This window comes from Bubalus kerabau, chromosome 13, assembly GCF_029407905.1.
Source record: "Bubalus kerabau isolate K-KA32 ecotype Philippines breed swamp buffalo chromosome 13, PCC_UOA_SB_1v2, whole genome shotgun sequence".
Lineage (NCBI taxonomy): Eukaryota > Metazoa > Chordata > Mammalia > Artiodactyla > Bovidae > Bubalus > Bubalus kerabau.
In genome coordinates, this window is record NC_073636.1 from 77,827,131 (window position 1) to 77,943,717 (window position 116,587).

The 116,587-nt window shown below is 45.3% G+C and overlaps 1 protein-coding gene and 1 pseudogene across 2 annotated transcripts; both read left to right on the forward strand.

Moving 5' to 3' along the window:
- Window positions 1-23,504: 23,504 nt before the first annotated feature.
- ARFGEF2 (ADP ribosylation factor guanine nucleotide exchange factor 2) lies at window positions 23,505-106,514 on the forward strand. 2 transcript variants are annotated; one of them, XM_055545237.1, is made up of 39 exons: window positions 23,505-23,818; window positions 36,869-36,899; window positions 38,010-38,133; window positions 45,624-45,770; window positions 46,735-46,914; window positions 47,271-47,502; window positions 53,140-53,208; window positions 55,006-55,157; window positions 57,408-57,538; window positions 58,720-58,954; window positions 60,033-60,132; window positions 60,849-60,988; window positions 62,313-62,421; window positions 63,373-63,541; window positions 65,361-65,472; window positions 66,000-66,205; window positions 67,553-67,637; window positions 67,740-67,911; window positions 68,536-68,687; window positions 69,962-70,090; window positions 71,114-71,272; window positions 74,981-75,128; window positions 76,251-76,350; window positions 78,592-78,632; window positions 78,734-78,903; window positions 81,831-81,982; window positions 83,804-83,976; window positions 86,679-86,839; window positions 88,438-88,568; window positions 88,690-88,819; window positions 90,063-90,198; window positions 90,644-90,782; window positions 90,888-90,942; window positions 92,406-92,520; window positions 95,085-95,215; window positions 98,213-98,381; window positions 99,547-99,685; window positions 102,159-102,276; window positions 102,813-106,514. In XM_055545237.1, the coding sequence occupies exons 1-39, from the start codon at window positions 23,698-23,700 to the stop codon at window positions 102,987-102,989; spliced, it is 5,340 nt and encodes a 1,779-aa protein (XP_055401212.1). In that variant the 5' UTR covers window positions 23,505-23,697; the 3' UTR covers window positions 102,990-106,514. The 2 variants fall into 2 exon arrangements, with proteins under 2 accessions (XP_055401212.1, XP_055401211.1); XM_055545236.1 differs by lacking the exon at window positions 23,505-23,818 and adding an exon at window positions 35,715-36,098.
- Window positions 106,515-110,832: 4,318 nt separating this feature from the next.
- LOC129625132 (ferritin light chain-like) lies at window positions 110,833-111,662 on the forward strand (annotated as a pseudogene).
- The last annotated feature ends 4,925 nt before the right edge of the window (window positions 111,663-116,587 follow it).

Sequence of the window (116,587 nt, forward strand, 5' to 3'; positions counted from 1 at the left end):
AGAGGTGGCAGAGTGCTGATCTTAGCGAGCCAACTCCACCTTGGAATCAAACAAAAGGAATAGAGCTGTCTTTGTTTTCTCTCCTTTTACCTCCTGGTTAATTGCTGGCCAGGGGGTCTGGGGGATGGAAGTTGTGGGTGATCCCCAGACTGTACTCTGGCCTGGGAGGCAGGCAGGTTTCTCAGCCACCCTGGATTTTTAACATTTTCTTGTTGCAAGTCACGTCCTCAAGTAAACTGTTGAACACCATTTAGGGAGAGGGACAGAAAAGTAAAAGACTGTCTTGGCGTAAAAGGGGTCTATAGTGGCAACATCGACTCAACGGACACGTTTGAGCTTGGAATTCTACAATTCATGGAGTCAAAAAGAGATGGACACAACTGAGCAACTGAACAACAACAAATCTAGATAAATGAGCGACAAGAAGCACAGGTTCTTCATCTCATTCGGAGCAAAGACCTAGTCAAAACCACACCGGCATCTGTTTCTGGTACCAAGCACAAACTGGGGCTCCATAGACATGTCATCTCATTCAGAATTCTCTCAGCAGTGAGTGTTAGAAACCCAGCTCAGGATGGCTCACATGCAACTGGGAAATCCAAGGCCAGAATGATTTCAGGCATGGCTGGACCTACGGGTCAACGGAAGTCATCAAGGTCAGACTTTCTTCTGCCACCTCTCCCCCATCACCTATTCCTGTGCTCTTCGTGTTGGCCTCATTTTCAAGTAGATTCTAAGTGGCAACTTTTGGTGGCAAGAATTATATCTTTTGCATCTGCAGTGGAAATGGTTTCTTTTCTCCTAGCAGTTATAGCAGAACTGCCTGGTTGAATCTTACTGGACTCGTGTGGGTCACAAGCTGTTTCCTGAGACAGTCACTGGCCAGGGGAATGGAATGTGCTGATTGGCCAAACTCGGGCCCGTGGCTGTTTCATATTTGTTACATGAATAAATATGAAAGGCTAAAGACAGCAATATAATATTTTCCATTCAAGCAACGGAGCAGCTAGAGTGATTCTTTTTAAACATATCCGGTCATTTCACTCCTCTGCTCTGGACCTTCCATCTCACAAAAGCCCAGGTCCTTACAACAGCCTACCAGGCACTGCATGATCTGCCCCTTGCCCAACTCCGATTCCTCAGACTTACTCTCCCGCTCATCTCCACTTGCTCACCATGTTCCAGCCAGGCTGTCCTTGCTGATCCATGAACTGTTAGGCACGCAGTAGCCTCAGTTTCTATATGAATAAGACAGGGATACTTATAGGAGACATCTTACATTTTGTCCACCCAGCATTCCTCTTTTTCTGGTACCTCTGTGACATCCTCTCACCCGCTGAGTGTTTCAGGAAGGGTTAACCCCATATCAGATCCAAAGATAGTCTTGTGACTGACCAAGCATTCCAGCAGCATTCCAGAACTATTCAAAGAGCTTCTTTGAGGGATGGTATGTAACCCAAGTCAGTCTAATAGATTCAATCCTGACACTTCCATTGGAATTATTAGAAATAAAAATCTCTCTTTATGCTAATGTTGTTAGAAAGATAATACAAGTATTAAGTCACCAGAGTGACCATGTGGAGGGAGAGAGTCTGCTTGACAGACACCAGGGAAAACAGTTCAGTGAAGGAGGAAGAAAAAAAGTAGTTTTGGTGGTATCTTTGAGCCCCTGGATCCAGCCATGCCTGAATTCCTCTAGACTTAACGTTATAGGCCTTAGAAGCTCAAGTCGATTTGAGTTCAGTTTCGGTCACTTGCAACCAAACAAACATACTGAAGGGCTGCTGTTATAAGGGTTAAATGAGATTGTGAATAGTAAAGTGCTTAGCACAGGAAGTGCTCCAAAAAATAGGAATCATTATTATTAGCATTTTATGATTCTGTCTTCTGTACACATATTGAAGTCTGTTTTCACTTTTAAAACATTTACTTAAAAAAAAAACAAAACATTTACTTGAGAAAAAAGTATTTAAAATTCCATGTCATCAGGGCTGGTATTCACTTGGTACCAGCATGGCCATGTGGGTTGCTAGAACACTAAAATATTTTCATGGTGGTTGTTAAATAGCACCACTCTGAATCTCCCAAGTGCTCCCTGGATTTCCAGGATGCCCCCAAGCCCTCTCTTGGGACTCTCCAGCCTGACCTAAAATCTAGCACCTAAAGAGTTAACCCCAGGGCCAGCTGGAGCCTCTTGGACACGCTCTCTGACTAAGGTTACATGTTTTTTTTAATATCACCTCTGGATAATCTGTCGACTCTTCAATATACATGCATCAGATGGAAACACTAAATTATCAACAGTTCGACAAAATAAAAGCCTCACCCTTGATCCCTCGAATCACCAGTTATTGTTAATTAAGTCACCTCTTCTGATCCTAATGATGCCAGAGACATAGTTTTGCACAGAGGTGACCAAGCAGGCACGGACACCAGACCAAGCCCTCTTTTCCTCCCTGCCCATTATCTTGTAGCGCTCCTTCCTTTATTTCTACATCATGGGCACATTTGTGACTCCTGGCGGCAATCTGATATTCCTTTGTTTTAACTCACGATGACTGGCCTCACCCTTCCTCCACGGCGGGACATATGGTCCATTTTTGTTCAGCTTTTCAAATTTTAAAAACTCACTCTGTTGGAAATTGAATTTCCATGTGGTGCCCATCTTTCTGGTAATAAGCAACGGATTTCCTTCCTGCTTTCAAACTCCAGTTTTGCGAATCACAAGACGCAGTTTAACTTTTCGTCTGCAAATGATTTTTGTGGGTGCTCTTTGAAATAAGAATCTTGAGTTCGATTGCGTAATGCTGCCATTTAATAAATTATTTATTTTGACTCTAAGTCCATAAAGGATTTAAAGTGGTTTTTAAAAATATGTACAAGATGAAATCAATACATGAGGGAATCGGGGAGAAGGAAAAATAAAGAGCAGTACATCTGATAGGTATTGTGCTCAGCTGCTGGCGAGAGAAACCAGAAATAACACCATAGACATTTATTTTTCTCTTACATAACTTAAGTCTGGAGAGAGGAGGTCCAGAACTGCTGTGACAGATCCACAATAACTGAGGATACAGGCTCCTTCTAGCATCTTCCTTCATTATCCTTAGAATGTGGTTTCCATCCTCAAGGTCATTTCTCATGGTTCGAGGTGGCTATGGGACCTCCAGCCATTGCAGCCACCTTTTAGGCAACAGGAAGCTAGAAGGGAGAAAACCCTGCCTAAGGGTTCTCTAAGGAGCTTTCTCTAAGGAACTTCTTGGAAGTTCCAGCCCCAAACTTCTATTTATCTATCACTGGCCAGCATTTAACCCTAGCTGCATAGGAAACTGAGAAGTGAAGTCTCTTAACTGTGCATTATTGCCACCGCAAATAAAATTAGGGCTTGGTTGCCAAGAAAGAGGGATAATGGATAAGAGATAGGCCCTTAGGAATCTCTGCCACAGGTCAGAAAAGGGAAGAAAGCTAGGAGTTGAGCTGGTTCACAAAGCTGCCTACCGCCAAGATATTTCAGGTATCTGGTGATCAGATTGTCTTCGAGCGTCCTAGTGACGATGGCAGAAAGGAATCTGTGGCTAAATACAAAACCTTTTATCTAAACAAAGAAAGCAAACCTATTGCTGGGCTTCCCTGGTAGCTCAGTGGTAAAGAATCTGCCTGCCAATCCAGGAGACATGGGTTCAATCCCTGGTCTGGGAAGATTCCACACACCTCAGAGGAACTAAGCCCGTGAGCCACAACTACTGAGCCTGTGCTCTAGAGCCCGGGAGCTGCAACCACTGAGCCGTGTAGCATGACTACTGAAGCCCGTGGGCCCTGGAGCCCATGCTCTGCACCAGGAGAAGCCACCACAATGAGAAGCCCCGTGCACCACAATGAGAGAGTAGCCCTCTCTTGCCATGACTAGAGAAAAGTCCACATGGCAAAAAAGACCTAGCACAGACAAAAATTAATAAATAAAATTATGGATATAGATACAGATATACACATATATGGGCTTTCCTGGTGGCTCAGACAGTAAAGAGCCCACCTGCAATCCAGGAGACCTGGTTTGATCCCTGGGTCGGGAAGATCCCCTGGAGGAGGGCATAGCAACCCACTCCAGTATTCTTTCCTGGAGAAGCCCTTGGACAGAAGAGCCTGGCGGGCCATAGTCCATGGGGTCACAAAGAGTTGGACACAACTGAGCGACTAACACATACACACACACACACACACACACACACACATATGAAAGCAAATCCATTGCTCAGAAGAAAAAAAAAACAAAACTGGGAATTTACTGGTGATCCAGTGGTTAGGACTCCATGCTCTCATGGCTGAGAACTGGGGTTCAGTTCCCTGGTCAGGGAACTAAAATCCCATAAGCTGCACGACCAAACTAACAAATGAACAAAAAAACTTACCTTTTCCAAATACAGAGGTTAAAAAGAAAGTCTCCCCACAGGTCTTCATGAGGAAGACAGGCAACATGGTGGTAATATCTTTAACAATATTCCTGCAATAAAGGAACACCACGATTCTGGGATTTGCTTCAAAAACTCAAGACAAGGGAGTGAGTGGGAGAAGAGCTCAAAGCAGATGGGCCATGAGTTGAAAATTGCTGGACTGGGTGATGGACACATGGGCCTGTGTTTTATGTTTCCCTTTTGTTTGGTTATATTTTAAGTTTTTCCATAATAAAAAAAGATTTAAACTCTGCAATGAATCCTTTCCAACAATTGCTTTTTAAATGTTCCTTTTAATAAACTTGCTTTAAGCTTAATTGACAGGCAGTTTCTCTCATCACTATTCTCTCATTTTTTTTTTTTTGGCCTTTCTATCTACTTTCTTTATCAACTTACTTTTTTAACAGCCTTATTGAGATGTAATTCACCTCTTGTACTATTCATGCTTTTAAAACATACAGTTCACTGGTTTCTCACAAAATTATGCAACCATCAGCACGACTAATTTTAGAATATTTTCATCACCCCACAAAAGAGATTCCATACTTATGAGAAGTCACACTCCATTCCCCTCCCCAGTCCCTCCTCTCATACCCAATCCTAGACAAAAACCAGTTGTCTACTTCCTCATTTCATGTATTTGCCTAGCCTGTATATTTCGCACAAATGGAATCACACAATGTCATTTTTCCCATGTGTGACTAGCTTCTTTCACTTAGCAAAACGTATTCAAGGTTCATCCGTGTCGGGACGTATATCAGTATTTCATACCTTTTTACAGTCAAAGAGTATTCCATGTTATTGATATACCACATTTTGTTTATCCAACCATCGGATAAAATGTCCATCGATGGACATTTTAGTTCCTTTCAATTTGTGGCTACTGTGAATAATGAAGATATTAGCTTTCATGTACAAGTTTTTGTGCAAATATGTATTTTCATGTCTCTTGCTTATATACCTAGGAGGGGAATGACTGGGTTAAATGATAACTCCATATTTAACATTTTAAGGAATTGCTGTTTTCCTAAGCGGCTACATCATTTTACATCCCCACCACTAATGTCTCCTAGTTCCAGCTCCTCCATAGCCTTACCAACACTTATTATGGTCTATTTTTTTATTTTAGTCACACTGGTAGGCATGACATAGTGTCTTATGGCTTTGATTTGCCTAATGATTAGTGATATTGACCATCTTTTAATGTGTTTATTTACCATTTGTATATCTTCTTTGAAGAAATGTCATTTCAAATGCTTTGCCCACTCTTCAGTTGGTTTATTGTTTTTTTTTTAATTGTTGGATTATAGGTGGTTTTTGAAAATATATTCTGGTTACAAACCCTTTATCACATACATGATTTACAAACACTTTCTTCCATTCTGTAGCTTGTCCTTTCGCTTTCTTGATGGTGATCTTTGAAGCAGAAGAGTTTTAAATTTTGATAAAGTCCAATTTATCTGTTTTCTTCCTAAGTCCCTTGTGCATTTTTTGATGTTAGATCTAAGAAGGCTGTACTTAACTCAAGGTCACAAAGATTTGCTCTGATGTTTTCTTCTAAAAATTTTATAGTTTTAGTTCTTACCTTTAAGTCTGTGATCCATTTGGGGTTATTCTTTGTGTATAATGCAAGGAAGGGATCCAAATTTATTTTTTGGATGTGGATATTGACTGGTCCCAGCACCTCTTATTGAAAGATTATCCCCATTGAATTATCTTGGCATCCTTGTCAAAAAGCAACTAAGGGATTTACTTCTACTCTTCTGGTCTGTTTCATTGATCTACATCTGGCTTTATGCTGAAACCACATTTTCTAGATTACTGTAGCTTTGTATTAACTTTAGAATGCAGGGATTGTGAGTCCTTCAACTTTGTTCTTTTTCAAGGTTATTTCAGCAATTCTGGATCTTTTGCATTTCCACATGAATTTTAGACTCTGCTTGCTGATGGAAAAGAAGCCACATGACCATGATCAAGTTAAAGCATTCCCTTGTGCCTCAATTTCCCCATCTTTCTTAGCATTCTTATGAGAATTAAGTAAATTAATGCATGTAAGAATCTAGAAGAGTGCTTGGAACCTAGGCTGGGAGCAGGTTGAGATGAGTAAGGAACTTGCTTTGGTGTAAAATTTAAGGGACACCAAAAACTTGATGATTAAGATAAATGATATTTGTAATGCCATATTTTTAAAAAATTAAATGAATGTAAAAAGCTCGTGATAGATAAAAATGTGTGTGTGTATATGTGTGCTCGGTCATGTCCGACTCATTGCAATCTCATGGGCCATAGCCTGCTAGGTTCCTCTGTCCATGGGATTCTCCAGGCAAGGATACTGGAGTGGGTTGCCATTTCCTTCTCCAGAGAATCTTCCTGACCCAGGGATCAAACTCGGGTCTTCCTGCATCTGTTGTACTGGCAGGTGGATTCTTTACCACTGGGCCACCTGGGAAGCCTTGGATAAAAATAGCCAACATTTTAAATATACAGGAGCAGTACTATAGGGGACTTCCCTGGAGGCTCAGTGGAAAAGAATCCGCCTGCCCATGTAGGAGATGTGGGTCTGATCCCTAGGTTTGGAAATATCCCCTGGAGAAGGAAATGGCAACCCACTCCAGAATTCTTGCCTAGGAAATCCCATGGAAATTCCATGAACAGAGGAGCCTGGCAGGCTACAGTCCATGGGGTTGCAAAAGAGACACGACTTAGCAAGTAAACAATAGAAACAACGAGGTTCTATAGACTGTGCCTCTTGTCCCAAGCTCCAACAGGGTGCAGCATGGCAGTGTTTCTGATCCTGTCCTTACAGAAAATGTTAGTATTTTGATCGTGGTAGATTTTTTGGTATTCATTTTTATTTTTGTAAATATTGCATTATAAATATCATTTCTCCCAATCACGGAGTTTTTTTGGCACCTCCTTAAATCGTGCCTGGCTTGCTTCAACCTGCCTGGCTGCAGCCTTGTTTTGCATAGAGGAAGCAGTCATCACACCTTTGCCATTGTTAGCGCTTCTTTCGGGGAATTGCTAACTCTTTTGGTGACTTGCTGTGAAAAGTTTTATTAATATCTATCAGCTCAACAAGAAGAGAAATAAACAAAATCGAAAAGCAAGGGACAGGATGGGAGAAAATATCTGTAGCTTATCCAAGCATAGGATCAGGGCCCAGAATATGTCAAGAACCCCTACAAATGCAAGACAGGGGAAGGTAAAATAAATAAGATATAAGGATGAGTGTACAGCACAGAGCATATACCAATATTTTATAATAACTTTAATTAGAGTATCATCTATAACAATACTGAATCATTATGTTGCACACCTGAAACTAATACAATGTTATAAATCAACTGTACTTCAATATAAAAAAATAAAATATCTTTTTAAAAAAGAACTTCTACACATTAATTTTTTAAAGGACGAATGATCCAAGGCAACAGCAAGCAAAGGAGAGAAATAGGCAATTCATGCGAGAGGTAAAACAGATGATCAACAAATACATGAAAAACTTCAATTTCGCTAGTTATGAAACACACATTTTGAAACTGATGTTATCAAATGTTGGCAAGAGTGTAAGAACATGGAATTACAAACTGATAGCAGCCTCTTTGGAGGGAAATTTGGCATATCTACTAAATTAAAATTGTACACACCCTCTGGCTGAGCTATTCCACTTTTTTCTACTCCAGAGAAAAACATGCCCACGTGCACAAGGGTGTTTATTGAGACTTCTTGAGACTTTGCTTGTAACAGCAATAAATTGGAAACACCCTAAGTGTTCTTTAAGGAGAAAGCTGATTTAAAAAAAAAAAAAAAAAAGTAAGGATTTTCTTAGTGGTCCAGTGGATAAGACTCCGAGCTTCCACTCTAGCGAACACAGGTTTAATCCCTGGTCTGGGAAGATCCCACATGCCTCAGGACAGCTGAGCCAGTCCACCACAAGAACTGAGCCCACACGCTCCACATGAGCAGGGAGCAGCCCCTGCTCGCCACAACTAGAGAAAGCCTGAGCGCAGCAGTGAAGACCCAGCACAGCCAAAAAATTTAAAAATAATAATTTAAAAAACTGTGATATGTCCAGCAATCCCACACCTACTGGGGAGCCTGGGTCTGTGGCAGTGTCTCTATTACCAGCCTTGATCTACGGGGTCCAGCTCCCCTGAGCTCTGCACCAGCAGATCCCTCTTGGGCTTGGTAATGGAGCAGTCCCTGGGCCCTTCTGCAGAACGGACTCGCAGGATGGGGTTTCCCCACTCTTACAAACCTGCCTTTCTGGGTCTTGGCTCCCTTCCTTCATGGTCTGCTGGGGCAGTTCTGGCATTTCTACCACACCCCCTTTTTTTTCAAGCTGCCTTCCAGGGAGCATATGAGCATCATCCTTCTCCTGGGGAAATGCCAAGGTGTTAAATCACAGGAAAATACTCACAAATGGTGAGGTCGTTCATAGGCAATCTCACATTATCTCCCTATACCCCGCCCTCTGGACCCACTCCATCCACACTCTTCTGGCTCTGGCTGGTACTTGTAAAACCGATTGTGCAGCCCCTCCAGCATCTAATCCCCTAGGCAGGCTGCACTGCAATTTGGCTCTTGGAGATGGGGTTGGGTCCTGTTGGTTGGATCTCCTTGTCTAGAAGTGTCCAAGAGAGATTGGAAGAGCCCTTAGCTAGATGGCGTCAATTTCAGCCTCTGCAATCGCGTGGCCCTGGGTTCAAACTCAGGAGCTCAGTGTTTCCTAGTTATGTGGAAATTCACTCATTCTCTGTGAGCCTCCATCTCTCCATCTGTGAAGGGCAGGGAAAAGCACTGGCCTCATGGGGTTTGTCCTACGGATTAAGTGAGAAAGCACCTGAAGAGCTCCCCACAGAGTGCCTACTTGGCTGAGCTGAACCACTTACATTGTGGTTGTTGCTCAGTCACTAAGTCGTGTCTGACTCTTTGCAACCCCATGGACTTCAGCACGCCATGCTTCCCTTTCCTTCACTATCTCCCAGAGTTTGCTCAGATTCATGTCCCTTGAGTCGGTGATGCTATCTAACCATCTCACCCTCTGCCACCCCCTCCTCCTCTTGGCTTCAATCTTTCCCAGCATCAAGGTCTTTCCAATGAGTTATCTCTTCGCATCCAGAGGCCAAAGTATTACAGCTTCATCAGTCCTTCCCATGACTATTCAGGACTGATTTCCTTTAGGATCAACTGGTTTGATCTCCTTGCAGTCCAAGGGACTCTCAAGAGTCTTCTCCAACGCCACAGTTCAAAAGTATCAATTCTTTGGCACTCAGCTTCCTTTATAGTCCTACTCTCACATCCATACATGACTACTGGAAAAATCATAGTTTTGACAATATGGACCTTTGTTGGCAAAGTGATGCCTCTGCTTTTTAATATGCTATCTGGGTTTGTCATAGCTTTCCTTCCAAGAAGCAGGTGTATTTTAGTTTCATGGCTGCAGTCACCGTCCGCAGTGATTTTGGAGCCCAAGCCACTTAAATGAGATTTTACAAACAGGAAGAAATGCTTCCCAGAAGCCAATGGGGAATTGAAAGCAGTGTCAGGCTTTAGGGGAGGGGAAGAAAGGGACTGCAGGGGGAAAAGGAAACACACACTGGGTTCCGCTGCAGCTGCGGGGAGTCCGTGGGGTTCTCTCCAGATCCTTCTCTGTTGTGGGAACTGTCCTGAGCAATGAGGGATTAGTAACATCCCTGGCCTCTTCCCCCAGATGCCAGTAGCACTCCCACCCCACTGTGCCAACCTAGTATGCCCAAGAGAGCAAAGCCATCCTCAGCTGTGAACCACTGCTCCAAAAAGATTTAAGCCTCCCAGTGAAATTGGGAGAACAACGTGTTCACATCTGCCTTGTGCGGCAGTGGGACAGATGGTCGTTATTATAATGTGTTTATTGTACACTTACTATATGCCAATGTCTGTGCTAATACTTGGTGTTAATCAGCTCATCTAAACCTCAAGCCCATCCTACATCTCACTCTCTCCTTATCCTCACTGTCCACACGAAGAAATTACAGACTTCTCTCTTTTCTTCAAATTCAACCAACACCTTCCAAAGGTCTGTCACGTGCCAGGACTCAGGTAGGTATTGTAGGTATATAAGCATACTGGTTTGTGGGTGAATTCTGCCAAATGGGAGGCACTAGTTGGAGACTGGAGGGTGAAAGGAAGGGAAGATCCGGGCATTTTTCCTCCTCTCTCTGCCTCCAGCAGCAACTCCAGCAGCTGCTGTGTCTCCTCTGTGGTTCCAGTTCCTGCCACATAGGCCCTCCCCACGGGTCCTGGCCCTGCTGCCTGTCAGAGCTTCCACCGGGTGGCCCAGGCTCTAACCGTGTGCGTGTGCACATGTGCTCCGTCATGTCCAACTCCTTGCAACCCCGTGGACTGTAGCCCACCACGCTCCCCAGTCCATGGGATTTCCCAGGCAAGAATACTGGAGTGTTTTGCCATTTCCTGCTCCAGGGGATCTTCCCGACCCAGGGATGGAATCATTACCACCAACTCCTGTCTTCCTTCCTCTACAAGGTGGCAGCCTCTTCCCACTATGGTTAATAACTGGGCTGCTTAATAAGCCCTGTTAGGCTTTCCAGTTCTTCCATCACCCACATAAGCAATTCCCTGTATTATCTTCCCTCAGTTTGAATACTTGAGGTGCTTCTGCTTCTCTGACTGGACTCTACCTACAGGATTTGGTTTCCTCCCAAGCTGTTAGATCAGAATGATGAACTCTTGGCAATACTTGGAATGTATCTCCTGAATACAAGAATAAAGGTGCTTGATAAATGTGTTGCTGATAAGTTGCTAAGTCACTTCAGTCGTGTCTGACTCTGTGCCACCCCATAGACAGCAACCCACCAGGCTCCCCGTCCCTGGGATTCTCCAGGCAAGAACGCTGGAGTGGGTTGCCATTTCCTTCTCCAATACGTGAAAGTGAAGTTGCTCAGTCGTGTCCGACTCTAAGCAACCCCATGGACTGCAGCCTACCAGGCTCCTCCATCCATAGGATTTTCCAGGCAAGAGTACTCGAGTGGGGTGCCATTGCCTTCTCTGGATAAATGTGTTAGGACTCTTAATTATAAGTGACCCAAAACCCAACCCCATATGGTTTAAGCAGCAAAAGGGAACTTATTAGCTTATATAACTGAAAAGTCCAGAGGATGTCCTGATGTCAGGCACAGTTTGATCCAGGGACTCCAATGCTATTGTTACATGAATGTGGATGTTTACAGAAGCGAGAAAGCCCGAATAAACTGTGGAAAAGGTTGTGAGTAGTACCCCAGAGGCTTTTTTCTCATTTTTCTTGAGTTAGGCACAGGGCTGTCTGGAATCAGATGGCATTTTCACAAATGTCATATTTCCACAAAACACGTGATTTGGTGATCTACACAAGATGGTCTCCTTTGTATACTGCTAAGTAAAGATGTCAAGATAAAAAGAAAATTAAAGAGCTATTTTCATCATTATTTCACAAAGAACATTTTAACCACCACTACCCCTTAAAAAGGGGAAAAGACTAAAATATTAGAATAAACAGCAGTTGTTTATAAAAATTTCACTACATTGTTGTTTTCCCCAAAGTACCATGAATTGGTTAAAATAAAAAACAAAACCAAAAACAAATCCAAAACCTTCCTCATTGTCTAGCCAGGTTGTGTGTGTGTGTATAGTTGGGGGGATGTTAGGTACCCAGCTCTAGAAAATTCTGAGATGCATAAAAAGTGGTTCTTGCCTTAAGGAGCTTCAGGTTCCAAGAAGAAAAAAAATATATAGGATAATTGCTTTAATCCTTGAGGCACAAGTAATAAGAGAACCGGGAGACAGAAATCAGTTCTGACTGTGGGGAAAACCAGGTGGGGAGCAGAGATCTGAGTGGGGTGAGAAGAATTCTACGTGCCCATAAATCTGGGAGGTAATTTTTCCCAGACCAGAGAGAATCTACAGTTCCTAGAGTCTTGGTACCTTTTAGGAGCAGAGATTCTATTGCCAAATAATCTCTTCCAGTTGGGGCATTCATGAAAGCAAGGGGAGGGTTCGGTCTGCTCTCCTCCTGGGCCCCAGACACTCTGAAAACCATCCCCTCTGATAGGATCCGGCTTAGAAAATAGCCTTTAACTGTCTGCCCACCCCCCATCCCGGGCAGGTTTGGGAGGGGAACAGCAGTCCCCGGGGGTGGGGGGTTGGGGGGGTCAGGAGACAGGTGGGGTCCTCACACCATCATGAGGGACTACAAGGTGCCTGGAACAGTATACTTCAGAGGGCTGGGCTCCATAAGACTGAGACCCTGCGACCCCAACTCCTAATGCCCCCTTGGAGAATTCAGGGGACATACAGGGCAGTTGTAGCTGAACTCATGGTGGGGAGGAATTCCCCTCTTACCTTTCTAGTCCCAGAGCTCCCTGTTGGAAACCCAGAAATGAGAACAGGCAACAAAAGAGAAGGTCGAAGATGGGGGAGGGGAGTCACAGGGAGTATGAAGCACAGGTGTCAGTGCACCAAAATCTTGATTGATTTTTGCACAAGACTGGCAATGAAAATAAAAAAGGAAAAGTCCCCAGACTTTGTAAGATGGGCTCATGGGAAACTGTGGTGAGGGAGATTTTTTTCTGATTAGCTCTGGGAAATAAAATAAGCTGGTATGCATTCACACATGGCATAACTATTAGAGGTCCTCCGGGCGCCAAGGTAGCTCAGGAGAATGATTTTAAGGCAAGAGGAGGAAGCCAAAACCTTTTTCCCTCCTTTTTTTCCCCCAGAAGAGAGTAAAATAGATCCAGGTGGCGTCTATCTGAACTGCCTGAACATTGGCGCCCTCTGATGGCCAAGATATAGATTGTGTGAAAGTTGAAGATGGAGGAGGAGTGGAGGGTCTTTGCCTTTTATGACAAAGGCAAAGGTTAGCGTCTCAGCCGGTAAAGAACCAGCCTGCGGATGCAGGAGACATAAGAGAGTTGGATCCCTGGGTCGGGAAAATCCCCTGGATATGGAAATGGCAACCCACTCCAGTGCTGTCTGGAAAATTCCATGGACAGGGAAACCTCGTGGGCTACAGTCCACAGGGTTGCAGAGTCGGACACGACGGAAGGTGCACGCACAGCCCTGCTCTCTCTCCAGGGTTAAGAGAACTGCCCATTGGAAAGGGTAATCTTGGAGCTGGAGTCTTTAACACCCTTCTCTTTCTGGAGCCACCCCTTCCAATGTTCCAGGGCCTCACCACCCATCTGGTTCCCCAATAAGAAACCTGGGGATGGTTCCAGATAGTCTACCTTCCCTCATCCTCACATTCAGATCGATCCTGAGGCCCGATCATTTAACTTTTTTCTACACTGGTCTTGAACCTTCCTGTTTTTCACCACCTGCTCTGGTACAGGCCACCTTCCTTCCCCTGTCAGCTAGAAAACAGCAGAAGCTTTCCTCTTTGAAGTATTCTCACTTAGACCCATTCTAGCAGGGCGATCTTTTCCTTTGTCGTCAAATTATTTTTTTTAACTAAATAACGCTTCAGGTTACTGCACTGCAGAACAAATCACCTCAAACCTTAGTGGCTTTAAAACTTATTTTAATTTTCCAACAATGATAACAAAAACTGTAGTGACTTAATCATCAGTACCTCTCACTGTTTCTGTGGGTCAAGAATTCAGCAAGAATGTGGTTTTGGCAGTTCTGGATGGAAACTTCTTCTGTGACTGAAGGATGACAGTGACTACAGGAACTGGGGCTGGGACAGTGGGAGCCAGAGCAGCTCAGGGGGCCGGGGTGGGGGCAGGGTCTCCCTCTCTCCACCTGGGCCCTCCAAATGGGCTGCCGGGCTTCCTCAGAGCATGGTGGGCAAGGGCGGCATGCCTAGTTACATGGCAACTCAGGGCTCACACACAAGTGTCCCCATGAGCCGAGTGGAAACCGAACCAATATTTATGATTTAGCCTCAAAAACACAAAAGCATCACGTCTGTCCTACTCTATTAATTGATCACCGCCTCAACAGCCCACCCAGTTTCAAGGGTTGGGACATAGATCTCACCTCTCAATGGGAAGAGTCTCAAAGAATTTGTGGCTATATTTTAAACCTGCCACCACGACTGCTGCTGCTGTAAGTCGCTTCAGTCGTGTCCGACTCTGTGCGACCCCAGAGACGGCAGCCCACCAGGCTCCCCCGTCCCTGGGATTCTCCAGCAAGAACACTGGAGTGGGTTGTCATTTCCTTCTCCAATGCCTGAAAGTGAAAAGTGAAAGTGAAGTCGCTCAGTCGTGTCCAACTCTTAGCGACCCCATGGACTTCAGCCTACCAGGCTCCTCCGTCCATGGGATTTTCCAGGCAAGGGTACTGGAGTGGGGTGCCATAAAACTTAAAGTGTGATACAGATAAGGCTTCCAACACCCACCACGTTAGTTTACGTGTTTCTTATCTGCTTCTCCACATTAGAAATTAAGCTCAATAAGGGATGTCACTGGTGATCCAGTGGCTAAGACTCCATGCTCCCAATGCAGGGGGCCCAGGTTCTATCCTCGGTCAGGGAACGAGATCCCACAGGCCACAACTAAGAGTTTGCATGTTGCACTAAAGATCCCACATGCTGCAACTAAGACCCAGCACAGCCAAATAAATATTAAAAAAAAAAAAAAAAGGAATTAAGCTCAGTAAGGGTAAAGACTTGGGCATTTTGTTCGCTGCAGTGTCCCCAGTGGCTGGAACCAAATGAGAACCACAGTGCGATGGGACAGAAGGAAATGTTGGCTGCCATCCTCTGCCAAGATTAGGCTAAAGCTTCCTCGCTCCCTCCTCTGTGGCTCTCTCAAACTCCTGCCGAGTCACTCTACTAAGCTGCCATGTCTTAAAACACAGTGCCCTGTAGAGATGGGCTCAGCTCTGGGCAACTGGCAGCCTGGATTCAAACCCCAGTGCTCATGTGAACCTGTGTGTGACTTTGGACAAAAAACCTCAGAAAGCCTCAGTTTTCTCTTCTATATAAAGGAGGTACTGTTACCACACATATCTCCTGGGGTGTGTGTGCTCAGTTGCTTAGTCATGTCCTGCAATTTTCGACCCCATCTTCTGGGGTAGTGTTGAGCTAATTTAAGCAAAGCATTTACAGCAGTGTTACCTGGGGGAAGTGTTGCTTCTGCTGCTGCTGCTGCGTCACTTCAGTCGTGTCCGACTCTGTGCGACCCCATAGAAGGCAGCCCACCAGGCTCCCCTGTCCCTGGGATTTTCCAGGCAAGAACACTGGAGTGGGTTGCCATTGCCTTCTCCAATGCATGAAAGTGAAAAGTGAAAGTGAAGTCGCTCAGTCGTGTCCAACTCTTCGCGATCCCATGGACTGCAGCCTACCAGGCTCCTCCGTCCATGGGAGTTTCCAGGCAAGAGTACTGGAGTGGGGTGCCATTGCCTTCTCCGAATATGTGTGTTACCCACTATTAACTCTCTTATTTCTACATTGTTAGTTATTTTTCCAGTGTATTTTCTTTACTTTTAGAACAGCTTTGTTGAACTTTAATTCATATATTGTACAATTTACCCACCTCAGGTAGACAAGGGTTTTTAGTGTGTTCACAGGCTTGCTCAACTATTACCACAATCTAATATCAGAACATTTCATTGCCCTCTGAAGAAACTCTGTATACATTCAGCAGTTACTTCTCACCTTGTCTCTCCCCAGTGCCTGAAAACCCTTAATCTATACTCTGTATCTATGGATCCGCCAATATCCATGATATTTTATTTCTTGTGTTGTTTCACCCTCGACCGGGCCTTGTTTTCCACTCCTAATTGTAGTAGAAGATAATATACGATCCAGGAGACCTTGCCTTCTCCTCTTTTATGTCTCATCCAAACCTCAAACTGTTCTTCACTCACTATCTAGTGAGAAAGTTAAAAACTGGCCCTTTGAGTAAGAACAAATACAGAGCCCCTACTATGTGCAAGTTAATGAGCTAATGCTTTATATACACTGACTCATCTTCACACAAACCCACAAGGCTAGCACTGCTACTATTCCCGTTTTGCTGATGAATAAATCTCCAGCCTCCCTTGTGTTGTGTGGCTTGGTTTTGCTAACCAGTCACACCTGTGCCAGCCTTCAGTTTGGAGGTGAGTGCCGTGATGAAGGTATACCTAAATCCATCCAAGAAGAGTAGGCCTGCAGTTTGCAGAAGTGGAGGTCGTGGAAATGGCACCCATGCCCAGCCTTGTCCATGGAGCGTGTATCCAGGATGATGGCAGGGGATCTTTCTGGGGTAGCCCAGAAATGAAATGTGGACATTGCATCCGGCTGCAGAGCCTCCAAACCTGATTTTCTGGCCCTCCCAGAGTTTGCATCATCTTCTTGATTTATCTTATTTTTAATGTTTTGGGCTTCCCTGGTGGCTCAGACAGTAAAGAGTCCCTGAGGTCACAAAGAGCTGGACACAGCTGAGCGACTCACACTTCCACTTTCATGTTTTAGGCTGCACAGTGCAGCATGCAGGATCTCAGCTCCCAGACCAGGGATCAAACCCATGCCCCGTGTGAGGGAAGCGTGGAGTCTTAGCCACCTGACTGCCAGGGAAGTCCCAGCTTTTTGATATATTTTAACAAAACCCTTTTCTGCTTAAATTATCTAGCATGAGTACTATTGTTCACAATTGAGAACCTTGTCTGATACACTCCCTGTCTAGATCTTATTTTCTTCTGACTACTGAAACAAATTGTCACAAACCTAGTGGCTTATAATACCAGAAATTGATTACCTTACAGTTCTGGAGTCCAGAAGTCTGAAATGGGTCTGACTGGGCCAAACTCAAGACGTCAACAGGGCTGTGATCCTTTCAGAAGTCTCTAGGGGAGAATCTGTCTTCTTGCCATAGACATTCTAGAGGCAGCCCACATCCCTTGGCTTGTGGTCCTCTTTTATCTTCAAAGCCAGCAAGGGCATAACTCTGACCTCTGCTTTAGTCATCACCTCTCCCTTCTCTGGCTTTGACTCTGACTCTTCAAACCCCCTCTTTCCTTTATAAGGACTCTTGTGATTATATTCAGCCCACATTTTTTTTTTTTTTTTTTTGCCATAGCTCACGGCATGTGGAATTCTAGTTCCCTGACCAGGGATTGAACCTCCGCCCCCTGCATTGGAAGTGCAGAGTCTTAACCACTGGGCAGCCACGGAAGTCGATCTAACACAATATTGTTAATCAACTACTTGTTGTTTAGTTGCTAAGTCGTGTCCAACTCTTTTGTGACCCCATGGACTGTAGTCTGCCAATCCATGGGGTCCATGGGATTTCCCAGGCAAGAATACTGGAGTGGGTTGCCATTTCCTTCTCCAGGGGATCTTCCCAACTCAGGAATCGAACCTGAATCTCCTATACTGGCAGGCGGGTTCTTTACCACTGAGCCACTAGAGAAGCCCATACTGGTAGAAGACAGAGTTACAACTCTACTGCAATATAAAATAAAAACTAAAAAAACTCAGTTTATTCCCATCTGCAAAGTCCCTCTGGCCACATAAGGTAACAGGCACAGGTTCTGGAGATTAGTGTGTGGGTGGGTATCTTTGGAGAGTTACTAGTCTGTCTACCACAGCTGGGTTCTCCAGCAGCTCACTCATTCTGAGATAAGGATTCGGACGCACATGGTTTATTTGGGAAGTATCAGTAGGAGAGAGGGGAAGCGAGACAAGGGAGGGAAGGAAGCCACGACTGCGTGTGCGGCCAGAGCCATCTGTTCACTGTTGGGTAACTCTCCCCAGCGTGTCAACCCACTGGCTCTGCTGGTCTGTCCCAGGCTCAGACAAGCACACATCTGTGTCCACAGAGAGCACTCAGGCCAAGAGGCTGGCATATTTAAAAACAAAACAAATACCAATGCAGCATGTAGCCAACACTGTCAGTGCCCCAGCCATTTGCCCCCGGTACTCACCTCTGCTGCAAAAGCCTGCTTCCCATAAGCCCTGGGGCTCGTGAGCAGGACACGGTGTCAGAGCTGATGCCCCTAGAAGCAGCCTTTAGGTAACGATGGGTGAGAAGTATGTGCATGGACACCCTGGCTCTCCCATCCCAAGGCTGGGATAACTCTGCAGCATGCCTACCCTGGCTCCCAGAATTGCCGGTGGGATGGAGCCCCAGATGCGCTCAGTGGTAATGGGCTTGATAGCACACCTGTCTGGGCTCCATCGTCACTCCTCTGCTGCTGTATCCTGGGATCACCTCCCAAACACACTGGAATCCTTGTCCTGGGGTCCTCTTCTCAGGGACCCAAAGCCAAAATCCAGGGACAAACAAATAAACAACAAAACCCCACAACTGCAGTGTCTTAAATATTTACATGGGGAAAGTTAACACTGTTTTAGTGCAGCTGGACACACGGACACAAACAAGGAGAGTAGGACTTCCCTGGTGGTCTGGTGGCTAAGACTCCGTGCTTCCAATACAGGGAGTGCAAGTCCGATCCCTGGTCAGGGAACAAGGATCCCACATGCCTCGGGGCATGGCCAAAAAATCCAAAAAAAAAAAAACCAGAATACAATTGCCGTATACATAACCTCCTTTGGAGAGAATACCAGAGAATCTTGAAAATCTACATTTGAGGCTTTTCCTAAATAAGAGGCCCCAACCAAATGGTGCCTTGAACCCCCTCCCCAGCCCTGCTGACAGGCATCGAGGAGGCTGCGCTGGAGTTTTGCCTTAAAGTAAACACGGAAAATAAATTTGTTTCCAGGGGAGCAGTGACACACAAGGGCACTGTGGGAGCGGGGGGCGGAACACCCAGGACGTCTGGGTTTATAAAGAGGCTGTGTATCGTGGGAAGAAACCAGACTGGCAGCTGGAAGGGCCGACGGCAGGCACAGCCCCAAGGGCCTTAAATGACTGGTACTTGTTACCAAGTCGAGACATTACTCAGAGGGGAGCGGGAGTCAAAGCAGACGGCATGGGCTGCCAACTTTATCCATCAGGACTAGACTCAGCTGCAACAGATAGGGAACCGAAAAGAAAAGGTGCTTATTTCTATCTCATGTAAAAGTTAGCACCCCAGAACTGGCATGGCACCCCAGAATTGGCATGACTCTCCAGAACATCAGGGACCCAGGCGCCTTCTCTCTTGTTGCTCTGCTGAGAAAAACTCCTATCCCAAGGAGTGCCTCATGGGTCCAACACAGCTACTGGACAAAGGGAACTGGGAGGAAGATGGTTAGACAAAATGCAACGTGCCTGGTTAAATTTAAAGTTCAGGTAGACAGCGAATACTTTTCAAAATACAACTATGTCCCAGTTATCGCATGGGACCTATTTATACTAAAAACAGGATTGCTTGTTTAGCTGAAATTCAAATGTAATGGCTGTAACAGATGACCACAGACTTAGTGGCTTGCTGCTGCTGCTGCTGCTGCTAAGTCGCTTCGGTTGTGTCCGACTCTGTGTGACCCCATAGACGGCAGCCCACTAGGCTCCCCCATCCCTGGGATTCTCCAGGCAAGCAACACAAATGTATGCTCTCAGGGTTTGGGAGGTCAGAAGGGTGAAATGGATCAGTAGGGTGGTGTTCCTTGAGCAGGTGCTCAGGGCACTTGTTTCTTGACTTTCCCAGCTTCTAGAGGTTTGTGTTCTTTGGCTTGTGGCCCCACAATCACCCCAACCTCTGCTTCCAACAACACATCTCCTCCTGACTCCGACACTTCTGTGTCCCCCTACTAAGGGCTCCTGATCACACTGAGTCAACAAGATCATCCAGGATAATTTCCTCATCTCAACACCTTTAACTTAAAGCAAAACAAAAAGCTCCTAACTTTGTCACATCTGCCAAGTCCCTTTGGCCTTCTAACAGTCTATTCACTAGGGATTAAGAGGCGGATGTCTTTGGGGATGATTATTGCACCATAGAAACACAGAAGTTACCCCACCTTTCCCATAACTTGCTGATTAAATGACTAAGTTCTGTGGCCCCCAGTCCAGCCCCCTTCATTCTGTCCTTCATTCATTTGCCCCACAGTTATCGATCACTTCCTGTGTGCTCTGTGCAGAGACGTGAACAAGACAGACCATGTCTCCAGCTGCATAGATGCCTACTCTACCTCTGTTAACTATTCTGACATGAAATTCATAGATAATGAAATCTTCCCACACACATAATTTCTTGGAAAAGATAATGACCTAGTAAAGACGAAACAAAAGTAAAGCAATGCATAATTTGCAGATTTTATTTCAATGTATAAATGTTCAGGCTCAATTACACTAAGAGATAAAGCAGTCAGCTGCTGGAACCTGAAAGTCGAACCCCCTGGATAATGACAGCTCCAAATGCCAGGGTGCCATTGGGAAACTCAAATACGATAGTTGACTTCAACGTTGGTGACGTGGTTTTGAAATGGTGAACAGCATTTGGTCATGTTCCAGATAAAGTACAGTGTTCCCTTGAATTACAATCACATTTGCATTCCTGGAAAATTCGATATATATTAAAACCATACTAAAAATGCTTTGTGTTTATAGGTAAAGCAGATACAGGTTCTAGTTTCACCTCATTATAGGTTTTTCACTTCCAAAAGTGTCTAGTCTAGCCACATGAGATAATGCGTTATTCTTTGCTATCTGGGCTTGTCCAGTTCTCTGCAGGATGCAGACGAACAATCCAGCTCCCCTATCACGACAATAAAAATACTTCCTCCACAAAGTTCCAAAAATTCCCCCGAGGGCGGTACTGCCTCATGGAGAAGCACTGATCGAGAGGAACAGAGGTGCCTAAGCCAAGCTCTGGATGGAACAAAAAGGGACACAGAATGGCTGGAGAGTTCTGATGAGGAGGAAAGGGGAAGAGAGATGAGGCCTGAGAAGTCAGCCACACTGAGATACTTAGACTCAATTCCAAGAGTGATAGGGAGTCACTGTAGGGCTTTCAGCCGGGGTGATGTGGCCTGACCTTGTCCACACGGGGAGGGCTCAAAACATCTGTCATTCAGTGGATTGCACTGCATTCTTCTGAGTTTCACGCGTTCATTCATTCACTAATTCATTCAACACATGAGGATTGAGGAGCGTCTCAGTGATATACGTACTGCTGTATAACAAGCTACTTCAACATGTAGTGGCTTACAATAACAGTCATTTGTTGTTTTCCTCAAATCTGTGGGTTAGCTGGGCAGTTCCTCTATTGGTGTCACCAGGGTTTCTCAAGCTGTTGAATTTTGGTGGTAGGTCAGCTGGGGCTGCACTCAGCCAGAAGCACTGGGACAATGAGCCTCTCTCTCCACGGGCTCTTTCTTCCAAATGCTTCTACACATCCATCTGAAGATCTCATGATGCCCAAGTTCTGGAAGAGCACAGCCTCATTTCCACCACATTCATTGGTCAAGGCAAGTCATGAGACTAGTCCAAGGGGATAGAGAAACAGACTTTTTTTTTTAAGGTAATATTTATTCATTTTAAACTTGTCTCTGTTCCAGAAAGTCTTTAAAAAAAAAAAAATATTGAAGGATAGTTGATTTACAACATTGTGTTAATTTCAACTATCCAGCAAAGTGATTCAGTTATATGTGTATATATTCTTTCCATTATGGTTCATCACAGGATACTGAATATAGTTCCCTGTGCTAAACAGTAGGACCCTGTTGTTTATCCATCCTGTACAGACTCTACTTCTTGATCTGAGGAGCTGCCAAGTCTTGAGATGGCAATGGAACTTAAGGCCATGAAACCTGCAACCTGGCTCCAGGCCAGGCCCTGGAGATGTAGCCTGCCCCGCTGTGGCCTGTACCCTGGTCAGACAAGGAAGTCAACTAGGGAAAAAGGTCAGAAAGTGCTGGAGGGAGACAGGGCCTCCCTGAGATGTTGGAGCTGACACCTGAGCATCTGAGCATGTCTGCGTCAGAAGTTTAGAAGATTCCATGGAAGACCCTGCTCTTGCATGAGCCCGGAAGCACCACGGCCCCCCTCAAGGGAGGGTCCAGTGGAGATCACCGATGGTGTGACATCACTGGCTGTGGGAGAGAGTGGGCTGGAATCGCTGTCTCCTACCCTCCCTGGCAGGCCTGTGACACTGGCCATGTCTGCCTTCTTCCCCTGTCTGATGCCCCCAAGTGCCCCCCGAACACCCCCCACCCTCGCCTGAGACACAGAACTGGGAAGAACCAGGGATTTACGGGAATAGATGGATACACTCCAGGGGGAGGTGCACAGGGGTGGTCCTTCCTGACACCACCGTGCAGGGACGTAGCACCTGGACGGAAAGCCAGGAGTCGGCTCTACTCCAGGAGCAGGAAGGCTGCGCGTGGAAGGCACGTGTCTTGCCACTGGGGTGGGGAAATCCCGTTTGGAGAGCGTGCATAAACACACCTCCTTCCAAACGCTCTTTCTGCTTCAGCCTTCCCTTCACCCGCCCTTTCGCCCCACGCCTCACCCCGCCTTCCCTTGCTCTCTCTCTGTCCCGGCCTGTTTTCTCGCGTCCTCCCCTCCACCTCCCTGCCACAGCACTTCTGTCCCACGCCCCTCCCTGGCTCCTCACGCCCCTCTCCCCTGTCTTTCCCCCCACGCCCCTGCTCTGCCCCTGAGCGCTCTTCTTGCTCCCTGCTCTCTCCCCATCTCCCCACGGCCCCCCACTTCTTCTCGCCCACTTCCTCCCTTCCCTCACCTGCTTCTCCAGCTTCCTCTCGTTTGTTCCTTCTGACCTGCCCTGACTCCCCTATCACCTCTCCCTCGCCAACTTTCTCCCCATTCTGTCCCTCGCCTCCTGTCTTTCCTCTCTCGCCATCTCTCGCCTTTTTCCCCAGTCTTCTCTTCTCTCTTCCTTCCTCTCCAGTTCCCTCTCTTTCCTTCATCTCCCACCCGGTCACTCCCCCATCCTCACGCTCCTCGTTGCCTCTTTCTCCTCACACCTCCGTCACCCCGCCTCCTCCCTGTCACCTCTTGTCTTCTGTCCTTCAAGTCCCTCCCGCCTCCGCCCATTTCTACTCTCTAGGCAACTTTTCCCCCCACTTTCCCCCGCCTGGCCCACTTGGCCCCGCCCCCTGATACAGACCCCGCCCCTGCTACAGGTCCCGCCCCCTGTCGCGGGCTCCCGCCCCAGAGGTCACGGGGTCGACGGACGCCGTCGCTGCTCCGCCGGTCACGTGGTCACGTGACGCGCTCCAACATGGCGGCGCCGTGTGGCCGCGGCGTCGCTTCCTGACTGGGTGGCGCGGACGGACGCGTCTGGTGCAGGCGGGGACGCCGGGCCCGCAGCCTCGCTCGCCCGCCTGCTCGCGCCGTCCGCCCGCGGGGCTGCTAGCCCCCGCTGGGCCGGGGCCATGCAGGAGAGCCAGACCAAGAGCATGTTCGTGTCCCGGGCCCTGGAGAAGATCCTAGCCGACAAGGAGGTGAAGCGGCCCCAGCACTCCCAGCTGCGCAGGGCCTGCCAGGTGGCGCTCGGTGGGTGAGCCGCCCCGGCCCGGCCCCGCGCCGGCCTCCCCATGTCGGCCGTTACCCCACCCGGCCTTAGCCCGGCCTCCTGGGCGCCACTTTACCCCCGCGACCCCAAGGCCCACCCGCCCGGTCTCTTTATTATACCCGGGGGGGACCTGGTACCTTGGCAGCTCGGGACTGGCCCAAGGTCACCCAGCAAGTTGGTGACAGTCAGGGCCGGCTGTCCAGCCTCCCAGCCCTGGGTTCTTGCCACGACTCCCTGCCGTCCCATTTCCTGGTTCGTCCCCCCGTCACCCTCAGAAGCAGCAGCTCTTGCTTTTAAGTTTTTCTTTACGTGGGTTCTGCTGGTTGGAGTTGTCCCTTGTGAGATGGGCAGGTGGGAAGAGCCGCCCAGCTGGTTTAGGGAAAACTGAGGCCTGCTTTGTAAGTGCCCAAGTGGTGACTGTTTTTCTTTCATTTGGGATCTCCCATAACTCCTTCCAGGAGGGACTATAGAGAGGGTTATCCTGCACCTCCCAGATACTGCAGTGTGCACGAGATCTACTCGTTCTCAAACAGAGGGTCTGTGAGGGCAGAGATACTTGTCTTATTCACCGCAGGGTCCCCAACAGTGACTGGCACACGGTAGATCATACTGATTTGAATGGACCCACAGATGACTGAGCGACAGGGAGAAGTCTTATTCATCCCTAGTTAAAACCTTAGTAGTTGATTCCATTATCAACATTCTGTCTTTTAGTTTTCGGTCATTCAGCAAATATTTATTTATCAAGTGCCCACCGTGTACCAGGCACTGAGGATACAGTGGGGAAGAAGTCAGACAAGGTATTTGCCCTTACAGAGCTTATAGTCTAAGAGAGGAGACAAAATAAGTAAATTTCAAGATTAATGAGACATTTTTGAATACTAATACATACTTCTGTACTAGTAAATTTTTTTGTAATTACTTTTGTAAAATTTTTTGTAAACGAGCAAAATGTAATAAAGAGGGCCTGAGACAGCGTGGTCAAGAAAGTAGTCCTTTCTGAGGAGGGGACATTTGAGCCAAGTACTGAAAGTCAGGAAGTATCCGCCATGTGGAATTTCAGGAGAAGAGGGAGTGAGGATCGGTACATTTGACCCGAGTTGGCTCTCGGGTTAATTCGCCGTCCCAATGCCTTTGCTTTGGAATCTGTAAAAAGACCTGTTTTCCTAACAAGTGACTGAGTAAATGGAAAGTTTGATTTTCTTCTGTCACCTTTTGAAGTTTGAGGTTACCATCATCTTTCTCCCTTCATTTGGTGCAAGGAACTCTGGGAGTCTTTTCTTGCAGCCTAGGAATGGGTTTGTGAGCTTTGCATTTATTTTTCTGGAAGGCCCTAGCTTTCATGGGTCTGAGACACCCTCAAGGATCAAGAACTATTGATAACAAAGGTGGTTGTTGCTGGGAACAGATGCTAGTCTTGTGAAATTCAGGATCAATTGAAGGAACTCACTGAGATTTAGATTTGTAAAGCTTTTTTATTCAGAAATCCAAGGCTAACTGTTGGATATTGTTTTATCAGGAATGCAGGGTAAACCCTACAAAGCAGTTAGGCGAAAGCGGATATTTACAGCTCCACTTTGAAATCTGCCTGCATTCTTTCCTCTCATTGTTACTTTAAGTGAATTGTTGCAGAAGTTTGAAAATCGTTATTTGGCAAAGTTTTCATTCACCCTTCAGAAAACTTAACATCAAAATTTCAACAAATCGTATATCACTTTGTTGGAACCTACTTATAAAATCATCACATGGGTTATAAAAGAGCCTTAACATTGGGAGGTTTCTTGATATTTTTAGATCATATCTTTGTTGAGAGCCCCAGGATTTTCCAACCTGAATTGTGGAACACACATTCAGTATTTTGGTAGTGAATTGTAAGAAATAGCCTATTCTGAACATATAAATTCTCCATTAAAAATATTTTTCTTGTCAAACAATATAGATGAGTTAAATAAAATATCCCATATAATGTTATTTAAGAAAAAAATAACCTATAAAGGAAGTAATTGACACAGGTTAACTGAATAGCTGATTGTCATGGTAGCTCATCATCAAATTGAGTAGTTATTATAAAGTAACCTGTGTAAAGTGTTGAGTTAAACTGATCATCTTTTTTTTTTTTTAAGACAGTACTTGTGTGTCATTGTTGTTAAGTAATAAAGGACTGCAGAAAAAAGATATAGCAAAGGATCTGATGATACTTTACTCTGCATCTCAAGGCCCAGTTTTGTGTCCAGCAAAAATAGCTGAAGGGGGCTTCCCAGGTGGCTCGGCAGTAAAGAATTCACCTACCAGTGCAGGAGATGCGTGTTCAATCCCTGTGTCGATAAGGTCATCTGGAGCAGGAAATGGCAGCCCACTCCAGTGTTCTTGCCTGGAGAATCCCATGGATGAGGAGCCTGGTGGGCTGCAGTCCAGGGCGTTGCTAGGAGTCGGACACAACTGAGCATGCGCACGAAAAGTGGCTGAAATATTGCTGTGCACAAGAAGCATTGCAGGGCAGCGAGTAATGTAGAGATTACCTATCATTTTGATAAGAGGAACTGTAAGTGACCACTCAAAGTTGAAATGTTGACCAATAGAAGCTGTTCCTGGAAACAGCTTCTCTGACCTTCCAGGAGTTGTGGTATATTGGGGGGAGGGAATGGGGGATGCAGGGGCTGTGTAGTGTAGGGGTTTGGAGTGTGTTCTCTGGACTGGCTTCAAATCCCTTGCCTTCCAATTGCTATCTTTGTGATCTTGGACAGATGTTACACCTTCCTGTTGGGGCTGTTATAAAGATGAAGTTAATTGACATGTGCACAACCCTCGTCATGCAGCAGGTACACTGTATAGGCTTGCTGTGCTGTTTACTTTTGTTATTTGAAGCTGTGACAAACCACAGACACTGTAAGCACGGGGCTTGGTGTTCTTAGCTTAGGTTGGTTCTTCATTCAGGAATGACTTATTGCTCTATTTGGTTTGTAGATGCAATAAACAAGAATGTAATTACATGACTGAAAGGCTGTGTTTATGAGAGTATTATCTTGCCTAGCTCAGTGAAGACAGGAGATGTTCCTTGTGAAAGCAGTGATGATCAGGATGAATAGGTTTGGAGTAATCTCAGGGATTCATGCAAAGGGCCAACTCATTGGAAAAGACTCTGATGCTGAGAAAGATTGAGGGCAGGAGGAGAAGGGATCTATAGAGGATGAGAAGGTTGGATGGCATCACCGACTCAATGGACATGAGTTTGAGCAAGCTCCAGGAGTTAGTAAAGGACAGGGGAGCCTGGTGTGCTGGAGTCCATGGGGTCACAAAGAGTTGGATAACGACTTAGCAACTGAACAGCATTCGTCCTCACTAAAGGCCAAATGCATAGGTAGGGTCTGCCCAGTTAGAAAATCGTGGCCCTCCAACCTTTATTGAGAAATCAGAAGAGCCTGTGAGAGTATTCATCACCCCAGGGGTGCTGTTGCTCTTTACTTTCATAATAATCGCAAACCTTTCACCCCTCCAGTTGGAGCGTATAATCACATTTTTAAACCTTCCTTTCACACCTGCCTTACTTGAGAGTTATTCTTTCCCATGATGTTTTTATATTTCTGGTTTTAAACCCTATGCTAGAATCCAGAAACATGGAACTGATGAACCTATTTGCAGGGCATGATTAGAGATGTAGAGGATGGATTTGTGGACACAGTGGGGGAAGGAGATGGTAGGACGAATTGTGAAAGAGGAGCATTGAAATACATACATTAGCACATGTAAACAGAAGCTAGTGGAAGGCTGCTGTGTAACAGGGAGCTCAGCCTGATGCTGTGACTACCTAAAGGGGCGGGATAGGAGATATACGTATCCTGAAGGGCGATTCACATTGTACGGCAGAAACCAACACATTATAAAGCAGTTATCCTCCAATTAAAAATAAAATTTTAAAAAAACTATAAAGTTTCGAGACTTGACAAGATAATCTGAGCGTTTTTAAATGGTGTGGGAAGATTCTGAAATCTCCAAACTTGAACTGAATTGTTCTAACATTACTCTTCATGTATAGGAGATAGAGTGTCTTATTTCATCATTTAATACCCACGAAGTGCCATGTGAGGGCTGAGTGCTCTGTAACTGCCCACTGTTATTAAACATACCTATGTTTTTTGTATGAAATTCAGTGACTTTAATCTTGGAGCCGTTTAGGTTCACAGCAAAATTGCACAGGAGGTACAAGGAATTCCCGTATTCCCCCCAACACACATGCGATTACCAACATCTCTCACCAGAGTTGGACGTTTTTATAGTGATGAACCTAACGTTGATGCATCATTATTACCCAGTCAAGTGAGTGACTTTTTAAAAATCACATATAATAACTATGTGACATCAGCCATGTACTAAGCATTTCTGTGTCTAGGCGCAGTGCCACGTGCTCTACCTGCAGTTTAGTTCTTATGATTATTGTCCTTATTGAGGCCTAAAGAACTCGGCCAACTGACTCAACCAGAAAGCCGTGGAGCCAGGCTGTGAACACTGGCAGCCTGGCTCCAGAGCCCACGGTAAGCATCACCACCATTGCTTCTCCGTAAGGAAGCGCTTGTGCTGTGTGAGCTACTCAGTGGAGCCTTAAACAGTCATTATATTGAGGCGAAGTTTCTATGCAGTGATGGTTTGGTAATGTTTCAGTAAGTAAAGAGACCATATTTTTTGAGTACGGTTGAATTGAATTTTGAGATGTAGTATTTGAAAGCCTGTAATCAAAAAGATCACAGCTTTTTCTCTGCAGCTTTTCACTGCATATGTATATTTGGTTTAATTTCGGGACTAAAAGGAAGAAAGAAATGAGAGTAAAGAGCTGGTTTCCCATAAGCTTCGTTTGAGGTATTAAATCTTTCTGATGTATGATCTCTGTCTCTTTATCAGCAGTAAACTCCCTCTTATTCCTTCTCGAGTTGTGACATGTAATTGATGTCCATCTTTGAATACAAGCAGGCAAAGGGAAACCAAGGCTCAAGGGCAACTTGCCCACATCTGCCCAGCCAGGTGGGCAACAAGTACAACATGCAGCTGACATATAAATCATAAAGTCCAGTTTTAGACTTGCAACTCTGTTTAATATACAGGGTTTAGAAACATGTGGATCATTGGTGATCTTAGCTGGAGCTGTTTTGGTGGCATGATATGGGTGAAAACCAGACCAGAGTGGGCTGAGGTGTGAGTGGGAGGTGAGCAACACACAACCCTTTCCCAAAGATTGGCTTTGCTGTGAAGAGGAGGAGGGAAGTGTAGATCATAGGAGTGCTCTGGTTTATTCTTTTTTTTAAAGATAGAAAAACTCAAACTTGTTTAAATACCTTTAGGAAGAAGCCAGTTAAGGGAGTACATTCATAAATTTTCATTCATTCATTCAGTTGCTAAATTATGTCTGACTCTTTCTGACCCCGCCAGGGGATCAAAGCCAGGCTCCTCTGTCCATGGGATTTCCCAGGCAAGAGTACTGGAGTGGGTTGCCATTTCCTTCTCCATGCATGCTAAGTCATTTCATTTGTGTCCAACTCTTTGCGACCCTGTGGACTGTAGCCCGCCAGGCTCCTCTGTCCGTGGGATTCCCCAGGCAAGAATACTGGAGTGGGTTGCCATTTCCTTCTCCAGGGGATCTTCCTGACCTAGGGATCAAACCTGCATCTCTTAACGTCTCCTGCATTGGCAGACAGATTCTTTGCCACTAGCACCACCTGGGAAAACACATTTCCTTCTACAGGGGGTCATAAATTTTAGTTGCGTATTAATATACAAAAACATTCAGCATTCACATGACCATATAACATGATAAGTTGCTTTTTTCCCTGTACGCTATTGTTCCTCTAACTTTGATGTGTTCAAAATAACTGTTCTCACCCTTAGAAGAAATATAAGTGCAAAATTTAAAAAATATAAAAAATATCCCTAAATTATCATAAAGTAAGGCTTTCAGTTGGAATACAGAATAAAACTTTAATGTTAGCAAAGTCTGGTGTTTTGATTAGACATTTTGTTTATGAGTTCTGTGGATTATAAAAATTTTGAGAAATAGTAGGACTTTTTTAATTGACATTACTTTTTGTTGAAAAGCTTTATGATTATTTTACAGGAGGAGGCCCTCTGTCTAGAAGCAGCACTAAAAATTGGATTTTGATTATTGAAAAGGATTTATTTATTGGATTGGCAGAAAATTCATTGGCAGCTGTGTTTGAAACTTTGCATATTGATTAGTCTTGTAGTCCTGAACTGATAATTTAGCTTCTGGGAGCCTTGGTTTCCTGGGATGAGAAAGGTGATAATACTTGTGTCACAGGATTGTTGTAAAAGGTACATGAACTAATACAGTAAGTAACTGACAACGTACCTGGCACCTAACAAATGACCCACTGAAGTTCAGAGGCATTGGCGTTGCTTGTATTTAAAGGAGAAGGAACTGAAGGCTTGTTCTTCTCTGCCTCCCTTATTAGTTGGTTTATGGACGTCTTTGCTGGTCTCTGACATTTCAACACCAGCGAGGCAAGTGGTTGGAAGAGTTTAGAGCTCTGCCCCGTACTTGTAAATCTCAGGGGAGACTCTGTAAGCGGTGCTGGGGAAAACAGTAAGATCATTCTTTATGGAAACGCGCAAACTTAGAAACCGTGTACTTAATCAGCAAGTACATAGAGTCTCTCATATAAATAGCTCAGAACTGTGTTTAATTCTTACCATTTTCACCAGGCCTAGGGGGCCTGCCAGGAAAATACTTGACTTTCTTTCCAGCAAGGTTACCTTAGAAAATACTTACATGTTTACTAGCTCATTCCTGGAGTCTTTCTATAAGAAGCTTCTTTGGGATTACTCTCTTGGTTGTAATGAGTCTTTGGGCTTTTTTATTCGGTATTTCATTAGGTTTTCTAGATTTGTAGAACAGCCTTCTTATGCCAGGACCTAGACGTCTTAAGATTGTCCTCGTTCCCCAGGAATGGTCGGTGTGTTCTCTATACAGTCCTTTTGTCTTTTGACTGAACCAGGGTGACGTTCATTTAGAAGGTATTTATTTATTTGGGTGTCATACCTGCTGTCAGGACACAAAGAAAACAAAGACCCCGTTCTCATGGAACTTGGAGTTAATGGGGAAGAAGGGGTCTGTTCAAATAATCACGTTTTCTGAGTCATACCAGTAATGTGACAAGTCCTGTGAAGGAGAAAACCTGATCCCATGGGCAAAGTGGACAAGGTATGAAGGAAAGATTCCCTGAGGAAGTTGAGAGTGGAATGATAAACAAACAAAAATTAAAGAGGTTAGAGTGAGAGGCACTTTGGCAGCAGGGGCAGAACAGCATAGGCAAAGGCCCTGTGGCAGAGAGGAATATGACAGTTTGGGAAAACTAAAAGATACAACTGCCTGTGAGTCTACAGTTACCTTAAGAGTTTCTTTTTTTTTTTTTTAAGTTTTAATAATAATAATTAAAAAAAAAAAGAAACTAAAGGAGGCCACTGTGTGACTGGGCATGGCAGATGAAGGGGGAGAGGGTTTGGAGGTGAGGCAGGAGAGGCAGTCCAGGGCCCCGGCACACAAGACCCTGGAGGTTGTGCTGAGGAGTCTGATTTTTAGACCAATAGCAGTGAAATAATACCCCAGAGTTCTAAACAGGGCAGAAGTTGATAAAGAGGTTAGTATTTTGGAAAGATCACTTGAGCCGTTATGTTCAGAACATCTTCAAGGAAACCTGGAGAGGTTGCCCAGGGACCACGAGGGAGGCAGTTATTATCATCTGAGGGGAAACGCTGGTGGCCCAGACTTAAAGTAGTGACAACAGAAGCAGAGTAGAATGAAGGTGTTCCCCACTGATTTAGAAGGTAAAGCTAAGAACACCTGATGTTGGGTTGGATAACAGCATCAGAATGTGGATCAGTAAGACTGACTTAAGTTTGTGACTCACCCAACTGGATGGATGGTGGTGCAGTTCCTTAAGATGGTTGTGGAAGACCATCTGGAGAGAGGTGGGTGGAGGAGCTTGATCTGAGTTGGGACTTGGATATTGGATGAATGTACGAGCTTCATGTTCCTGAGGCAGGCCTGCACCGGAAACGAGGACTGGGGAGTCATCCGAGCCCAGGCGGGAATTGAAGGGGCAGGCGAGGCTGCGGATGCCTCTGAGGAAGAGCTGAGTGTTGCAGAGAAGGAAAGGCAGGAGAGCCTGGGCCCCAGGAGCCCTGCCCGCCTGGCTGGGCAAAGGAGGCTGAGTGTGCCAAGGAAACGGAGGAGAGATGGGCCAGGAAGCAGAGGGCTGATGGGAACATGTGCTTACGAGGCCAGCTGTGCAGTGTGCTCAGGCTCACTCAGGCGTGTCTTCATGACCCCATGGACTGCAGCCCGCCAGGCTCCTCTGTCCGTGGGGTTTTCCCGGCAAGAATACTGGAGGGGGTTGCCATTTCCTTGTCCAGGGGATCTTCACAACCCAGGGATCAAACTTGCATCTCCATGTCTCCTGCATTGCAGGCGGATTCTTTACCACCAGCGCCGCCAGAGAAGCCCTTAAATCGAGTAGATTTCTTTTTTTTTTTTTTTTTTCCGAGTAGATTTCTGTGAGGGGAGGTCAGTAAGGTCAATTGCTGCTGAGAGGTCAAGTCACACAGCAACTGGAAAACTGCCCATCAGCTTTTGAGCCTGCGAGTCATGGGGACCTCACCTGGAGCTGCGCTGGTGGCACAGGGAAGGTGAAAACCAGACTGGAATGGGCGGGGCAGGTGCGGGAGGTGAGGAAACGGACGCGACTCTTTCCCAGGGTTTGCCTGGGCTGTGAAGAGGGAGATGTGGATCATGGAGGGTTTTTTGGCCTTATTTTTATCTTTGTTTGAAGGTAGAAGAGACTTGGAGAAGGCAATGGCACCCCACTCCAGTACTCTTGCCTGGAAAATCCCATGGACGGAGGATCCTGGAGGGCTGCAGTCCATGGGGTCACTAGGAGTCGGACACGACTGAGCGACTTCACTTTCACTTTTCACTTTCATGCATTGGAGAAGGAAATGGCAACCCACTCCAGTGTTTTTGCCTGGAGAATCCCAGGGATGGGGGAGCCTGGTGGGCTGCCATCTCTGGGGTCGCACAGAGTTGGACACAACTGAAGCGACTTAGCAGCAGAAGAGACTTGAGCTTGTTTCAACATCATTGGGGAGGGAGCCAGTTGAGGGAGAGGTTAACTAAGAAGAAAGACAGTTTATTCATTCAACCAATATTGAGCGCCTGCTCTATGCCTAGGAATTCCTAGATGCTGGGGATTCAGCAGTGACCAGAACGGACCAAAGTCTCTGTTGTCACAGAGTTTATGTTCTGCTGGGGAAGTCGGAGTATAAGTGAAACAAGAGTATGTCACAAGTGGTAAATAAGATGGTGAAAGACTAGAAAAATTGGTGTAAAATGAAAAAACAGGGCAGGTAAGGTAGTGAAGAATCACAAGGAGGGGTTGGATGGCAGTTTCAGGTAACGAGGGAAGAGGTGACATTTGAACAGTCGTCTGAAGGAATCGATGAGTGAGCCTGTGGCTATCTGGGGCAGAAGGGCATTCCAGGAGGCAGGAGGAGCTGGTGCGAAGGCCCTGGAACAGGAACTGGCCATGAGTGAGCCGGGGTCGGGTGGTGGGAGGTGAGGTCAGAGGGGATCACAAGGGCCCAGATCTTTCAGAGGCTTGGAGGCCAAGATCAAGACTATGAGTTTTACTCTGTGTGAGATGAGAAGCCATTGGAGTTCTGCGCAAAGGAGCAGATGTTATCAGATTTACTTTATAATGGTTATGGATAATCTATTTTGAGCAGATATAATCTGATTTATATTTTAAGGAAATCCCTCTGGCTGCTGTGTAGAGAACGCTGTGGGCCATGAGGAATAGTGAGAGTTGAAGGCATGAGACCAGTTAAGAAAGAGGCTCTCGGTCCAGGCAGGAGATGGTGACAGCTTGGCTTGGCGTAATGGGGGTGGTCCCCCGTGGTGAGAAGTGGTCAGATTTAAATAGTTCCTCAGAAGGCAGCAGGGACGGGACACTGCAAAGATGGAGGGACTTGACACGTACTGTTTTCCAGCAGGAGAGAGTGCGGGCTGGACAGTTTATGTATTGGCTAACAGGAAGTTGAAGGAGTCTCCTTGTGGCTTTTAATTTTTGCATGAAATCGGCTGTTTCACTGGTTGTGAGTAAAGAGGAATGGTGACATGAAGAGGGAGAGAGAGGGTATTTGAGGAGAGAATGCAATGTGCAGTAGTCTTCGTGGAGAGGTAGAGAAGGTGGGCTTAACCAGCAGTGTCTAGGTACTGCTGTGGTTGGTTGTCAGGGCCTTTAGAGACCTGCCGGCTTTCCCTGCTGTCAAGAGGCCTGTCATTGTGTGGAGACTGGTCAGAAGGGGATGGTCATACAAGCTTGGTATTTGGCCAGAAGTTAACACTAAAAGTCAGAGAACAAGTTAAGCCTATTGTTTGGCAAGGAGAGGAACCAATCAATCCTAAAGGAAATCATCCCTGAATATTCATCGGAAGGACTGATGCTAAAGCTCCAATACTGTGGTCACCTGACGCAAAGATCTGACTCATTGGAAAAGACCCTGATGCTGGAAAAGATGGCAGGCAGGAGGAGAAGGGGGCGACAGGATGTGATGGTTGGATGGCATCACCAACTCAACGGACATGAGTGTGAGCAAACTCCAGGAGATAGTGAAGGACAGGAAAGCCTGGCATGCTGCAGTCCATGGGGTCACAAAGCATAGGACACGACCTAGCAACTGAACAATAACAGCAACAGATTACAATCCTGCTAATGGGATCTGTCCTGGAAAAATGAAGAAAAGGAAAGCTGACAAGTTGGTCTAGTCAGGTCTGACAGACCAAAGAAGGGTCCTACTTGGGGCAGTTAGTAGGTCAACTGGAAGGACAGGAGCTGGGCAGGTACAGGGAGGAGCTGGAAGTTCCAGACAGGGACAAGATTCAGAGTGTGACCAGCACCTCCAGGCTGGCTTTGGGGGGAGGGGGAGGGCCTTGTGGATTTGCATAGTGGGGGGTAGGGGTGTAGCAGATTGGATGTATGAGGGGAGGTGAAGGTTCCAAGGGATGTTGTGGAACCTTGGCAGAGTTGACCAGCGATGGCGTCGTTGAGGTTGGTCATGGTCATTGTTGGACCTAGCCTGGGAGCAGAGCAGAAGAAGGTGAGCTGGTGCCAAGATCATCAGTGAACCAGGAGGTATGACCCGAGGGGTTTGTACAGGACAGTGATGCCCAGAAAGCATTTCCCAGGAAGACAGCCTGGCCTTGCAGCTGCAGCTGCCGCACCCTGCTCAGGTCTCCCTCCTTTCCAGGCTGCTTATTTATTGCTGCTAATTGCCCAGTTGGCAGTTAGAGAGCAGGGCCTATTAAAACGCGGGGCAGTAAACCAGAGCAGGTGTGCCCCGCCATCTGCTCCTCTCCTTCCCCCCTCCCTCCTTCTCTGGAGCAGACAGCCGGGCTGAGTGCGGCAGTGGCGTTTCCTGGCTGTGACCGTGGGCAGGTGACTTCACCTCTCTGGGCCCAGATTCCCACCTGCACATGGTTAGGAGATGAGCCTCTTGTCTTCCAGAGGCGTAAGGAGGACCAGATGGGCCCATGCCCCTGTGAATGTCAGCCGTTCCCGTGATTTGTGTTCCCCTAATTGTCTTCTTTCCCTTGGCTCTCTGTAGTTCACCAATGGCAGTAGAGACTTTGCACTATTACTGACTCCTGTCTTAAGAGAGCTGATATTTATTGACCACCGGTGTATGCTTGACACCGCCTTAGCCATGACCACTTCGGGTTTCTCAAAAGTTACCCACACCTACCTGCCTTGTTACAGTCTCTGGAGCATATGGAGCTGCTTTTTATCATGCACATGTTTTTTAGAGTAGGACATCAAGATTCAGGGAGGTTTAATAACCCACCTGGTGTCATTCAGCAGAGAGATATCCATGCCAGAACTGCCAACCCATTTCTTAACTTTCACCTCACCAGGCTGTGTCATGTTGATTTCTGCAAGCTGAAAGCTTGGCCACCTGCCTCCTGGGCTGGATTCGCTGGCCACTCCCACAGCCTGAGGCCTCAGCTAGAGGAGGCCACAGCTGCTCCTTCATGGATTCCTGTCCCAGACGGGCAGGAACCACACACGGAGCTCTGTTTAGCTGACCCAGTGTGTCACGGCCTCATGGTCCCGAGCAAGATGTTTGATATTAGTCATCCGGGTGTTTCTCTCCTGCTTTCTTATGTGTGTAGAAAGAGGACATTGAAAGATTGGCTCGAAGGTTAAAATTGCCACCTCTTGTAAAGTTCAGTTACTCGGTTTTCACTTCCTAAAAGTCAGTCTAGAATGTAGTTGTCCAGGGAGAGGAAATTTGCTACTCCCAGCACTGTGTTCTAGGGTTGCTAGGATAACTAATGCAGTGTCTAGACCACTGGCTCACAAGAGATTGTATAAAGAAGGCTGGCCTTTTGGAGGTTATCTGAATACATGGAATTCAGGTGGAACAGCTTCACTGGCCTGCTTTGATAATACCATGAGCCTGCCAAGCACACCACGTAGGAATGCATTCGACTAAGTGGATGTGGGGGAAACCAGCGTGTTTAGATAGGATGTTCTTGTTTCAGTGGCGCAAAATTGTGTCCTCCTAGAAATAAGACTCTCTCTTTGAGATCGTGATTGCTGATTGTTGACACTATATCCATAACTATAACCATGTAGTTGATGTACCCTCCATGGTAAAGGTTCATAAATTAATTTTAACTCATAAAAATTATGTATATATTATAAAATTATATATATATAAATTATAATTATACACAGTAGAAATGTCCTTAATGCTGCTGAACTGTACACTTAAAAATAGTTAACGTGGTAAATTTTGTGTGAGCATATTTACCACAATTTTTGTAAATGCTAAAGCAAAAGTATATACACTTACCATAGAAAGATCATCATCGCCCTACTCAGACAGCTTTCAGTATTTTGTTCTGTTTGTTTTCTTTTATATACACATTACCTGCTCCTAACATGCCTCTCTTTCTTCCCCACCAGATGAAATTAAAGCAGAAATAGAGAAGCAGAGGTGAGCCCGGGCACCTTCTCCTTGCTGACGTGCAGTGTGATGGGAACTGGCGGGGTCCGCGGGAACGCCTTCCTCTGCGTGTTTTCTCCTGTTTCTGGTCCCGGGTGGAGGATGGGGCACACACTCTCCCAGCACAGTGCTGGACACACGGCAGGACTCTGTATCTGTCTGTACTGATGCCAGGTTAACAGACTACTGGCTAACAGCTGCGCATTTGGAGGAGAGGGTGTGTGCATGTGGGTGCTAAGTTGCATCCGACTCTTTGCAACTCCAAGGACTGTAGCCCACCAGACTCCTCCATCCATGGGATTCTCCAGGCAAGAATACTGGAGTGGGTTGCCATTCCCTCCTCCAGGGGATCTTCCCAACCCAAGGATTGAGCCCCAGTCTCCTGCATTGCAGGCAGATTCTTTACCACTGAGCCCCCTGGGAAGCCCCCATGGAAGGCTCACCAGCATTAACTTGACCTTCCTTACCCTCTCCTCTGGGGCTTCTCCTGTGGCTCAGCGGTAAAGAATCCACCTGCCAATGCAGGAGATGCAGGTTTGATCCCTGGGTCAAGAAGATTGCCTGGAGGAGGGCATGGCAACCCACTCCAGTATTCCTGCCTGGAAAATCCCATGGACAGAGAAGCCTGGAAGGCTACAGTCCTTGGGATCACAAGAGTTGGACCCGACTTAGCAACTCAGCACCAGCAACCACCTTCCCTTGACAGAGGAGGCAGAGCCCTGGCTCTTGCAGGTCATGCTTCCTCAGGCAGGAGGACAGCGTGTGCTGTTGCGGGGTGGCCCCTCATCCTCAGAGTATTGAGGCCAGAGTCCCCCCTTCAGAAATGCAGCTCTGACGTGGCATCCGGGATCCGCGCCAGGCTGCTGACGAGACAGCTTGTCATCAGAGACCTTGTTCTCTGCGTGTGGCGCCTTGGTGTGTTTTTCCCCTAATGCGTGTCTTTAAACTCCTCCCTGTCTAGCCCCCCAGATGCGGTTTGCAGGCACTTTTAATTAAACGATTGCAAGTGGGAGTGGAACTTAAAGTGGTGGGGGAGAGAAGCAAAAGCAAGCTTTTTTTTTTTCGTTTCCCCTCTCCGGCCCTCTCCTGCTTTTCTCTTAGGCTCGGTGCTGCCGCGCCACCAAAGGCAAACTTCGTAGAAGCTGACAAGTACTTCCTTCCGTTCGAGCTAGCTTGCCAGTCCAGGTCCCCCCGGGTGGTCAGCACGTCCCTCGACTGCTTGCAGGTACTGCGTTTCTGCTTGGTGGCATGCAAGGTGTACTCACGGGCTGCGGGTGGTCCTTTACACCAGGAGCCCCCAGCCTCCAGGCCACGGGCCGGCCCTCCTGTCGGATCAGCAGCGACAGGAGACTAGAAGCAAAGTGCACAGTAGACTTAATGCGCGCGCAGCGTTCTGAAACCACCCTCCCCGCGCCCCAGTGCATGGAAGAACTGTCCTCTGTGAAACTGGTCCCTGCTGCCAAAAAGGGTGGGGACCACTGTCACAGGAGCTGTGCTCATGACCCTGGTACTCAGAATGCTCTGAGTTGGTGGACAGAGGAGCTTTTCACCACATTCTTTATATTACTGTCAGGGAGAGAAGACAGAATTAGCAAGTCCTGAAGCGTTGTTCCTGGATGAACTCCAGGACTAGGTTCCTGCAAGCCTCTCCAGTCACCTGTTCATCAGTTGATGAACATACAACCTTACTCTTTGTGGGTTTCTGTTTGCATGCTTGCATGTTCAGTTATGTTCCACTCTTTGTGACCTCATGGACTGTGGCCCTCCAGGCTCCTCTGTCCATGGAATTTCCCAGGCAGGAATACTGGAGTGGGTTGCCATTTCCTCCTCCAGGGGATCTTCCTGACCCAAGGATTGAACCTGCGTCTCTTGGGTCTCCTGCATTGGCAGGTGGATTCTTTACCATTCAGCCCTCAGGGAAGCTCATTTTCTGTTTAAAGATCCCTTATTTACAGCAGCCTGCATTGTTAATTCATTGACCTTGAGCTCATGATCAGCAGCACTGTGATACATGCCTGAACAAAGCTGATTACACGTCCTTTCTCTTTAGGGCACATCCCTGCCTTCTTGTTCTTAGCCACACTAAGATAGCACTCAGCTCTGTGTACACAGGCCATTTTAAATGGTGAAATAACCAACAAAAAGGACAAGAATGTGAACACCATGGCACTAAATAGATCACAGAAAAGTCACTGCTTACGGTATGAGAGCTGAAACAAGACGGCAGAGCAGCTCCTTGTTTGACCTCAGTTGGGAACTTGACCATCAAGTGATTGAAATTTTTCTCTTCACTGTGGGTGTCCACAAATGACCATATTAGTCTACCAAGTATTGATTGGGACTTACATTTTAGTAAATGGGAGCGTTCACAGGTGCAAATCTATGAAGAATGAGATTGACTGTATTTAGGGCCACAAGTAGCCTTGTTATAAATTCCTTTTCACTGGTGAAGAAGCAGCCATGCAGGAGCTAGGGTGACTTGTCTGGTAATGTTCAGGTAGTGAGGGACAGAAACAGCACTACAGCTCGGGCTTCTTAATTTTTGGTCCAGCATTCTTGAATTTTTCCTGAGGTCTACTCCTGAAGCTTTGGTTTCCCCACGAAACATTTGTTTTTTAACCCCAGTGGGAACCTACAGCAATTAAAAGAGCTAGGAAAATTTTTTCAAAATATAGTGGAGAGATACACAGTTTACCAGTACTTTCTAGAACAGGAATAGGGAATAGGTTCTGTATTGTGATTGCTTAGAAGCTGTGTTGAAAAATTATCTGGAGCCTCATCTGGATTCTTGAGAAAGTGCCACAGTTGATTGATTCTGTCTGCTGAGACCCAGGACTGCCAAGTGGCAGTGGGCATGCCACACTTTTGGCATCTCTAGTCTAATATTTACTCTATTAATCTCTCTTCTTTGCTATAGCTATTCTTAAAAATTGATGACAGTTTCTTCACAGAAACAGCTCTTCCAAATGAAAAGCCATTTCTCATTCAATATAATTCTGTACTGTGTGAAGCGTGTCATCAGCCAAGTATTTTCAAATGCCAGGCTCAAATCCTATTTCTAGCCTAAAATATTTGTTGCTGTGAACATTTTCTGAGGAAAGTTTGGCTTAAGTTTAATTTTCATTGTTTTGTCCTCATGTTAAGGTTTAGTTTGGAAGCTGGTGCCGATAGTCTCCATTATTGATGTGCTAAACAGCCGCTAACGTCTTCAGCACTCAGCCTGTGCTGGGCCCCGTGCTAAGAGCTTTATCCCCCAACATTGTGTTTAATCTTCCCAACAACTGTCTGAGCTTCTTACTCTCATCCTCATTTTTGAACTAATGAAACTGAGGCTTAGAGAATAAAGTGTCCAGCCCTGCCAAGTTCCCCCGGGCAGGCGGTGATGGGATTGGGTGGGTGTCTAGGACTTGTTTACTCCAAGCCTGTGTTTTTAATCAGGGGTCCTTAAACTATCAGTTTATCAGTTCAATTGCTCAGTCGTGTCCGACTCTTTGCAACCCCATGGACTGCAGCAGCCCGGCCTCCCTGTCCATCACCAACTCGCGGAGTTTACTCAAACTCATGTCCATTGAGGTGGTGATGCCATCCAACCATCTCATCCTCTGTCGTCCCCTTCTCCTGCCTTCAATCTTTCCCAGCATCAGGGTCTTTTCCAGTGAGTCAGCTCTTTGCATCAGGTGGCCAAAGTATTGGAGTTTCAGCTTCAGCATGAGTCTTTCCAATGAATACTCAGGACTGATCTCCTTTAGGATGGACTGGCTGGATCTCCTTGAAGTCCAAGGGACTCTCAAGAGTCTTCTCCAACACCACAGTTCAAAAGCATCAGTTCTTCGGGGCTCATCTTTCTTTATAGTCCAGTCTCACATCAGTACATGGCTACTGGAAAAACCATAGCCTTGACTAGACGGACCTTTGTTGGCAAAGTAATGTCTCTGCTTTTTAGTATGCTGTCTAGGTTGGCCATAGCTTTTCTTCCAAGGAGTAAGCGTCTTTTAATTTCATGGCTGCAGTCACCATCTGCAGTGAGTTTGGAGCCCCAAAAAATAAAGTCTGTCACGGTTTCCACTGTTTCCTCATCTATTTGCCATGAAGTGATGGGACCAGATGCCATGATCTCAGTTTTCTGAATATTGAGTTTTAAGCCTACTTTTTCACTCACCTCTTTCACTTTCATCAAGAGGCTCTTTAGTTCTTCTCTTTCTGCCATAAGCGTGGTATCATCTCCTCTCTGAGGTTATTGATACTTCTCCCGGCAATCTTGATTCCAGCTTGTGCTTCATCCAGCCCAGAGTTTCTCATGATGTACTCTGCATATAAGTTAAATAAGCAGGGTGACAATATACAGCCTTGACATACTCCTTTCCCGATTTAGAACCAGTCTGTGCAAATCTGGCCTGCAGCCTGCTTTGGTGAATAAAGTTTTATTGGAACATAGCTGCCTTAATCTGTTTAGACTGATGTAGCAGAATAATACAGACAAGAGATGTTTATTTCCCATAGTTTTCTGGAGGCTAGGGAGTCCATGATAAGGTGCCAGCTGGTTGAGTTCCTGGTGAGCCCTCTTCCTGGTTTGTAGATGGCCAGGTTGTCACTGTGTCCTCAGGTGGCAGACAGAGCAAGCCAGGAGTCTGGTCTCCTCTTCTTGTTAATGTTTATTGGGCTGCACTGGGTCTTAGTTCCAGCACGCAGGGTCTTGGTTGTGTCATGTAGGGTCTTTGGTTGCAGCGCACAGGCTCTCTGGTGGTGGCGCAAGGCTCCAGAGTGTGGGCTCAGTAGTTGTGACATGCAGGCTAAGTTGCTGCACAGCATGTGGGATCTTAGTACCCCGACCGCAGATCAGACCTATGTCCCCTGCATCGAAAGGCAAATTCTTAACCTCTGGACCACCAGGGAAGTTCCTGTTCTCTTCTCATGGGGCATTAATCCCATCGTGAGGACCCCACTCTCATGGCCTCATCCAGATGTAATCACCTCCACAAGACCCTCCCTCTTACTACCATCACATGGAGGGTTAGGACTTCAGTTGGGGAAACACAAGCATTTGGTTCAGGGCATAACAACAGCCGGGCCCTTTCGTTGGCTGCTTTCCATCTACTACAGCTGAGTTGAAGAGTTGGAACAGAGACCACATGACCTGCAAAGCCTGACTGTTTATCAGATGGTCCTCTGCAGAAACAGGCTGCTGACCTCCACTCTTCACTATTAGCCTGTACTTCTGGCCTCTTTAATTATAAATAGGCTGTGTTTTCCTAGAAATGGTCTTTTTTCTGAAACAGTGTACGTGTGAGTATGATTTCTGGTGGAAACATTGACGTCCTGCTTGGCTTCAGCAACTTGAGTTACAGAACCTGTCTTAATGTTGGCATATGGTTAGCTCTCTTTTTTAGATTGGAAGTTCTCTGTGATGTAGTAGGTACACCAGGATTTCTTTGCTTAGTATACAAAATGTGTTGTCCTTTTTATGACATTAAAAAGTGGCTAGGCGCTCCCTGGAACACTGAATGAAAAAAATGATTTCCTCTTGGGGTTTGTCCTTGCACAGCCTGCTCAACTGGCTTTTCCTGGCGTGGGCGAGGTGACTTCTGCCTTGGAAGTAGAGGGCCAGTGTCCAGGAGGAAAGGTTGGTTTGGTCAGGGTTGAGGCCAGCTATGGGTGCATCTGTATTGTGCCCTGGACGTTTTAAGGCATCCCTTTTTCAGCCTGGAAAGTTGAGTGGGTAGCAGAGATGCTTCGGGTTTGGTTTGCTACAAGTACAGAGCTCAGCGTTCCCTTTCCCCACAGGGAGAAGCCTTCCCTTGCTCTCGCTTCTCCCAGGTGATAAAGATCCTTTCCTTCAGCACCTGGTCTCTGCACACTACCCTAAGGCCAGGACCTGGGGGAGAGAGAACTAGTTCTGTCTTGTCTAAACTAGTGAGTGATCTCCAAGTTTTTCTGGGCATAGACCAACCACAGAAATTATTTTTGAGAATATTCTGTCACAGTATTTCTTCAAGTATAAGATTATATACATGTGCTACTGCTATCACATTACATGTATTATAAACCATACAAAAGTAGACCTTTAAAAGAGTAAGATAAAAAGTAGATAGAAATAGAGTTCTAATATTTTCTTTCTACATAAAGCTGTGGGAAACCACTGGTTTAAGCTACCTGGTTCATACCACAAACATTATCTTTTAGCTTTTATTTCTAAAAGACTTTGTATGTTTTAATGCTCATTTTAAAATCGATGTGTAATAATATAAGTTGTACATAGCTACATTCTCTGTTAGAAATTTCTTTTAGAACTATACAGATATGGCTGGAGTCCCTTAGACCACTAGCCCCAGACCCAATTGCCTGTTTCGATGTTTTAATTCTCTCTCTCTCTTTTTTTTTTAACATAAATGATACCATTTATGATACCATTTTCCTGTAGAGGACTGCATGCTAAGTATTTAGGCTTTTTGCAGGTCATATAGTCTCCATTCCAACTCTTCAACTCAGCCATAGTAGCTGGAAATTATATCATAAAGCATTTATACTTGTACAGATATTTCTATGGCTTGCTTTTTACAACATTGGTTTTAATGTCTGTTAAAACACCCCATGCAAGTAGAGGGCATTCCTGATAAATAGTATGCTACCATTTTATTTACTCCTCCTGCTGTTGAGACTTCCCAGGTGGCTCATCTACCTGCTAGTGCCGAAGACACAGCAGATATGGGTGCAATCCCTGGATCAAGAAGATCCCCTGGAGAAGGAGATGGCAACCCACTCCAGTTTTCTTGCCAGGGAAATCCCATCGACAGAGAAGCCTGGCAGGTTACAGTCCATGGGGTCGCAAATGAGTCAGATATGACTTAGCAGCTTAACAACAGCTGCAGCGCTGCCCTCATGGGAAGCCAGCCTGTGGAGCAGTGATGAGAGGGGATGAGACAATGGGCATCTGGACTTGTTCTTCAGAAACACACTTGAGGGGCCTCCCTGGCAGCCAGTGGTTAACAACCCTGCAATCCACAGCACAGGGTGCAGGTTGGCTCCCTGGTTGGGAACATGAGATCCCACTGGGCTAACGGGGCCAGAAATAAATAAAAACCAAAACCACACTGGAGCGCCTCCCTGCCTCCGACTGGAGCTCCCTGGGCTTGATCTGCAGCCCCACTGTGTGCAGGCCTCTCTCCTGCTCGCTCGGTCCAGCAGTGTCATATTTCTGCTCTCAGCCTCTCTCTCTCAACCACTTTTTCTTCCTGTGTGTTGGACAGCAGTGCTTTTGAGGCTAATAATGAGGAAAAGCTATTGAGAAGTGGCGTGAGGCCTCGGCGGGGAGCGTGTCTGTGTGTCTCAGGGGCCGTGGCCCTGTGATCGCCTCTGGAGCTGTGTCACTCTGGGCAGGCAGATCAAGAACGTGACACGCCAGAAACTAAAAGGATAAAGAACAGAGCAGCATCTGTCAGAGTCTTTACTAAGTCGCTGGAAGCAGAGGGTGCCTTAGAGTTCACGGACCCCAGAGGCCCTATCGCAGATGAGTGGTTCTTTTTATTCGGTTAGCCGTCAGGACAACCTGGATGACTTGGAGAAAAACATTGTTTCCTGGGCTCCACCCAACCAGCCTGGTCGAGCATGTCTGCGTTGAGGTCCAGGAGTCTGTTTCTGTCACAGGCTCCCTCTTGGACTCTGAATATCAGCCCAGCTTTGAAACCATCCTGACCTTTGAGTTCCCTTCCAGCTCTCAGATTGTCCCTGACGAAATCCAGGTCAGGAGGGAGGTGGCCCATGTCCAAAGTGATCTGTCACCTGACCCCGAAGGCACAGCCCGGACAGCCTCTTGTCTCTTCAGTGGCACGGGTAACACACAGTTTGATAGCGTTGGTGCAGAATTCAGTGAGGGTTTTTACTTTAATTTTTGGAATGAAAAACGCATGGGCATGGGTCACCATTCAGAAAGAATGAAAGCCTGAGCCACAGTATGTCTTAGTCCTGCTCCTGCTCACAGCTGCTTAGTTCTCCCTGAGCTCGAGCAAAACTTGTTATCATTAGTTTTTAATGCATCTTGCCTTTTGCGGGGTAGGGGGGTGGGGGTTTTAACAGCTTGAGATATAGTTCAGATGCATGTAGCTCACCCGTCTGAGGTGTACAATTCCCTGACTTAATGTTGACGGAGTTGTGCAGCCATCACCACAGTCTAATTAGAGACCATCTTTATCCTCGGAAAGAAGCCTTATTTTTGCAGTCACTCCCTGTTTCCCCGGAATCCCCCAGCTCTAGGCAGTTGCTAACAACTTCTGTCTCTGTTATATATAGTTTAATTTCTCCTGTTTTTTAAAAAATTTATTTGGCTGTGCCAGGTCTTAGTTGCAGCGTATGGGATCTAGTTCCCCAAGCAGGGGTCGAACCCAGGCCCCCTGCTGCATTAGGAGCCAAGAGTGTTAGCCCCGGACCACCAGGGAGGTCCCTAACTCCTCCATCTTTCACAGAAGTGGTTGTGCACTGGGGGCCATTCTGCACATACCTTTTCCCCCGGCCACTCTCAGCGTGATGGGCTTTTCTGCCATCAGGAGTCAGGCTGGGTGCTGTGCTTTTGGGGTGACCATGCCCCCCGCACCCAGGGGGAGCAGAGGGATCTCTAGGAACCAGAAGTTAAAGGCCAAGCCTGCCGCCTGCCTCTTAACCGCTATGGATGGCTTCAGCCTTGGCCAGGCAGAAATTCCTCATGTCTGTGCTTTCTGTGTTTAGAAACTCATCGCTTATGGGCACATCACTGGCAACGCCCCCGACAGTGGCGCCCCCGGCAAGCGGTTGATCGACAGGATCGTGGAAACCATTTGCAACTGTTTTCAAGGCCCTCAGACCGATGAAGGCGTTCAGTTACAAATCATTAAGGTATTTCTGTCTGCCTAGTCTGGATTTTAAATGAGAAAACTCATCCCCTCTGGGAATTTGAATTTCTAATTTACCATGTGTTAGTTGTCTCAGGGGGCACTGAGCTAGAGCAAAAATATGTAAGCATCACTTAGATCTTTTGTTAAGTGTCAGAACTGATTAGCGTGGACCAAGACAGAAGAGCAGAAACAGGTGTGTTTTCAAAGTAAATAGTTCCGCTAATAATCACGTAAATTGCTTGTGAATTACATTGACTTGAAATCCTCTACTCTCTCCCCTTGAATTTCTGGATTCCCGGACTGCCATTTCTCAGCAGGTCCTGTGTCGATACTTTTATCACCGGTTTGCCCCGTCCCTTTATTCTCCCTTCCCATCATCCTGTTCCATTTCTGCTGCCAGGAATGGTTTGGCGTGGGATGGTCCCCTCTGCTTGTCAGAACCAATCAGGATAGATGTGGTCAACGTTTCAGATCCTAAGTCCTGGACATGTTAGCTTTGTGAGGGATGGCTCTGTGCTAACTGCACCCTACTTAAAGCTCCCTTGAAAATCCACCAGGGAACTGGGAAGCTGATCTCCCCACCCCACCCCACCCTGCACCTCCATCAAAACATGTATATTTTGTGATCGACGTATGTGAGATCAGGTTGGAGCGTTTTCCCTCCTGAGAGAAGTATCTGGTTTTTTTGGCTTTTTAAAAAGTAAGCTGGTAGAGAACACACTTCAACACAGCTCGGTTACTTCACATAACTTGGGTTCTATGGAGTTAATAAGTGTATTTAAACTTTTTTGAACTTGGAGCAGCAGGTACTTGGCTCTTGGTACTAATCATCCAGTTTAGTTCACAGAGCCATCTTCTTAAACCAAACCAAATAAAAACAAAGGCAAACCTTGTAGAAAAGCTGGGCTCTGAGAGGATGGGCAGTGGGCACTCCCGAAGATGAAGGTTTTGGATTTTTGTTCCAGGCTCTTCTCACTGCGGTCACATCCCCACACATTGAAATTCACGAGGGCACCATTCTGCAGACGGTCAGGACATGTTACAATATCTATTTGGCCAGCAAGAATCTCATCAATCAAACCACTGCCAAGGCTACCCTCACTCAGATGCTGAACGTCATTTTCACCCGCATGGAAAACCAAGTGGTGAGTGGTAGCAGTTAGCAGCTGCTGTGAGTGGGACACCATCCCATGCTGTGAAGTCTTTCCTGTGTGGCCTCGGTGCCTGGTGAAGAGTCTTAGCATCTTGTAATTAATCCCTTCTTCCTCTGAATTCTCTGCACTCTGTTTTTGTCCTTGCTTTAAAAAGCGGAGAGAGAATCTCGTTGGGTTTTGAAATTTGAATTCCAGATTTGCTGTGAGTTTGTTGAAGAAATTTATTTCCTTTTTTAAATTCTATCCTTCTGTTTGGATATTCTTTATGCAACAGGCTGGCTTTTTTTCTGTTCCTTATTAAAACAGTGGATCCATTTAGATTGAATCCCTTTTTCGTTGCCTTTCAGCTGCAGGAGGCCAGAGAATTTGAAAAACCAATCCATTCGAAACCACAGTCCCCTGTGATCCAAGCTGCAGCAGGGTCCCCAAAGTTCAATCGTTTGAAGCAGAGCCAGGCACAGAGCAAACCAACAACTCCTGAAAAGGCAGATTTAACCAACGGCGAGCATGCCAGGAGTGGTTCCGCGGTGATCACAGAGAACGGACACGCCCCCAGAGAGAGGGGCCCATCACTCTCAGGTACGGCCCCGGTGCCTCCCCGTCCCCCACTGACCGGGCCGTCTTGCATCCAAGGGGCCGGTGAAGGAGCTGTCTGGTGTCATGACAGGAAACCTCCAGTGGCTCTTCTATTTCTGGGCCTCCCCCTTGACTTCCCCTTTGATTTTCTCTTACGAAACATAACCCAGGAGGCCAAGTGTCTCAGATCCCATTGTCAGTTATGAGTGTTTTGGTTGTTGTGGTTGTTTTTTTGGTCGGGGCAGGGGGCGGGGGTGGGTTGTTCCTGGAATATTATCTAGCTACTGCTGTTTGGTGTCAACTGTAGTGCCATGGGTTCACGTTGGAGTGCTTGTGTCCCAGGAGGTAATCGTTTGGGTGGTTGAGCATTTAATGTCTGTTTCATCTCCCAGAAGAGGACACGGACATCATCTGTCACATATACACAGGCTCTCTGTGCTCTGCCCACTTACGGGCAGTTAGTCACTATTTATGGACATCTCTGAAGGGAGCCAGAAGGTGGGTGGGTGGGTTCATAGAGAAATAGGCACACAGACAGCTCTGTCTTCTTCTGAGACCAAGTACATTACTACTTGGCTGTGCTTGCTTTTTTAAATGAAAGATCTTCCGCACCCAATGATAGTCTTGAAGTAAATAAAACATTAGGTGTGAAAGTTTTGAATTGGGTTGTCACAGAAGATTATTTTTTAATATTTACCTCTCTTTCACTGTGCAATTTGTGCAAACAGAATTCTAAATTCATATATTTTTCAAGAACGTACCTTATTCTCAAGTGATTTCTGCCAAATAATTTTTCACTGTAGCTGATGGTTCAACAATGAAGTATCTGATCTGCCTTCGTAATTGGCCTCTTCTTCTTCTGCCCCGTTATTGGCAGTGAGGTCTGTTGGTGGTATGTTGGCTACCAGAGCCCATACTTGAGCAGTTTTTGTTCATCTGTAATTTACCAGAGCTTGGCATGGGTAGGAAGAGACCACGTGTTGTTGCTGGAATGTTGTTCTGTATCAGTTCATCCAAGGCAAGGATCAAAGAAAAAGTTGCCACAGAGAACCACACGTGTCTTGGATGCGCCCTGTTGGCTGCCCAGTGTCACGTGTCTCGGAAGGTGTTCAGGAAGTCCTGACCCACCTTCTGTACCGGTTTTCATCTTTGCCTTATTAACTCTCAGAGCAAAGAGCAGGCAGGTTTTTACTGGAACCAGACTGTGGCCAATCAACAAATATTAATATTTACACACACTGTAGTGACCGTAACTGTGCAGATGGAAAAGCAGGGCTTCCTGAGCTGCATGAAAGTGCTTCCACTGCAGCCCATTTTCCACTCAGCAGCCAACATGGTCTTTTACAAGCATGGATTAGATCAGGACCTCCCTCTGCTTAAACCCCTCTGGTAATTTCCCATCCTGTCCCATTCACAGTGATGTCTGTGCCTGCACCATCCCCACGATGTCCAAGGCCCTGTGTGTCCTGCCTCCGCCCACCTCCCTGTACCCTTCCTTGCCTTCCTTTCCCCTTGTTTGTTACAGGATGTGCAGGTGGTGGTTCTGGTTCTTGAAAATGCCGTGCTTGCTCTTGGTACCTTGGCACCTACTGTCCCTTACCCCACCTTTGTGTCCAGGTTTCGTTTCTAACTGATCTCCTCTCTGAAGCTCCCCATCACTCTGTCCCATCACCCTTTCTTATTTTCCTCATGGCAGTCTTCAAATCACCGAAGAGTTTGTGTTCACTTGTTCCTGGTCTAAGGCATTGGCCACCCTGTTCACCACAATATTCCCAACACCTGGTTTGGTGCCCAGGACATATAGTCAGGAAATACCTTTTTTCCTGAATGAATGGAGTGTGGGGGGGGATTTGATTTCTAGAATATGGCTTTACAGAAACCCAGGAACCTAAAATTCTGCTCTGACACAGAATGCTTTACACTTAGCATATTGCTGTGAATTTTGTTGCCACAAGGTGTAATACACCCCGTGAGGCTTCTCCCAAGATCGTGGGCATCAGAGTGCCTGTAGGAATCAGACCACAAACCTCCAAGTGGTAGATCAGAGTGGAGGTGCACCATCGCCCTTAAGAGGAACAGGCAGGCCTCCACTTGTCCAGATGTGGCTCTAAAGAAAGAACACGTCCTTCAGGAGAACCGGATGAGGCACCTGGGAGGAAGGGCAGCCTGAGAGGCAGATGGCAGAGGTGCTGGCCGACAGACACAGCGCCCTGGGCTAGAGTCCAGGCTGCCGAGGCCCCCGGGGGCTCCAGTGCCTCTGTGACCAAGATGACCTGTCCAGCTCTCCTCTTGGTTCCCTCCCGTGGACTGGCCATCGGGGAGGCCCCCCACCTCCCCAAGGCAGTCACTGTGCCAGGCGTGGTCCTTGCTACCTGGGCACTCCACATGCTCTGTCCTACTTCACTGCGAACCCTCCTGGGCCTTGCTGAGATAATGTGCCTCCCAGTGGAATCTGTGTGGACGACAGCTCCACAGCAGACCAGAGCACCTTCCTCCCCTTGGCAGATTTTCATCCCAGGTTGACAAAACTGATACTCTGTCAGTCTTATCAGCCCGTTCAAGAAATGGATCAGAGTGCTCTATACATTCACAAAATGAGATCTTTGAGCCTACAACATGCTAGCTTCTGTGAACCTTAGGGCATGGCCAACAGGGTTCCCTGGTGACCTCACCCCATTTGTCCATTCACAGCCCTCCAAAGACCCAACTGTTCATGTCAATTTTTTAAAATACAGGTTTATTGAAATTCACTTCAGTTCAATAAATTCACCTGTTTAAAATGTACAGTTCAGTTCTTTGGAGTATGTTGACACAGTTGAGCAACAATCAATCACCACAATCAGTTTTAGAGCATTTTTATTACACCCAGAAGAAACCCTGTACCCAAAAATAGTCACTTCCCATTTTCTTTTATTTTTAAGATTCTTGCTTTTTAACTCCCAGCATTAGCTTAAGCGTTTACACACGTGTACAGCTCATACGGAATATTGTAGGTACACGGTTACCAGTGTGCTCACAGATGTCTTGGCTCGCTTTTTTTGTCTTGCATCCCATTCATTAAGGGAAAAACAGCCCAACAGCCTACCAAGCCTGCAGCTCCTCTGATGAAACATATTCATCAGGCTGCTAATTCTTGGGTGTTGATAGTGTACAGGGGGCTTTGGAATGTTTAGTAGAGATTAGACCCTGTCATCACAATTCTGTTAAATCATAGCATCAGAGAATGTTGGAACTAGAAAGGAACTTAGAAATACCTAGACGTGTGTTTACCAAATCATGATAGACGAGATGATTTTACATGGCTCATAGGTGAATGGTTTTTATTTTAATAGTTATACATTTGTTCTAACATGCATTAAGAAAGTGTGATTAGTGTTTGAAGCCTTTGTTGTGTGAATATTAATTATTGCTTACAGTGAGTTAAAGATCACTGTTAGATATATTTATATACACATGTAATATAATAAGTGGTGCATGAAAGAGCAAAAATGATGAAGGTTGTGTGTGTTGTAGCCCCGCGTTCCAGGAAACAAGCTCACTCAGAGAGGACAGTGCAGATAGTGAAGTGTAGTTTATTACATCGGTGGGCCCAAGGCAGAGTCTCCTCTTAGCCAAGGATCCCAACCAGCATTTGTGAAAACTTTATATACCCTAAGTGTATAAGGCTCTCTGAAACTAGTCTGAACAAAGGAAAAAGAAAGATACAATCATACTTAACCCATGATTCATATGCCTTAAGCCTAGGTAGTTAACAGTGGACACTTATCAATAGGCTTGTGGTCATACCCCAATAGGCATAATAGAATGTATGATTCTATTCGGTTACACAGATAATTAGGGTATTCTTTTAGGCAATGGAGAAGGCAATGGCAACCCACTCCAGTACTTTTGCCTGGAAAATCCCATGGACGGAGGAGCCTGGAGGGCTGCAGTCCATGGGGTCGCTGAGGGTCGGACACCACTGAGCGACTTCACTTTCACTTTTCACTTTCATGCATTGGAAAAGGAAATGGCAACCCACTCCAGTATTCTTGCCTGGAGAATCCCAGGGACGGGGGAGCCTGGTGGGCTGCCGTCTATGGGGTCGCACAGAGTTGGACACGACTGAAGTGACTTAGCAGTTAGGCGATGGAGAGCCCTGGGGCTCTTCCTTCTGGGGGCCTGGTTTTCCAGTTGGTATGTCGTTTCCATAGATACTGGGCATATAGCTCAAAGTCCACAGTCCGGCCCAAGATGGAGTCCTGCTTTCAAGATAGAGCCTGTTCTGTTTCCTTCTTCATAGGTAACACTGATCTAGACTGAACCGTCTTATTTAGATGAAGAAACAGGTTTAGAAGATTTTGCCCGTGACTGAGGGCTTTTCTAACCTCCATTCAAGTTTTCTTTGCCCTCTTAGGAGAGCATTTGTTGTTGTTTACTCGCCAAGTTGTATCCGACTCTTTTGCAGCCCTGTGGACTAGAGCCTACCAGGCTCCTCTGTCCACAGGATTGCCCAGGAAAGAATACTGGAGTAGACTGCCATTTCCTTCTCCGGGGATCTCCCTGACTGGAGGCTCTAACTCCTGTCTTCTGCACTGAAAACCAGATTTATCAGTCCTGTAAGTTTAGCGCTTTCCAGTGTGCAGGCTGGTGCGCGAGTCTGGGCTCACAGAGATCATTCCTTTGATGTGTATCTCGGCTCTCTGGCTCCAGTCTCCTGTGTGTTCCTATCCTGCGTCCCCTCAGGGTGCACCCACTGGAGGGGGCGGCTGAGGGCTCCAGGACCTTTGTCTCCATCCTGAGCTCCCTCAGGGCCTCCCGCAGTGGGTGTCTGGAGTGGTTTGAAGGCTGCAGCATCCTTTGTTTACTGATCTGATGTGTGGGGCGGCATTTTTCTTTCACTTGGGTTAAGTACCCAATGGAAATGAAAACACTTCCCTGTTGCTTCTCCAGGACTAAAGGCAGAAAATCGTGGCCTGATTGGAAAATCATTGTTAAAGAAGAATTTAAAGGATTATTTTGGTTTTCTTTAACATGATGGCCCTTATTATTTACTTCCAGAAGTCTAGTCGAGTGCTTGTTTATTGGTTCTCCCAGAACTAGTTTTCTACCAAAACAACTGGTAGCGAGCCTTTTCCACTTAAACAGTACCATCGTACAGAATAAGTCCATTTAGAATGTAGTAAGTTCCCAGCTGTCACATGAGGAATCTCATGCTAAGGTCTGGGTTTACACTGTGGGAAAAAGAAGCAGCCAGAGGCACACCGTTTACCAAGGCTCTGGGTGCACGAGGTGAAGGGGCGAGATGACGCTTCTCCTTTTGTTCTGTCAGAAACCATAACTGGATAATATCCAGCTGCTGCCTGCAGCCCAGGGGTGGTGAAGGGGGCCCTGGGCCGGCAGCTGTGACTCAGGAAGGAAGAGTGTCTAAGACTGCGGAGTCTTGGAGTTCCACTGGGGGAAAACCGAGTCACAGCAGATGCTGCCCCCAAGTTTCCACATTTCCTGGGACGTGGTCAGGTTTGGCTTTGGAGAAGGCCTATTTGCACTCTTGCTTCAGACTGTAACTGGAGAACGCTGACTTAATCTCCACCTTACTTCATTCTCGTTGGAAATGCCCACATATATGTATTTGCGTTTGTGTATTTGGTGTGTGTGTAGGGACTGAAGATGGAGCCCAGGAGGTGGTGAAGGAGATCTTAGAAGATGTGGTCACGTCTGCAGTTAAAGGTGAGAACCAAGCACCCAGCCTCTCCTCCTCCTCGCTCCTTCACACGAGTGCCCACCAGGTGTGTTAATGGTAGAGTGCACCACCGCCACCACCTGCTGCACACTCAGGGAAACCAAGAAGTCACTTGTGACTCGTGATGGGCTTCATTCTCCCTCAGGTTGGGTTCAGGATGCGCAGTCTGACAGTGTTAGAGTTGGGTGTGCCACTGGAGATGCAGAGGTCCACACCCTGTAGAGCCAGGTTTCCCCAGGAGTGGGCGGGGGGGCCCTGAGGTGGTGAAGTTTCTGGGCTAGACATCAATGTGTCCAGGGGACAGTCCCCACGTCAGCAGGTGTCACATGCACAGAGAAGCTCTGTTAGTTTTGTTTGACTTCATTCATAACGACCCCAGTTTTTGGTGTAGTTTCAGTGGAATTAACCTTGGATAGCTCAAAATGACTGTTAGATGATTTTTCCTTTTGTTTTTACTCCAACTCTCAGGTCAGTGGTTATGTGCTGAACACTGAGCTTCGGGGTCAGTAAACCATTAATGGGTTGAGAAGTCAATAAATTAGTGGTTCGTAATCTGTGTTTTTAAATGGGAGACATAAAACAAAAATAGGTACAAACTGAATGTCTTGCATGTAGTAGTGTTAAGCATTGTTCCATAAAACATGTTTCAATGATTTATCTTTGTGCACACATGTATACTGGGTCCTGACTTTTAAAATGTATCTCTTAATGAGTGAGCATCAAGGTCAAAGAGTATTGACCTTTGACCTTTTGACCCACTGCTCAAAACCCTGTCCTTTTGTTAATTTAAGGTACCCCCAAGCTATAGATTTTATTGTTGGTTTAACTCTTTGTAGAAGTGTCTTTAAAAATAAAGTAATTTGATTTCATACCTTTAGATTTTTCTTTCCTGGGGCCAATATATGAGTATATGAAGTCCTCACATGGTGAACTTTGTCTGTCTTGCTCATGCTGTATCCTCCAGCCCCTAGCCTAGAGCTTGGCCCATAGTAGGCACCTGATAAGTATTTGCTGAAAATGCTTCAGAAACCATTTTTGAAGATGGTGCTACTGAGTTGTTTGGTGTCCCTTAAATATATTAATATAACAATCCACATGGTAAATTTCTCATAGAGGTCACCTGTTCTGCTAGTCATCAGATATGCTTTCTTTCATGAAATGCTGGAATCCATTTAATTCTTTGTCTTTTCCTTTTCCACATGGCTGCCAGGAAGCTCAGATCTCCTTTTTTCCCCTACTGTGACTAAGGTTTTCTACCATAGCTGTCAACCTCTCTTCATTTTCTTGACTCTTGTTCTCTAACCCCTACATTAGTAACCCTTTCTGTGCATTTCTGTTTATCTGCTTCTAATTATCTTCAGAAGTAGGTAGGGGTGGACAGGGCTGCTATATTGCACATTTCTGGAGGTACCATTGACCCAGACTACAGTATAAAGTGACCTGGGAGTGAGGCTGTGGGTAACAGACACATAAAGCCAGAAAGGGAAAAAGTAGTAACTTGAAGATTATGTGAATAACTTCTGGGACTTCTCTGGTTAAGACAAGGTGCTCCTAATGCAGGAGGTGCAGGTTCAATCCCTGGTCAGGGAGCTAAATTCCCACATGCCTGATGGCCAGAAAACCAAAACATAAAACAGATGTTGTAATGAATTCAATAAAGACTTTAAAAATGGTACACACACACACACACACACAAAAACTTAAACCCAAAACTTCTTCTTGGTATCAGGCCATCTTTTAGGGTAAGTACTGACTTGATGATGACTTTCGCATTGTATTTTAAGAAGCAGCACAAAAGCACGGGCTGACGGAGCCCGAGAGGGTCCTGAGTGAACTGGAGTGCCAGGAACGTGCCGCCCCCCCTGCAGCTGATGAAAACTCCCAGACCAACGGGATAGCGGACGACAGGCAGTCCTTGTCATCAGCAGATAATCTGGTGCGTTGGTGATCTTCCCAGCAGACTCCTTTCGATGTTTACTTTTTCTGTAAGATGCAGAGTTTTATTTCTGTCAGAAGAAGCCAGTGAAAACCAGCAAGCCCTATTCAGTTATTTAGTCACACCATCCTGGCCTGATATTCTGTGTGTTCTTGGAACATGCTCGTTAATGCTGGTGGTATGTAATGTTGTTAAACCCTATTTATTCAGAACTTGAAAAAAACTTAACATTTCTTACCCTTTTTCTTTTCTTTCAAAATGGTATACATTGATTACAGAAACAATAAGGGAAATACAGAGAAAGAAAAATAAGGAAGTAGAAGTCATCCATAATGTAACCCAGAGATAACATTTGTTAAGGTTTTACTTACACCATAGATTTTTCTCTCCCTCCCATGTTTAAACCACTTAAATGTAATAACATGATATGCATGCTGTTTCGTAACCCGCTTTTTAAATTTAAGGTACATTATGAACATCCTTTCAGGCACCCTTAAGTGTGTCTGCTACATTATTTTTTTAGATAGCTTTGTTGTTCTATTGAAAATGCTATATATAAACATTCAAAACAGGAAGAAATATGATCTGAATTTGCCTCCTGAACTCACTCAGTCTCTGCCTTTTCCCATGTGTCCCAACTGTTCAAATGATCACACACACACACACACACACACACACACACAGGAGCCTTTTTATGTATTTCATTTTCCTATTCATAACCCTGTTTCATGGAATTTTAGTTATTGATAAACTAGATACCTGTTTATGTACTGTATGTTTATCTACTTTATGCATAAAAATAATAAGATTTTCTCTACAACTATTCCCTACTCCACCCCACCCTGACAGTTGCCCCTGTCTCAGTCTGTTTAAGCTGCATTAATAGAATACTGTATACTGGGTGCCTTATAAACAATAGAAATGTGTTTCTCACAGTTCTGGAGGCTAGGAAGTCCAAGGTCAAGATATTAACAGTTTCAGTGTCTGGTGAGAGCCTGTTTGTTTCCTGGTTCGTGGACAGCCATCTTCTTACTCTGTCCTGGCAGAAGGGGCAGGGGAGCTCTCTGAGGCCTGTTTAATAAGGGCAGTAATCCCATCCGTGAAGGCTCCACCTCACTGCCAAAGGCCCCATCTCCAAATTCCATCACATTAGGGATTAGGTTTCGACATAAATTCAGTAAGAGTCTCACAGACATCCAGACTATAGCAGTCCCCTTGGGGTTCTGTCATCCCCATTAAGAAGGCACTGGTCGGGGGATGATCTGGGAGATTGGGATTGATGTATATACACTATTGATATATGTATAAAATTAGACAACAATGAGAACCTGCTGCATAGCGCAGTGCTCTGTGGTGACCTAAATGGGGAGGAAATCCAAGAAAGAGGGGATGTATGTACACGTATAGCTGATTCACTTTGCTGGACAGTAGACGCTCACACAACCTTGTAAAGCAACTATGCTCCAATAAAACAATTTTTTTTAATGACTGCATGTACATAGGGATGTGTATAAATTCACACACGGTATCTGTGTCACATATTAGACTGCAACTTGCTTTGTTCCCTCAACACTTTTATGGACATCTTTTCACATCAGTAGTACTAATTTTTTAATGGCCATGTGAAATTCTATCATGGATTACCATAATCTATTTAACCGGTTCCCTATTAGGTTTTTGGAGTATTTCAGTTTAATCACAGGAGACAGTTCTACAGGGAACATCCTTGTAGATAGATCTTATTCTTTTGTGACCCCATGGACTGTAGCCCGCCAGGCTCCTCTGTCCCTGGGATTTCCCAGACAAGAATACTGGAGTGGATTGCCATTTCCTTCTCCAGGGGATCTTCCTGACCCAAGGATGGAATCCACATCTCCTGCACTGGCAGGTAGATTGTTTATTACTGAGTCACCTGCGAAACCCACCAGTGTTCTTAGAAATATCTTTTTTACCCAAACTAATATAATGATCTATATTCATTTTGGGTTTTTTATGATTACCCTTTGCTCGTTTATCATTTTAAACCACTCACACCCGCTTTTTGAAGGACTTGGAAGGAAGTTTTAGAATTGCTGTGACAAGTCCCCCAGAAGCTCCTGTTGTGACGTATTGTTTCCTCCCCACATCCTTCATCCCCCCAATGAGTAAATAATTTTACATTTTCATGAGATAATTACATTTCTTATTTTTGAAAAGAAGCATCCTTTTGTTTGGACCCTTTGATTTTTCTCATCTTTGTTCTGATCTTAGGAGTCGGATGCTCAAGGACATCCAGTGGCCGCCAGGTTCTCCCACATTCTGCAGAAGGATGCCTTCCTGGTGTTTCGCTCCCTGTGCAAGCTGTCCATGAAACCCCTTGGCGAAGGCCCCCCAGATCCAAAGTGAGCTGACAGCAGTTCTTGGCCGTCTGTAATCCTAATGATCCAGGAGGATCTTAGGGCTCCAAGAAACCCCACTGCCTTGTCCCCTGGTTGGTGTAAATGCAGGGGTTTACAGGACTGTTTTACAATGATTTCAGGCTCATGAAGGTCCCACAGTCCTCTCATCACAGATTATGTGCCCACGAACCAAGATTATTGGGCCCAATTTTGCTTTCCTTGGTCTATATACTAAAAAACAATCATTCAGTTGAATATTCACCCTCTTTCTCCTGACTGATGAATTTAATCATCTGAAGGTGAGAGTCCCCCACCTGGATGCATAGAGAACCTCAGTTTCTTGCCTTGAATGGAAACTTCTGTTTTCGTGGGTACAGATTTATGCCCCAGATTCAACCCAGAGAGGGCAGACCTTTAGAGGGAAGGATATTCCACAAGAAGGTGGTGCTGTGGGCTGTCAAAGCACAAGTTTTGGAGCCACGGGGAGCTGCTGGCTCACATGAGGCCAACTGCATGCCCATAGGAGCTACTGAACCTCATCTGGAAAATGGGAATATGGAACATTAACTCACAGGATCATTTACCTAAAATGGTAGAATTGACATCCCGAGCACAGGGCCTAGTAGTTCACGATAGTTTATAGTCACTGTTATTGTCATTATTACTGGTTGCTAATTACAGTCCTCTTCTGTTGAGAATATGATGACCATTAGGGAAAAGACTCATGAAGGTTTCCCTTTCTTTCCATCCCTGTGGGCAGGGATGGGAGCCTGAGGCAGGTAGATGAAGAGCCCTGTTCTCGTTGTCTCTAAACATAGAGCAGGACAGACAGTTTAGTCTCACATGATGGATGTGAAGTAATTGGTTCTGTTAGATTAGTTGCAGAACCAGCTTTCCAGAATCGGTTTGCACTTATTTTGCTCCTGCTGTATTTTCTGCTTTATGAGTGGGAGAGAGAAACAACGGTTGGCAGCTCTCGTTCTCCCAGGGCCTGCGGGTTCTGAGAACCCGCCTCATGCCAGCTGCCCTCCCTCTCTTGACATTTTAGGTGCTGTTGCTGATTCTTGAGTCCCCGGCTTCTCAGAAAATCCTCTCACTGATAGAGGAGTGAGACCTTCTTAAGAAACATCCTTTCTGAAACGTTACCTCTCAGCGCTGCCCTTGTTCTCTGTCTCCTCTGCCAGGTCCCACGAGCTGCGTTCCAAGGTGGTCTCCCTGCAGCTCCTCCTGTCCGTGTTGCAGAACGCCGGCCCGGTCTTCAGGACTCATGAGATGTTCATCACCGCGATCAAGCAGTACCTCTGCGTGGCGTTGTCCAAGAACGGCGTCTCCTCAGTGCCTGATGTCTTTGAGCTCTCTCTCGCTATTTTTCTCACTCTTCTTTCAAACTTTAAAATGCATCTGAAGATGCAAATAGAGGTATGGACTCCAACTGACTGTTTTGGGGTTTTTTTTTTGAAGTTTGATGACGCTTTTATATGATGTGTTAAATACTGGTGGGAGTTACACAGTCTACTTGCTGGCACCCCAAAGAACTTTTTGAGCAAGAGAATTCCTTTTCATAAAAAGTTACTGCCCCCAAATCTTGTATATGTGTGCTTTACTCAGTCATGTCTGACTCTTCATGACCCCATGGACTGTAGCCCTCCAGGCTCATTTGTCCATGGAATTTTCCAGGCAAGAATACTGGAGTGGGCTGCCATTTTCCTTCTCCAGGGGAACTGCCCAACCCAGGGATCAAACCCACATTTCTTGCATTGACAGGCAGATTCTTTACCATTACACCACCTGGGAAGCCCCAAATCTTGTATACCTTTCATTTTAACCAAAGGTTTAAATTGTGTAGTCTTTTGTTGGGCTCAGTCCCCCAGACATTTGTTTAGCCTATAAATTGTTTGAAATAACTTGAATTAGTATCCAGACTGAGAAGTCAGGGACTTCCCTGGTGATTCAGTGGCTAAGACTCCGAGCTTCCAATGCACGGAGCCTGGGTCCCATCCCTGGTCAGGGAACTAGATCCCATGTGCCGTAACTAGGAGTTCGAATGCTGCAACGAAAGATCCCAAGTGCCACAACTAAGTAAGACCTGAAGTAGCCAAAGAAATACACATTTTTTTAAAAATTGGGAAATGCCATTTTCCATGTAAATCCATATTTCTGATTTCCTCTCAAAACCCCACAACTCCAATTCTGCCTTTCCATGTGGCAATTCTTGGCTTTTTCTCTGGAGCAACTGTGCACTCTGATGGGGCTGTATTCACTGTGGTCCTGCCCTCCTCACTCTCCCACACACACCCAGGCTCCTGTGCTGGGCAGCCACCTGCACACACACACACAGCAGCCACCTAAACACACAGACACACACACACACACACACACCCGGCCTCCCTCCCTGCTTTACTCATAGACTCTGCCTGCTCGTAAAGGCTTCAGGGGTTTTGAGCCCTAATTTAAGCTATTAATTGCTGTCCTCCTTTATCTTCTTCTTGTCATATAGGTCTTTTTCAAAGAGATTTTCCTGAACATTTTAGAAACATCAACAAGCTCTTTCGAGCACAGGTGGATGGTCATTCAGACCCTGACAAGGATCTGCGCAGGTACTTTCTCCCAGAGTGGGGCTCATCCTTTTGACTTACCCAGAAACACTTCTGAGGCTTTCATTCTCCACAGTCCAGATGAAGACCTTGACCCCCTCCTTTTAACGTTGTAATGAAGCGCTGAGGAAATCATTCCCTTAAAGGCTGCTGCTCACCTAATGACCAGACTGTTTTGCCCAGACTTCCTGACTGTAGCATGGCGAATCTCATGTCCTGGGAAACCTCCTAATCCTGAAAAACTGGGACACTTGTCACTGTATCTACAAGCTGAGCGTGGTTTATAAGTCAGAGAGTCCCAGGTATGAGTGTCCTAACTCCTGATTGGGTGCTAAAGTATATTTGCATTTCCCTTTACACCACCCAATTGTGTGACAATAAACTGAGCATCTATTTGTCATCACAGTAACCTCATCAAAGTTACACGGCTTTAAGAGTTGGACGAGGCAGTTGTTCTCCGTTTTTGACGAGGAAAGTAAGCTGTGAGAGTTTGAGTGAGCAGCCTGAGATTTCAGTGAGTGCCAGGGCAGGCCTAGGAGGAGAGCCTCCTGCATTTCTAGTCCTTCCGTCACACACTTCCTGAGTGAGGCGTGTCCAGCCTGAGTTACTAATTCACTGGGAAAACTTTTTATTTGACCAAGGAATCTCGTTTAATAAGGAAACATAGCTGTTCTCCGTGTTCAATCAGAATTTCTAACATCCGTGTGTTATTTTCCAAGATGCCCAGTGCGTTGTAGACATTTACGTCAACTACGACTGTGATTTAAATGCTGCTAACATTTTTGAGCGCCTCGTAAACGATTTATCGAAAATCGCTCAGGGAAGAAGTGGACACGAGCTGGGAATGACACCTCTGCAGGTAAAACCACTAACGTTTATGTTTACAGTTTGTTCATTTCAGTAAACGTTTGTCGAGCCACCGTGTGCCAGGCACTGTCCTTGGTGCTGGGGACACAGCAGTGAACAGAACACAGACAGGCACATCCAGGTGCACAGTTGCTGTGGTCCTGACACTTAAAAGCAGGCAGTGAAGAAGCAAGCTGCAGGGAGAAGAAAGCAGGGACGCTAGAGAAGGGGTGTTGGAGGTGAGGGTGGGGCCATCAGGGTCATCTCCCTCAGAAAGTGACACTTGACCTGAGACCTGTAGGAAACGTGTTCACTCTGTAACCTTTCCATAGATCGTGTGAACACAGCATGCCAGGCTAGAGTAAAAGGCAAAGGAGATTGCTTCTTACTAGGTTCCCTCCCTACAAAGATGATAGGGTTCTTAACCTGAGGTCTCTGAAGAAATTGGTTGCAAGGTCTGTGAGCCACCTGTAATTACACGTAGAGTTTTGGTGTATGGGGGCATTTTTCTTCAACAAAGATCTAAAGTTGTCATTAGATTGCCCAGGGAGAGCCAGACCATCTTAGATGCTATTTTGAGTCTAAAATGTTTGCAGTTTTTAAAAGATGATCTGCAACTCACACTCACATTCAGCTTTTTAGTTGAGAAGTGCTACCTTTTTTTTTTTTTTTTAATATTTATTTATCTATTTGTACCAGGTCTTTACTTGTAGCATGCAAACTCTTCAGTTGTGGCATGTGGGATCTAGTTCCCTGACCAGGGATTGAACCCAGGTCCCCTGCACTGGGAGCATGGAGTCTTAGCCACTGGCCCACCAGGGAGGTCCTGAGAAGTGCTACTTAAAAAAAAAAAAAGTATTTACCTGCAGAGTAAGCCTCAAGATGGAATGCTTTTGTGCGTGTTCAGGGGATGATGGTGTCCACGGTCATTTATCTGCTGCATAAGATTCTTTTCTCTTTTTTCAGGGTCACTAGTTAAGACTCTCCCTTTTTTAAAAAAAAAAAAAAATGTGTTTTAAATGTTTGGTTGGTTGTTTTTTGTTTTGTTAATTTATATAAGCAATGAATGAGAATTTCACTTTAAAAATCCAAATAATACTCTTCACTTTAGGAAAGTACACATCCCATATTTTTGCAGATAGGGAGTTTGTAATGAACACCTTTAAAGACGATCATGGTTTTTGCAGTGAGCCCTCAATGTTTACGTCACGGGTTCCCTCTTCTTGGGTCAGTAACTCTAAACGTCAGTGATTATCTTGTATTGTCACAGGACTCCCAGAGCCCTCCAGACATCTGCACTTAGTTGAGTCTCTGTACTTGTCACCTTTGTCCTTTAGGAGCTCAGTCTCAGGAAGAAAGGCCTGGAGTGCCTCGTGTCCATCCTCAAGTGCATGGTGGAGTGGAGCAAAGACCTGTATGTGAATCCCAATCATCAGACCAGCCTGGGTGAGAGACCCCCCAGTGCACACACACACACTTCCCACCCGCCACCATCTGCCACTCACAATAGGCTGCCCACACTTTTGGAAAAAGCTATCCTGATGCAGTTGTCTTGCTAAGTTGCTGCTAAGTCGCTTCAGTCGTGTCCAACTCTGTGCGACCCCATAGACGGCAGCCCATCAGGCTCCCCTGTCCCTGAGATTCTTCAGGCAAGAACACTGGAGTGGGTTGCCATTTCCTTCTCCAATGCATGAAAGTGAAAAGTAAAGTGAAGTCGCTCAGTCATGTCCGACTCTTAGCGACCCCATGGACTTCAGCCTACCAGGCTCCTCCGTCCATGGGATTTTCCAGGCAAGAGTACTGGAGTGGGTTGCCCATAGTTGTCTTAGAATTAGCAAAATACTTTAGTTTGGGAAATACCTGAAGTGTTTTAAAGGTTCTGCTTTTTAATCCATCTGAAACTTGGGTGGGGGTTGGGTGGAGATAGTGTGAATTGTGCTATAACTTCATTTTTCCAGAAAACCATTTATTACAACTTTTTTTAGTAGTCTTTTTTCCCCTCACTGATTTGAAGTACCACCTTGATGGTGTAGCACATCTCCCTGTGTGCATAACTGTTTCTGAATTTTCTGTTCTATTGATTTGTCTGTTCCTCCACCAATCCCATGCTTTTCAGATGCCTAGAATTCTACAGTGAGTTCCATTGCCTGAGAGGACAGGCTCTGTGTCTTGTGCATTTTTGCACTTTTATTCTTTCATGTGAATTTTAGCATTAGCTTATTTTCCACAAGCAAGTTGTTAAGTAAAGTAACCGCGGTATCGAGGTTTTCATGAACCTTACAGTACAAAGCTTATTGTTACAGGCCTGGGAAAGGGAACAGCACAGCCAGACCTCAGCTCAGCCGCGCCTGCGTCCCATCTGCTCACTTGGTTGCCTTTGCTTTTACGTCGCCGCAGGTCAGGAGCGGCCCGTGGACCAGGAGATGGGGGACCTGGCGAGGCGGAGCAGCGTGACGTCCATGGAGTCCACGGTGTCCTCGGGGACTCAGACAACCGTCCAGGACGATCCAGAGCAGTTTGAGGTCATCAAGCAACAGAAGGAGATGATTGAGCACGGCATCGAGCTGTGAGTGTGGCTGTTGCGCTGGCTGAGTCTCTTGGGAACCTGGCTTTGACTCCTGAAGATGAAACGCCCGTTACAGACGACTGGGGCTGGCGCTTATGGTCAGGCCCGATCAAGTCGCGCTGAGTGTGCGTGTGAGTGTGTGAGAGAGAAATCTAATAGCTTTGTTTGGTTGATGCCTGGTCTTTTTTTCCTTTCTTCCTAATTTAAAAAATTTAACCAGTTTAGAAAATGCAGAAAAGTATAAAGCAAGAATGTTAAAATCACTCATAAAATTACTACCTAGAGGAACTTGCCATTGGTAACTATTGTACTTCAGCATACAAAAAACTTAATTTTTGCCATATTCGTGTTATCTACTTTTTTTTTTTCTGAACCATTTGAAAGGAATTTGTAGCCGTCACATTACTTAAGCTCTACACGGCTGAAAAATAAGGGCCTTCTCCCATATAATCACATCATCATTATAGAATCATGAGTAAACATGGTTTCTTTCATCTTTTATACACAGAAATGCATACATTCTCACATGCTGTCCAACTTTTGAATGGTTAGTCAATTTTGTAAACTCAATTCATTTTAAAAATGGATGTTACAGTACTCATTTATTGGATTGGCCTAAAAGTTCACATGCATTTTTCTGTAACATCTGATGAAAAACCCAAACGAAATTTTTAGCCAACCCCCAGTGTGATTATTTCTATTCTCACCATCCCTTGCATCCCCCCAGTGTATTCTCCCACAGCAGCTAAAGGAATCTTTTAAAAACTCACATCAGTCTTAGCACTCCCCTGCCTGCACTCACTCCAGGTTTCCCATTTCCTCCCCACAGCCCTGTCCAGCCTCCAGCCTCCCTCTCTGATCTCTTCCAGTACTCCTGGATCTTATATGGGTTTCAGTCCCTTGAACATCTCAAGCATTTAGCACCATTGCACCATCTGCTTGGAATATTCTTGGGTCTTTTTCAACCTTCAGGCTTGACAAAGCATCTCTTCCTCAAAGAGGCCCCCAGTAACCACACTCTCTGGACAGGTCCAAGGTCACCTCTGTCCCCGCACAGCCTTTCTTTGCAGCTTTTGCCACAGTTTGTGCCTCTGTGCTTCTTTCAGTCCCAGTGCATGGCGTGGTGAATAACAAGTTGAATTTATATAGCGGTTATATTTGCCTGCCTTTAACAGGAATTACAGAAGTAACTCCTCCAGTGCCATTGAAGGAGACCCCAGAGCACCGAGTCTAGGACTCTTACAGTGGCTCCTACGGATGTCAGAAACCCGGGCTGCTTTTACCTTCTGCTTCACCACCCTGAATACCATTTTCATTTTCACCGTTGCCTCATGGTTTAAGATGACTGCTGGAGCTCTGGTCATCACACATGTATTGTGGGGAAGAAGGGGGAAAAGCAAAAGACGTATATCCCCTGCCCCCCTCAGCCAAGTCAGCTTTGTTTCAGGATTCTTCCTAGAAGGACCCACACCAGTTCTCATCTCTCACTGGCCACAACTGTATCACATTGCCATACTTTGTCTAAGGGAGGCAGGGAAGTGTGTTTTTTATCCCAGATAGTTGTGTGCCCAGCTAAACAACTAGGTCTTATTAGTGTTGGAGAAGAAGAAAATGGATTTTGGGTGACAACCAGCAGATTCTGTTAGAGCTAGGTCAGAAATTAAAGGTGGAATTGAGAAAAGCTACCAGGACACACAAGACTTTCCGAGCTCATATGGGATGACTTGTTCATGGTGTTACTGTAATTTGCCTCAAAAGCCAGCTATTTTCATCCCCCGGAGTTTGGAATCAGCAACCTGTGTCCCGTCTCTTGAAACAGATTTAACAAGAAACCCAAGAGAGGGATCCAGTATCTCCAGGAGCAGGGCATGCTGGGAACATCGGTGGAAGACATTGCCCAATTCCTGCACCAAGAGGAGCGTCTGGATTCTGTAAGACGGGGAGCTGGGCACATACTTGTGGGTTCTTCTGTGTGGCTCTGAGACCTTACTGGCTTTCACCTAGAGACTGGCCAGCCCCTGAGTGCAGTGCCATTGTCTGCACTCTTGTTTACAGTAGTCCTGTTTATCCCTTGGGCTAGTGTTGCAAGAAGTTCTTTACAGGGAATAAACCAGCCTCCTGACAGGTGGTGGTTTATTTGGGGGGACGTTGTAGGAGCTAAGTGTCCCTTGACTGCCAGAAATTGTTCTTTCGGGTGCTCATCTGCAACTCAACTCCCTGTTGAGTGTGTCTTATCATTCCTCCATTTTTCAGTGCCTTTCTTCATGGCAGGGCCAGCTGAACCTGGGGTGGTTTGGCGGTTGGCCAGGCTTAGGGAGTGACCCAGCTTTTCTAGCAGCCCAGCCCATCCTAGGTATTGAGAGCTTGGACACTATTCCTCCCCTGTTTGACTAAAGTGTCTTTCACTGGGTGTTCATATTTGACAGTTTTTAGTTGTGAGTGAGTATGTATGTTTCAGACCCAAGTAGGTGATTTTCTGGGAGAAAGCATGAAGTTCAACAAGGAGGTGATGTATGCCTATGTGGACCAACTCGACTTCCATGAAAAGGAGTTTGTCTCAGCCCTGCGGACATTTCTAGAAGGTTTCCGCCTACCTGGAGAAGCTCAGAAGATTGATCGGCTTATGGAGAAGTTTGCTGCAAGATACATAGAGTGCAACCAGGGGTGAGCACCGTGTTTAAGTCTCTTCCACCATGTTTTTGCCGTCCTCAGAGCATCAGTCTTACTGTGGTTGGGGGTTCGATTTAATCTTTTTAAATCTGTGCCCAGCCACTAAGGTTTCTGTTCACTCTGCACCAGCAGGCACTGTGCTGAGGGATTATCTCATGCAAGAGCTCCTATTCTTTTTTTTTTTTTTTTAACATATAGCATTGTGTAAATTTAATGTCTACAACATTTGATACATTTACATATTGTATTATGGCTTCCCTGATGGCTTAGATGGTAAAGAATTTGCCTGCATTTAGGAGACCCAGGTTCAATCCCTGGGTGGGGAAGATCCCATGGAGAAGGGATTGGTTACCCTCTCCAGTAGTCTTGCCTGAAAAATTCCAGGGACAGAGGAGCCTGGCAGGCTGTCCATGGGGTCACAAAGAGTCAGACACAACTAAATGCTAACATAACATGGTTGCCATGGTAGTGATTATTAGCCTCTCTGTCATCTCATATTAACTATTTCTTTTTAGCTTTTGGGAGAATTAAGATCTAGAAGAGAAGGCAATGGCACCCCACTCCAGTACTTTTTCTTTTTTTTTTAACTAAACCATGTTCTAAGAGTTTCATCTAAGGAAATAATTACCCATGTGTCCAAACAGGTGTTTGAAAGGTCATGCATCGAAATTTTAGTTGTTCTAGGGAGAGATTAGATGAAGGACAGCCTAGATTATCCCATCAATGAGAGACTGATCTTTAAAAAAAAAAAAAGCGTGGTGTACCACTCCTTCAGAGAAGGCAGTGGCACCTCACTCCAGTACTCCTGCCTGGAAAATCCCATGGACGGAGGAGCCTGGTGGGCTGCGGTCCATGGGGTCGCTACGAGTCGGGCACGACTGAGCGACTTCACTTTCACTTTTCACTTTCCTGCATTGGAGAAGGAAATGGCAGCCCACTCCAGTGTTCTTGCCTGGAGAATCCCAGGGACGGGGGAGCTTTGTGGGCTTCTGTCTGTGGGGTCGCACAGAGTCAGACATGACTGAAGCGACTTAACAGCAGCAGCAGCAGCGTTGCTTTAGTAATATGAAACATTGTAGCATATAAAAAAGTGAGTTTCTTTTCTTTGGTTCACATCTCTTCTGGTCTTTTTTTGTTTGTTTTTAAATTTAATTTATTATTATTTTTTCTAAACTAAGTTTTTCTAGACTCTGGGTCATTAGTTATCATTAAGTGGCGATGGACGCATCTGGGGAGCACTCGGCCTGCTTTGCACGAAGCGTGTCTCCCTGAGCCCTGTTGCCGCCGTCCAGCCTTGTCTCTGTCTGTGTTCTCACGTCTGAAATCTTTTTTGTTTTCTAGGCAAACTCTGTTTGCTAGTGCTGACACCGCGTATGTCCTGGCGTATTCAATTATTATGCTAACTACAGACTTGCACAGCCCTCAGGTAACATATTTTAATGACTTAAATACTACAGTAGCTAAATAAATAACTATTTGGGCCACTGGGTGTCTCCTAAGTGGATTCTTCATTTTTTTTAAATTTCAGGTAAAAAATAAAATGACAAAAGAGCAGTATATTAAAATGAACCGGGGTATCAATGATAGTAAAGATCTACCTGAAGAGTATCTCTCAAGCATCTACGAAGAGATAGAAGGCAAGAAAATTGCGATGAAAGAAACAAAAGAACACACAATTGCCACCAAATCTACTAAGCAGAGTAAGGTCTAATGGCAAATTATTTCTCAGTTCCAATGTTCAGGTGTATCAGAATGCATGATTAAGTTCCCTGGTGACAGACTTAATTTGCATATCTAGCTATCTGAATAAGAAATGTGATTAAATTAGTTATTATGATTACATTGACACTCTCACGGCATCACTTAACTTCTTATTAGATTTGTAATTAGTTACAAGAGGCAATTTAAAATAATCTGAGGGCTAAATTATTCCCAAAAAATGTTTCTTAAAACTTTGCTGTAATACCAGGGGTGATTGCGTCAACCCTGATTAGAATTCTCCTACTTAAGACCCCTGCGAAGCTGTCAGTCTCATTGGTGAGGCAGCAGCGTCCGATTTAGAGCACAGGCTCTGTAGCCACACTGTCTGAATTCAGGTCCCAGCTCTACTGCTTGTTAGCTCTGTGACCCTGGACAAGTTACTTAATGTTTCTGTGCCTCATTTCCCATCAGTGAAATGGCAGTAATACTTGTTACAGACTCAGGAAGTGGTCCTCATGAGGAGGATTTGTGAGTTAATTGTTGTAAATCTTTTGAAACAGAGCCCGGCACATAGCAAGCACTCAGTGAGTATCAGCTGCTGTTACTCTCTCATTTCTTTGTAGGTGTCGCTAGTGAAAAGCAGCGACGGCTACTGTACAACTTGGAAATGGAGCAAATGGCGAAAACAGCCAAAGCTCTGATGGAAGCCGTGAGCCATGCCAAAGCCCCGTTTACGAGTGCCACTCACTTGGACCATGTCCGGCCAATGTTCAAAGTGAGTATACAGAGAAGTTAAGACACGGCTGAACCTGATTCTAGAGTTGATCCGCCAGAAGCTCACCAGCGAGTTTATAATGGTGAAGAGATTGGGGAGGGGAAAGGCCACATCTGGTGTTTCTTTCTGACTAGTAACTAAAGCGAGTCCTTCCTGGAAGCCCCGTGGTGTTTCTGGGGATGCATCAGAACAGGCTCAACAGTCAGAGCATCTAGTTTAAGTCCTGCCTTTGCCACTTTGTTGCTCTGGAACTGGGATCAGGTTATTCAGCCTCTCTCTGTTCATCATCTGTGAAATGGGTCCTGCAGGGCTGCTGGGGGGATTGAATGAATTAATTATTCAGGCAAAAGAGACAGCTTTATTGTGATGTGTCATCTCAGTGGCCTCAGGGTTAGCCTATAAGAAGACATGAGGTAGAAGTAAAAGACATGTCCTTGGGACTTCCCTGGTGGTCCAGTGATTGAGGCTCCATGCTCCCACTGCAGGGGGCACAGGTTCAGTCCCCAGTGGGGGAGCTAAGACCCCCACATGCCAGTTGGTGCAGCCAAAAAAACAATATCCGAAGTTCTCTGTTTTTTAAATGTCTAGAAAAGGTACATGTTCTAAATATATAGCACTCATGTTTTCTCTTAAGTTTTTAAAGTAACTGCTGATATCCTGTTGATCACTTCTAGATATTTGTGTACTTTTATTTTCAGGGAATTCACAAGAAAGTTGGAGGAAAAGTAAACTCTTAAGTAATCTGAATTAGGAAGCTTTCAATAAGCTAAGTTGATAGAACCTAAGTTGCTTATAGATTTCACTTTGCATGCCAACCTCTGATTGGCAGTAGGTGCCTGTGCACCGTGGAAAGGATTCTCCAGCCCCGATGAGACTAAGCAGGGAGTGGGGTCTCTGATGGACTCGTGATGCCTGCCATGAGCACAGTAGACGCGGCGGTGGCCCGGTAGCCACGCGCATGCCAGCCCTCCTTAGGACTGTGCGTTTAGTAAACGGCAGGCTGACTCGTGATGCCTGCCACGAGCACAGTAGACGCGGCGGTGGCCCGGTAGCCACGCGCATGCCAGCCCTCCTTAGGACTGTGCGTTTAGTAAACGGCAGGCTGCAGTGGTGGCTTGGACCCTGGTTTAGGAGGAATTTGTATTTCCTATTGCGAATGAATCAGAAGAGCCGTGAATTGACACCCTGGCTGTGCTTATAACTAACAGTGTGGCGTCTAAGTGCCCTTCCACACTGAGATTCCAGACGTTTTCCAACCCTCCCTCCCTTGGTAGCTGGTGTGGACTCCACTGTTGGCAGCCTACAGCATCGGACTGCAGAACTGTGACGACACCGAGGTGGCCTCGCTGTGTTTGGAAGGCATCCGGTGTGCGATCCGGATTGCCTGCATCTTTGGAATGCAGGTGGGTGTACGTTCACACAGCTCCAGAGAAACTGGTGGGCTGTGTTCTTCAGGATTTGGCAAAATTTAGAAATGATCAGATATTTCCAATTAGCTGAAAACTTCTCAGCAGACACCTTACTCATGTCCACTGAGAGGAAGATGACAGATTTGTGCTGGCAACAGCCTGACTGGGGGAAGAATTGGCAATTTGGATTAAAAACCATTTTTGAAGGTAGGTGGGTGTCCAAGCTACTTAATTGGACTTGACAAAACAGCCTTCCTATCCATTTGGCTAGGTGTCTGGTGCTGGAAATAGTGTTTTTCCTTTTAAAACCAGCTTATTATTTTCATTTCCCTTATTTCCAGGTCTTCTCTGGGGGAAATAAGTAGTTCAGTGGAAAATGAATGTGTCTGTAAATCTTTTGGGTCTTGAAAAATTCAAGCAAATAAGCAAAATACAATTCTAAACTCTTATGAACTCAGGAAGTTGTCAGTTTCATATATCCTAAATCACTAAGAATTTGTACCCCTCTATTTGGAAAACCTCAGTCTTCTGTTCCCATGTATCTTACAGACAGACATTTTCTTTTGTACCAAGACCCCAGGCTTGGACTGCAGACAGTCTGGGTTTCACACCTCACCTCTGCTGCTTCTCTAGCCTATCGTTGGTCTAGCCACCTCTTCCCTGAGTCACCCTTTATTTCCTCATTTGCAAACTTGAGATAATAGACCAACCTGCAGGACTGTTGTAGAAATCAGTGTTTACCTGACGGCTTGAGCATTCAGCAGATTGTTCCGCCGCTCCCTCAGAGGGGAGGTCAGTGGCAGAGGAGAGGCTAGTCCTCAAATGTGCGATGAGGTATTTGGGTAGTGGGAGGACAGAGGCACGGAGTACCTGGTGTGGCCCGGGTGTGTTAATGGGCATACAACCTGTCCCCACATGTGCAGGAGGCAGCAGAGGAACCAGTGCTCAGTCCCTTCGATGCGAGACCCGTCTCACCCAGGCCGGGATCTCAGCGTCGCCTCTCTGCCTCCCTTGCAGCTGGAGCGAGATGCCTACGTCCAGGCCCTTGCGCGCTTCTCCCTGCTGACGGCCAGCTCCAGCATCACGGAGATGAAGCAGAAGAACATTGACACCATAAAAACGCTCATCGCTGTGGCCCACACCGACGGCAACTACCTCGGGAGTTCCTGGCACGAGGTGAGCGCCTCTGAAAGCCCGATGGTGCCTTTTCTCAGTGGGGATGAGCCCCGGCTTTCCTTCCGTTCAGAGTCCGTCTGTCTTGGGTCGACTCTGTTTCTCCGCAGTCAAGCCTCACTTCAACTCTGGGTTTTGTCTTACTCCCTGTGTCCCTCATGTATCAGAAAGTCAGCCTCCCTGGGGCTGCAGCGAGGGAAATGCCTCAGGTCCGCCACCTCACCAAGTGCCCCCAACCCCATCCCCAGTGTCCATGCGCAGCAGACCTCTGTCGTAGCCGCCTTCTTCCCACAAGGCCTTACGCCCCTCCTGAGAGCTCTTACTGCAGGGAGTGGATTTAAAACAAAGTCCAAAGCCCAGTTTCTCTCCCAAATGTAGCAAAAAGGATGGTCAGCATCTAACGTGAGCCATGAAGATTGCCAGCAGGTTCACTTCTTTTTTTAAACCATGTTCTAAGAGTTTCACCTAAGGAAATAATTACCCATGTGTCCAGACAGGTGTTTGAAAGGTCATGCATCGAAATTTTAGTTGTTCTAGGGAGAGATTAAATGAAGGACAGCCTAGATTGTCCCATCAATGAGAGACTGATCTTTAAAAAATAAAGTGTGGTGTACCACTCCTTCAGAGAAGGCAGTGGCACCCCACTCCAGTACTCCTGCCTGGAAAATCCCATGGATGGAGGAGCCTGGTGGGCTGCAGTCCATGGGGTCGCTACGAGTCGGGCACGACTGAGCGACTTCACTTTCACTTTTCACTTTCCTGCATTGGAGAAGGAAATGGCAGCCCACTCCAGTGTTCTTGCCTGGAGAATCCCAGGGACGGGGGAGCTTGGTGCGCTTCCGTCTGTGGGGTCCCACAGAGTCAGACATGACTGAAGCAACTTAGCAGCAGCAGCAGCAGTACCACTCCTTAGGTTATATGGACATTTAAAATGAAGTTGCTCAGGGGACTTCCCTGGCATCCAGTGGTTAGGACTTTGCCTTCCAATGCAGGGGCTGCAGGTTTGACCCGTGCTCAGGGAGCCAAGATCCCACGTGCCTCTTGGCCAAAAACAAAATATAAAGCAGAAGCAATATTGTAACAATTCAATAAAGACTTTAAAAACCGTCCACATCAGAAAAAAATATTTAAAAGAAAAAAAGATAATGTTTCTGAAAGGAGAGACAGCCAGCATTACATGTTCCCTGATGGATGCACACAATACCACCTAAGAAATGTTTTTGCCTAAAACTCCAACCTGAGTCAGTTCAAGCCTCCACTGCTTATTTGAAGGAAATGTAGGGGATGGAAAAGCGCGGTAAGTGGCATCATGAGAACACAGCCTGCAAACTGTGGGATACGTCAGACTCTCAGCAAATGACCAGGTTCTTCAACAAATAAATCAGAAGAAAAATAGTAGAGGGGTGAGGGAGAGAAGGAAACAGAGAGAGAAGTCTCTTTCTGTAAAGAAACTTCAGAGAAAAACTGATAAAAGATGCTATTGAAGCTGGTCTTTAATACTTTGATCACAGTGTATTAAAAAATCACTGTATAAGCATGGTGCGGCATCACCCTTCATGCCAGGCATACACAGAAAATGAGATTTGAAAAGATAAACGAGCATGTTAGCATCCTCTCTGTGTGATAGAATTATGGAGACGATTTATTTTCTCTTTTTCCTTCAGTTGTACTTTCTAATTTCTCTACCGCCTGAAGGTATTACTTTTTGTTTTAGAGGGAAAACTAAGAATAGAGGCTGGGGTGTGGAGAGTGGTGGGGCTGTGATGACCTGGAAGGGAAATTGCTGGCAGCCTCTTGCCGCCACAGGGATCACGCAGTTCGGGGAGGACCCGGGGCTAGACAGCTGGTCGGGGTGGGGTGTCCGCCTCTCTGCCTGTGTGACATGGCAAGTTACTTAGTCTTTGAGCCTCATCTTCCTCCTCTGTGCAACCTTCAGAGGGTTGTTGTGAGAAGGAAAGGAATTAACATGTGGAAAATGGATTAGAACTGAATTTGGCAAGAAGAGAAGGAAATGGCTGCCCAGTCCAGTATTCTTGACTGGAGAAGCCCATGGACAGAGGAGCCTGGTGGGCTACAGTCCATAGGGTCGCAGAGAGTCGGTCATGACTGAAGTGACTTAGCACGTCCAAGAGCTTAGGAGCTCTTAGCTGTTAGTCACATCATCATCGTGGCACACACCTTGGCCGTTTTCAGCCCATCGCTCCTTGCTCTGTCACCACTCTGAAGTATTCCATATTAGAAAACATGGGAGGGGTAGGTTGTCACTGTTTTGAGTTATGTGCTTTATTAATAAATTATTTCCTGTTTCCTGAGGAATCAGTGTACCCTAATGAATCAGTAGATAGCTGCTGTCTCCCCTAGAACTTTCTTTTTCTTTTAACTAAGAGAGACGTTAATGTGGGGCCCCTGCCAGTTGCCGAGCATACAGCGGCATCTGGAGATGTTAATGAATCAGCCAAAAAGAGCCATCACTGATTTGATGGTCAGACACTCTGAGAAGTCAGGTTGGAGTTAGTAAGTCCTTGGCCACAGGTGTTACATACACATCCCAGCTTCTGGAAAAGGGAGGTCATTAGCAGTTTACTAGTAATAATTTAATAGTATGACATGTGGACTCTCTGTGGTTGATTCAAGTGCCTGTCTTAGTCAGCGGGATTGCAGTTTCTAAGTGAAAATCCTCAGCAGTGCTCCGTGATGTCATGGAGTCCCATACTCTGGGGCTGGGTTATAAGGTCACCATGGAAAGCAAAACTCAGCCGTAGTCAGAAGTCCCCAGGGAAATTCCTTAAGAAGGGTTTACCTGGAGATGTACGTGCTGTCCCTCCTCAAGTTTCAAGCAGCCAGTTTTTGCTGCAGTAGACGTTGAAGCCGGTCTCTGTATTCAGATAAGCTCCAGGTGAGAGAGGGCCGTGTATGGGTATGACTTTTCCAGCACCTGAGCCACCCCATGGGGCTGGGAGATCGTCTTTTCTCCTACCGCCCACCCATGCCAGGGCATGCCCTTGTTATTCTGTTAACCAGAAAATAATCGCCAAGTGCTGGGGATTCAGCAGTGAACAAGATAGAGTTAATGCCCTTTTGGCACAAAAGACAGAGAACAAATACATGACGTAATGCCAGAAAGTAAGTACTTAAGAGAAAAAAGAAAACTGCATGGCCCGGGGATGGTGATGGGGAGGGTGTGTGATCTCAGGTGGCTGAGGGAGGTCTCTGGGGACACAGGTCTAAGCTGGGAGTCTAAGGGGTGAGCCATGGGGAGGAGCGACAGTAACACGTTCAAGCATGAGGAACAGCCGGTGTGCTGTCGATCTGAGGGGAAGGGTGGGAAGGAGGTGGGGGTGGCTGAGGGGGCAGGAACGGCATGGTGACCGGAGCCCCCCACTCTGATCAGATGCTTTGTCTTTATGGAGCGCTTATTTAAGTTTGCATAAACGGAATCCATCTCGCCTCTCTGTTGTACCAGTTTTTCTTTTGCTCATTTTCTCTTTCCCTTTTTAATGGTTTAAAAAATAAAGTAATGAGGTCTGTCTTCCAGACCCACACTCGGGGTTGCCTAGCCAGAAGTAGGGAAGCCAGCCTGAGTCTCTCAGATGTTATCCTCTCCTGAAAGGCTGCATGTTTCAGAGAACTCTGTAATGACTGAGTTGAGGGGGCACTGCCCTTTTCGGCCAATGAAGCGTACACTCATCTCTTCACGCCCTCTTTCCTCAGATCTTGAAGTGCATCAGCCAGCTGGAGCTGGCTCAGCTGATAGGAACCGGCGTGAAGACACGCTACCTGTCTGGCTCCGGGCGTGAGAGAGAAGGGAGCCTGAAGGGCCACACTCTGGCAGGAGAAGAGTTCATGGGCCTTGGCCTCGGTAAGGCGCCAGGCCCCCCAACCGGCGCTGCAGATTCACCAGTTAATAGGCACAAAGCCCTTGCCTCATCAGGACCGTAGATCACCTGTTTCTTACGTGCCAGCAGACAGGATGTCTGTTAACGGAGTGGAAGTGCTGCCTCAGCTCTCAGTTGTGATAAACTGTCGAGTAAATGCTAATTTTATCGACATTAGCAGGGTGCATTACTTTTCTTTCTATGCATATAAGTATGTTGGGGGGTGGGAAGCCATCTGGTGTTCAAGGAGTGGGTGTGCGTATCTTTAGATATCAAATAGATTCAACCTCTCTTCCCTGTTCATTTCGGAGGCTTATATTAATAGGTATCCTTATGAAGTAGGGTTATTTCTGGTGATACATTGAACTGAGAGACTCTCTTGTCAGTGATACAATGATAACAGTAAAAAAGGGCAGACATGCCAGGCCACATTCTAAGCACTCAGTTTGTATATTTAATTCATTTAATCCTTGTAACAACTCAGTGAGATTGGGGCTATTATCCCTATTTTGTAAATGAGATAAGTGAGGCACAGGGGGGTGAAGTGCTATGAACGAGGTGCCGTTTGGAGGAAGGAGCAGAGGTAGGTTTCAAACCCGGGTCATTTGATGCAGAGAGGCGACTCCTTGGCCCCGCAGAACACTGGTTGGCGTCGTTCAGCTAAAAGTACAAACTCCGAACATGAAAGGGTAACAGCACCTTCTTCTCGGGGTTTATGTCAGGATGACTGAAGTGAAACCCTGGAGAACACCTCAGATCTTCAACAGTTTTAAACTGTTACATGTTCTAGGAGCTCTGAGTTAGTATCAATCAACTTGAATTTGTTTTTCTAAACATAGACATTTAATACTATAAAAAATACAGAAGACTGTTACGACAGGGAGATGGATGGTAAAGGAAGAGAGAGAACTTGCGTAAGAACGTATTCCAGATGCAAAAATGCCAAAACCTGAGTTAGTTTTATTCTGCCATCATTGGAGGGGTTTTTTTTCGCTTGCAAACCTATCTCACGGTCTCTTGCTTGTGCACGCTGATGTCACAGGATACTTAGTTCTCTTTACTTGACTGTTTCAGAAGCACTGTTGCTTTTGTGCACTGTGTTTCAGGAAATTTGGTGAGTGGCGGAGTGGACAAGAGACAGATGGCCAGCTTCCAGGAGTCCGTTGGCGAGACCAGCTCTCAGAGCGTGGTAGTGGCTGTAGACAGGTAATGAATCTGCTCTCCAGGAAGCTGGGCCACCCGGTGCCTTGGCACCTTCTGTGTAGTTGCTGGGTGTGAAGGATCCCTAACCTGTTTGACTGTTATGTTGTCACCCCGGATCACTCAAACTGAGGAAGCGCAAAAGCAGCACGTGTGGCCCACAGCTGCTCATCACCTTCGCATTCGTTGGGATTTTGATCTTGAACTGTCATAACTTTTTAAAAACTATGTTGGGGAATTCCTTGGCAATCCAGTGGTTAGGACTCTACACCCTCCCTGCCTGGGGCCTGGGTTCAATCCCCAGTTGAATCCCACAAGCCATACAGCACTGCCAATAAATAAATAAAATTATAACTAACTTTGTGACCAAATTATGTCAGAAACAAGAGTTTTTGCTTGTTCTAATGTTTTGAATTTCCTTAGTTTAGAAGTTACTTTTTAAAAAATTTCGAAGAGTATTGGATTTAAAGCCTATCTGTAAGTGAGAGTTGGCCAAGTTGACATTTCCATTTCTTTTTCCTCTCAACCTTTCAGTTGTTTCTGTTTACTTAAAACTTGACCTAAACATCCAAGAGAAATATAGATATTCTCATTTGAAGATATTCATTATGTTGTTGTTTAGTTGCTAAGTTGTGTCCAACTCTCTTGCAACCGCCTGGACTGTAGCCCACCAGGCTCCCCTGTCCATGGGATTTCCCAAGCAAGAACACTGGAGTGGGTTGCCTTTTCCATACTAGGGCTTAAAATAGGAATTTTCTTAAAAGTCAACAAACTCCTGAAAATTGCCATTGAATGATCGTATACATTAAATATAAATAATTTCAGATAATAGCAGTATAGAATTTATGACATCATTTGTATTGCTGTCAGAACAATTTTCTTAGTATTTTAAACTCTTTGTTAGCATGCTTTGATCATCTTGCTCCTGTTGCTTTTCTCCTCTCCAATAGAAATACTGTCTGCGACACACTTTTGTTGAGTTTTCCCCACCTTTTCCTCTTAGGTTTGGGCTGATAGAACGAAATGTTTGTCCCTTCCTTGTTTCTCTGCCTCAGCCAGAGAGTGGGCAACAGTAGCTTGTCTAGCACCTCTCTGTGTGCTTACATTTGTCAAATTGAGACACAATTCATACATCCTAAGACTTGCTCTTCTGAAACGTACATCCAGTCAGTGGTTTTTAGTATGTGCAGAGTTGTGCGGCCGTCTGACTTCAGAGCTTTTCATCAGCCCGTAAAGAAGCCCCACGTCTTTACAGCTCCTGTAACCACCAGCGCACCTCCTGCCTGTGTACATCTGCTCCTTCTGGACATTGTTTGAATTGTTTTATTTTCCCCTTTCAAGTATGTCTTTTTTGCCCATGATTTTGGGGCTCTTTTGTTAGTTGCTAAGTCCTGTCCAGCTCTTCGAGACCCCGTGGACTGTCGAGTCCTCTGTCCATAGGATTTTCCTGACAAAAATACTGAAGTGGGTTGCCACTTCCTTCTCCAGGAGATCTTTCCGGACCAGGGATCAAACCATGTCTCTTGCACTGCAGGAGGATTCTTTACCACTGAGCCACCAGAGAAGCCCCTCTGTTGTTAAACACATATATATTTACAATTACTAGATTTTCTTCACATATTAAATCATTTATCATTGTAAAATATTCTTTGTCTCCAGTAATGACTCCAGTGTTGTATTGTCTGGTATCAGTATGGCTACTCTTGTTTTCTTTTTGTTAACTGTTTGCATGTGGTATTTTTTTCATACTTCTACTTTCAGCCTATTCAGGTTTGAATCTAAAGAGAGATTGGCAGGATGGATTAAAATAAACGTGGTCTAACTATATGCTGTCTAAAAGAGTCAGCCATTTTTCTTGAATAAACATTGTCCCAAGCCTTTGGTAATTTCCAGAGTTCAGATCTGAAAAATTTGTAAAATTTTGTAAGTTTTTTGGTTGCTCTTATGGAGGAACACCTTTTTAAAGGTCCTCAGTCTGCATTCCCCCTGCTGTGGAATACCATGTTCCACACTATCCTATTTTGACTCTCCCCCATCCTTTTGATGTTGCTTTTCTCTTCCTACCAGTATAAGCGTTTCTGCTCTCAGTGCACCTCGTTGACCAGTTCTATACCTCTGATGCCTCATAATTTATTTTAGTGGAAGTGCCAAACCTGAAATGTTTCCTTTTTGCCTTTTCTGAGTGTTTGAAATTGAACCTTCATCTTCCAAATTTAATTTTCGTTATATCTGGAATTTTCTTCCTAGAATTTTTACTGGCTCTACCAGGCTGGATGGAAATGCGATAGGTAAGTATTGGGCTCCCCTGCGACAACTGCAGAGCCTCCTGTTGTAACTGCCTGACCAGTACTAACGCGGCCTCGCGTGTGTTGTTGGGTCTGGCCTGTAGTCGACTTTGTCCGCTGGCTGTGTGCCGTGTCCATGGACGAGCTGGCTTCCCCCCACCACCCCCGCATGTTCAGCTTGCAGAAGATCGTGGAGATCTCTTACTACAACATGAATCGGATCCGACTGCAGTGGTCCCGAATATGGCATGTGATCGGAGATCACTTCAATAAGGTAACTCTTCAGATTCAACAACCACTCAATTGATGTCCAAAACAAAAGGCAGGCGACTAAATCCAAAACACAAGCGATTGAGTGTTTAGGTGCCAAAGTTCACTTTCCTTGTGGAGTCAAGAACAGCTGATAGCATACTTACTACTGGTAGAACTTATGGAGAATGAGTTAAAAATCCATTTGTGTATAGAATACTTTAATATCCCATATTTAGGATGGAGGCTCACACCATAAAAATCATCACAATCACTGGACAAACATTGGTGCTTGAAAGCATTGCGAAATCCTGAAGCGCCTCTGAATGACCACAGATTACGTTAGGTTCTTTATAGTCGCATCATAAATGTCACTGCTTCTTGTTTTCTGGCTTCCATTACCACCCCTCATCTATAATCTTTTTGAGGAAACTAACATTTATTTAAATCAGAAACAAGCCAGAGACTTCTAAACTGAAAACTACAGAGAGAAAACCAGATTGTTGTCCACGAGAGGTTTCATTGTATACATATAGACACGTGCACGTGTATACTGAACAAATGAAATCAAAATACATATTATGTACATAAATGTATGTATCTGTAATGTTATTTGCTTTTTAAGGGAAAACTAAAAGCTTAATACTGTTTCCTACCAAAACACATTTCATGATTTCAAAACAATTTTCTCAGGCCTGGAGAAAAGAGTTGTTAACACAGATGCTTAGAAATAGTGTTAATAAAAGACAGCTTATCCAAAAGAGAACTGCTCTCTCTACATTGAATAGAAGAAAATCATGAGAAGTAATTGGGATTTAGAGCAAACAGTTGAGCGATGGTGAATCATTTGTAGCGTTTGCCGATTTCTGTGGTGTAAATACCGCACAGTGGTCGATGGACAGCTCTCGGTGTGGTGTCACTAAACGCAGACTGGGGAGAGTCGGGCACTGTTGGCTGTCCCAGGCAGCCGTGGGGCCCCTCTGAAAGGAGGCACAGTCACATGCAGCCTTGGTTCTAACTTGGCCCATCAGCTAATCTGAGGTCTTTGTTACTTTGCTTGCTTATCAGCTCTACGTGAGGCACTTCTGAGCACACCATCTGTTTAACAAACTAACTGAGTGCCTTGTACCAAGTAGTAGACAGATGAGGTCCCTGCCCTCATGGAGCTCACTTGCATTCTGTAATAAAATTGTTTAGCTACTAAGTCATATCTGGTTATTTTGTGACCCCACGGACTATAGCCTGCCAGGCTCCTGTGTCCATGGGATTTCCCAGGCAAGAATACTGGCATGGTTTGCCATTTCCTTCTCCAGGGGATCTTCCTGACCCAGGGATTGTACTTGCATTTCCTGCATTGGCAGACGGATTCTTTACTGCTGAGCCGCCTGGGAAGGCCGCATGATAAAATAGCTGATGGTAAAGGGTCAGGCGTTGCAGTGTGTCCAGCCACTCTGGAGGTGACCTTTCTGAACCCTCAGTGAGGACGGAGCCACAAGAGCCTGTCGATGATCCAGAGTAAATGTTTGTTGAGCAAAGGGTAACATTGCCACCTAAAGTAATCAAACCACTCAGCACCCATCTTTCCCACCATTCTGGGTAAATAAATTCCTAGTGGACATCACTGATAGGAACTTGTATGAGAGAGTAAATGTGAATCATTAGCATGACTGTATCTTGTATTCTTGTCCAGGCCTATGACACACTTGAGACCTAGGCTGGCAGGTAGTAATTAGACATTTCATGGTTGTCAGCCTCATTACATATGCCCGTTCCATCTCATCAGTGCTGTGAAGTGCAAGGTTGTGGCATTCTCGGTTGCTCAGTCTGGGGCTCTTCACTCTCTTCACCACCTCAGAAGGGTGTTCCATTCCCCATGGGAGCCAGAGCACATGCGAAGCCTGGGGGTTTGAACAGGTGGGTGGTGGACTAGAGCTCTCGGGCTTCCCGCAGTCACTGGGATGGTCCCGTGTGTCTCCTCTTCTAGACTAGGGCACAAGTGTGTCCAGGGGTGCGCAAAGCTCGTAGGGTGTATTCCTGCAGCTGCCAGGGATTTTTAGCTAGGGAATAATAATATTGTTACTAGTCTCTAATTACGTCAACATTACATGAGCACTAAAATATTACAGTTAACAGCACCTTTGACCATCAGCAACCCTCAGCCAGACCGTCATCAAAGCTAATTATTTTTTTTAATCCATTCGATATACAGGCCAACCTCAGAGATACTGCAGGTTCAGTTCTAGACCAAAGCAGTAAAGTGAATACTCAGTGAAGTGGGTCACATGAACTTTTTGGTTGGTGGCTCAGATGGTAAAAAATCTTCCTGCAGTGAAGGAGACCTGGGTTCAGTCCCTGGGTTGAGAAGATCCCCTGGAGAAAGGAATGGCTACCCACTCCAGTATTCTCACCTGGAGAATGCTATGGACAGGAACCTGGCAAGCTACAGGCCATGGGGTTGCAAAGAGCCGGACATGACTGAGCAACTTAACACTTTCAAACAAGTTATGTTTACTCTATGCTGTAGTCTATTAAGTGTATAGTAATAAAAAAATGTACATAGCTTAATTTTAAAATAGTGTATTGCTAAAAAATGTAAACCATCACCTGAGCCTTCAGTAAGTTGTAATCTTTTTGCAAATAGTAACATCAAAGGTCATTGATCACAGATCATCGTAGCAAATGTAATAATAATGAAAAGGTCTGAAATAGTGTATGAATTATCAAAACGTGACTCAGAAACACAAAGTGAGCATATTTTAAAAGCATGTTTAATGTATTTTGTTGTGAAACTTTAAATTGTACAGGTAATAGCCAAGAAAGAGCTTTTTCTCCTCCTGAGGTCTGTTTTCCCAGAGCATTTATTTTGAAGGCAGGCTGTGTGTGAGGTTCAGAACCCCACGTCCACAGTTGCTCCGCTGTGCCTGTTTCACGTCTCCTCCTGTCCCTGCCTAGGTCGGCTGTAACCCCAATGAGGACGTGGCTATCTTTGCTGTGGACTCACTAAGGCAGCTCTCCATGAAGTTCCTTGAGAAGGGAGAATTAGCCAACTTCCGTTTCCAGAAAGACTTTTTGAGGCCTTTTGAGCATATTATGAAGAAAAACAGGTATGTGCATTATTCTGGAAGATCCTTAGACCCCTGTTGGGGTCTAAAAGTCTAACAAACTGAATACCTTGTACCAGGTAGAAGATGAAGTCTCTGTCCTTGTGGAGCTCACTTGCATTTTGTGATGAAATAACCACACAATTGGTCTTTTTTCCTCTCATGTTGATGGAAGCAGATAAAATGAGCGGACTGTGATTCACACCTATTGTCTCTAAGTAAATCCCACTGAGATATGTCCGTCACCTTCCACAGAGGGCAGATTACACCACTGCAGCTCATAGAAATGATGCATTCTTACCTGGGCTGGTGCCAAGGGAGTTCAGAGAAAGGGCCACTGCCGAAGTAGCCTTGAACAGGGGGAGCAATTGTCTGACCCAGCCTTTATGCCCCAGGGAGGTAATAAGGGAGGTCAGGACAGCTGTCCTTCTGAAGTAGTCACTCTGTTCATTCATTCACTCAGCCTGTATTTTTTGAGGCCTGCCATGGGCTACATACTGTTCTCGCTGCCAACCATACAACAAAACAGAAAACAGTCAAAAGTTCCTGGTTTGTTTGGCCCTGATTTGATGATCATTGCAGCTAAGTGATGGGTCTATGTGTGTTTATTACCCCATCTTCTCTTTTATGTAAATGAAATTTTCCATAATAAAAATTTTTTAATCCCTGTTTATAGTCCAGTGAGATAGATAAATAAACCCAAAATGTTTAGTCAGTGGTGATAACCGCTCTGAAAAACAGTGTCAAGGTAAGGGGAGAACTCTTATATGGGCAGTCAGCTGAGGTGTGTTAAAAGACATGCATTCTAATCTGCTGTAAACATCCAGGGAGCACCATGTTGACCTTGCAGCTGCTTCAGGAAATGGACCATTTCTTCTGTCTTCAGGTTTTGTTTTGTAATCATTTAAAATATTCGTCTTAAGTTACATACGTATATTCCCATCCAAGTGTATGTATTTAGCATACATAAATATCTCTGCCCAAAAATCTGAGAGGATATACACTTTTAGGAATGGTGTACACAGGCCACATCTCTGGATGGAAGAATTATGAGTATGTTACTCTAAATGTTTGGGGCCAGAAGAATTGACCACAAGGCTATGGACTGTTTGCTTAACAAGTCAGAGGAAGACAGTCCCAGCATTGGTCCCATAGCCCAAATTGTGACCAAGGAACCAGGTTCTTTCTGTCCCTTTGTTTGACCTAAAACAGGGTACTCTTCTTCCTTGAGCTTATTGTTTCATGATTGCTGGATGGAGGCTTCAGCTCCAGACATCATGCCGTGTTCACAGTGGGAGTAATTTAAAGGGATAGAGCCCACCATCAGAATGGGAACAAGAGGAGAAAGGGCAGCGCCTCACAAGTGTATTCCTTTTAAGACAAAAGCAGAACCTTCCCAGAAACCCCTCCCCTCCCATGGCATAGTTTTTTCTCTTACACCTAATTGGTCAGATCACATGGCTCCCCTAGCTGCACGGGAGACTGGGAAATTGAGGATCTGACACATGAGACAAGATTGTCACATTGCTTACACTGTTTATGCTGGTTCCCTGAGATCAAGCATGTGGCTGCCCAGGTGAAATCAGACTTCTGTTATTAAGGAGATGGGAGGATGACCGCTGACTAGGCAACTAACTGCCCCATTGACTGTCCTATTATTTTTTTCTTTTTGTCTCTCTAATTTTTTTCTTTTTAATGAATCTGGATTAGTACATGCTTTAAAAAAAAATTTTTTTTAAGTACTGCTTTTATGGATTGAACCATATTCATTTATCTTCCCATTGTCCAAAGTACAGATGACATGGCTGCCCGTTCCTTCCTCAGGTCTCCAACCATCCGGGACATGGTGATCCGCTGCATCGCCCAGATGGTGAACTCCCAGGCGGCCAACATCCGCTCAGGCTGGAAGAACATCTTCGCCGTGTTCCACCAGGCGGCCTCGGATCACGACGGGAACATCGTGGAGCTGGCCTTCCAGACCACGGGCCACATCGTCAGTGAGTGTCTCCGTCCCCTCCCGACCGACGCCCCACATGCAAGTCTAGGAGGGTGACCACTTATTTCCTGTCTAGTTTACTCCCAAAAGGGGCTTCCTTGTTTCAGCTACACTGTGATGTACTCATGTGTCACGTGGTATGCTGGGCTCTTGACATGTGCTTAACTGTGAAAGGAAACACAGTCAACCCTCATTATTCACCGTTTCTATGTTTGTGAGTTCAGGTACTTGCTAAAATTTATATGTAACCCCAAAACCAAAATTCCTGGCCCTTTGGTGGTCGTTTGCTGACATGAACACACACAGAGCAGCAAAATGCTCGTCCCCCAGGGTGCCTGTTCCCAGCTGAGACTGAACAAGGCCTTCACGTTTCGGCTTTTTTACTGTAAATAAACAAGTGGGGACTTCCTGGCGGTCCAGTGGTTAAGGGTCTGCATTTCCAGCTTAGGGCCCGTGGATTTGGACCCTGGTCAGGAAACTAAGATCCTGCGTGCTGAGTGGCACAGCCAAATAAAAAACAAGTATCCTTCCTGTGGTAAAAAACAAACAAACAAAAACTCACTGCCGTGTTTTCGGCATCTTTGTCTTAGTTTGTGATTTTACCTTTTAAATTAGTCCATAGCACAGTGCTGATGTGCTAGCCAGTGTTCCTAAGGGCAGGACGTCTGTGTGGTCCTTTATGGAGAAAATACATGTCTAAGCTTCGCTCAGGCATGAGCTGCCTTGCTGTTGGCTGCAAGTTCAGTGTCAGTGAGCCAACAAAATATTCTAAGTATAGGAAATCAGTCCTGGGTGTTCTTTGGAAAGAATGATGCTAAAGATGAAACTCCAATACTTTGGCCACCTCATGCGAAGAGTTAACTCACTGGAAAAGACTCTGATGCTGGGAGGGATTGAGGGCAGGAGGAGAAGGGGACGACAGAGGATGAGATGGCTGGATGGCATCATCGACTAGATGGACATGAGTTTGGGTGAACTCCGGGAGTTGGTGATGGACAGGGAGGCCTGGCGTGCTGCAGTTCATGGGGTCGCAAAGAGTTGGACACAACTGAGCGACTGAACTGAACTGTCTTTAGACAGGAATGCACACAAAGCAAGTTTGTGTGTTGATAGGTTGATGAAAGTATCGTGAGCACAGGCTCACAGGAGCCTAACTCCATTTCCACGAGGAGCAATGGGTCAGTGTTTGCCAGTGCGTCGCTCACAGCAGCTTTGTAGGACGAGTACCATGAGTAACAAGAACACACAGTCATCCCTTCATATCTGTCAGAAACTGGTTCCAAGACCCTCCTCAGGTACCAAATCCACGGATGCTCAAGCCCCTAAGATGAAATAGCATAAAACCACTGCACATCTTCCCATATACTTTAAATCAAGTGTAGGTTACTCATAGTACATGATACAACATAAGAAGGCTGTGTACCTAGTTGCCGGCATGCAGCAAATTCAGGCTTTGAGTTTGGGAACTTTCTGAAATTTTTTTTCTGGGATAGTTTTGGTCTGGGGTTGTTTGAGCCCACTGATAGAAAAACCAGTACTTCCCCGTGTTTCAATGAAGAGGAAACAGACGCAGGAGAGTTGGGGGAGGAGAGCTTGTCTGAGGTCACACCGCCAGGAGGTGGTGGAGGGAGCCTGCCGCCTGCAGTCCAGCCCAGAACTCACGCCATGGCCCTGCGCCCTGCACTGACCTCTGTCCCTGGGCCTGCCTGTTTGCCGGTCTTGCTGTTGGTGGACATTGTAAGACATCGGGTCAGCTTTGATTTTTTTTGAGATCTTTTAACTTTTTTTTAATTCTTGTCACTCATATTCTCAGGTGGTATCTGTAAGATTTTGAAAACTGTCGATTTTAAACTGCCTGTCAGCTTTGGCTCACTGACCTTCCATGTCTCACTTTGTCCTTACAAGGTCCCAGCAAGGTAGCACCAGGTGTGATCTTAGGGCGGAAGCAGCCAGGGAATGAAGGGATGTGCTCAGGGTCACAGAACCAGGGCCAGTGCTTCCCTCAGTGTTTGGCTTCCGTCAGGCAGACCCTCTAGGCCAACCCCACATGCATCCACGTTTGTATATCCCTCACGGTTCTGCTGACTCCATCCTAAAATGGACAGTTTGGTCTTCTCTTGGCAGTCCTCTCACTTCCTTAGGACCACATCTCAGAAAGGAGCTCTTCCCAGAGTCCTTCCCCCACCACCAGCCTCTCCTGTCTCTGTCCCCTCGCCCAGCACCCACCCCACCTGGGATTATTTTACGTATCTACTGATTGAGGTGATTATTGTCCATCTTACCCATTGGAGCAAAGGTGGGAAATTTGACTGCTTATCTCTGTCCCCGGGGCCCACAACCACACTTTGTGGGATTTTTATTTCCCATCTTATCCATAATTTTATTTTTTATTAATTAATTTTTATTGCAGTATAGTTGCTTTACACACTTTGCATGTGGTTGGCACTCAATAAATGTTTGTCGAATGAATGAATATTTGGGCCTTTACCTCACTGCTTGAGCTGAGGAAGCAGTGCAGTTTTGCCCTAGTTGTACTCAGGGCATTCGTTCCTGAATAATTTCATCAGAAACCCTGTCTTCCAGAGACCACTGACATGCCTTCCTTAGATTTTCACTGCAGTAATCATCTCCTATGTTTGTGTGTGTGTTTAATCCTCGTTTCTAAATCCTGGTCTTATTAAAAATGTGCCTTTGTTTCCCCAGCAACCATTTTCCAGCACCATTTCCCTGCAGCCATCGATTCCTTTCAAGATGCTGTGAAGTGCTTATCGGAGTTCGCCTGCAACGCTGCTTTCCCTGACACGAGCATGGAAGCCATCCGGCTTATCCGCTTCTGTGGGAAATACGTCTCTGAGAGGCCGCGGGTACAGTGTTCCTCTTCGCGCTGTTTGAGCCGTGGCGGGGAAGGATGCGTGGACAAAAGACCCTTGCTCTCCTGGGAAAGAGTTTTTCCAGCTGCCCTCTTACAAATGTGTGCTTGCCCTAAACTAGATGTTTATTTCCACATACTGCCATAAAAGGGGTTTTACCTTCTGGTTATTTTGTATGTATGAAAGTATTTTATTTAGTCTGAACTTTTATATAGTATCCTACAGATTGTTTTTGTAGAAGATAATAGTTTAGCTGTGAATTTTGGCAAAACTGAAGAAGCTAGACATTGTATTTGAGAGAAACCAAACCTCTCTTCTAGGAAATGACATTATGCCACCGTGATATAGCCAAGAAATCACGTTTAGAGATCACCTTTTGTTTTCTCCCAAAAATGCTGAGGGTTTTTCTGTTATATCTCACTTTCCTAAAGTGGGTCAGCTGACAGCCTCAAAACACTGCAGTTGGGTGAAAACAAGCAGGACTAAACTGATGGCCTGTACAGATCTCTCTTTAAGCATTCTTTACAGAAGTGCACGCCCCCGAGATGATACATCTGGTCCCAGCAACAGCTCAATGAGATGAGATGACAGTGAGACCGCTGTTGATTGAGCACTCCGTATATGTCAGGCAGCATTCGAGGCATGTTCTGTGTGTGCATTCCTTTAACCCCCACATCAGGCCCATAGGAGGGGTAATTATATTCCCGTTATACAAGGGCAGTAAGTGAAGCACAGAGAGCAATCGCCTAATGCTAAATAACCAGAGTTGATAGAGAAACTCCATTGCAACAGAGCACGCTTCTTCAAGAGTGGTTAAGGAACAGAGGGCTGAGGACCCCAGAGACAGGGCAGGAAGTAGGGCTTCACATTTGGACTGTGTAAAGACCGCCAGCGCCTATACACGTGGCTTTGGGCCTCTTATTTATTCCTTAGTGCCTCTTAACTCATCTACAAAGTGGAACCATTATTTCTACCTGCTTCAGGGAATTGTGAGAATTGTTAATTCAGGTAAAACACCTTTACAGCTCCTGGCCCATAGCAAGTGCTCAGTCAATAGTAGGTGCTGCCACTCCTCTTTTAAGTAATACAACTACAGTTGTTCAGTTGCCAGGTCGTGTCTGACTCTTTGTGACTGCAAGCACGCCAGGCTCATCTCTCCACCACTATTGACCAGAATTTGCTCAAAGTCATGTCCATTGAATCAGTGATGCTGTCTAACCATCTCATCCTCTGCTGCCCCCTTCTCCTTTTGTAGTAACATTTGGGAACAGTCTGAGATACTGAATCATCCTGGATGTTTTGCTATCACCATTTGACCTTTATCGCTTTTCTTAATGTAAAACCTCCTGCCACCAGGATTCTTGTGATCTGCCTCACTCACCTTACTCTAAAACCCACAAAGGTCCATAGGGAGAAACCGCGCATGTGCCTTTGAAACAGACTGGTCTCTATCTCTGCAGGATTCCCAACAGACCCTTGCTGAACTGAGGTTTTTAGGAGGGGAAATGAGGAGCTTTCATCTTCTTGTAGTTCTGATTCGGCTCCTTCCTTTAACCTGCTGGGTCCGCCTCTGAGGGATGGTCTCGTTGTAGGTGCTGCAAGAATACACAAGCGATGACATGAACGTGGCTCCTGGTGACAGAGTCTGGGTCCGAGGCTGGTTCCCCATCCTGTTTGAGCTCTCCTGCATCATTAACAGATGCAAGCTAGATGTCCGGACCAGGTAACCACATCCCGGGGCCCCTTCCCCACCTCCCCGCCTGGGTCTCAGTCCCCGCCTCCCCTGGCCCCTGCCCTCTTCCCCCACCCATCCCCTCCTCTGTGCCCGGCTTTGTTTCCCCCAGAGGGCTCACAGTCATGTTCGAGATCATGAAGAGCTATGGCCACACCTTTGAAAAGCACTGGTGGCAGGACCTGTTCAGAATCGTGTTCAGGATTTTTGACAACATGAAACTCCCCGAGCAACAGTCGGAGGTGGGTGATGACGAAAGCACTGCCCGGGGGAGATGGGAGAAGAGCCGCTCTGGCCCTCATCTGTGCCCAGGGTTGTGTCGTCAGCATCCACAGCCCACAGAGGTCTTACACAGCGAGCCGTTTTGGGTGTGTTTTGAAAAGGAAAACACCCTTCCTGGCCCTCTTCTCCCAGTCATCGAGTAGAGCTGAGGAACTTCCCATCTGGGGACGAGTGAGGGGAAATAAATCTCCAGTGTGCGCCCACTCGGCCCTGGAGCACCGAACCTGCCGGTTTCAGCAGGTGCCTCGCGGTCCTCTTCACTGTTTGGTTCATACCAACTTCTGAACAGTTGGGAGAATGTGAGGTTGCATGTGTTTCTTCAGCATCATGTTTTCATTTCCTTTAGGTGTATACCCCAAAGTAGAATTTGTTGAATCATATGGTAGTTCTATTTTTAAATTTTTTAAGAACCTCCATACTGTTTTCCATAGCGGCTGCACCAATGTATATTTCCATCATCAGTGCCCAAGGGTTCCCTTCTCTTCACATCGTCTCAAGCATCTATTATCTCTTGTCTTTTTGATGATGGCCATTCTGATAGGCCCGAGGTGTTATCTCATTGTGATTTTGATTTGCATTTCTCTGATGAGTGATTTTGAGTGCCTTGTCATGTATCTTTTGGCCATTTGTATATCTTTGGAAAAACTTGTCTATCCAACATCATTTTTAATATTTACATTTTTGTGTAAGGTGTATTGAACATAACTAACATGTTTGAATGGATCGCTTTTGGGGGTTTTTTTTTTTTGTTTTGGCCGTGCCACACAGCTTGCAGGCTCTTGGTTCCCTGACCAGGGACTGAACCTGGGCCCCAGCAGTGAAAGGGCAGAGTCGTAACCACTGGACCTCCAGGGAGTTCCCAGCAGTGTCGCTTTGAATGACTGCTTAAATTCTGTCGTATGGATGTTCCCAGCGTAATCGCCACGTTACTGAGCGTTGGTCTATGTCTGTGTTTACAGTGGATGAATACCTGCGTGGTAGACATCTTTATTCATAAATCTTCAGCCGCAGATCTGTATTTCTTCAGGGTTCATTCCTGGAAGTAGTGTTACTGCATGAGTGGATGTGCACATGTTTAAGACAGTTGATCCCTATTGCCAAATTTTGTTTCAGAATATTTTGCCAGTGATATGTGAGAATTACCATCTCACCTTACAAGGAGAGTGCCTTTTAAACATTATCTTTTAATTTTTTTTTCCCCAGAAATCCGAGTGGATGACAACAACTTGCAATCACGCACTTTATGCTATTTGTGACGTATTTACCCAGTTCTATGAAACTTTGAATGAAGTTCTTCTTTCTGATGTATTTGCACAGTTGCAGTGGTGTGTAAAACAAGGTACTCTTTGTGTAGCTAGGCATTATTTTTCTTGATGTAGTCTTTAGTGAGAGATTAATTTTTTCAACATATAGAAGCATGAAGGCTGAAGAGTGCATTTAAAATTGGTGAAAATGAGTATTTTTTAATTAAATTAGAACATAGAAACAGTTTCTCCTCCAAGTCAGTTTATAAAGCATTTCTCATACAAGGAGCCAATTAATTAAGTATCAAAATGTTGACATTCTTCCATTCTTAACAATAAAGTATAAAAAATAATTTTACCTCTTTATAGCCTACTTAAACACTAAAAACTTTTAATACCATCCTTAGCAGTGCTTCATTAATTAGAGGCCTACTAGCCTACCAGTTGCATTGTCTCCCCACATCACAATAGGCAGCATCAGTGATCAGGCTGGAATCAGAACAGCATTTGAAGTTTAATGATAGATGTTTTATTTTGCAGATAACGAGCAGTTGGCTCGATCAGGTACAAATTGCTTAGAAAACTTAGTAATATCCAACGGAGAGAAATTCAGTCCTGACGTCTGGGACGAAACATGCAATTGCATGCTGGATATCTTCAAAACAACCATCCCCCACGTGTAAGTGTTAATGTGATTACTGCTCTTTATTTCTATGTTCAGTTGTTTTAAAGCTCCAGGCTGCCCTTCACATTGATTATTTTCCTTCTCTTGCATTCCCTGAAGTCTGCTGACATGGAGACCTGTAGGAATGGAGGACGATCCAGCAGAAAAACATTTGGTAAGACTTTTTTTTTTTCAGTTGTCTTTTCTCTGATCACATATCATAGTAAAAAGTTAAGGAGCCTAAGGAGTTTAGGCTTTTCTGATGGAAAGTGAGTAAGGAAGGTTATAAGAGCTGAAAGTGAAAGTGTTAGTCCCTCAGTTGGGTCCAACTGTTTGCGATCTCGTGAACTGTAGCCCGCCAGGCTTCTCTGTCCATGGAATTTTCCAGGCAAGAATACTGGAGTGGGTTGCCATTTCCTTCTCCAGGAAATCTTCCCGACCCAGGGATGGAACTCGGGTCTTCTGCACTGTAGGCAGATTCTTTACCATCCAAGCTACCAGGGAAGCCCTGTAAGAGCTAAACACTGTATATATTCATTAATGTATTCTTTTAAAAGTACAAAGAAGTATTAAGAAAATAAGTCACTTCACTCAATAAAAGCTACAAAGCACTTCTAGCTTTTATTTCTGTGATTGAGCACATGCAACCCACATTTGCAGTTTGGGCTCACTTTGTACATAATGTATTAATACCATTGTGGGCATTTTTCCATATTCTTAAATAGTCTTTGAGAACAGCCTCTTCCCTGGATGCACATTATTATCATTTATTTAATGCATTTTCTCTTGTTGAACTGTCACGTCAGTTCTGGCCTTTCACCGTTGTAAATATTGCTTTGGTGTAATTATCTTATTTATTGCCCTCTTACATAAAGAGTGCTTTCCTGGGACTTCCCTGGTGGTACAGTGGTTTAAGACTTTGTCTTCCAATGCAGGGGGTGTAGGTTCAGTCCCTGGCCAGAAAACTTTAAGATCTCACATGTCTCATGGCCAGAAAAAGAACCAGAGCAGAAAGCAATATTATAACAAATTTAATAAGAAACTTTAAAATGGTCCATATCCAAAAAAAGAAATCTTAAAAAGAATGCTTTTCTCTTCACCAATGAAATAGTTTTCATTTTTTGTGTAAGGCCCCATAAAGAAGTAGTATCCCTTTAAAATACTGTGGTTTACAGGGTAAACCTTTAGTCTTACTAGCTTCTATTTCCAAATAACTATAAAGGCATTAGATTTTGAAAGGCTTTTGGGATATAGCCATTTAAAAATAAAGCACAGTATGTAAACATTTTCTGTTTAACTTTCTGCTGTCAACTTTAAAAAAAGCTCCTACCATACTCATTTATTTTTGAACTTGATCTCATTAAAAATTGTCACACTCATCATGAAATCATAGTGTGTAGAGAAATGCCACCTAATTTGGAATCAGAAAATGTGAAATTTTAATGGGAGAAAGAAATTATTGAAATTCATGATCTCTCCCATGCAGCCTCTGAAAAGTGCTACATTGTACTTCAAGCTCAGCAAGACACTTAAACATTCAAGTTGGGCCAGCGGTGTTAAAACCAGTCACATCTCTGCGCAGGTCCTAAATTGTGAATGGAGGAGTGAGCATTGTGTTTCTCTCTGGTTAACTTCCAGGACGTGGATCTGGACCGCCAGTCTTTAAGCAGCATTGATAAAAATGCCTCTGAGAGGGGTCAGAGCCAACTCTCTAACCCGACCGATGACGGCTGGAAAGCCAGACCATATGCAAGTAAGACCCCTTTTCTTACTGTTTTTGTTTTTATTTGTTTGCTATTTTAAGTAGGTAACACATGTACATGATTCAAATATTCGGCAGATGCAGAGAGGAAAAGAGGCTGTGAGCCTGCCTTCCACCCCTGAGCCTCCGTCTGCAGCTCCCCTCCCCTGTGGCAGCCAGTGTCACCAGTTGCTAATAGTCCTTTTTAGAGACTCATGTGTAAGCAAATGCATATCCATCTACACAAGCATATAATGCATATTTATATATGAATTCTCTTCCACCATTTTTATAGACATTATAGAATACCGTTCATTGTTCTTTATCTCTAATGTAACTTAGAGATCATTCAAAATCAGTACCTGAAGTGCTCTCACACCCTTTTATACTACTGTGTGCTGCCCCACACTGTAGCTGTGCTGTTATTTGCTTAATTGGGTTCCTACCAGTGGATATTTATGTTATTCCTAGTCTTTTTCTGTTATAAACAACACTCCATTGAATCACATAATACATGTGTTATTTGTGAGTTTATCTGTACAGTAAATCCCCAGAAACAGAATCCCTTTGCTATTTTGATAGATAATTCCAGGTTGCTGCCTATTAAGGTTACACCTGTTAACATGATCTTTGAAAACACCTAGGTGATACTTGGTATCTTTTGAGTAGTCTTAATATGCAGTTTTTAATTATGAGTGAAACTGAGCAGTTTTTCCTGTGTTTAAGAACCATTTCTGTTTTCTTAGCTCTGTTTTCTGTTTATAATCTTGGCTCATTTTGTACTGATTGTTGGTCTTTTTATTAATTTGAGGGGGCTCTGTGTGTTAGAGATCCCTTTGCTGGATATAAGTTTCAAATTACTTTTACTGATTTATCCGTTAATGTTGCTTATGGTGTGTTTTCCTGTCTCATTTAAAAGAATGGTTTTGCAGTTGCTGTGAGCCAGGCACTGTGTGTCCCATGCGTGTACAGTCTCATGTGATTCTTACCCTTGCCGTCTGAGGGGGTGCCATTTTACATTTGAATGAATTAGGTCTCGGATGACATGACTTACTAATACGTTGTAGAGTCAAGATTCAGACACTTTTGACTGAGAAATTGAACCCTTTCTGATGTTAGTCTGGTCTTTTTTTAAAGTTGTGGCTGACATTTTTCTTCCTAGTGGTTTCACCCTCTTCTCAACACACCAGTCTGTAGGTGTCCACACTGGCATGAACTTCTGAGGCAGCACATTAGACAAAGCTCTGTGTGGTCACCATTATCTTTTGAAGGCTAGAAAATAACCACCCTTGGAATTCATTCAAGAGGCTCCACCTTGGAGACTGCAGGCCGCTCCTCCATGTCTGTGGCACTGCCAGGGTGTCTCCAGAGTCCAGGCAAAGGATGGAGCTGAGTCCTCATCAGCCCCAGATAAAGGAACAAGGGGACGTTTCTTCAGTGGAACCACTGGGCGCAGCAAGACACTTCCATCCTGAGGAATGCCTGGGACTTGAGGCCCTGCCAGTTCTCCAGGGAACAGAACTTTGTTTCTCCCAGTTTTCTGTCTCCACCTCCTTTTCAGGGATGAGCTCAGTGCATAGAGCAGCAGGCGCAACCCTTGACACACTTGCATTGTTTACTTTCTTTCTTTTTATTTTGGGTCCAAGGTGGTGGTGTCATTGAACAAGTATAAGTTTACATCTGTTTCAATTCCACTGTATATTTTTTCACTTAAAACTAATTCTGTGTGGAGAATTGTTATATGTATAACTTCATAGCCATTTTCAAAAGCTTGAAGATGACTCAACTCCCTGTTAACATTTATCTGATACTTTCAACATTCTGGTCCTTTAACAATAAGTTGGAAAGGAAGCTGTACTTGGACTGGAGTCAGATCAGCCATGGGCTGTCCCAGAACCCAGGGATTAAGAAGATGAGACATTAGTCGGAGTCTGGTCCGTAGGCAGAAACGACATCAATAATCTAAGCAGGGAAAATTCTCCACAAAGAATTATTTTAGCCACTGAAACAGGCAGGAGAAGATTCTGAGAGATATGGAAGCAGAAAAAATGGGCAGTGGCTGCTCCATCTAGCGATCCAGGAGCTAAGAATTTACATGAGCTGCACCCCTTCCCCCGACCCTCACAGCTGAGATTCAGCCCTTTGGCAAGGCCAGCTACCACAGGAACCTGTAGCCTCTTGTGGACAGAGCACAGCCCAGAGCTGGTCTGTAGAAGAGCAGAGAAACGTGCTGGAGAACTGGGGACCTGCGTCACTGACCCGCTTCACCTCTTCAGGTGTTTGCTCAGAAAGCACATTTTCAGAGAGAACCTTTTCTGGCCAGCTTGCAGCCCCACCTTGACAGCACCCCTTCCACCTCCCAGTCCCCACCTTGTGTCCTCGTTGTGTGACATCCTGTATCTTATACTTAAAGAGCTTGTTTACTGTCCTTCTGCCATGGGGGGGCCAGGGACTTTTGTCCAGCTTATTCATTGTTATGCTGCAGCATCAGGATCTGTGCTGGCACACAGGAAGAGCTCAGTGAACTCAGTACTGGCTGAATCATTATTAGGGTTAATCTTTATCATCTGATATAGATCAGAAACTGTTTGCCAGCCTCCTCATCAAGTGTGTGGTCCAGTTGGAATTGATACAGACCATTGACAACATCGTGTTCTACCCTGCGACAAGCAAGAAGGAGGATGCAGAGCACATGGTTGCCGCCCAGGTGAGGGCGGGCCGGGAGAAGAGCGTCCTTGCCGGTGGGGAGGTTGTCCGGGTGCGGTGGTGTGCTGGAGCCACCTTGGGTTGGCCGCCAGAGCCCCTCACGCTCACTGCCCCAGCCCTGTGTTCAGCGACAAGGGTACTGGTCACTTAATATTGGCCGTAACGGGAGTGCTTACCCCACAGAAATCACCAAGCACTGAAAATCAGCCTTTCTCAGAGAGCCGGTTTACCAGCATTCCACTGCTGAGATTCACCCCTTGCCTTGGTGCTTCAGAAAAAATGTGTTATTAATCACAGGGACTGCTCCTTATCATTGATACACAGTTAACCCGTGACTAACTGAGAAGGAAAACTTATGTGGCTGAAGGTCCCAATTTTTTCCTTCAGAAAGTATACCTTTGTTTTGTATATGCAACCTTTTTGTATATACAGTATGCTTGGAAACAGAACTCAGTGTCCAAAAGTGGGACAGTAACCTTCCACCACAGGTTGCAGACCTGAGTACTTCATGGCCTGGGAGATGCTGTGAGTAGGGGCAGCAGGCCAGGGGGGACAGTGGGAGGCCGCTGAGCCCCGCCACCTCCCTGCTCCAGGGCCAGTTGCCGCCAGGTGGGTGAAGCTGTGAGAGTCTTCCAGTGTTTCGAGAGGAGTCGGAAATCAAGATTTCAGGGGATATTCCTGGCGGTCCAGTGGTTAGGACTTAGCGCTTTCACACTGAGGGTGCAGGTTCCATCCCTGGTCAGGGAACTAAGATCTCAGAAGCTGTGCAGCAGGCCACCCCCCTGAAAAATGGAAATCTCTTGTTTATTAAATACTATAATTATACCTGAGGGATAGATGCAGCACAAAGGCTGTCCTTTTTGGGGTTTTGTTTATATTATTAAGTCTACAGTTCAGTGGTTTTAGTATATTCACAAAGCTATGCAGACTTCCCCACTAATTCTAGAACATTTTAATCACTGCAAAAGGGAACACCCTGACCATCAGTATCACTCCCCATTCCCTTCTTGCCCCAGCCCTTGGCAACTGCTGATCTATCTTCTGTCTCTGGGTTTGTCTAACCCAGATATTACATATTATGTTAGTCGTGTAACTTGTGAGCTTTTGTGTCTGGCTCCTTTTGCTCACCGCTTTCCAGGTTCGCTGTGCTGTGGCGTGTACCCTCCTCCACTGTTCTCACCTGTGGCTGAATAATATCCCATGTGTGCCCATGCCACGTTTTGTGTATCTGTTCATCAGTTGGTGGACATTTGGGTTGTGTCCACTGTCTGGCTGTTACAAATAATCCTGCTGTGAACATTTTTGTACAAATTTTAATGTGCACATACGTTTTTAAATCTCTTGAGTATAAACCTAGGAGTAGAATTGCTGGGTCATATGGTAGCTTTGTGTTTGCCTAAAACAGCCAGACTATTTTCCATTCCCACCAACAGTGTGTGAAGGTTCCAGGGTCTTCACCTCCTCACCAGTGGTTATCATTGTGTTGCTGGTTTTATTTAAATTATTACAGCCATCCTCGTGTGTGTGAAGTAGTAGCTCATTGTGGATTTATTCTCGTATTTGGAGAAACACCTATTCAGATCCTTTTTGTTGGATTATTTATCTTTTTATCATTGAAAGAGTTTCTGTATTTTCTAGATACTAGTCTCTTAGCACATAGATATATGATCTGTACCATTTTGTGCATTATCTTTTCAATTTCTTGATGATGTCCTTTGAAGAACAAGTTTTTAATTTTGATAAAAGTAATGTTACTGTTTTTTCTCCAGTTACTTGTACTTTTAAAGTTATTTCTAAAAGCATTGCCCTAATTCAGAGTCACAGAGATTTAGGCCTACATTTTGTTTTAAGAATTTTACAGCTTTAGCTCTTATATTTAGGTCTTTGATCCATTTTTTTTTAGTTTATTGTATATGATGGGAGATAGGGAGTCTGCCTTCATTCTTTTGCATGTAAATACTCAGTTATCCCAGTACCATTCAATATAAAGACTATTTTTTCCCGTTGAATTATTCTGACATCCACGCTAGAAATCTCTTGATCATAAATTTGAGGGTTTATTCCTGGATTCTCAGTTATGTTCCATTTTTCTGTATGTCTGTCTTTATGCTAGTATCACGCTGTCTTGATTACTGTAGTTTTTTTTTTTTTTAATAAGTTTTTTTTTTAAATAGGGAAGTATGAGTCTTCCAGCTTTGTGCTTTTTTTTTCCCCAAGACTGTTTTGGCTGTTCTGTGTCACTTACAACATTTACCTATGAATTTTAGGATCAGCTTGTCAATTCCTGCAAAGATGTCAGCTGGAATTTTGATGGAGATTACACTGAATTTGTAGATCTATTTCAGGAGTATTGCGAACTCTGCCCTTTTGTAACCTCTGGCTTACAGGGAGGGATGTGGTCCATTTTCCTCGAGGGCTCAGCAAATATAAAATCCCTAATTATGTCCGACATTTCAGGCAACATGTTCAATAAAAATTTCTAGCAATTGATACCTATTTTTATGGTTTATTCCCTTCACATTTAAAAACACAATTGTCAGACCTACTGAAGTTCATTGATCATGTGATGAGGCTTGAGATGAGCTGCCATGTGGGCTTTGGCTGAGAATTTCTTTCACTATGCTCTGAGCCTCACAGCTTCTGTCACGGGTACTACAGTTTGATTTTCTCATTTTCCACTTTCTTCATAAAATAAGAAGCAGACAGTGCAGTCGTGTAATGAAATCTGTAATGAAATAATTGGAGAAACACACACTCCTGTTCATGCAGCGAAGGCAGTACTGACACAACTGAAACTGGCCCGCAGAGCCTGTCGTCGTGCAGGAGCTCAGCGTATCCTCTCCCCAGCCAGGGAGCAGGGTCTCAGTGGAAAACCATTGAGGCTGTTGAGGAAGGCAGTGTGCCTTACAGAGAGGAGGACTCCTGGAGAGCCCTGATACCCGCGTGTCCAGAGCCAGTCTGTCTTCCTTACTCAGCTCTGTTGTTCTCCCCTCTCCAGCAAGACACGCTGGACACAGATATCCACATTGAGACGGAGGACCAGGGCATGTACAAGTACATGTCTTCGCAGCACCTTTTCAAGCTCCTGGACTGCTTGCAGGAGTCCCATTCATTCTCAAAGGCCTTCAACTCCAATTATGAGCAACGGACTGTCCTGTGGCGAGCAGGTAAGGCAGACTACACAGATGGGACAGGTGGTCGCCCCGGTCACCGTCCTAAACCGTTAAGCCTTTGGAAAGTCCCTGGTATGGTACACACAGCTGAAATAACTTAACAGGTGTTTTCACACTTGAGGGAGAAAGAAGGGAAATTTCATCCCAATACCAGGAATATAGCCTGGCACACAGGAGAGTCTCAGTATTTGATGGAAAAACAAATCGGTTTAGAGTTTAACCTAGCAAGTCAAGAAATTTTACATTAGATTAAAACTGTAAAGTTAAATATGATGGTATAAAAACTGTGGAAGTCTAGGAGAAACAGACACACTGGTACATTTTCTGGGGCTTTTAGGGGTTTTTCTCTCCCACCTCCATATGTAAATACAAAGTCCTGGACATGAGTGGTGTATGTGTGTAGACACACACGTATGTTTGTACAGGGGTGGAGATAGTAGGAGTCTCAGTTTGTGAACTTTGTATGAAAGTGATACTTTATATATAATTCTTGTATTATTACCATTAATTTTCTCCCCAGATGCCTGTTTTAGCCCATAATTTTAAAATGTCAGTTTTCTCTTTAGGTTTAAACTAGGTGTTTTATGATTTGCCAATAATAAGATTTTGCTTATTAGAGTGGTTTACACATCCCAGTGGCTGATTGGTATTGCTTTGTTTAAGAAAATGTGTTCTTATATATGCTTTGTGCGGGGAAAAAATCTAGCAACTCAAGAAACATGCTAGAACTTTAAAGAGCCATAACACTTGGGAAGATGAAATGAATGGCTTCACCCACCGTGAGCAGAGTCTGAATGGAGAACAGTTCAGGGTGTGTCGAGGCACAAAGTATGTCCAATACGGAGGGTGCAACGTCAGGGCTGCCTCTGCTCAGTATCACAGTTGAGCCGTGTCAAAAATGTGAGATCGAGACGTCCCTGGTGGTCCAGTGGCTAAGATTCTGTGCTCCCAGTGCAGGGGGCCTGGGTTCCATCCCTGGTCAGGGAACTAGATTCCACATGCTGCAACTAAGATCCTGTGCAGCCAAATAAATAATAATTTTATTTTTTTAAATGTGAGATGGTTCGATATTTCCTAAAGTAACTACGTTAGGTTCCCACATGCTTTCTCAGCATTACCCTAGGGGCGTGCACAATTTACATGACTACCTGATCCCTAGGTTTTAAGGGCAAGTCTAAACCCAATCTTCTGAAGCAAGAAACCAGCAGCCTGGCCTGTTGTTTAAGGATCCTGTTTCGAATGTATGTCGATGAGAACCGCAGGGATTCCTGGGAAGAAATTCAGCAGCGACTTTTAAGGTAAGAAGAAATTATTTCTGATTAGATTTCTTATCTGTAATACACCAAATGCTTTACAACAGTACTGTGATTTGAAAAGAGTAGCAGAAAAATACCTGTATGTTGACTTCCCTAGAAACTGTTCTCCTTTTTGTTTTTTCTTTCTGTTGGGTGACTCTTCTATTCCAGTTTTCTTAATGCCCTAAAGAGGACAGGGCCTTGCTTCTTGCATGTATCATTTCTTAAAACACAGAAACCTCAGCAGGGGAAAGTGCCTGAGCTCAGAGTCATCAGGCCCTAGTCCTGGCTAGGTCCCCTCCAGAGCACTGTCAGCTCCAACATCCCACCATTCCTGCTTCCCAAGAGAAGCACACTAGAATCACGTGGGCACCAGGATGCACTTACTTTGTGCAGAAATGCAGCAGTGGGCAGGCAGTGGATGCCATGGAGAGAGTCCTCTGCAGAGAAGTAGATCTTTGCCACCCAGCTTCTTGGGCAACTGTGAGCAAGATGCCGTGTCTACGCCTCTTTGCACTCCTTTAAGATTTGAAAACATTAACATGGGGTGCTGACAACCGTGTGACAAGACGCGTGCTCTTCCCACACCACTGGGTCTTCCTGGAAATCACGGGCGTTTTACATATATCTGTGTATACATATGTATACAGGTATCTCAAGAGCCTTAAAGAATTCCATCTCTCTTTGACTCAGTAATTCCACTGTTAGGGAATTGTGATTCTCACACAGAACGTTCATTGCAGATATAAAGAGAAAAAATTTAAAACAGCTCAGCTGTGTATCAGAGTATATCATAGGATATAAATTATGGTATATCCTATGATAGAATATTAGGCAGCCTTTAAAAATGAAGTTTGGGGGAATTCCCTGGTGGCCTAGTGGTTAGGATTGCAGGCTTTCACTGCCATGGCCTGGGTTCAATCCTTGGTCAGGGAACCAAGATCTCACAAGCCGCATGGGCACAGCCAAAAATTAAATATATGAAATTTTGTAAATGAAGTGTTTAAAAAATAATCTTCTGGAAAAAAATAATAGTGATTTTCTGGGACTTCCCTGGCAGTCCAGCGCAGATAAGACCCCAAGCTTCTGATGCAAAGGGTGCAGATTGCTCCCTGGTCAAGGAACTAAGATCCTGTATGCCACACAGTGTGGCCAAAAAATAAAAATAATTTAAAAAAATAAAATTTTCCTTTATGTGGAAACATGCTCATAACACAAGTTTCACCACAAAAAAGCAGGAAGTAAAACCATATATACTTGTAATATATCAGCATTGCTTTTTAAAAGTCACCAAAAATAGCTGGAAGGAAATATGCCAGAATAATGTCATGTGTCCCTTAGAGTGGGCTTCCCCAGTGACTCAGCGGTAAAGAATCCACCTGTGATTCAGGAGACACAGGTTCCATCCCTGGTTGGGGAAGATCCCTTGGAGGAGGGCATGGCCACCCACTCCAGTGTTCTTGCCTGGAGAATCCCAAGGACAGAGGAGCCTGGCGGGCTACAATCAATGGGGTCGCAGAGAGTTGGACGCGAATGAAGTGACATAGCACGCACACACGTTCCTTAGAGTGATGAGGTTGTGGGAATTTCTTTCTCTTCAGTGATTTTTTTTTTGCCCTTTTCAGTCATCTTACAAAGAGAATATATGACAAGTCATAAACTGAAAAATGAATTCATTAATTAAAGGGGACAGCAGCAGCTCCTTTCAACTTAACATCAAGTCCAAAAGAGAATTACCTACATAGTCTCACACAGTTTCTCTGGAGGACGTACATAAGTGTTAAGTTTCTAACCCAGCGTGTTTAAAAAACTAGCTGTTGTGTGTTGTGTGAGAAGAGAGTGGGGGTCCGTGGTTAACTGTGGGTAACAGGCTCTCGTGCTGGGTGTGTTGCAAACCCTGCCTGACCGAGCCCCCGCCACCGGCCCAGCCTGCACTGGCCTTACGTTGAATATCCTTGTTCAGTTTCATCCTCACAGCAGCCCCTTGAGTTTGGTACAGTTGTTTATTCCCATTTTACAGCTGAGCAAACTGAAGCTCAGGGATTTGCTCAAGATGGCACAGCCAGAGCAGGTGCTCGTTAGAAACTCACTGCAAGATTAGAGAGTTCTCTTTGTGGTCGCCGATGGGGAGGATCAGGGGGAGGGATCATTAGGGAGTTGGGGATTGACCTGGACACTCTGCTGTGTTTAAAATGGATAACCAGCAAGGACCTGCTGTAGAGCACAGGGACCTCTGCTCCGTGTTAGGCGGCAGCCTGGATGGGAGGGGACTCTGGGGGAGAATGGATACATGTGTACGTATGGCTGAGCCCCTTTGCTGTCCAGCTGAGACTGTTAACACCACAGTATTATTAATCACTTACACTCCAATACAAAATAAAAAGTCTAAAAAAAAAATGACAGAGTTCTCCACTCCAGTAAAATGTGTGACCTTCCTCTTCTGTCTGACATGCACCCCCTCCGCTGGTTCTTCTAGTGTGTGCTCCGAGGCCCTGGCCTATTTCATCACGGTGAATTCTGAAAGCCATCGGGAAGCCTGGACAAGCCTCCTATTGTTACTTCTAACAAAAACCCTCAAAATAAATGACGAAAAGGTATAAACAAGTAATGTCTTCACCAGAATTGGGTTTGGGTTGGCTTTATACTGAGACTGAAGTAAGTACTTTCCCCATTCTCCCAAGGATGGTTACATAACTAGCACCATTCTCGGAGCATTGGTGAGAAGCTGACTCATCATGAACAATGGGTGTCTGAGGTTATTGGGCTTTTTCTCTCAAAGAACCCCAGTGGAGAAAGGCAGGTTGCTGTTAAACAACTACCTGATTTTCACTGTGGCTTTGTTGGAAGAGAGGGTTGAGGTTGTGAAAGCCTGGATTAGAACTGGAATCTTGATTTACTGAAATGAAAACTGACTTTGGTAGCAAGGCTGTTCCCCGTTTGTGTTTGGCGTTAAATATAACTAAAAGAAGTTTTAATTGGCAATTTTTGCACCTGTTTCCCAACAGTGAGGAGAAAAGTGCCACTATTATTTGTAAGAAGTTCCAGGGTGAGATGAATACTTTCAGAAAACCAGGGTCAGAAGAATAGTTCCACGTCTAATTTTCTCTCTCTCCTTCTCTCCCACCTCAAGTTTAAAGCACATGCTTCCATGTACTACCCCTACCTGTGTGAAATTATGCAGTTTGACCTGATTCCTGAGCTCCGAGCCGTTCTGCGGAAGTTCTTCCTGAGGATAGGCGTTGTGTATAAGATATGGATTCCAGAAGAGCCATCACAAGTCCCGGGGAGCCTGTCGCCAATCTGGTAGCCCTGGCCCCTGCAGGCACCACTGCATCTCTGCAGAACTGTCCTCACGCTGCCCCTGCCTGGCATATCTCGAGAAGGGTCAGACTGTAGAAAGTTGACATCCTGAAGCTAGAGAGGCCTGGGTAAAGATGGTTCCATCAGAGTCCCGGGACTCGGGCATTGCGGTGTTTCTTTAAACTGCTGCGTACCCAGTTGACACAGGAGGTGGGGAGTCTGTCTCGTCTCCGTCAGTCTTTCCTCATTACCCATCGGATGCGTGTCACCTGTCATGCACTCGCCGTCCCTGTCGTGCAGAGTCCCACAACTGGCTCTTCACTCCCGTCGGAGGAAGTCACCCTCCTTGAAAATACTGAACATAGCTGTATAGGTTCGTGATTACTAGAGAGTATATTAATAAAATTTCTTGTAACGGCTACGTGCCACTTAAAACACGCTGGGTTTTTGTTGTTTGAATGTGCTGAGAAGTTTGGGTGTTTTTGTCAGTTGTGAGTCAACTGTAGTTACGTTAGTTTGGGGAAAGGTACAGGGAAAAAAGAGTTCTTTGTTCTTTTTCCTCCCTGTTTTGTTAATGTCTGGGTGATTTTTAAAGCATTTTTTAAAAAAAAGATATTACTGAGGATTTGACTGAAAGCAGAGCTTAGTCATTAAGTTAGAATTAAGAGCTTGCAAGGTTTAAAAAACAAATGTAGTGCTTCTGGCTCTCCCTGTTTCAGTAACTGGGGGAGGAAAAGTCTATAGGAAAAAGGAAACAATTGAATGAAGATGGCTAGTCTTCCTTGAAGTATTTGTGGAGGGGGTATTAAAATTTCCAGAATACATTGTCCATCTAATATATGAAGTAGTAACAAAAATGAAGTAGTAATTTAAGAGAGTTAATTTATATTTGAGTAAGCCTTTTATTTTTACCTCGGAATAGTGAGTATACCAACAGTTAGTATCTCTGCTTGCCACAGTCCCCAGCATTGGCCAGCCCTCGAAAGAGAGAGAGATGGGGGAGGGTGCTGGGCACTCTGCGTGAGGAGGGGGCTCCTGTGAGCCTGCATAGCCACGTGTCGCGGGGTGAACCCAAGCAGACCTGTGCCATTGTGAGGCCAGCGCAGCTGACCGTGACCTTGGCAAGAGGTGGCCGATGTTCAGTGCTTCCGTTAATTAGAGCCGAGGAGCTGAGTTCTCTGAAGGGTTAGATTCTGGGGTCCTTATGATGTTAACGATGGTGCAATACTCTTAGCTGCCATAGAACTGAATTGTGGTGCAGCTTGTGGAGTGGGCAGTCTATGCGTACGACCCAAGGCCTGCAAGCAGTTGGTTTGGGAGCTGACTTGATTCAAGTCGGTGAGAAAGAACACAGGCTTCATCTCGGCCCTCACCTTCTGCTCGCCAAGAGCAGCCCTCAGCGTTAGAACCGTTACAGAGGTATTAAAACATGCAGATGGCTACCTACGCCCTGTAGTCCTATAAACTGGGTTCTGTTGAGGTCAACTCTGGTGCCTTAGAAGTTAGTCAGTTGGGAACCTAATCTAAAAAAAAAAATCAGCTAGTTTTTCTTTATAGAGAAAGATTTCTGGTGCTTTTGTTTACTAAGAGACCGTTTCTCACATTTTTTTGTGTGTGTACTACCAGCCTTGAGAAATGTTTGGTTTTGGCCAGCAGTACTCTACTTTTTTTTTTTCCCCAAAAAAGTGTTTTAATTTCTCTACCAAAGAAAAAAAGAGATGTTTAGATTTTTACGTTATTTACATCCATGAGAGAAGAGGGGTCTGACACTTAGGAGGAAGGGGCAGAGGGAGAGTGTTTGTTTTACTGTGAGTGGAAAACGTTAGCACAAACGACGTCCTAGTCCTGGACTCTGTCACATCCTCACCCTGCGGCGTGGAAGCCACGCGCTGACTCCCTCGCTGGCTCTGTGGCTCGTCACAGCCTCAGCAAGTCGGCCGTCCCCATCGCCGCCTGCACTGAGGGTGTGAGTGGGGCGCACGCAGGTCCACTCATACATTTTCTGTCCAGCCACGTCCCTGCGTGGAGATCTTCGCTTCCCCTCTGAGGGTCTCATGGGACATTTTCTTCACTGAATGGGACGGCAGGACTCTGCCCATGTATTCCTGCCTCCTCTTTCATTTCTCCCTCTGCTCACAGCATAGGAAATGTGTAAGTGCATTTTGTTCCTTGCCAGAACATTCAGGTTTGAATTTCTTTTCAGCTGCATTTTTTTAAAAGATTCGATTTTCTGAGTGAGGCATTTGAATTGTACCAGCATGGACCTTTTAAAAACTGGATGTCAAACCATTTAGGGTGATTTTTTTTTCTTGTCAGTGGACCGTGACATACAGATGAAAATCCCTTACCTCCAGTAATAAGCCATTCAGCCTAAATTCTCTTTTGTGAATAAATCTGTCCCAGCTCACGGCGAATGTGGTGCATGCCACCCCGCAGACATCCATGAAAGGGGTGACCCCGCAGCCCTGGGCCAGCAGCCGTTCACAATGTTACGGAGGACAGCAGCGCGTTTCCAAGGCCTTATTTCTTTCTCAGTTGCTTTAAGTGTTGATTATTTGTGCTGGGTCTCTAGAGAAGCTTCTGTTTGTTACAATACTGCTGCTTTGAGCAATTTTGTTTTTCTTCCTTGTCCTTTAGGGAGATCACCAGCTTTGGCATCTTAACAACAAACGGTGGATGGGAAATTTTATTTCTAATAACGCATCTTTAGTCAAATACACCTTTTTCCTGTCACTCCTCACGTACAACCAAAGAACATACATAATGGGAATTGTTTAATAATATCTGGAAACAACATTTCCTCTGAGAGTGACTTTTGTACAAAATGCAAAAAAAAAGACACCTAAAAAAACTAAAATTTCTCATCATTCTTTTGTGATTATGGCTATATACTGAGTAGTTATTACAGGAACCTGCTGATAAATGCAAGTATGACCGTCGCATTCAGACGTTTGTTGTTATGATGTGAATGGATATTGGTTTAAATAGAAACTGGGTCCTCAACTGCATTTTCTGAATTCTGTTCTAAAATTTGTGTTAAAAGTAGGCATAGCTCAAACTCATGCGAAATCCTGGAGTTTGTGATCTGCAGCTTTGTAATTTGGGAAACAAAGAAACCAAAGCTGAGTATTTAAAAGAAATGACTCTACGTGAAAGTCCATGCTCTCAAAAAAAGACACTCATCAAAAGTGTAGTTTTTCTCAGTATTCTGATTTTTAAAAAATTTTATCTTGCATATTTGCATCAAATATTTCTTTATGTGCAAATGTATGTTTTACCTCCTTAAAAATGCCTAAAAATTAGTTAATAGCTACTTTTGTTTAATCTATACATGATTAAGTGCATTTAATATTGGTAATTTAATGAAAAGCATTCCTTGCCCAATGGATGTATACATTTTTGAAAGAATAAGCAGAATTATATAATATGAAATGCTATGTAAAGTTTTCTATGTAAAAATATTATGTATAATACTGTTAAATATCCCATGCTTTAATCAAGTGGTAAATCAATAAAGTTTTAAAAAGTAAAATTGCTTTTAATGTAGTGATTAATGTATATCAAGCCATTATGCATATCAGACTTATCATGTAGGGGGCTTCCCTGGTAGCTCAACTGGTAAAGAATCTGCCTGCAATGCAGGAGACCTGGGTTCAGTCCCTAAGTTGGGAAGATCCTCCTGGAGGAGGGCATGGCAACCCCATATTCAGTATTCCTGCCTGGAGAATCCCCATGGACAGAGGAGCCTGGTGGGTCACAAAGAGTCAGACATGACTGAACGACTAAGCGCAGCACAGCACATCAGGTTTTGGGTTTGTTCTTGTGGCAGATATATGCTTGTACTTTATATCAGTTGGTGGTAAAATGTGGCCTTTATATTTAACTAATATAATTATTAATGGGAGAATATTAATTGTGGGTTTTAATTTTTTTAAGTAAAATTCCCGTTTCATCCCCCTCCTCATGAAAGAAAATACCCAGTTATGAGGTCATGAGAAGATTATTTCATCTTATTAATTAGTTTGACCAGTGGCTTGGTTTCCAAGAGGAGACAGAAATCTCCCCTTGCTGGCATTGAGGGCAAGATTGCAGAGGAGGACTCCCAGGGAAGCCAACCGGACATGAGTGGGAGGCCATCCTAAGGTTCATGCAGGGAGCCAGCCTAGGAAGCTCGCCTTTCCTGCTTCCAGATGCAGGGTCCGTTTTTCTTTTCTGGTTTTGCCTGACGGCAAACCCCCACCACCACCCCCGCCCCCAGCCCCCCGCAGTGAAAGCACAGTCTTAACCCCTGCATCGCCAAGGAATTCCTCTACAGAATCCATTCTGAAATACCTCACGTTGTAAATTATGACTGTAATTAAAATATTCCACTGCTGAAATTGACTAACACATGGTCGTCTTTACTAATTCATTGGTATAAAACATCTTTCTCTGGTACCACATTTCAGGTGCTTCCAGGGAAGAACGAAAGAACAGCCTTTTCTTTTGGAAGAGCTTCCCTGGTGGCTCAGATGGTCAAAGCGTCTGCTTGCAATAAGGGAGACCCGGGTTCGATCCCTGGGCTGGGAAGATCCCCTGAAGAAGGAAATGGCAACCCACTCCAGTACTCTTGCCTGGAAAATTCCATGGATGGAGGAACCTCGTAGGCTACAATCCATGGGGTCGCAAAGAGTCGGACATGACTGAGCGACTTCACTTTCACTTTCTTTTCTTTTGGAAAAGGTTTCTGAAGAGTCTTTTATCTGTTCAGAGCAGATACTGCCTGAGTTTTATCTAGAGCACTGGTTTTCAACCTGCTGCCAACCATTGGCTTTCAGTTCTGCCCCAACACTTGGCAATGTCTGCAGACATGTTTGGTTGTCACATTTTTGGGTGGGGGTGGCTGTGCTCCCTGGCATCTAGTGAGTAGAGACCAGAGATGCTGCTAAACAGCCCCCCACTCTGACCCGCAAGTGGGGGCAGGAGTGGGGGCTGTAGTGTCAGTAGTGCCAAGGTTTAAACACCCTGAACTAAAGTGACTTCCTCTGAGTAACAGGGCTCCTTCAGCATGTACTGGAGGACCTGAAAGGCCCTCTGTGGCAGATACTTTTAGCTTATTTTGGCCATCCCGTTAAAGTCTCTTTTGCTCACCCAAGTGGAGGGCATGCTTAGGTCACAGGCTTATTCAGGTTACTGATTTAAGCATTTTGAAAAGGTAATTTTAGCATTATACTGCATTTTGTAACCTAACAGACTGGTGCACATTTTAGGCAAAAGTACATTTCCTTTTTCAGAGGACCAGAGTGGTTGCCTTCCCTGGAATTTTTGCAAACCTGTGTAATATGCCTGTTGTCTAGGTTTTGTTGCTGTTCAGTCACTAAGTCACGTCTGACTCCTTGTGACCCCATGGACTGCAATACACCAGACTTTCTGTCCTTCCTATCTGCCAGAGCTTGCTCAAACTCATGTCCATTGAGTTGGTGATGCCATCCAACCATCTCATCCTCTGTCATCCCCTTCTGCCTTCAATCTTCCCCAGCATCAGGGTCTTTTCCAGTTAGACAGCTCTTCACATCAGGTGGCTAAAGTATTGGAGCTTCAGCTTCAGCATCAGTCCTTCCAATGAGTATTCAGGGTTGATTTCCTTTAGGACTGACTGGTTTGATCTCCTTGCTGTCCAAGGGATTCTGAAGAGTCTTCTCCAGGACCACAGTTCGAAAGCATCAATTCTTTGGTGCTCAGGCTTCTTTATGGGGCAACTCATATCGGTATATGACTACTGGAAAAACCATAGCTTTGACTATGCGGACCTTTGCCGGCAAAGTGATGTCTCTGCTTTTTAATACATTGTCTAGGTTGGTCATAGCTTTTCTTCCAAGGAGCAGGCATCTTTTAATTTCGTGGCTGTAATCACCATCTGCAGTGATTTTGGAGCCCAAGAAAATGAAATCTAAATTGTCCTTGGGTTAGTGATTTGTGTCACATCTTAGGAACGTCCAGCTTAGTAAATGCAGTTGCATACCACCAGCGAGAGAAGGGATGAGGACTCTGTAAGGATTCTGGAAAAAATGATTTTAGTACTTTTTTTTAATGCCTCTTTCCAGACACAAGCCAACCTTATCTGGTATTCAACTGAAGATTGAGCTTTTGAAGCACATGTATACCTGTGGCGGATTCGTTTTGATGTTTGGCAAAACTAATACAGTGTTTGAGGTTTAAAAATAAAATAAAATTTTAAAAAAAAATGAGCTTTTGGGGATAATTTTATGTCATAGTCAATTTTCATCTGTCCCAGTCTTCTCGCCTGGAGAACTCCAGGGACGGGGAAGCCTGGTGGGCTGCCGTCTATGGGGTCGCACAGAGTTGGACACGACTGAAGCGACTTAGCAGCAGCAGCAGCAGCAGAGACTCCTAATCTTCACATGACGCTTCTATAGCTTCCTGTCCTTTAACCTAATTCACATTTGCTTAAAGAATTTGTCTTGAGTTATGTCCAGGGAATACTCAGGTGTTCTAATAAACTTCTTAGCTTGAGTAAATTTGGGCTTAAATAATGGCATATTGATTTCCTTCTCCAGAGTTCATGGGTTTCTGAGAAAAAAACAAGCTGTGTAGGAGAGGCCAGTGGTCAGATCGTGGAAGCTGGAAGGAAGAACTTTTTGTTCAGAAGGATTTGTTGTGTGACTTTCTGCCCTTAGAGGGTAGCAGCATTAGATGAGGACACGGAGGCCCAGTGAGGCCGGATCGCACAGCAGGAACACGGCAGAGCTGGGACTCTGGCCCAGACTCTTGTCTTCAGAGCACACACACTACCCACTGTGCCCGTTCTGGGGGGTGAGGTGGGAAGCCCAGCAGGGCATGCAACAGAACACAGTCCTGGTCTCTCAGGATCCTGTTTGTAAGTTGAACTGCTTGGGTATTACAAACACCTGAGTTGGAAATCATTGTTACCAGATCTCATATTGCCTTTGCAGGGTTGTACCTTCAGACCGTTTGCTGACTAGCACAGACATTCAGAAGTCAAGGAAAGAAATAGCGACTAGCAGAGAAAATAGGAGAGAAAGTAAGCAGATGCCGAGGCTGGGCCAGTAAGGCCTCGTGGTTTGTGCCTTCATTTTCCACTTTAATACACACCTTTAAAAGTCACCAGTTCATAAATGCTGGAGAGGGTGTGGAGAACAGTATGGAGGTTCCTTTAAAAAACTAAAGACAGAATTACCACACCATCCAGCAGTCCCACTCCTGGGCATATATCCAGAAAAGACAAAAATTCTCATTCAAAAAGATCCATGCACCCCAATGATCATAGCAGCATGATCTGTAATAGCCAAGAATGGAAGCAACCTAAGTGTCAATCAACAGTTGAATGGATAAAGAAGATGTGGTATGTTGTTTGTTTGTTGTTTAGTCGCTCAGTCGTGTCTGACTCTTTGAAACCCCACGGACTGTAGCCTAGCAGGCTCCTCTGTCCACGAGATTTCCCAAGCAAGAATACTGGAGCAGGTTGCCATTTCCTTCTCCAGTTCCTTCCAACCCAGGGATTGAACCTGGGTCCCCTGAGTGTCTCCTGCAGGTGGATTCTTTTACTACTGAGCCACTGGGGAAGCTGGGTAAAGAAGGTGTGGTGTATACACACACACACACACACACACACACACACAGGAATATCACTCAGCCATTAAAAAGGATGATATAATGCCATTTGCAGCAACATGGATGAACCTAAAGATTATCATACTAAATGAAGTAATAAACTTAAGAGTTATCAAAGGGAAAGGAAAGGGGAAGAAGGGATAATTTAGGAGTTTGGGATTAACATATACACACTACTGTATATAAAACATTAAACAAGGACCTACTGTATAGGAAGTGTGCTCAGCGGCCCCACGGATCTGTCTCTTGCTTCAACAGTGCTTGGACGGAACAGACCCAGGGACGCCCCTTGCTCCAGCCTCCGACCACCCTCCAACCTTTTTTCCAGTCGCAACCTCCGGAGTCAGCCACTCAGCTGTCTGCGATCACCGGGACCAGCCACCATTTTTTAACTCATTATTACCAACCAATCATGAGCTCCCAGATTCGTCAGAATTATTCTACCGAGGTGGAGGCCGCCGTCAACCGCTTGGTTAACATGCAACTGCGGGCCTCTGTGGCCCTGGAGGGTGTGGGTCACTTTTTCTGCGAATTGGCCAAGGAGAAGCGCGAGGGTGTGGAGTGACTCTTGAAACTGCAAAACCAGCGTGGTGGCCGCGCCGTCTTCCTGGAAGTGCAGAAGCCATCTCAAGATGAGTGGGGTAAAACCCAGGATGCTATGGAAGCCGCCCTTCTCTTAGAGAAGAACCTGAGTCAAGCCCTGTTGGATCTGCATGGCCTGGCTTCTGCCCAAGGAGACCCCCACATCTGTGACTTCCTGGAGAACCACTTCCTAGATGAGGAAGTGAAACTCATCAAGAAGATGGGTGACCACCTGACCAACCTCCGCAGGCTGGCTGGTCCTCAGGCTGGGTTGGGGGAGTATCTCTTCGAAAGGCTTACCCTCAAGCACGACTAGGAGCTTCTGGAGACCAGTGGCCATTGAAGAACCCACCTAACATCAGGGCTGCCTGAAGCCCCTCTCTGCAGCCACTAGGCAGCTTTTTAACATCCTGGAGCCCTCTCTCAAGCCTTGGACCAAATGGAAACAATAAAGCTTTTTGCAGCAAACAAACAAACAAACAAAAGGACCTACTGTATAGCACAGGGAACTATATTCAATATCTTGTAATTACTTATAATGGAAAAGAATCTGAATATATATATATATATATATATATACACATGAATCACTTTGCTGTACACCTGAAGCTAACACTATATTGTAAATCAACTATGAAAGTGAAAGTGAGAGTCGCTCAGTCGTGTCCGACTCTTTGCAACTCCTTGGACTGTACAGCCCATGGAATTCTCCAGGCCAGAATACTGGAATGGGTAGTCTTTCCCTTCTCCAGGGGATCTTCCCAACCAAGTGATAGAACCCAGGTCTCCCACATTGCAGGCAGATTCTTTACCAGCTGAGCCACCAAGGAAGCCTCTATACTTTAATTTTTTTCTTTAAAGGCACAAATTTGTGACTTCTTTAGAGTTCCACACTTGCTCCTGCCTCCGAGCCTTTGGTCCTGCTATTTCTCTTCCTGGATGTGTTTTCTCTGGACTGCTTAATGGCTAGTTCCTCCTCCTGGATTCCAACTCAAAAGCTAACTTCTTGGAAAAAAAAAAGAATGAACCTCACCTCCTGTTTGGCTACCTAGTCCCTGTCTGCATCCCTCACCTCCATTCATCCCACCCACCCTTTTTTTTTTTGGCCATACTGCATAGCAGAGATTTCCCCCCACCTGCAGCCTTGATGTTCCCTTTAGGCCTTCCCTGAACAGGGATCTCACACAAGGGAAGGGCTATTTAATGCGTTGGAAAGTGAAGTGAAAGTTGCTCAGTGGTGTCCAACTCTTTGCGACCCCATGGACAATACAATCCATGGAATTCTCCAGGCCAGAGTACTGGAGTGGGTAGCCTTTCCCTTCTCCAGGGCATCTTCCCAACCCGGGGCTGGAGAGCAACTGAATGAATATAGCTCACTGGGGCAGTGGCTCCAGAGGGCACACATAGCCCACTACTGACATCTGGTGGCTCTGGGCCAGAAATACAGCCACCATGGGCTCACGCAGTTGGCGCTGTCATGTCCTTCTCTGCAACCGCATGGACTGCAGCACGCCCAGGCTTCCCTGGCTTTCACTGTCTCCTGGAGTTCACTCAAACTCAAGTCTATTGAGTCAGTGATGCCATCCAACCATCTCACCCTCTGTCGTCCCCTATTGCCCTCAATCTTTCCCAGCATCAGGGTCTTTTACTTTACCAATGAGTCAGCTCTTCACATCAGGTGGCCAAAGTATTGGACCTTCAGCTTCAGGATCAGTCCTTCCAATGAATATTCAGGGTTGATTTCCTTTAGCATTGACTGATTTTATTTTCTTGCTGTCCAAGGGATTCTCAGAGTCTTCTCCAGCACTACAGTTCAAAAGCATCAATTCTTGGGCTCTCAGCCTTCTTTATATGCTTCCCTGGTGGCTCGGAGGTTAAAGCATCTGCCTGCAATGCGGGAGACCTGGGTTCGATCCCTGGGTCAGAAACATCCCCTGGAGAAGGAAATGGCAACCCACTCCAGTATTCTTGCCTGGAGAATCCTATGGACGTAGAAGCCTGGTGGGCTGGGGTCGCAAAGAGTCGGACACGACTGAGTGACTTCACTCACTCAGCCTTCTTTATGGTCCAACTCTCACATCTATACATGACTACTGGAAAAACCATAGCTTTGACTACACACATGAAGTGAGTCTAAATATTTCAAAGTCAAATATCAAGGTATGAGCTTTTAAATAAAACTCATCCTAACCTCCTTTCTTGATGCTGGGAAAGATTGAAGGCAGGAGGAGAAGGGGACAAGAGAGGATGAGATGGTTGGATGGCATCACCGACTTGATGGACATGAGTTTGAGTAGGCTTTGGGAGTTGGTGATGGGCAGGGAAGCCTGGCATGCTGCAGTCCATGGGGTTGCAAAGAGTTGGGCATGACTGAGCAAATGAACTGAACTGAACCTGCTTCCTCCATAAATACTTTTATAATACCTGCAAGTCTCGGTTCAAAAGTTGCATTTTCAGGCTCCCCAGCGTTCCATGCCAGAACAGAGCAGGGCAGGGAGAACTGGCCTTTGTCCTGCACCCTGTCTCCTCCTCAGGCCACAGGCAGCACCGCAGGGCTTTGAACTTGTGTATAGATACTCAGCTCCGTCCAAACCCGCTGCGAACTCGTTTGCCTCTGTCACACTTCCAGCTTTCGGGCACTCCCATTGGCTGTACGTTTGCTCTCAGAACTGACCCAGGCAAGAGATTTCTACAGATCTTGGAAAAGGACTCAGGGCCTAAGGGTGGGGACTTCCAGGGTGTTGGGCGACTAGAACATGATCTGAAAGGGAATGGCACAGGTTCTGAGTGAGCACAGAAGCTCCCCCACTTGGTCTGTGGACAGGGAGTGGTTGGAGGAGGGCCAGTGTGGAGCCCTCTAAAATACAGGGGCCAAGGGAAGGGTCCAAAGGCTTGCCCAGGTCTAAAGCAGCACCACCTGAGAAAAACCGAGGGCTGGGACAATGGGAGGGCGTCACAAATACTCTCCCGGGACTTCCCTGGCATCCAGTGGGTAAGACTTCACCTTCCAAAGCAGGGGATGCAGGTTCAATCCCTGGTCAGAGATAAGATCCCACATGCCTCTCAGTCAAAAAAAACATAAAACAGAAGCAATATTGCAATAAATTCAATAAATACTTTTAAAATGGTCCACATCAAAAAACTTTTTTTTTCAAACTTTAAACTTTTTATTTCGATTGGAGTGTAGCCGATTAACAATCTTGTGACAGTTTCAGGTGAACAGTGAAGGGACTCAGCCCTACATGTGTATGTATCCATTGTCCCCAAACCCCCACCCATCCAAGCTGCCACATACCATCCAGTAGAGTTCCCTGTGCTATACAATAGGTCCTTGTTGATGGTATCCATTTTGAATATAGCAGTGGGTACATGACCTTCCCAAACTCCCTAACTATTAATATCCCTTCCCTACCCCCGGCAACCATAAATTCATCTTCTAAGTCTGTGAATCTCTTTCTGTTTTGTAAGTAAGCTCATTTGTATCATTTCTTCTTAGATTCCACATATAAGGGATGTGGTTGCTGTTGTTGTTCAGTTGTCAAGTCGTGTTGGACTCTTCACGACGCCATGGACTGCAGCACGCCAAGGGATGTGGTATGATGTTTGAAAAAAAAATACACTTCAACTGGTCATAAGAAATGGTCATAACAGCTAACACTGTTGGGTACTGTTTCCCAGTTGCTTTTTCATGGGCCTCATACATATCATTTTTTCATACTTATCATTTCTTCATACATATCATTCTTTATCTTTACAACCACCGTAAGAGGAAGAATCATATTATTACCCCTGTTTTAGAGATTAGGCAATCAAGTTATAAGTAACTTACCCAGGGTTACACAGATGGCATTGGGGTCTGAACCTGGGTAGTCTGGCTCAAGTTCACACTCTTAACTACTATGATATACAAAAGGATGAAAGAATTCTGGCAACAAAGAGAGGCTGAAAAGGATGTCCATTATACTTCAATAAAACGGGGAGGAGAAGACCCAGGAAACTGTTGCAGAAAGAAAGCAGATCCAACAGTGTTGATATCAGACAAGACTGAATTGGAAAAAGAAAGCTTTGAAAGGGCCAAAGAGGAATATTTCACATTATAAGATGATAGACATCATCAAGAAGAAACAGCAGGAACCCTTTATTGACGTAATAGCTTCAAAATATAAATCAGAAGCTGACTGACGTACCATTTAACAGTGACAAAGTCAGAATCACGATGGGAGACTCGTATGCCTCTCAGAGAACATTGATAAAGAATATTTAAAAATAAGAACATAAAGAACTTAAATATTCAATAAAGTACCTACAGCTAATGTCCTACTGTGGCCACAGGACTAGAAAAGGTCAGTTTTCAATGCAAAGAAAGGCAATGCCAAAGAATGCTCAAACTACCGCACAATTACACTCATCTCACGCGCTAGTAAAGTAATGCTCAAAATTCTCCAAGCCAGGCTTCAACAGTACATGAACCGTGAACTTCCAGATGTTCAAGATGGATTTAGACAAGGCAGAGGAACCAGAGATCAAATTGCCAATATCCGTTGGATCATCGAAAAAGCAAGAGAGTTCCAGAGAAACATCTACTTCTGCTTCATTGACTATGCCAAAGCCTTTGATTGTGTGGACCAAAACAAACTGGAAAATTCTTAAAGAGATGGGAATATCAGACCACCTGACCTGCCTCTTGAGAAATCTGTGTGCAGATCAGGAAGCAACAGTTAGAACTGGGCATGGAACAACAGACTGGTTCCAAATAGGAAAAGGAGTACATCAAGGCTGTATGTTGTCACCCTACCTATTTAACTTATATGCAGAGTACATCATGAGAAATGCTGGGCTGGAGGAAGCACAAGCTGGAATCAAGATTGCCAGGAGAAATATCAATAACTTCAGATATGCAGATGACACCACTCTTATGGCAGAAAGCAAAGAACTAAACAGCCTCTTGATGAAAGTGAAAAGAGGAGAGTGAAAAAGTTGGCTTAAAACTCAACATTCAGAAAACTAAGATCATGGCATCTGGTCCATCACTTCATGGCAAATACATGGGGAAATAGTGACAGACTTTATTTTTTGAGCTCCAAAATCACTGCAGATGGTAACTGCAGCCATGAAATTAAAAGACGCTTGCTCCTTGGAAGAAAAGTTATGACCAACCTAGACAGCATATTAAAAAGCAGAGACATTACCAACAAAGGTCCATCTAGTCAAAGCTATGGTTTTTCCAGGAGCCATGTATGGATGTGAGAGTTGGACTATAAAGAAAGCTGAGTGCCAAAGAATTGATGCTTTTGAACTGTGGTGTTGGAGAAAACTCTTGAGAGTCCCTTGGACTGCAAGGAGATCCAACCAGTCCATCCTAAAGGAAATCAGTCCTAAATATTTATTGGA

Excerpts from the sequence above, each read along its gene's own strand:
- ARFGEF2 (XM_055545237.1), top strand. The coding sequence starts at position 23,698 with ATGCAGGAGAGCCAGACCAAGAGCATGTTCGTGTCCCGGGCCCTGGAG. Across the intron at positions 55,158-57,407 it reads TGTCATCAGCAGATAATCTG|GAGTCGGATGCTCAAGGACA; the intron begins GTGCGTTGGTGA and ends TTCTGATCTTAG. Across the intron at positions 98,382-99,546 it reads GACTGTCCTGTGGCGAGCAG|GTTTTAAGGGCAAGTCTAAA; the intron begins GTAAGGCAGACT and ends CCTGATCCCTAG.